This window comes from Dendropsophus ebraccatus, chromosome 15, assembly GCF_027789765.1.
Source record: "Dendropsophus ebraccatus isolate aDenEbr1 chromosome 15, aDenEbr1.pat, whole genome shotgun sequence".
NCBI classification, from domain to species: Eukaryota; Metazoa; Chordata; class Amphibia; order Anura; family Hylidae; genus Dendropsophus; species Dendropsophus ebraccatus.
The window spans coordinates 6,559,215-6,665,753 of NC_091468.1; the positions used below are offsets into that span (position 1 = coordinate 6,559,215).

At 46.4% G+C, this 106,539-nt stretch overlaps 2 protein-coding genes across 2 annotated transcripts; one reads left to right on the plus strand and one right to left on the minus strand.

Moving 5' to 3' along the window:
- Nucleotides 1-6,006: 6,006 nt before the first annotated feature.
- Nucleotides 6,007-18,300, minus strand: CCT4 (chaperonin containing TCP1 subunit 4). The gene is made up of 14 exons (XM_069954721.1): nucleotides 17,980-18,300; nucleotides 15,457-15,509; nucleotides 15,286-15,375; nucleotides 14,431-14,539; nucleotides 13,721-13,863; nucleotides 11,673-11,794; nucleotides 11,353-11,485; nucleotides 10,886-11,025; nucleotides 9,392-9,488; nucleotides 9,196-9,306; nucleotides 8,988-9,118; nucleotides 7,873-8,107; nucleotides 7,675-7,788; nucleotides 6,007-6,120 (listed from the first exon to the last, which is right to left on the minus strand). The coding sequence occupies exons 1-14, from the start codon at nucleotides 18,116-18,118 to the stop codon at nucleotides 6,106-6,108; spliced, it is 1,632 nt and encodes a 543-aa protein (XP_069810822.1). The 5' UTR covers nucleotides 18,119-18,300; the 3' UTR covers nucleotides 6,007-6,105.
- Nucleotides 18,301-21,075: 2,775 nt separating this feature from the next.
- COMMD1 (copper metabolism domain containing 1) lies at nucleotides 21,076-81,612 on the plus strand. Its single transcript, XM_069954722.1, has 3 exons — nucleotides 21,076-21,294; nucleotides 42,127-42,408; nucleotides 81,439-81,612. Exons 1-3 carry the CDS (start codon nucleotides 21,121-21,123, stop codon nucleotides 81,544-81,546), a joined length of 564 nt encoding a protein of 187 aa, XP_069810823.1. The 5' UTR covers nucleotides 21,076-21,120; the 3' UTR covers nucleotides 81,547-81,612.
- The last annotated feature ends 24,927 nt before the right edge of the window (nucleotides 81,613-106,539 follow it).

Consider the following 106,539-nt stretch of genomic DNA (forward strand, 5'->3'; position numbering starts at 1 on the left):
TACCTGAGCAGAATACCCATTTAACGGTTTTAACACTCGACCTCATGTTTCCTGTCTATTACACCATAGTCATGATTTAAAGGGGTAGTGCGGCTCTAAAAACTTATTCACAGAATAACACACATTACAGTTATACAACTTTGTAATGTATGTTATGTCTGTGAATCGCCCCCTTCCCCGTGTCCCACCACCTCCACCCGTGTACCCGGAAGTGTGTGGTGCATTATACATTACCTGATCCGTGTCGAGGGCCGTCCGCCATCTTGTGCCAAACGTCATCTTCGGACGGACGGACGAATCGCTGCCGCTGTCCCCCCTCCGCCGCGTCATCAGCCGCGATTGGCTGAGCATAACTGTGCTCAGCCAATCGCGGCTAAACACAGTTATGAGGCGGCGGAGGGGGGACGGCGGCAACGATTCGGCCGTCCGTCCGAAGATGACGTTTGGCACAAGATGGCGGACGGGCTCGACACGGATCAGGTAATGTATAATGCACCACACACTTCCGGGTACATGGGCCGGGGTGGTGGGACACGGGGAAGGGGGCGATTCACAGACATAACATACATTACAAAGTTGTATAACTTTGTGATGTGTGTTATTCTGTGAATAATTTTTTAGTGCCGCACTACCCCTTTAAATCACACTCAAAAAACTGAAAATGTCAGCCATGGAGTAATATTTATTTATTAGAATCTGAGCCACTATCCAATAAGGGACCATGTTTTATTTTTATACAAAACCTTGAAAAATACAGAATATTTATATATAATTTATTTTCAAAACACAGTAAACTCCAGCGCAGTGTCCTACTACGTCATCATACATTTAGGTTAACGATTACTAAAATATATTTTCCCTTTTTCTATTTCACTTGTTTTATTCTCTTATTCTTCTTTCACAAGATCCGGGTCCTGATGTCCCAGTCACTCTGTGCAACTCAGTCTGGACAAAGATGCTGTTATCAACAATCTTGGTCAGGCCCATAGACTTGAATGGAATGGCTGCACGTATGTCTGACCTGTTCTTCATTAAGATGGGGCGGCATTGGTACAACCATATCAAGGGCAGAAGTGGATCCAGCTGGAGGGGAATATAATGGAAGGGGTTGTACTTCCCTTGCACAGGATCCACTTCTGCAAGGTGTGTGGTATCTTCACCGATTTACCTGTATATACAGTAATTTGCAATAAATTAGAATATCAACAAAAAGGTTGTTTTTTATTTCAGTAATTCAATAAAAAAAAATTAAAAAAAAATTATAAAACTGAAAAAATAAAAGTTAACACAGAAATGTCGACCAAACGAAGGGTCTGTACAGTAAATGCCCCCAATACTTAGTCGGGGACCTTCTGCATGGATGACGGCATCAATGTGGCATGGAGGTGATCAGCTGATGGTACTGCAGAGGGGTTAGTGAAGCCCAGGTTGCTGTGATAGCGGCCTTCAGCTCGTCTGCATTGTTGGCTCTGGTGTTTTTCATTTTCCTCCTGACAATATCCCATAAACTCTCTATGGGGTTAAAGTCTGGCGAGTTGGCTGGTCAATCAGGCCCAGTGATGCTGTGGTTTGTAAACCAGCACCAGCACTCTGAGAACAGCCAGCTTCTTTAGCAATGAACTTTTGTGGTTTATCCTCCTTGTGGAGTGTGTGAATGACGGCCTTCTAGACATCTGTCAAGTCAGCAGTTTACTCTGTATGTAATGACTCTATAGAATATATGAGGTCACTTTTTGAATCGAATTACTGGAAAAAAAAAAAAAACTATGTTGATATTCTAATTTATTGCAAACCACTGTGTGTGTGTGTGTGTATATATATATATATATATATAATATATATAGTGTGTGTGAAAAGTCAGAGGGTAGGTTCACAAGTGCAGATTCTTCCACATATAGTAACAATATCTACACATCCACAGACTCCACCACGTCCCTCAGCCATGCATTGTACCTGTAGAAAGTGCCATGGATTCTGTCCACTTTGCTGCAATACACATTACATCCAATATATTCTTTATCATCCTAAGACGTCAATGGCTCCTGAAGGGAACGTTCTCCGACGAAACATTGGCAGCAGAGCGTTGTGTCTGGGTGTGAGATGACTGTACATCAGCCTTGAGCCCATACCTGTACACTGTACTAGAAGATGGTTGAGGCCACTCCCAATCATCAACAGTGACTGGAGCCAATCTAGGAGCCATTTACACAGAGCGCGGACGGAGCTGGAAAGAAACAGCGCTAGGACATTGTCTCACTGCGTACAACAAAGAAGGAACAATGGTGCCGGGGTGATGGGAGGCCAGGGACATCGGCGGCCGCTTTCAGTACTCACCAGAGCTCAATGCCTTCTGTGTGGGGACTGGTGCATAGTGTGTGCCAGGGGCCCATAATGTGGTTAAGGTGGCCCTGCCTGCCCCTAATTGGTAACACCCAATTGGTTATTTAATCGTACATTTCTAGTAAGAACAACAGAGGAGCGGCAGATCACACAGCTGTAAGAATAGAGGATCCACGATTGTTACTTCATTGGGAATACAGAGATTTACTGAGAGATACAGGTTCTCGCTGTTATACACATAGAACGCTAATAGAGCAGGGATGGGGAACCTTTGGCCCTCCAGCTGCTGCAAAACTACAATTCCCATCAAGCTTAACTTTGGTTGTCCAGGCATGATGGGAATTGTAGTTTTGCAACCGCTAGAGGGCCAAAGGGTCCCCATCCCTGCGCTAAAGAGCCCTCTCCCCATACTTAGTGTGCCATCTTCTTACACCCCCTACGAGGGTGGCACACCAAGCTGCTAACAGCAATATAACGGTGAATGGTTCCCACTGCATTGGTGATAACTAGAGATGAGCACAACTCCAGCATGCTTGGGTCCACCTAAACCCTCAGTACGTGGCATTTCATTACTAGTGGCTGAAAAAGTTGGATGCAGCTCTAAGGAGTCTGGGAAAACATGGGTACAGCCATAGGCCTTATCGAGGTGTTGTAGGCAGTGTTAGGGCTGCATCCAACTTCCTCAGCCGCAGGTGATCAGATGCTACAGTTATGCTATCTAGTGATAACACGCCTTGGGCCACTTTTTGTGGAACTTGTTTCTTCTGTCAGTGTTCACACCTTCTCTGGGCTGCTGTTTTGTGCATCCGGCTCTCCAATCTCATCCAAAAACATCTAACCAAGAACCTGCTGGACCCAGCGCTTATTATTAAAGGACACTTGCAGATAAATGGGCTGTCGGAAAATCAGGTTTCCTTCCCTCAGTCTGAAGACGACTCAAACGCTTATAAGGAATCTCCTTATCCATATAGATCTTCTATATACCCGTTACACAGAGACCTCCCCCCCATCCACCTTCCAGGATCCCAGCGGCTTTGTGTGGTGACATTTACCTCTTACAATCACTGTCTGTGGATCACACCTTATATTCGTTAGTCAGTAAATGAATGAACCGATCGTCCAGGAGGGATTTATATACGGCCGACAAAGTCATCAGAAATACACGAAGGTCACAGTAATCCGGCCTCTGCAATAGCCGGGGTCTCACATGTCTATAATCCATTATAGTAAACTAATTGTTAAGGTCTCCATGACTTCTCTATGATCGCTGATCTATGACTTCTCCATGGGCAATGCCCAACCCACCCACTTGTCATATCAGCCCTTACTGCCAGCGCTATTTCACATGACGGTAGCGAGCAGGTAACAGTGCAGGTGGGGGGTGGTCGGGAAGGGCTCCCCAAACGACCTTTAGTGCCCAGAGATAGCGACGGCCGGCAGACCATCGTTCACAAATTTCTCAACATGTTAAAAGGCAAGGATCAGCTGACATAGGCATGAAAGAATGCAGGACATACAGCAGCTGATAAGTACTAGAAGAGTGGACATTATTTATTAGAAGTAAATTACAAATATCTGGCACCAGTTGATTTGAAAGAAAAAAATTTTTGGTGACCTACTAGGTGAGCTTTTCTGGGCTGATGTTTCTGGGCGAAGGGGGGCCCCGCTCCATCTTGTCATTGGACGCTACTAAGGCCTTTGACAGGGTGGAGTGGGGCTTCCTATGGAAGACCTTAGAGACATTTGGGTTGGGGGATAAATTTATATCATGGGTGAAGCTATTCTATACTATGCCGGTTGCTAACATCAGGATTAATGATTCATTGACAGATTGGTTTGAACTGTCTAGGGGCACAAGGCAGGGCTGCCCACTATCCCCCCTCCTTTTCGCGTTATATATAGAACCATTGGCGGCTAGATTGAGACAAGCAAGGGAAGTAATAGGATTTGGCCTAAGGGGGGGGGGGGACGAGAAATGCTTATTATATGCTGATGATGTGTTGCTGTTTGTTAGGGGCCAGGAGTCCTCCGTCCGGGATTTTATTAATGTAGTGAATAATTATGGGTGTTATTCGGGTCTCCGAGTAAACTGGGAAAAGTCAGCACTGCTCCCACAATATTGGTCCCCCCAAGCAGACAAATTACCAGTTAATTATTATAGAGGGCGAATCCTTGCAGTATCTAGGTGTTCAGGTGACATCAGATGTAAAGAAATATAGAGAGCTTAGCTTAGTCCCACTATATAACAGATTAAAAATGAAGGTTGGAACCTGGGTCAGGATGCCAATCTCTATGGCAGATAGGATTGGGATTATTAAGATGGTTGTCCTTCCCCAGGTTCTATACCTCCTCAATAACACTCCAACATGGATACCGGATAGTTGGTTCAAGCGACTAACAGTTCTTTTGAATTCACTGATCTGGGGTAGAAAGAGGGCAAGGGTGAAATATACCACCTGGACTCAGAGGTGGGGGGAGGGTGGTGTCGCCTTGCCAGACCTCCAGCTCTATTTTTTTGCAATTGGAGCTTGAGGTCTGGCGACGTGGAGAACGTCCCGTTATTAATTTTATAGTGACGTCTGTAGTAGGGAAATATGATGATATTTTTGCAGCTTTAGAAGGACGGCTTTGTAGGTCCAAAATAAAAAAAGTATCTCAAAATATGAAAAATCACTTAAGAAGATTTGTAAAGTGAAGGGTAGCTTAGGAGTCACACCTCTATGGGGGAATAAAAATTTAGCCAAATTTCCGAAATTATCAGATACACAGTTTTGGGTGAATAGAGGATTTAGGAAAGTTGCACAGATTATACAAGGGGGGAAATAATGACAATTGAAGACTGTAAAAGGGATTTTGCACTGGAAGACTCACACAAACTATGGTATCTACAGATTGGGGAAGCACATAGGACCACTAGAAATGTAGAAGTGTGGACTGTTGATAATCATGAATTTTTTTGTTATTTATTGAATCAGGGAATAAATATTGACAAGGATATATAAAAAATAGGATATAATAGGTATAATGGATGAGATTACATGGGCTAATGTACTGAACAACACGAACGCGTCATCTTGGAATGTGATCCACAAAATTATCCAGATTAAGATCTTATATCAGCTTTATTTCTCCCCACTAAGATTTTCCCTGATTGGCGGTAGAGAAGATGCAATATGCCCAAAGTGTGGATGCGATTTCTTCATATGGTTTGGTTGTGTTCAAAGTTCAAAGTTATATAGAGGGGACGTTATCTATAACTATGGGTAAAAGAGTTTACAATTTACTATTGGGGGGGGGGGGGGGGGGGGGGGGGCCTCTCGGAGGATGGGGGTAAGATCTTATTGGTGAATAAACTAACCTCTATTGGGAAGATACTTATTTCGCGCAAATGGTTTAGTGATATGGCCCCGGCTTTTAGGGAATGGAAGGCCTTGGTGGAGAAGGTAAAGTTTTATGAGGAATGTATGGCAAAAAAGGGCTCACTCAAAGCTATGCGAAGATGCACTAAAATATGGTCATTTTGGAAATAAAGAAAAAGGTTGTTGTTTTTTTTGTTTGTTTGTTTTTCCCCCTCACTCCACTGCCGTATGGGGGTGGGAAAAAATAAATAAATAAATTCTAATACTTAACAACCGTTAACATTAAAACAATACGGGACACGATATCTATAACGTCATGTAACAATTTTATTAAATTAAGTGCCGACACACATAGAAAGGTTTACTGCCAGCAGACACGCCGCCGTGTGCTTCCTCCAATGAGAGTTTATCGGGTGTTCACCTGGAGAAATACAAGATTATTCTGGTATCAGCAACAATTCATGATCAACATCAAGTCAATGCTCAGTGATCGAGTAAAGCAAAGATGGGGAACCTTCAGCCCTTCAGCCATGATGGGAATTGTAGTTTAGCAATAGCTGGAGGGCCAAAGGTTCCCCATCCCTGGGCTAAAGCAACACTGTAGTAATCTTTATAAGACAGAAGGCTGAGGCCGGAGTACCACTTTAGGCTAGAAATAGCGATTACTAGCCACATGGCCAAAAACCACAGTCGCACACGACCCACACACAGCCTCAGCTTGGCACTGGGTTTCTTGAGACTGCCAGGCGGTGGCTGCAGCTACTTGTGTTCTAACACGTCCCCATACACAAAAGTTGACACCACAACCTGTGTAACTGTCAGATCACCATGGACTCCTAGGTTCATAGGGAGTAATTTATAGTGCCATGTTTTTTACTGCACTGTACAATAAGGGCCGATATTTAGGAGCAAACAAGGGCCGACCTGTCAGGTTAGGGCTCAGTTGGTCCTTGTTCCCCGTGTGCTGTCTGCTGGAGCGGAGGAGGGGAGGGAGGGAGCTTCAGGAGGGGCTGCCTGCGTGGCCCATAGGAGAGAGTGGTGGTCTGCTGCTGCTGCTTCCATTACACAGAGTGACGGCCAGCAGATCATCACTATTGTTTTTATTCAACATGCTGAAAGACAACGATCAGCAGTCATTGTGCATATCGGCTGATCGTTGTCTTTCAGCATGAGCTATTACACAAAATAATTATGGGCTCATAATCGTTCAGTGTAATAGAGTCCTAAGCCGTGCTCAGATGTCCCCAGGCCTCCCTGGAGCAGGTGCTTGGGCGTATGACCTGACCCGAGGGGCTGACAGTGCGCTGTAGGTGGTAGTACATCAGCAGGTTAACCGTGGATATTCTGTCAGTGGAGCGGGTGCTGTACAACCCAATTTTCTAAATGTAACCAAGAATGAACCTGAACTGGCCGGCCTCCTGCGTGATCGCTCCTTCTACATCTGTGCATGCACCACTAACAATGACGGCAAATGCAGGTGGCACAGGACATCACCGGCGCATGCACAGACCAGGAAAATGGTGCGGTCATTTAGGAGGGCGGCCATATTAATAAAGGAGTGGTGAAACATCCCAGAGTGCGGCATGAGGGCCTCCCCGCAACTACTCTGTCTCTTGGTTACAGATGGCCACTAATTTGTCTCTCTGCCGGACAACTATCCCCCGCAGAGCGCACTGACATGCTGAGAGCCGTGACTAGTCGCAGCCAATTGCCCGTCCCAATGACAAGTTGCCACCCCTCTCCCAACCTTGCGTGGCATAATTAAACTTTTTTTCTCTTTATGAAGCTTCTGCTGAGCCGTGGCCAGTAAATACTCCGCAAGCTGCACACTAGATCTGTACTCTGCTGCTGGGAACCATATCAGCACAATTGTTCGCACCGGTTCCCTTTAACCCTTTATTTGCTGTGTCAAGTTATAATCCACTGTGATGCATCAGTATACGGACTCGTAGTTACGGACGACTATAATACTGACCACATCATCGATCTTCAGGATACTACGAACAGTTTCTGTGGCCAGAGTCAGAGAGCTGATGGAGACCAAGAGCGGCTGAACAACCAGTTCCTCCAGAATATTAGATATTCCTCCCTAGAAAACACAAACCAGTTACTAACAATTCTGAAAAGAAAAGCCAATGTTTGAGGCAGGAAAAGCCGATTCCGAGTGACTGACCTTTCGCACATTAATCCCGGCAGTCTTCTCGCCCTGTGCGTGTCTATTTCTCAGCTCTGTTACGGTGGATATTGGGTTCAGTCCGGCATTCTCTGCCAGTGTGGATGGGATGATTTCCAAGGCATCTGCAAAAGCTCGGATACAGTAGGACTCCATGCCGCTGAGCGTTCGTGCGTATTCGTTCAGCCGCAGGGACAGCTCAATCTCAGGAGCGCCTCCTCCAGCAATCAGAGCCCTATATAGCCAGAACACAAAGGTCTTAATGCTCTAAGCTACCAAAACAGAGCACCACAGGGGGAATCAGAAGTTAGAAGAAAAAAAACAAAAAAAACAAAACACTAACCTGCTGATAGCTCCCTAGTGGGCACGGTGTGCTGAGGATGATAGTATGTCTGTTACCTTCATCCTCAGCCCCCTTCATAGGCAAAAAAAAAAAAAAAAAAAAGCCTCTTTCTGTACTCAAAAAGCTGTCTCCCAGCCTCCCCCCCTCCACACTTATCTGTGTATTATAAGGCAAAGTCATAGAAACAAAGTGAAGATGGGTTTGCCAAGTCCAACATAACCTATGGAGAGGGGAGGGGGGGGGGGGATGAGTGAGCAGGGAGAGAGAAGCAGCTCCTGCAGTTTGGAGACTGTCTAGGCACATAAAACGCTGGATTCACAGGTCAGAAAGGTCAGTACTTATCAGGGATCTTGGTGAGAGAAGATTGCAGGACGAAGTGCTCAGCAGGGCTGTCTTTTCTCCTCTCTGTGCTCACTCATCTCCCACAGCCCCTCCCCCCTCCATAGACCATAATGAACACAAAAATCCTGCTTCTTCTCAAAGAAGGGGGGGGGGGGGGGAGGTAGGAAAACAGCTTTTTGAGTACAGAAAAAAACACTTTTGCTTAATGAAACCTATTATAGAGTTTCTTAAAAAATATCACTTGAACTATTCATATTTATTGATTTCTGACAGCTACACTTTAAAAATACACACTGCAATTCAGTGTGAACTACAGCACGTATTCTTACTTAAAACAGACTGCATGTATACGGATGTGTAATATGCACTTAATACATACTAAAACCTAAAGAATTATATACACCACCACAAATTCTACACAACCCCGTACCTTTTCTTCACTAAGCAGCGAATTACACAGAGTGCATCATGGATGGAGCGCTCGGCCTCCTCAATCACAAGCTTATTAGACCCCCGGACGACAATAGTAACCGTTTTGCCGGGATTGGCGCACCCACTTATCTACAAGAGCAACAAAACCATTAATAACCCTGCCGCACTTTAAAAGTCAGAAATGAAGATAAAGCTGTAACACTCACCTTCACAAGCTTCCCGGAGCCATTCAGACTAACTTCTTCAGCGAGCTCAGCTGTGGCCAACATGTCTGCTGTAAACTGGTCAATGTGCGCCACCGGCTTGGTTCCAATGGTCTGTAAATAGGGTTAGTCCTAATGGTTATTTTTACACCCAAAATAAAACATCCAGATGCCGAGAGTCACTACAGAGGACACTGACCTTACAGATGAACTCAATGTCTTCTCGCTCTATGTCCTTAACCACCATGATTTTCATTTTATTCAGGAAGTGTAGAGCAAGGTCACTAAGAGCATCCCTGAATATAGGAGAGAAGGGATATGGATTAGGTTATATGCCTGTAGTCCAGAATACACATGGATGGAAGGCTCCCAAATCGCACATTAAATACTTAAAATGAATCTGTGACCCCTAGAAGGTTTACTGAGCCGACAACACTGTTTTCACACCATTCACAGCCCCAGAACACACAGATTCAGGCAACAAAAGGTATGTGGTAAATACTGTCAATGATATCTATCAAGCAGTGCCACCAGCTTTGTAAGCGTTCAGTGGGGGGTTACAGATTTGCATTAGAGGGGTACTCCGGAAGAAAAATATATTGTTTTTGAAACAAAGAAAATTATACAAATTTGTAATTTACTTCTATTTAAAATCTCAAGTCTTCCAGTACTTATCAGCTGCTGTATGTCCTGCAGGAAGACAGTGCTCTCTGCTGCCACCTCTGTCCATGTCAGGAACTGTCCACAGCAGGAGAGGTTTTCTATGGGGATTTGCTGCTGCTCTGGACAGTTCCTGACATGGACAGAGGTGGCAGCAGAGAGCACTGTGTCAGACTGGAGAGAACACACCACTTCCTGCAGGACATACAGCAGCTGATAAGTACTGGAAGACAGGAGAGTTTTAAATAAAAGTAAAACACAAATCAGTATGACCTTGAAATCTGATTGATTAAAATAAATGTTTTCTTCAGAGTATTCCTTTAAAAGGGTTATCCAGGATTAAGAAAAAAAAAACACTCCTACTTACTTGCTAACACAGCGCCACTCCTATCCTCAGGTTGTGTGTGGTATTTCAATTCAGCTCCATTTACTTCAATGTAACGAAGCTTCAAAAATAAACATCCAACCAGAGTGGTGCGTTTCTGAAAAAGTATCAGTGGTTTTTCTAAGCCTGGATAACCCCTTTAAGAGAATGTTGTCGGTGCAGAACCTAGCATGATCTCCTGCTTTAAAGGGGTTATCCAGCGTTAGAAAAACATGGCCACTTTCTTCCAGACACAGCACCGCTCTTGTGTCCAGGTCAGGTGCTGTTTGCAATTAAGCTCCATTGCCTTCAATGGAAGTAGTGAGTTGCAAAACCAGCACCCAACCTGGAGACCAGAGTGGTGCTGTCTCTGGAAGAAAGTGGCTATGTTTTTCTAATATTAGATAACCCCTTTAATCAAAGAAATAATGCCTAAACCATATACTCTTAAAGCCCACCATGCCATTTCAGCACAGCATCCCCCTTTAGTCTCAGGATTGGCAGAGGACCCAGGTATCAGACCCCCGAGAGCCATAAAATGACAATTCCTCCTAGTGGTGTGCCATCAGTTTATGGGATTAGAGTTCCCCTTTATCTCCATAGTGGTGTGGTCACCCCATTTGTTTCTCAGTTTGGTTCTAACACAATAGAGTTGTAATGTTACGTTACCTTAAAATAGACTTCTGGATAAGCAGCACATTGCAGCCGGCCTTCTTGATTTGTTTCACAAGGTTGAGAATGTAGCTTCTTTCTTCTCTTAAAACTCTGTCCATCTGTGCATAATCTGACACCACAATCTGGTTATCCATCTGGAAGAAGATACACATCACATCTTGTTTAGTACATAGATATCAGCCTCATGAGATAATACACCTCGGCATAAGACTTGTGGAAGGAGAAGACTGCCGAAAGTAAGACACCCTGGGACTATGCTTGCTATGCTGATACTAGGCCATAGGTGTCACACTCAGGCCTCCAGCTGTTACAAGACTACAATTCCCATCATGCCTCAACAACCAGCTTGGCTTTCCAGGCATGATGGGAGTTTGACACCCATAGGTGTAGGGGATTCATGTGTACACACACACAGCCATTGGCCTAGAAGACACGAATCCATACAATCTCTTGATACTCACATCTGTTTTTGGAGCAGATAAGCAGAACTGAATGAGACCGATCTTTGCTTTTTCCACCCTGGTCACTCCAGTGTTTGCCACTTTCTGTGTCAGGACGAGACCTTCAATCATTTCACAGTCATCAATGGTTCCACTGGAGAGAAGAGAAGACTGTATGTTACTCCATGACACCCACATCTATTCAGCTGCCAGCACTTTCCACACGGACACATCACTTAGTCCCTTACAAGCTGACAGAGAACCTCAACTTCCACTCAAAGTCACTTCACTGAGCGTAAAAAAGCAATATCATCACACTGTTACAACAGAGAAATTCTCACCCGAGTTTCTTGACTATTTTGATGTCACGAAGATCGACACTGTTTGCAGTCAAAGGATCAATCACTTTCATTACGGCGTCTACACTCATTGGTGCGAGCAAGCTGGAATACTGGGAGACCACCTGGAAGAAACAACACGACATGTAGCTGAGGGTCTCTTCATGTATGAAAAGTAGAGGTGAGCGCAACTTGTCCATGTCCGACCCTGGAAGTCTCTGCACCTGAATACTGGCGGCTGAGGTATCCGGATGTAGCCTATGGCTGTATCCACAATGCTCCCTAGGACAGTATCCAACCTCTCCAGCCACCGGTAATCAAATGCCAAGACTTGCAGGGTCAGACGGACCGCCACACGCTGGAGTTGCGCTCGTCTCCCAGACAATACTTAACAGCTGTGATCACTTCTGGGTCGGATCTGACCGGGTCTGGTGATTCATCAACTTATTACCAACTAACACTGCTCCTAGTTCTGTTACATGACTGAAATCCTACCATGTGATACAGGCTCCTCCCTCCCACTGCCCATGATAGTGTCTACACTACTCCTTCATGCCCAGTTTTGTAGGCTTGTAAATGTTTTTATTTTAAACATTTTTTTAAAGAATTTTTGGTAACATTTTCTCTAAATTTCCATATTTCTCTCTACATTATAAAATAATCCTGATATCTTGCAGTTTTCATTCTCTCCACTTGGAGTAAAACTTAGCTAAGACTTCCTGTTGTGTCGGTGATGATAAGAGGAGGCTGCTGTAAAGTGATCTGTACAGCATTGCAGCATCATGTGACACCAGTAGATAAAGGAGACAATAACAGCTCCCTGTGAAATGACCTCTACACAGGTCACAGAGCATGCTCAGTAATGTCACATTCATCTCAAAAGGGACAGTGTTTATTGTCGTCTATGTCCATGAGTCTTGCTGTAAAGCAGGTCACTAAATGCTGTTAAAAACAGTCCAGACAATATGGCCGCCCCCATAACAATGTACAAAAAGTGAAATAAAAAAAAATTGTAGGAACCATATCTGAGGTCACCTTAACGTGGTGAGATGGTACATCCTATTTAATCAAATGATTTGCAAAGAACCTCATTTTATAAAAAAAAAATAAAAAAATCTTAAGGGCAGTTTTTATTGCTGTTCCACTTATGTTTTTGTCTGTATATTAGCCACAGCAGCGTGCAACCTGCACTGTGTGAACAGTGGTATCTGTGTGCTGCCCAATGTTTGTGGCTTCACTACTTTCAATCACAGCTGGCTGAGAAGTTTTCATAACACACTGGATTAACATGTCAATTGTTTTTAAGGGATTGTCCAGGACTGGAACAACATGTCTGCCTTCCAGAAACAGCGCCCCTCTAGCTTCCAGGGTGTGTGTGGTTTTGTAATTTAGCTCCATTCACTTCAATGGAACCAAACTTCAAAACCCCCACCCCACCTGAAGACAAGAGAGGTGCTTTTTCTTGAAGCAGCCATATTTTTCTGATCCTGGACAACCCTTTTAGGTTTATAGATTACTCTTCATTTTATTTGAGGCCATGTCTCAGCAGCAGCAGCCGCCCTAAAGCAACAAAAAGGATGAAGAAAAGGGTTGTGTATACGCAGCAGTTTTGATATACATGGCAGGGTGGTGGGCAGTGTATATGCAGCAGGTTGAGGCAGCATATATGTAGCAGGGTTAGTATACACAGCAGGGTTGTGAACTATACACGGCAAGGTTGTGGGCAGTGTATAGGCAGCATGGTTGATATACATGGTAGGGTTGGGGGCAGTGTATATGTGGCAGGGCCATGGACAGTGTATAAGCAGCAGGGTCGGTATACATGGCAAGGTTATGGGCAGTGTATAGGCAGCAGGGTCAATATACACAGCAGGGTTGTGTGCAGTGTATAGGCTGCAGGGTCAGTATACACAGCACGTTTGTGGGCAGTGTATAGGCAGCAGGGTCAGTATACACAGCACGTTTGTGGGCAGTGTATACACGGCAGGGTTGTGGCCCTGATGTGGAGTTACATGGTTAGGCAGGTGTAACATTATATACATGATATATACCTTAGAGTTCAGGGACGTTGTTGCGCTGTTCAGCAATGTCTCTCGGTCACTTAACTCCACAGGTTGAGCCATACTGCTCAGGACTTCCACCCCTTTATCTACAGCCAGCTGGAATGACTCAGAAATAGTGGTGGGATGTATACCTGCATGGGACAACGGTAGGAATATATGATCACCAGGTTACACAGCTCATACCCAAAGATATATTTACCTACCCATGTAGACGGGGACAGACTGTAGAGATGAGCAAACTTACGGAATGCTCACCAGTGACTGGGGAAGATGGATGCCGCCCTAGGACTGCCTGCAAAACATAGATACAGCCTAAGACTCTAGGACCGCATCCATCTTCTGCTGTAACTTAGAAGTGTGTTTATGTTGAGAGGACACTCCCTGCATTGGTGAGCTGGCTATCCTATTATATCACTGACATTCGGAAACTGCCTTACATCAAGAGTCAAAAACGTTATAGCCACTTAATACTTGGGATTTTCACAGCACATAAAGCTGAACTCATTGCCTTGGTGGTTGCCAGGGGTCACTGAATGGAGAGTTTGGGGGATATAGAAGACCCCCTCCGAGGATAATCTCTGTTCATATTATCAGATGTCAGAAAGATGGGTCCCATATAGAAGCCCCCCTGTGAGCAGTGCTGGCTATGTGGGACATGTAGTACTATGAGGGCTGGGTAATAATGCTGATAACTGTACCTTTCTGCAGGAGCTTAGCGCAGGCATCTAGGAGGGCACCGGCAATGACCACCACAGAGGTTGTGCCATCTCCAGCTTCAATATCCTGAGCCTTGGATAATTCAACCAACTGGAAAAGAAGACATGAAAAATGTAATGAACACAAATTGTTCTAGTTCACAGTCTGAGTCATTACAGCCGTCCCGGACCCAGAAGACCAGATCAATTTGCCGGTCATCTGAGTGTAAGGGCCGACTAGATGGACCAAGTGGGTATTTTCTGCTGACAATCTTCTATATTTCTATGTAACACATTATAGGAGCCTTCTCCTCTGAGACCACCCCTGGATCAGAGAGCAGAGCTTAGGGCTGTATGACACGGCCCAATCACTCATGTAAATAAGTGCTGATCTGCTAGCAGAGCGCCCACTTACTGAGACTATTACATGGCTCATTAGCGGCAGTCCCTTCTCAGGCAGTTTATCATCTTATGTTTAACAGTCATCAGTCTGCGGCCGATAATTTGTAGGCAGGAATAGGCAACAATCACAGCCGATGATGGTTTTATCAGCTGATCATTGTCTTTATTGCACGGAGCGATAGCCTGCTGAATCGGACTGATGTGGCAGATTGTCACTCTGTGTATTAGGGCATTTATTTAGGTGCCATTATATTAAAGTAATACCACTCTAAGGGTATGTGCACACTGCTTAAAAACAGATGGAAACTCCGTCGCTTAATCCGCCACTCGCGGACAGTGTCGGGTATCAGCTGCAGATTACACGTCGGAGTTTCCGTTTGTTTTAAGCAATGTGCACATAAAGCGATGTATAAGACACTCATTTCTCTCCGGAGTACCCCTGTAATCCTGGCTCACCATCTTGGCTGCTGGGTGCAGGACTTGCATCTGCTTCAGGATGGTGGCTCCATCATTTGTAATGGTCACATCTCCTTTACCATCTTGAATCTGTAAGAAGGGAAAACATCAGGGTAACTGTGTCACACGTACCAGGCTGGACTACACCGGACACACGACCTGTCAGCTTACCATCTTGTCCATTCCCTTTGGTCCAAGGCTCGTTCTGACGGCATCGGCAACAGCTGCAAGAAAAGGAGTCAGATATGAGTGCTGCTCATCCCATAGGGCACAAATCCACAGGGGGCCTGATACAGCGGGCGTATGTGTCTATACAGGGGGCTTATATATATGGCTATACAGATCCCACCCCAGTACCAGAGCATCCCCAGAGCACAGGCATGATTGTGTCCTAGCATCTGTCCTGGAACCTTCCAGACACCATCTATTACCCTGTCACTTACCCCAATTGTATTAGGACATGTAGCTTCCTGTAATTTATAATCTCTCGGCCATGAAGTATATGTACACTGTTCCGCTAACACTCAGCAGCCATCAGAAAAGCGTGCCATGTGTCACATCTAGTGTTGGGCGAAACTGTCAACATGTCTAATATGAATCTGAACTCTGCATCTGATTCTGATTCCCTCCAGCAGAAGTTAGATGCCGCCCAAGGGAGTCCAGGAAAACATGGATACAGCCATAGACCATAGGACGTATCCACCAGGGCTCCCTAATGCTGCATCCAAATTCTTTAAGTGACTGTACCACCAGGCCCAGGCTGAAGCACTGGAGGCGGCCGACCCCCCCTTAGTGGGAGGAAACCCCCTCCCCTCTATGATAGGGTTCCATTGATTCTAATGGAGTCACGTCATGGAGGGGCTGGAGACTCTTCCCACTAAGGGGGGGGCCGGCCGCCTCCAGTGCTTCTGCCTGGGCCTGGTGGTACAGTCACTTTAAGCCACTGGTAACCAAATGCAGAGTGTACTCTGGTTACACCCATCTATATACCAGCACAGGCTGATCACACAGCTAATAATGCGTATATATAATGTATACTAATGCTATATACCAGCACAGGCTGATCAGAGAGCTAATAATGTGTGTATATATATATATATATATATATATATATATATATATATATATATATATATATATAATGTATACTAATGCTATATACCAACACAGGCTGATCACACAGCTAATAACCTGTATATATAATGCATACTAATGCTATATACCAGCACAGGCTGATCACACAGCTAATAATGCGTATATATAATGTATACTAATGCTATATACCAGCACAGGCTGATCACACAGCTAATAATGCGTATACATAAATGATACTAATGCTAAATAACAGGCCAGCCATGCTGACTACAGCTCCGCTACACAGGGAGGAGCCCAGAGGATACATGTGTGACACCAGACAACTAAATTAGGGAACAGCACATCAGCCAGGTGGGGTGGGGGGTCCCCCTCAGTATATCAGCCAGGTGGGGTGGGGGGTCCCCCTCAGTATATCAGCCAGGTGGGGTGGGGGGTCCCCCTCAGTATATCAGCCAGGTGGGGTGGGGGGTCCCCCTCAGTATATCAGCCAGGTGGGGTGGGGGGTCCCCCTCAGTATATCAGCCAGGTGGGGTGGGGGGTCCCCCTCAGTATATCAGCCAGGTGGGGTGGGGTGTCCCCCTCAGTATATCAGCCAGGTGGGGTGGGGTGTCCCCCTCAGTATATCAGCCAGGTGGGGTGGGGTGTCCCCCTCAGTATATCAGCCAGGTGGGGTGGGGTGTCCCCCTCAGTATATCAGCCAGGTGGGGTGGGGTGTCCCCCTCAGTATATCAGCCAGGTGGGGTAGGGGGTCCCCCTCAGTATATCAGGTGGGGTGGGGGGTCCCCCTCAGTATACCAGGTGAGGGGTGGGGGTCCCCCTCAGTATACCAGGTGAGGGGTGGGGGTCCCCCTCAGTATATCAGCCAGGTGGGGTGGGGTGTCCCCATCAGTATATCAGCCCGGTGGGGTGGGGGGTCCCCATCAGTATACCAGGTGGGGTGGGGGTCCCCCTCAGCATACCAGGTGGGGTGGGGGTCCCCCTCAGTATACCAGGTGGGGTGGGGGTCCCCCTCAGTATATCAGCCAGGTGGGGTGGGGGGTCCCCCTCAGTATATCAGCCAGGTGGGGTGGGGGGTCCCCCTCAGTATATCAGCCAGGTGGGGTGGGGGGTCCCCCTCAGTATATCAGCCAGGTGGGGTGGGGGGTCCCCCTCAGTATATCAGCCAGGTGGGGTGGGGGGTCCCCCTCAGTATATCAGCCAGGTGGGGTGGGGGGTCCCCCTCAGTATATCAGCCAGGTGGGGTGGGGGGTCCCCCTCAGTATATCAGCCAGGTGGGGTGGGGGGTCCCCCTCAGTATATCAGCCAGGTGGGGTGGGGGGTCCCCCTCAGTATATCAGCCAGGTGGGGTGGGGGTCCCCCTCAGTATATCAGCCTGCCCCCTCCCCAGGACCCACCACACCTAATGTCATAGAGACCACAGAGAAGCATGCAGCAGCCACAGCGTCCCTATGTACCTGACACTACATTTCCCAGCGTCCCCTGCCTGCTGTGTGACTGACAGGAGGTGGCCGGGAATTCTGGGAGTTGTAGTCCTAACATAGCTGTGGAGTCACGCCGTTATATAGCGGCCTGTCCCGGGCACCGGGGCGCCCTCCTCACCTTTCCCCGCTGAGATGTTGCTGAAGCGGATCTGAGACGGCTTGTCCCGGTCCTGGTAAGCTCCTTTCTTCTTGCCGGCGCCTCCATTGCCGCCTCCTGATGCCGCGGCCATGACTTTGGGAGCGGAATTATCCGGCATAACGGCAGATGCGGGGAGCTGGTCCCGGGCGGGTGTGCTGCACGGAGAGGGACGGGCCGGAGCGGGTCACTGGGTGGAGGATGACTACGGATTCCGCGCTCACCCCGGTGTCTGAAGCTTCCAGAACAAAACGCCGGTTGCAGGCGGGGCCAGGGGCGTAAGGGAGGCGTGACAGCGTGATGACGTCAGAGGGCGCCCTGTAACGCGCGTAAAACGAAACCTGCCACCATCCAGCAGCTGGTGCAAAACTACAACTCCCAGCATGCCCGGCCAGCTGACAGTATTAGTGATAGGCGGTTGGGACCTGTAGTTCTACAGGTGCTGGGATATGTTTCCTCTATTCAACCCTATGACAAACAGCACACATATATACATACATACACATAGCACACATACATACATACATACATACACATAGCACACATACATACATACACATAGCACACATACATACATACATACATACATACACATAGCACACATACATACATACACATAGCACACATACATACATACATACACATAGCACACATACATACATACATACACATAGCACACATACATACATACATACATACATACACATAGCACACATACATACATACACACACATAGCACACATACATACATACATACACATAGCACACATACATACATACACATACATACATACACATAGCACACATACATACATTCATACACACATACACATAGCACACATACATACATACACATAGCACACATACATACATACACATAGCATACATACACATAGTACACATACATACACACATAGCACACATGCATACATACATACATACATACACATAGCACACACACATACATACATACACATAGCACACATACATACATACACACAGCACACATACATACACATAGCACACATACATACATACATACATACATACACATAGCACACATACATACATACATACATGCATACACATACATACACACATAGCAGACATACATACATACACATAGCACACATATATACACATACATAGCACACATACATACACATACATACATACACATAGCACACATACATACACATCCATACATACATACACATACATACACACATAGCAGACATACATACATACACATAGCACACATATATACACATACATAGCACACATACATACACATACATACATACACACAGCACACATACATACACATAGCACACATACATACATACACACAGCACACATACATACACACACACAGGAGTCTGACTCTGAAGCCACACCAACACTGTTCCATGATTTACAGGAGTCTGACTCTAACCACGCCCACACTGTCCTATAAGTGACAGGAGTCTGACTAGCCACGCCCACAATGTCCTATGAGTGACAGGAGTCTGACTAGCCACGCCCACACTGTCCTATGAGTGACAGGAGTCTGACTAGCCACGCCCACACTGTCCTATGAGTGACAGGAGTCTGACTAGCCACGCCCACACTGCTCTATGAGTGACAGGAGTCTGACTAGCCACGCCCACACTGCCCTATGAGTGACAGGAGTCTGACTAGCCACGCCCACACTGTTCCATCATTGACAGGAGTCTGACTCTAGCCACGCCCACACTGTCCTATGAGTGACAGGTGTCAATCTTTGTAGCCACACCTACACTTTAGTGTTCCTGAGCAGGTGTGCCTCTACATCATGGCACATCCTGTATATATCTCTGTGCTCTGGACTGAAAGTAGCTTTCTACTTCTTTGCCGCTTGTTGTCTCACTTTCTCTGTTCTTTGCTCAGCTGAAGGTATCACAAGGGTTAAAGCTAATGTACCATCAGTACATTCCCTTTAAGTGCTACATATGAATAGAACGTCCTTTCTTGAACCACGGCCCTGTTCCCGCGCATGTCGCCGGTCTATTACCGGGTGCCGGCCCAGGCTGAAGCACTGAAGGCAGACCGGCCCTCCCCCGCGGCTCGATTAGACTCATTTAAAAAGACTGTCAGTAGGCTTAGGGTGTCCTATCTCAGGGTAGCATAAACTAGTTATGTGCATGAGCTCAGTAGTCCTGGATATTCATGAGAAGCAGAAAACTCCGCCCACCAGCTGCTGATTGGCAGTTATCTACCCATGCTGTGTATAGGCCTCCACCTGTCAATCAGCAGGTGAAGGGCGGGGGGAGGGGTGTGGCAGTAATCCTATTCTCCTGCATATTAGGAGAATGGCTGAGCAGAATTATGTTAGTAATACACCGATCTGTTCAGCATTTCTGTCACTAGTTTGTTCTGTCCTCATTTAAGGCGGAATAAACCAAGTGACAGATCCCTTTAAAGCGAATCTGTACCAGCCGCCGTCCACCCTAAACCGCTGGTACCACTGTCTAGACTTCATCACCCCATGTCCGTCCCGGGGTCCGCCTGTCTCCTGGGGACGGTATTCTGGCTAAAAACAAGTTTTATTCCAGCGGTGGGTGTCAATGAGGCGGGGCCTAACACATCCGTGCCTCAGGCCTGCAGCGCCTCTCTCTAGACGTGGGTTTTTTAGGCAGAATACCCTCCCCAAAGGTCTGGTGTAAGATACAAGGTGACTATACGACTTTCGACGGAAAAATAGAAACGTTACGGCTATTACTATGGGAGACAACATTCAAGCACATGACTTTGGGCAATAAAGTCCAGGCGGCTGGTCACTAAGGGGTTAGTGTCGGACGGGAGGGGCAGTTGCCAGTGACAACCAGAGACTTATGCTTATACATTCCTGCCTAGAAGTTTGCAAACATAAAACTTGTAAACGTGACTGGTTGCTATGGGCAACCGACTCCGACTAATGACGTTCTCTGTTATCATAGCAACCGAGAACCGGCCGACGACGTGGGTCACTGACGTCACGCCTAGCGCAGGGCAGCATCATTTGCCAATCAAAATGTGGCCGTCCCGCTACGCTTCTGCCATCCCGAGGCTTCGGTGGTGGTCACGTGACTTAGCTCTAGCCGATCACGTGCTCGCGCTCCTGTCATGGCTGATGCGGAGAGTAGTAAAGCGCTTAGCGGATTGCTGAACGGCATCGCACAGAGCAGATACTATGGAAACCCGGAGATAACGGAGGAGCTGCTGAAGACGGAGCTGTACCCGGAGCTGCCGCCCAACGAGTTCCGAGCCCTGCACGACAAGATGCAAGGCATCATCAAGGTACCGCCATAGTGTCACTGTATACAGGAGGGGGGGGAGAGGCACTGTATACAGGAGGGGAGGGGAGGGGAAGGTCACTGTATACAGGAGGGGGGGGGGTCACTGTATACAGGAGGGGAGGGGGGAGAGGCACTGTATACAGGTAGGAGGGGGGAGGCACTGTATACAGGAGGGGGGGGGGTCACTGTATACGGGAGGGGAGGGGGAAGGTCACTGTATACAGGAGGGGAGGGGGGAGAGGCACTGTATACAGGAGGGGAGGGGGGGGGTCACTGTATACAGGAGGGGGGGGGGGGAGAGGCACTGTATACAGGTAGGAGGGGGGAGGCACTGTATACAGGAGGGGAGGGGGGAGAGGCACTGTATACAGGTAGGAGGGGGGAGGCACTGTATACAGGAGGGGGGGGGGGGGGGGTCACTGTATACGGGAGGGGAGGGGAAGGTCACTGTATACAGGAGGGGGGTAATTGTATACAGGAGGGGAGGGGAGGTCACTGTATACAGGAGGGGAGGGGAGGTCACTGTATACAGGAGGGGAGGGGGGAGGTCACTGTATACAGGAGGGGAGGGGAGGTCACTGTATACAGGAGGGGAGGGGGGAGGTCACTGTATACAGGAGGGGGGGTCACTGTATACAGGAGGGGAGGGGGGAGAGGCACTGTATACAGGAGGGGGGGTCATTGTATACAGGAGGGGAGGGGGGAGAGGCACTGTATACAGGAGGGGAGGGGGGAGGTCACTGTATACAGGAGGGGGGGTCACTGTATACAGGAGGGGAGGGGGAGAGGCACTGTATACAGGAGGGGAGGGGGGAGGTCACTGTATACAGGTAGGAGGGGGGGGTCACTGTATACAGGAGGGGAGGGGGAGGTCACTGTATACAGGAGGGGAGGGGGGGAGAGGCACTGTATACAGGAGGGGAGGGGGGAGGTCACTGTATACAGGAGGGGAGGGGGGAGGTCACTGTATACAGGAGGGGAGGGGGGGGTCACTGTATACAGGAGGGGAGGGGGGGTCTCTGTATACAGGAGGGGAGGGGGGGTCACTGTATACAGGTGTGGGGGGAGCACTGTATACAGGAGGGGGGGTCACTGTATACAGGAGGGGAGGGGGGAGGTAACTGTATACAGGAGGGGAGGGGAAGGTCACTGTATACAGGTAGGAGGGGGGAGGTCACTGTATACAGGTGGGGGGGAGCACTGTATACAGGAGGGGAGGGGAGGTCACTGTATACAGGAGGGGAGGGGGGGGAGAGGCACTGTATACAGGAGGGGGGGTCACTGTATACAGGAGGGGGGTCACTGTATACAGGAGGGGGGGGGGGAGAGGCACTGTATACAGGAGGGGAGGGGGGGAGAGGCACTGTATACAGGAGGGGGGGAGAGGCACTGTATACAGGAGGGGAGGGGGGAGAGGCACTGTATACAGGAGGGGAGGGGGGGGTCACTGTATACAGGAGGGGAGGGGGGGGGAGGTCACTGTATACAGGAGGGGAGAGGGGGGGAGGTCACTGTATACAGGAGGGGAGAGGGGGGGAGGTCACTGTATACAGGAGGGGAGAGGGGGGGAGGTCACTGTATACAGGAGGGGAGAGGGGGGGAGGTCACTGTATACAGGAGGGAAGGGGTGGAGAGTCACTGTATACAGGAGGGGAGGGGGGGAGGTCACTGTATGCAGGGGAGAGAAGTTCACTGTATACAGGAGGGGAGGGGCAGAGGCACTGTATACAGGAGGGGGGTCACTGTATACAGGTGGGGGGGAGGGGGGCACTGTATAGAGGAGGGGGGTGAGGTCACTGTATACAGGGGGGGGAGGGGGTCACTGTATACGGGAGGGGGGCGTCACTGTATACGGGAGGGGGGCGTCACTGTATACGGGAGGGGGGCGTCACTGTATACGGGAGGGGGGCGTCACTGTATACAGGAGGGGAGGGCGGTCACTGTATACAGGAGGGGAGGGCGGTCACTGTATACAGGAGGGGAGGGCGGTCACTGTATACAGGAGGGGGGTGACTATACAGGAGGGGAGGGCGGGGTCACTGTATACAGGAGAGAGGTTACTGTATACAGGAGGGGAGGGGGATTGTGGTTACTACTGAGAATTTAGAGATTAGATAAAAACACCATTTTGTTAGTAGTCAGGTGTCTGTAGTAGTAGTCGTCAGTACTGCTGAGACAACACCACATTTAAAATAAAATGACTACCCAACCTGCTGTCTAGAGTAAGTCATGCAGTAACCCACTGAAGTCAGTACAATGTGGGATAACAATATGTTAGTACATTATCTCTCAGGATGATGAGTTTTGTTCGGTTTTCTAATGCCGCGTTTCCCCTTTAAAAGAAACTCCTGGCAAATGTAAAAAATTAAAGAGGGCAGAGAGTGGTGGGAACATAATAATCACAGGATACTCACCTATCCCCAGGGCCGGATTAAAGGAAGGGCACCAGGGGCACGTGCCGAGGGGCCTCCACCACTAGGGGGCCTCCACCAGCCCAAATCTGGAAGTGGTGTCTGGGAGCCAGTCCCACGCGCAAAAAGCATGTGGAAACCCTACCTCGACACAGCACTGGCCACACTGTATGCTGTCCAGGGAGGGAGGGAGGCAGGGCTCCAGACTAAAAAATTTACCTAGGAGCCATTGGCTCCTAACCTGAAAAATTTAGGCGCCAAATAGAATATTTGGTCGCCAACATTTTAAACCATGTAAAATTAATGTTATGTTAAATGGGACTTACTGTGTGCAGAGGCCACGGCAGCCTCCTCCTCCTCCTTTAGATCCTTTCTTTTCTTAGTTTGTATATGGTTGTCAAGTTGCAAGTTTCCATGTTGAACGTTTTCAGTCTGACTCAGTACTTCAGCTTCACTTGGCTAGCCTTCTAATGAGGCTTACTCTTCTGAACTTGAACTTAAAGGGAACCTGTCGACCCCCGTGCCGGGGTGACAGGCTCCCAACCCCCCGTTAGAACCCCCTATACTCACCTCATCGCGCCGGGTCCCGCTTCTGAAGATGGTCGGGTCACGGAGATCTCAGCCGCTGCAGCCCGGCGTGCGCTGAGAGATGAGTCCAACACTCATAGAGAATGACGGGAGAGTCCAGCGCTCTGTCATTCTCTATGAGCGTTGGACTCATCTCTCAGTGTGCGCGCCAGGCTGCAGTGGCTGAGATCTCCGTGACCCGGCCATCTTCAGAAGCGGGACCCGGCGCGATGAGGTGAGTATAGGGGGCTCTAACGGGGGGTTGGGAGCCTGTCACCCCATCACCGGGGGTGACAGGTTCCCTTTAAAAGCTTGCAACAGTCTATACATACTGAGCTAGACTTATGACTGCAGCCATAGTGACCCCCCACAAGATGTATATAGATAGATATATCTCTCACCTAGTGACTAATGAAAGTGACCCCCTACAATACAGACACCTGAGGGGCCCTGATAATAATAATTGTGCATATATCTATCTCCCAGTGTCTGCAGCCAGTTTGCCCTACACTTATAGATGGCCCCCTCCCCTTATAGATGCCCCCTCTCTACCCCCATTATAGATGCCCCCTCCTCCCCCCCATTATAGATGCCCCCTCTCCCCCCCTTATAGATACCCCCTCCCCTTATAGATGCCCCCTCTCCCCCCCCATTATAGATGCCCCCTCTTCTCCCCCCCCTAATAGATGACCCCCCCCCCTTATAGATGACCCCCCTCCCCTTATAGATGGCCCCCTCTCCCCCCCATTATAGATGCCCCCTCTTCTCCCCCCCTTATAGATGACCCCCTCCCCTTATAGATGGCCCCCTCTCCCCCCCCATTATAGATGCCCCCTCTTCTCCCCCCTTATAGATACCCCCCCCTTATAGATGCCCCCTCTCCCACCCCATTATAGATGCCCCCTCTTCTCCCCCCCTTATAGATACCCCCTCCCCTTATAGATGCCCCCTCTCCCCCCCCCATTATAGATGCCCCCTCTTCTCCCCCCCTTATAGATACCCCCTCCCCTTATAGATGGCCCCCTCTCCCCCCCTTGAAGATGGCCCCTCTTCTCCCCCCATTATAGATGCCCCCCCTCTCTTCCCCCCATTATAAAGCCCCCCCCCCCCCTCCTCCTCTATGCTAAGCAATATTTAAAAAAAAACAAACACACAAACTCACCTGACAACCCGCTCCCCCGGCGGCGGCGCGCTGTCTCTTTAAGATGCGCGGCTGATGCGCGGCTGCCGGGGGTGTCCCATCCTATCCCCGGCAGCGCGCCGCGTCAGTGTACGCCGGGGCTGTGACTTCTGACACAGGAAGCGTCTCTGACGTGCGCTTCCTGTGCCGGAAGTCAGGGCCCCAGGCAGCTCACTGATGCGCCGCGCTGCCGGGGATAGGACGGGACACCCCCGGCAGCCGCGCATCAGCCGCGCATCTTAAAGAGACAGCGCGCCGCCGCCGGGGCCAGTCGCAAATGGCGCCCAGATTAATAAATCTGGGCGCCATTTGCAAAATGTCAGTCGCATTGGCGACCATTTTGGTCGCCATCTGGAGCCCTGGGAGGTATAGGGTTAATCCTGTGTAAGCATCTCCCTCCTGGCAGGCTCAGACTCCCCCCTGGTGGGTCTTTGGATGGATTCTTCCTGTCAAGCTTCCAGGTACCTGTCTCCTGCCGAGGTCCTCGCTCCTCCCCCTCACTGAGGAGAGAACAGTGTGGGACCTCAGCAAGGAAACCTGATCTCTCCAGCAGGGATGTAACATCATGAAGCATGTTGGAGGATCTGTCACAGTGTCTTTCAGGCTGAAGGAACAGAGAAGAGCCAGAGGAGAGAAGACATGTCATCTGCCCAGATCAGGTGAGTCTGAGGCTTTGTTTTGTATTGGCACATCAGAGCAGGGATATATACTATAGCGGCATATACTATAGGGGCATATATCAGAGCAGGGGGCATATACTATAGGGGCATATATCAGAGCAGGGGGCATATACTATAGGGGCATATATCAGAGCAGGGGGCATATACTATAGGGGCATATATCAGAGCAGGGGGCATATACTACGGGGGCATATATCAGAGCAGGGGTATATACTATAGGGGCATATATTAGAGCAGGGGTATATACTATGGGGGCATATGTCAGAGCAGGGATATATATATATATATATATCGCCTGTGTGCAGCATATGACATGTAGCCTGTGTGCAGTGTATGGTATACAGCCTGTGTGCAGTGTATGGTATACAGCCTGTGTGCAGTGTATGGTATACAGCCTGTGTGCAGTGTATGGTATACAGCCTGTGTGCAGTGTATGATATACAGCCTGTGTGCAATGTATGGTATACAGCCTGTGTGCTGCGTATGACATATAGCCTGTTTGCAGTGTATGATATGTAGCCTGTGTGCAGCATATGGTGTATATATAGCCTGTGTGCAGCATATGGTGTATATATAGCCTGTGTGCAGCATATGATATGTATAGCCTGTGTGCAGTGTATGGTATATAGCCTGTGTGCAGTGTATGGTATATAGCCTGTGTGCAGTGTGTGTGCATTGTATGGTATATAGCCTGTATGCAGAGTATGATATATAGCCTGTGTGCAGCATATGACATGTAGCCTGTGTGCAGCATATGACATGTAGCCTGTGTGCAGCATATGACATGTAGCCTGTGTGCAGCTACTGTATATATGCCATGATCCTTAGGGTATATTCACATGTACCATATCCGCTATAGATTCTACACAGCCTTTAAGTACTTTCTGGGTGCTTTTTACTGCTTCAGGTAGTTTATATGGTTGGGAACTGAAGATGGGACTTAGACTTGCAAGTCCAGGTCTGCCTGTGATTCATAACTGCACATGCTGCTGTGGTGGCTAACACAGTGGGCAGGAGAGCACAGAAAGTGCTGTGTTCTCACATTGAATAAAGTGGGAACACACCGCGATGCTCACCCCTTCCCCATCCTGTCTCTAGGGCCTGGCATCTTCCTCTGGACTGCAGCCTCTAGGAACCATCATATGCAGAACAGAGGAGAATGCTGAGCCATACAGGCAAGAGTAAGAAGGGGTAGGTGCTAAGTCCCCTACAGTAATCAGCCACCTGTATAGATTGCTATATGGTTTATTTGTGAGGGAAGAAAATGGGGGGGGGGGGGGGGCAACAAAATTGATGCCTAGGGCCTCCACCAACCTTAATCCGGCCCTGCCTATCCCTGTGCCCCTGCAGCCCAGCATCATCGCTCATGATCCTCACCGGTCTCCTGGATCTCTCAGTCCTGTGCCTGCTCAGCCGGGACATCTCTGCAGTCACTGAACAGGTAGTTTATGATGATACACGAAGGTAGGAGAAACAGGAGCGCGACGGATGGCAGGGGCACAGGAGCGGGTAAGTATCCCTTAAATATTATGTTGCCACCCCACCCTCGCCCTCCATGATATTTTTACATTTGCCCGGAGTTCACTTTTAATTTCTGTTTGAAGTGTAAATTTACAATTGATGAACTTTTACTTGTATACTATAGAATTGTTTTTCAGCCGTTCTATAATCATAGCTTTATACATAGGAAAATTTCAGCAAATAAGGAGGTAAGTGCAAAGAAAGACCCCAGGTCTGCCATGTTTGTGCTCCTATGAGGGAGGCCTGAGTGTGATCCCTGTCAGTGTTACACACATAGACTGTAGTGCAGAGTATTATACCTATATTCAAGTCAAGTACATAGAATACAGATGTAATAATGCTGAAAGACTCCCTCCAGCATGAATAGTAAATCACGGCTTCCCTCTCATCTCCGATCACCCAGCTGTCCCTAATGTGTGTACACAGTGCTGCCTCCTGAATGTAATCATTCTTCTCCCATCAGCAGCAGTACAGTACTTAGTGTAACCCCTTCCTTTCTGTGCTGCTGCTGTTGTTTGTTTCCTTTCTGCACACAGAACCTTGTAAATTCAGTGCATCAGTAACACCTTCTCTCTTATAGGCCACCTATAGTAATGTGTATATGGTAATGTACTGTACAAATCTTCCCCAGCACAGTGCAGCCTGTTCAGTCTAGCACTCTTTTATCAGCAGTGTATTATGGTATAGCAGTGAGGAGAAGGTGCTGTGCTGTGATCGGTCAGACAACTAAGGGATATGGCGCCCCTGTGTGTGCTACTGCAGAACAGCTCAGATCCCATGAGGAATAGCTGTGCCCATAGTTGGAGGGGCTCTCTGGGGCCCAGTCACATCAGTGACAGCACTAACATCACATTACCAGTGTCGGCGCCCCCAAACATCACATTACCAGTGTAAGCGCCCCCTAACATCACATTACCAGTGTAAGCGCCCCCTAACATCACATTACCAGTGTCGGCGCCCCCAAACATCACATTACCAGTGTCGGTGCCCCCAAACATCACATTACCAGTGTCGGCGCCCCCAAACATCACATTACCAGTGTCGGTGCCCCCAAACATCACATTACCAGTGTTAGCACCCCCTAACATCATATTACCAGTGTTAGCGCCCCCTAACATCACATTACCAGTGTTAGCGCCCCCTAACATCACATTACCAGTGTAAGCGCCCCCTAACATTACATTACCAGTGTTAGCGCCCCCTAACATCACATTACCAGTGTAAGCGCCCCCTAGGTTTCCATAGTCTCTTCATCTGGTATTGTGTAGAGGTTTCTTCGTCAGACATTGAGCAACGACCTTACTCTGTATGCCGGACGGCCATGGATTTCTGTACGTAATGTAAAGCCAGGAGCCGGGTAGCAATATTACAATATACAGCTTAGTTTTATCATGGCGACCGGGTTAGAAATTCACAGTGCTGCAAGAATATAGCAGATTGTCCCCAATTCAGTTCATCAATAACAAGGAAGGGACGTGTGCCAGATGCTGGCAATACAGCCTGTCCCGACATCGCTCCCCGAAGCCCAGGATCAGCCGCCCGTCTGACAGCCCTATAGGTACCACATAGTCATCAGATTATGGATCTGCCGGGAGCGCATGACTGTCATCTGTGTACAGAGCTAGAGAGTAGTGCTGGAACTACTGAAGAAGGTGAGGAGGGGGGTCCTACTGTGAAGGTGGGGAGGGGGGTCCTACTGTGAAGGTGGGGAGGGGGGTCCTGCTGGGACTACTGAAGAAGGTGAGGAGGGGGGTCCTGCTGGGACTACTGAAGAAGGTGAGGAGGGGGGTCCTACTGTGAAGTTGGGCAGGGGGGTCCTGCTGGGACTACTGAAGAAGGTGGGGAGGGGGGGTCCTACTGTGAAGGTGGGGAGGGGGGGGTCCTGCTGGGACTACTAAAGAAGGTGGGGAGGGGGGTCCTGCTGGGACTACTAAAGAAGGTGGGGAGGGGGTCCTGCTGTGAAGGTGGGGAGAGAGTTCCTGCTCAGGGGGCAGTGCTAATGTTGGCCATTGGGGGGACTGTGATATCCGCTTACACTGTGATTACTATAGGAGAGGTACAGCCTCCTCTGTGCTGCACTATTGTTCCGGTTCATGCAAACCTGATCTTTTGGAAATTTTACTTATCTCTATTTCTTAAAGGGAATCTGTACACCCCCCCCCCCACACCCCCCCAACAGCCGGGTCTGCTGGAATAAAAGTTGCACAGAAGTTACACTGAATATGGCCCTAACAGACAGGCAGATCCTGGGACCTAACATCACAATGGTACCAGCGGTTTGGGGGGGGGGGGGGGGTTCCGGTCTGGCTGGTACAGATTCACTTTAACTTTGAAAACCAGGAAGGACAGGTTGTCAGGTTATACAGATTCCCAGCAGGCCTAGAGCTGGGAGCATAGTTTGGGGGCATATTGTGCTATAGCCGGACCCCTCCAGTCTTCATTGCACGATCACTGATAGCCATGGTCTGTTAGTTGCCCTGGGAGCCATTTCCCTCCGACTGCATGTTGCCTCAGCTATAGTGAGTCTGCATCAGGGGGGTCACTCTCAGGCCCTCCAGCTTTAGCTCTGGCTGTCCGGGCATGATGGGAGTTGTAGTTTTGCAGCAGCCGGAGGGCGGTGACACCCCTGCTCTACATCCTGAATGTGCTACCATGGCCTGGCGTGTCTCCAGGCTTGTCTCCCATTGATCATTGACTGCGCCTGGGCCGGCACAGGCTGCTCATACTCCACACTGAATAAATCCAGATGGATTTACCATTTTGTTTCTGTAAATATATTTTGCCAATCATTAGATTTGATAAAGTTTACTTTATTTGCAGGACGAGTTTTATTTTTATGGCTGCCTTTATTCTACTATGTAATTTATTACAGTACAACCCTGCACAGCTGCTACCAGTACAGCAGGACGGCTCCCACGGGTATACAATGGAGAGGCTGTAGTCCTGTAGATGATGTAGGATGAATTTTAAAACCTCGATACCCCATTAAAAGGGGTTGTTCACAAAAAAAATCTGTCAAATCAACTGGTCCCAGCAAGTGCCAGAGATTTGTAATTTACTTCTATTAAAAAAAATCTCCATTCTTCAAGTACTTATCAGCTGCTGTATGTCCTGCAGGAAGTGGTGTATTCTCTCCAGTCTGACACAGTGCTCTCTGCTGTATGACATACAGCAGCTGATAAGTACTGGAAGAAGTAAATTACAAATCTCTGGCGTAAGTTGATTTGAAAGAAAAACTTTTTTGTTGAACACCTCCTATAATTCTGTAGTGTAGCAACATAAAGTGTTAGTGTGTGTATAACCGTACAGGACCACTTACCTGGTCAGCATAGACGCGTATAGCAACAGTGGCCACTATTTGCCGTTGCCGGTGCTGACATTCTTCTCGGTGTCACTAGATGGCAGCATTGAGTCACAGAAGCTTCGGGTGAGGCCTGTGACCTGTTGTGCTGGGTTTTTTGGAGTTGTAGTTCTGTTGTTGTTGTTGTTGTTGTTGTTGTTGTTTTTCTCACACATTTCACTATGCAAAGAGCATTTTATATACAGATTACTGCTATGGAGCCTGTGTCCATTGTGTCATTGGGGTTGTGTGATATTATTGTAGTTTGGCTCCCATTGACATCATCTATAGCTGATCTTCCGTAACAGAGCACAGCCATGACGTCATGTACAGAGCGCCCCCTTCTGGCTCCATTCATTGTACATGTGGGCGCAGTAGCTCTGAGGGTGAGCTAATTGGGGTGTGCAGGGTGTCGCCCCCCCCCCCCCCCCCCACCCCATGATCAGATATTGAGGCCACCAAAGAAGAATATCTGAAAACCCCCTTTAGGGTGCCTTCACACCTACCGTATCGCAGCAGAAAATCTGCTGCGGATCCGCAGCAGATTTAACTAAATGAATGAACACAGCATCAAATACGCACTGTCAAATCCGCTGCGGATCCGCAGCGGATTTGACAGTGCGTATTTGATGCTGTGTTCATTCATTTAATCAAATCTGCTGCGGGTACGCAGCGGATTTTCTGCTGCGATACGGTAGGTGTGAGGGGACCCTTAAGCTGTGGTGGTTGCTCTTCCGAAAGGAATGTAGAGCCTAAGTGACCTCCAGGCATTAAAGGGGCACTCAGTGAAAAAAAAAATCAACTTACATCAACTGGTGTCACAAAGTTATACAAATGTGTAATTTTCAGTCTTTTCCAGTCTTCCAGTACTTATCGGCTGCTGTATGTCCTGCAGGAAGTGTCTGCTTCCACCTATGTCCATGTCAGGAACTGTCCAGAGCAGGAGAGGTTTTCTACGGGGATTTGCTGCTGCTCTGGACAGTTCCTGACATGGGCAGAGGTGGCAGCAGAGAGCACTGTGTCAGACTGGAGAAAATACATCACTTTCTGCAGGACATACAGCAGCTGATAAGTACTGAAAGACTGGTGATTTTTAAATAGAATCTATATATCTTTCTGACACCAGTTGATTTGAAAGAAATTTTCATTTGCTGGCGTCCCGTTTTAACCCCTGCAAGGAGGTATGGTTTTGCTACACAAGGTGCTGAGCAGGACTGTATACAGGCGCGGTGGGGGATGTGGTGTTGAGCAGAGGTCAGTATACTGTGCTATATACAGGCGCGGTGGGGGATGTGCAGGTGAGGTGAGTATACTGTACTATATACAGGCGCGGTGGGGGATGTGCAGGTGAGTATACTGTACTATATACAGGCGCAGTGGGGGATGTGCAGGTGAGTATACTGTACTGTATACAGACGCAGTGGGGGATGTGCAGGTGAGTATACTGTACTGTATACAGGCGCAGTGGGGGATGTGCAGGTGAGTATACTGTACTGTATACAGGCGCAGTGGGGGATGTGCAGGTGAGTATACTGTACTGTATACAGGCGCAGTGGGGGATGTGCAGGTGAGGTGAGTATACTGTACTATATACAGGCGCAGTGGGGGATGTGCAGGTGAGTATACTGTACTATATACAGGCGCAGTGGGGGATGTGCAGGTGAGTATACTGTACTATCTACAGGCACGGTGGGAGATGTGCAGGTGAGTATATTGTACTATATACAGGCGCAGTGGGGGATGTGCAGGTGAGGTGAGTATACTGTACTATATACAGGCGCAGTGGGGGATGTGCAGGTGAGGTGAGTATACTGTACTATATACAGGCACAGTGGGAGATGTGCAGGTGAGGTGAGTATACTGTACTATATACAGGTGCAGTGGGGGATGTGCAGGTGAGGTGAGTATACTGTACTATATACAGGCGCAGTGGGGGATGTGCAGGTGAGGTGAGTATACTGTACTATATACAGGCACAGTGGGGGATGTGCAGGTGAGTATACTGTACTATATACAAGCGCAGTAGGGGATGTGCAGGTGAGTATACTGTACTATATACAGGCGCAGTGGGGGATGTGCAGGTGAGGTGAGTATACTGTACTATATACAGGCGCAGTGGGGGATGTGCAGGTGAGGTGAGTACACTGTACTATATACAGGCGCAGTGGGGGATGTGCAGGTGAGGTGAGTATACTGTACTATATACAGGCGCAGTGGGGGATGTGCAGGTGAGGTCAGTATACTGTACTATATACAGGCGCAGTGGGGGATGTGCAGGTGAGGTGAGTATACTGGACTATATACAGGCGCAGTGGGGGATGTGCATGTGAGGTGAGTATACTGTACTATATACAGGCGCAGTGGGGGGTTGTGCATGTGAGGTGAGTATACTGTACTATATACAGGCGCAGTGGGGGATGTGCAGGTGAGGTGAGTATACTGTACTATGTACAGGCGCAGTGGGGGATGTGCAGGTGAGGTGAGTATACTGTGCTATATACAGGCGCAGTGGGGGATGTGCAGGTGAGTATACTGTACTATATACAGGCGCAGTGAGGGATGTGCAGGTGAGTATACTGTACTATATACAGGCGCAGTGGGGGATGTGCAGGTGAGGTGAGTATACTGTACTGTATACAGGCGCAGTGGGGGATGTGCAGGTGAGTATACTGTACTATATACAGGCGCAGTGGGGGATGTGCAGGTGAGTATACTGTACTATATACAGGCGCAGTGGGGGATGTGCAGGTGAGGTGAGTATACTGTACTATATACAGGCACAGTGGGGGATGTGCAGGTGAGGTGAGTATACTGTACTATATACAGGCACAGTGGGGGATGTGCAGGTGAGTATACTGTACTATATACAGGCGCAGTGGGGGATGTGCAGGTGAGGTGAGTATACTGGACTATATACAGGCGCAGTGGGGGATGTGCAGGTGAGTATACTGTACTATATACAGGCGCAGTGGGGGATGTGCAGGTGAGGTGAGTATACTGTACTATATACAGGCGCAGTGGGGGATGTGCGGATTCTGGTCGCTCTCGTGACTTGCACATTGGTCATAAACCATAAATAGTGCAGCAGTTTCAGTTCTACTAAATGGAGCCCGACCTTTTCCTAGAACAGCCCTGGCGTCCGTACTGGGGAGGCTTAAAGCAATTGTCCATTTGCTGTCACCAGATATATTTACCCCTGACTTCCTCTTAGTTTCTGTGTGTCATGTGACATGTGCAGCTTTATGGGGTCCTATGACCGGGCTCTATACACTACGGCCGTGCTCTCTCCTCTGGGGGGGGGCTCCGCTGTCAGGGACGTTACTGTATTCTGCGGAGTGATTCCTTCTCTCCTTATAAGGATAGAATATTCTGGGATCTGCCGGCGTCCTCAGCGTCCCAGTCAGTCTCTGTTCTCTCGGTTTCTTAGCCCTGGATTCACACACAACCTGTATCTTAAGTACTAGAAGATTCCATCACAAGTTAATGTGCTGAATGGAAAAAAAATCACAATCTCACTACAAGAAATGCAGGATTAGAAAAAGATGGCGGCTGTCTACACTTGTGTTCAGGTTGTGTATGGGATTGATTGCACCTCATGCGGGACTCCTCATGTCCTCTGTGATGGCCGTGCAGGGGATTGGACACTTGCTGCCAGGTCCCCCTATACTTTACCATCATTGGGGGGTCTAGAAGAACTGATAGTCCAGAGTGTAGGTTTAGGAGTGTTGTATAATAACATTGGTAGAGCACTAAGAATACATTTTATTTTTGTTCTGCTATAGATTGTTATGGCCCAGTTTACTGCCCAGCATGTGAAACATGATCCCGCCAGAGACAGGGAGAACTGAGGGGAAGCCAGGGAAGAGGGCGAAATGCAGAAAGTGGCTTATTACCTAATGTGACCGGTGATAATAGAAAAAAAAACAACAACACAGGTTCCACCTTTCTGTACTCAGTCATAAGAAAGCAAGTCTGGTTATTGGGTGAAGAAGGAGCTTTCTAAAACCCTGAAGTTCATCCCTTAGAGCGCGTTCACACATACAGGATATGCAGCAGATTTGAAGTTACAGATTCAAAGCAAATCAAATATGGGCCATCAAATCTGCTGCAGATCCTGTAGGTGTGAAAGCAGCCATAGGCCTTTTTGAATCCTTTTGTCTTTGGCCACCATGGGCATAGATCAGGATTATTGTTGCACAGGATAACAATAGGCTTCAGTGGACTAGAGGTCCTTCACATCCCCTTACATCTGTTGTATCAGCAGGTAGAGGAATCTAACCTGCTGCTACGTCCCTATTGCCCAGTGCTTCTAATGGTCTCACCAGATCGAGGAGCTAACTACTATCTGCACCAGAATGGCGCTGAGGATGAAGATAAGAGACAGACCCTTCTCCTCGCCGCCTCCTGTGCAATAGGCACATATAAGCAGGTTAGATTCCTCTAACCTGCTCATAGTTCCCCTTAAGTTTCAAGATCTAGAGAGATTAAAGGACGATTATTCTTCAATCGGAAATAGAATTCTCGTCCCAGCCGGGAATATTCCTCTCTTCCCATGCATGTGTCGGTATATCATCAGCAGGCGTGTATGTTTTCCTTGGAAATGTCCTATTATTACTATTGGAATGTTGTTATAGTTCTCCGCTCTCATGTGTTGCTTGGGAGAACAAACGTTTTGATAATGGTAATTTTCCTTTATTTTTTTTTATTTTTTTTTATAATATTTCCCAAGTCATGCCACTAATCCGAGAACACTAGAGGCTTTGTTTGTCTTGTCTTTCTGTCTCTTTTGCATTCTCATTCTCTCTTCCACATATTCACTCTCTGCCTTTTCCCCCTTTAAGCGCTGTGTTCTCATGTGCCTCTTGTCTGTAATACTGAGGGGACATCCTGTAGATCCCACATTGGCGTCCGTCTACGAGGGTTTCGGTAGCTGTGGTGAGGCTCTGGTCGGGGATGTGGGTTCTGAGAGATAGACGACACTGCTGGGAATCCTGAACTGAAAGGCGTCCTGCTGAGAAGTGTTATGACACATGTATAATGAGCACAGCCACAGACCCTGCACACTACGGGTCATGACACAAAACTGGGGCTAAGAAAAGATCTAAAAAATTATTTTAAACGAATTTACAAGATGTTTTTGCATTTGCATAAAAACATAGATACAGAATAAGGCCTTAAAGGGGGATTCCCGTCTCAGCTAATATAGTATATACTTGTAGGGTGTCAGGATAAAGGGGGATTCCCATCATATATAATATAGTACATACCTGTAGGGATCAGGATAGAGGGGGATTCCAATCATATATAATATAGTATATACCTGTAGGGATCAGGATGAAGGGGGGATTCCCATAATATATAATATAGTATATACCTGTAGGGATCAGGATAAAGGGGGATTCGCACCATATATAATATAGTATATACCTGTAGGGATCAGGATAGAGGGGTAATTACATCATATATAATATAGTATACACCTGTAGGGATCAGGATAAAGGGGGATTCCCACCATATCTAATATAGTATATACCTGTAGGGATCAGGATAGAGGGGTAATTACATCATATATAATATAGTATATACCTGTAGGGATCAGGATACAGGGGGTAACCCAATCATATATAATATAGTATATACCTGTAGGGATCAGGATGAAGGGGGATTCCCATCATATATAATATAGTATATACCTGTAGGGATCAGGATAAAGGGGGATTCCCACCATATATAATATAGTATATACCTGTAGGGATCAGGATAAAGGGGGATTCCCACCATATATAATATAGTATATACCTGTAGGGATCAGGATAAAGGGGCATTCCCACCATATATAATATAGTATATACCGGTAGACCTGTAGGGTGTCAGGATAAAGGGGGATTTTCTTCATATATAATATAGTATATACGCTGCTCTTTCCCTCCCATTGTTGACAGGTCGTTGTCTTGGTTACTGACCACCACTCTGCTCTAAAAGCAGTGGTTAGAATTATACTGAATAACTGTTATATTTTTATTTTACACTATTATTACACAGTATACTGTATATACATCTATATCTCTATACATCTACAGTTTGATAAATGTGGGAGGGATGGAGCGGCCTATCAGATGGAGGAGACAAGTTTGGGAAATGATTGTATGTGCAAAAATATTTACTATGATGAATGGCACAATTATAACAATGTCAGTGCTGATTGGACAGTGTCATGGTATGGAATGTCACGCCCAGTTGTCAATTTAATAAGGGCCCTGTTACATCAGCAGATATTCTGACAGATGTTTTGGAGCCAAAGCCAGGAATGGAGTACAAACAGAGATCAGGTAATAAAAGACTCTGATTTTTCCCCCTTTCAAATCCATTCCTGGCTTTGGCTTATAATCTGTCAGATAATCAGTTGGTGTAATAGGGCCCGAATACATTTCCAGGAGGGACAACAGAGGGCCGACCCAGTGTATAACTGTAGGTAATGAGGCCCCAGGCTTGTTATGTTAGGGCCGGGATGGGGAACCTTCGGCTGAAGCTTTGGCTGTCCAGGCATGATGGGAGTTGTAGTTTTGCAGCAGCTGGAGGGCTGATGGTTACCCATTGCTGTTTATGGGAATACAAGTGTTTCCTACAATAGATACGTAAGGAATATAAAGTGTAAGACACAAGGCTTCTAACAAAAGGACTTTCATCCTGGCCGTTGCTTTCAGTGCGGCCGTAATTGGATTTCATTGATGGAAGAAAATATTTGGCAGAGAGACAGAAAGCATTTCTCTGCAGATAATCCTGTCCGCCTTGGCATCGAGCGGCCTGGTACATTTCCACCTCTGTGCACAACACAAAGCTCCCAGTCCGGGGCTCTCAGACCAGTAACGGCCGCCGCTCATCTATCATTATACACCTTCCCGGCAGCGGGCCCGGCTTGTCCGCAGGTTTCCGTCCTTGTTCCCTGGTGTCTGCCTCTGTGAAGAGGAGGATTGAGCCTCTTGTGTCTCTTAAACAGACACTTGACCTGAAAGCAATGTGCGGAGCGGGCGCAAGAGGATTGGCAGCATCCGGCCTATTCATGCAGCTCAGCGGGGCCGGCACTCACTTCATCTCCTCAATAGGCTTATCTGTATACTCTGTGTATCTGTGTACTTTGATCCCGCTGCCTGTCACCCTGACGTGTGTGTGTGTGTATATGTGTGTGGTGTGTGTATGTATATTATATATATATATAATATATATATATATATATATATATATATATATATATACATATATACATACACACACACACACACACTCACCGGCCACTTTATTAGGTACACCTGTCCAACTACCACTTAATTTCTAATCAGCCAATCACATGGCGGCAACTCAGTGCATTTAGGCATGTAGACATGGTCAAGACAATCTGCAGTTCAAACCGAGCATCAGTATGGGGAAGAAAGGTGATGTGAGTGCCTTTGAACGTGGCATGGTTGTTGGTGCCAGAAGGGCTGGTCTGAGTATTTCAGAAACTGCTTATCTACTGGGATTTTCACGCACAACCATCTCTAGGGTTTACAGAGAATGGTCCGAAAAAGAAAAAACATCCAGTGAGCGGCAGTTCTGTGGGCGGAAATGCCTTGTTGATGCCAGAGGTCAGAGGAGAATGGGCAGACTGGTTCCAGCTGATAGAAAGGCAACAGTGACTCAAATAGCCAACCGTTACAACCAAGGTAGGCAGAAGAGCATCTCTGAACGCACAGTACGGCCAACTTTGAGGCAGATGGGCTACAGCAGCAGAAGACCACACCGGGTGCCACTCTGCTCAGCTAAGAAAAGGAAACTGAGGCTACAATTTGCACAAGCTCATCGAAATTGGACAGTAGAAGATTGGAAAAACGTTGCCTGGTCTGATGAGTCTCGATTTCTGCTGCGACATTCGGATGGTAGGGTCAGAATTTGGCGTGAACAACATGAAAGCATGGATCCATCCTGCCCTGTATCAACGGTTCAGGCTGGTGGTGGTGGTGTCATGGTGTGGGGAATATTTTCTTGGCACTCTTTGGGCCCCTTGGTACCAATTGAGCATCATTGCAACGCCACAGCCTACCTGAGTATTGTTGCTGACCATGTCCATCCCTTTATGACCACAATGGACCCAACATCTGATGGCTACTTTCAGCAGGATAATGTGCCATGTCATAAAGCTAGAATCATCTCAGACTGGTTTCTTGAACATGACAATGAGGTCACTGTACTCCAATGGCCTCCACAGTCACCAGATCTCAATCCAATAGAGCATCTTTGGGATGTGGTGGAATGGGAGATTGGCATCATGGATGTGCAGCCGACAAATCTGCGGCAACTGTGTGATGCCATCATGTCAATATGGACCAAAATCTCTGAGGAAGCTTCCAGCACCTTGTTGTATCTGTGCCACCAAGAATTGAGGCAGTTTTGAAGGCAAAAGGGGGTCCAACCCGCTACTAGCATGGTGTACCTAATAAAGTGGCCGGTGAGTGTATATACTGCCAGATTGACATTTCATCATCATGTAAATTACCCCGGGGTATTAAGGGAATTTAAAAAGTAGAGGTGAACAAGTTTATAGGATAGAATGTATATTCCAGTATGACCCCACCCAACCCCCCCCCACTATGGGATTTCTGCTATTTATTATAGTGCTTGAAAATCCCTATATTGTAATCCGTATTCTTCTTCTTCTTCTTCCGTTTCTTCCAGCTATTTTTCTGCGCGTAATACAGCCCGAACCGCTTTGTGCACAGACTCCTTTCATACTGCGTTTCGAAGCCCTCGGCGGTGTGTGGTGTGCTATCTATTTTTCGTTTCGATCGGATTTGTCGTTTTTAAGAAATTTACGTTTAAAGACCCCGAATTTCCCATAGAAAATAATGACCCATTGCAAATAATGGCCACACTGTAACTGCTAACAGCCAATCACAGCACATATGCAAATAGATGAAATATAGCAGCCAATAGGAACTCTAAGGTCTTGTCAGGCAATGTATCACAACATTCACAGTCACATGTCCACTATTGGCTAATAGAAGATGGAAGGTCCTTAACGATTTTGTCTCCTTGACATGAGTAAGATTGTCATGGTAACCGAGCAATGATCTTTACCATTATAACTACCCAGGTTGCTCTTAAAGGGACAGGAGCCATGTCGCTTATAAAGGGACCCAGGTCACTCTTAAAGGGACCCAAGTCTCTCTTAAAGGGACCCAAGTCACTCTTAAAGGGACGGGAGCCATGTCGCTCTTAAAGGGACCCGGGTCCCAAGGGACCTGGGTCCCTTTTGAGAGCGACCTGGGTCCCTTTTGAGAGCGACCTGGGTCCCTTTTGAGAGCGACCTGGGTTCCGTTAAGAGCGAAGGGATCCAGGTCACTCTTAAAGGGACCCATGATTAAAGTTTCTCTTAAAGGAAAGTGATTGGTAAAGGGGCGCTCTTTTCAAGCACTATGTATTTCCCTGGAAATGCAAATCTAGTTCTCTATGTAATATTCTGTATTCTGCCTGGACGGGTAATACTGTATCTGTACATTTGGTGCACATAGCTGCCCCGCACATCTTATGTTGGGGGGCCACTTTAAGTACAGAACGTATTAGAAATGCAAACATTGTGGCCTCATAAATTAGTGATTCTAAATTAGTGATTATACGGCCCCAAGCACTGTTTCCAGCCATAGTTACTAACATGACCTAAAAACATACTTAATAAGTCTCACCTATGTAGTCATGGGGGCGGTCATTGGCTGCTAAGTAGTCACAGCTGGCAGGAAACATCTTTGTTAATCACGCCTCCGTGGGAGTGTTAGCGTATAGGAGCCTGCAGCGTCACAGAGGGGTCGTCCCGGAGTGCCGACACATGGTTACCTGAGCGTTTTCCTGCCAGCCGTGAGGACCACCACCATGACTACATAGGTAAGACTTATAAAGTACGTCTTTGGGCCATGTAAGTAATGCCCTTAGTGAACACTTATATGGTTCGAAACAACGCTAACATTTATAGCTGCAGTGATTGTAGTGATTGGTTCCCTTTACGGCGATGCAAGATTTTATTTTTCCCTTTTTCAATAAATTATCAAAATGTTTAAGTGATATCAAGAGACTGTAAAAGGGAATGATCAGCATCATAAGGTATTAATATATCTTTATAGTCCTCAAAGGTCAATCAAAGTTCCAAAGTGCCGACCTCCCACAGCTGCCACTAGAAGAAGCTTATTGATTAATAAAACAGACAAAACAAAACACAAAATAGTGTTCAAGGGTGGCCAGTAATAATATATAAATTATTTCTTTAAATCCCAGCTCTCTCCGACCTAAGAGTCCATACGGTGGTCCTAAACCATGATTGGCAGCCATCTTTGTATTTTTATGCAAATAGAGCAGTCAGTCACTGTTTTAGAACCTCCCACTTGACTTCAAAGCTTAAACCAGGTCGTCTTTAAATCATTAAAGGGGCACTCCGCCGAAAATCTTTTTCTTTCAAATCAACTGGTTTTAGAAAGGTATATAGATTTGTACTTTAATTCTATTAAAAAATCTCCAGTATTCCAGTACTTATCAGCTGCTGAATGTCCTGCAGGAAGTGGTGTATTCTCTCCAGTCTGACACACTGCTCTCTGCTGCCACCTCTGTCAATGTCAGTAACTACAGAGCAGGAGAGGTTTTTTTATGGGGATTTGCTGCTGCTCTGGACAGTTCCTGACATGGACAGAGGTGGCAGCAGAGAGCACTGTGTCAGACTGGAGAGAATACACCACTTCCTGCAGGACATACAGCAGTTAATAAGTACTTAATCACTGGAGATTTTTAAGTGGAAGTAAATTATTTAATAGAAAACTATTTTCACCAGGGTGCCATTTTAAGAGCCCAGTGGGCGGTCCTAAACCTTGATTGGCAGCCATCTCTTGTATGTTCATGCAAAGAAAGCTGTCAGTCACTGTTTAGACCCTCCCACTGGACTTTAAAGCTTAAACCAGGTCAGGTGTAAAAATGTATACTTCAGATTGTACAGAACCTTTTCCATTTGTGCCAGTTTGCTCAGGGACACCTGCAGATGTAATATATGGGTCTCTCTACACAGAGTGACAACTTACTGGTGGTTGTATACATACGTTATCATGGTTTTTTTCTTTTTCAGTCAATCGTATCTGCAGATATGGACACCAACCAGATTGACGCCTTCCTGACGGCCCAGACTAAAAAACAAGGAGGGATCAGCGCAGAACAATCGCCGGTCATCACTAAATTTTGGAAGAATCACAAGAAGAAAATTCGGGAAAGCGTCATTAATCAGAGCAGATGGGAGAACGGTCTGAAGAGCCTGAAGTGGAGGATAGACGTCAAATCCCAGTCCAGGCACACGGACCAAGTAAACAGCTCTGCCGCCATTGTAGAGATGGAGATCGGAACAAAAGACAAGGTAAGGGACACGTGTCCTCAGCGGCGTCCTGACACCATAGACAGGTGCACCGAGGCATCGGGACAGTCTGATCTGTCTTCTGCAAACAGACTTGTATCCTATTACTGTGCGCTGTATTGTCCCGGCCGCTATCTGCTAAGCAGCCGCTTTCATTTGTTATCATTCAGGTGTTTGCTTTATACTGTTTATACTTTTATATTACAATGCCCTCTTTTATATGGCGGTAATCTCCTAGGTCTCTGTCTCCACTATCATTGTGCCACGTGAATGACACACGGGCATCTTTATGGGTAGGCTGTTGGGTGTCCGCTGTCGTATATAAATATGTGTGTGTGTGTGTATATGTGTGTGTGTATATATATATATATATATATATATAATATATTGCTTTATATGGTTATTACAGCTTTACTATGACACCTCAGTTCTGGAGTATTCTTACCTACAACTTTCCCTTAGTTATTTCCAGTGTGTTACTAAATAGACAGCTGGGCATTTCCATTCCTGTCGATTTAAAGGGATACACGGGTGGGAGGGCATTTTTCATTATGGTCAGGAAGAGGGTGAATGAAAGCAATGACCTCCACTTACCTCCTCTGTCCCAGCGTTGGGTCCTGCATCATGCTGCTCCAGTCTCCGGTCCCCGGCCGCTTACTGTTCTATGATGCAGGTTGAGATGTGATGTTTCAAGCCCGGTCAGGGTCAGAGGCAGGACCCTGCTGCAGCTGCTGAATGGCTGAGCGAGCTTGAGATGTTACGTCTTAAGCTGCGTCATAGACCAGGAAGAGGCCGGGTCCCGGAGTACCCCTTTTAAAGGTCTCCAGTACAGTCTGACTTTGTAAGGATTGGACATTGGGAATTCTAACACCCACTGGTCAGTTAATCCGTATATTTCCAGGAGGTGTAATAGAGACACAATGCAGATTTGTTACTTTGTTAGAGTGCGTTCACACGTACAGGATCTGCAGCAGATCTGATGCTGTGTTCAGTTATTTAGTTACATCGATATCTGCTGCGGATCCTGTACATGTGAAGCTTCCCTTACGAGGACTTACTGAAACGACTTTATTTGCTTTCGATATTACCCTGTGCCCTTTATGTTTTATAAATACCCAGTTTAGTCAGTATTGGCCTAATTGATTTAGATAAATACTGGTGTATTAAAAACATAACAAAAAAAACTTTTATCAGTGGATTGTCACCTCAAAAAACTTTAGGCATCTCCTAAAGACCTCGACCAATCCCCAACGAGCCAGCCGAATGTGCCACATAACTAAGGAGCAGGCACGGAGAACGGGCAGGGAAGCATTCCGCCTTACGCTTCTCTCCCGGCTCGTTCTATCAATCAGTGACCTTGAGTAATTATAAAAAAAAAAAAATCTTTTTTGTAATGAAAGTCAATGGAAAAACAGATCCAAACAGGTTGCACACAAATTACATCTGTTTTTGCATCCGGATTGCATTGTCCCCCCAAAAGTTATAGAAATCACCAATATACACTTATTACAGGAAATGCTTATAAAGTGCTTTTTTCCCTGCACTTACTACTGCATCAAGGCTTCACTTCCTGGATAACGTGGTGATGTCACTTCCTGGATAACGTGGTGATGTCACTTCCTGGATAACGTGGTGATGTCACTTCCTGGATAACGTGGTGATGTCACTTCCTAGATAACGTGGTGATGTCACTTCCTGGATAACGTGGTGATGTCACTTCCTGACATCACGTTATCCAGGAAGTGACATCACCACGTTATCCAGGAAGTGACATCACCACGTTATCCAGGAAGTGACATCACCACGTTATCCAGGAAGTGAAGCCTTGATGCAATAGTAAGTGCAGGGAAAAAAGCTTTTTATAAGCATTTCCCGTAATAAGTGTATATTGGGGATTTCTATAACTTTTGGAGGGCCACACAATAGTGCAAAAATGCAGTGTGAATCGAGCCATATGTTTCCTACTCTAGTAACTGATAGTGTATTAACTAACAGAACGATCCATCAATGATCATGCCTCTCCAGTCCTCAGAATAAAGCAGTCTGTTTAACCAAGATCCTGGTTTACTACCGATTCTTTCTTGGGTTTCTATAGGTCAGACCCCCAATGATATGCCATATAGCAATTGGAATATAGCTGTATGGATAAATGCAGTCAATCAGAATTTTTTTCTACAGTTTGTTCCTGTGTTTGCAGGAAAATTATCTTAGCGGTTCATCAGAGAAAGTAAAGTTATGTTTCCCGATGCTCTTATAGGAAAATAGCCATTAAAGGGGATGTTCACCAATTTTTTTTTTCTTTCAAATTAATTTGTGCCAGAGATTTACAATTTACAGATCTCCAATCTTCCAGTACTTATCAGCTGCTGTATGTCTTGCAGGAAGTGGAGTATTCTCTCCAGTCTGACACAGTGCTCTCTGCTGCCACCTCTGTCCATGTCAGGAACTGTCCAGAGCAGCAGCAAATCCCTATAGAAAACCTTTCCTGCTTTGCAGGCTGGAGAGAATACACCACCTCCTGCAGGTCATACAGTAGCTGATAAGTACTGAAAGACTTTTAATAGAAGTAAATTACAGATCTGTGTCCCTTTCTGCCACCAGTTGATTTGAAAGATTTTTTTGATGAACTTCCCCTTTGATGTTAAGAGAGAGAAACCCTGCAGCGTCGTAGCCTTGGCGCACAGCCCTGTTCACACTGAGTTATGGGGGTGAATGTTTTCTTACCTCTGCCGCCTGACGAATGCGAAATCTAGAGGAAACAAGTAACTACAAGAAAACACAATCTATCACATGAATGTTGGCACCGGGGGCGGCACGTAACTATTATCAAAGACTATAAAGAATTTAGACTGGAGAAATAAAATCTGATGAGCAGGAAATTGTTACTGACCGTTCAGTCTTCCTGTGCTCAATGGAGGGAAATCATCCACACCTATTACATAAAAAATATTTTCTGGGAGGGAATGTAGCAGACAATGTAGTGTTTGTTTTGTTACAGCAGGTCTCTCGGCTCCCTCTTACTAAGGCTCATTGACCTCGGCGTATGTGCAGAGGCTCCTGATCGGTATTATATAGGCACTCCGCTCTCTCTGTAATATAAATCCACTCTATGCACCCACTTCCTGCTGAGACTGTGGTGATCTGGTGTAATATACAGCAGCCAATAAGAAGAGGCAGTTCTGCAGGGGTGGGAGAGGGCAGCAGCCTGGGCCAATCATCTGACAGGAGGTGTGTCTCAAGCTCCTTGTAGTCAAATTGTAGTCACCACTTTATCTTAATGGGGTAGGGCTTAAAGGAAAAGTCCGGTGAAAATTTTTATTTCTGTATTGCATTGGCCTCCAAAAGTTAGACAAATTACCAATATACACTTATTACAGGAAATGCTTATAAAGTGTTTTTTTCCCTGCACTTACTACTGCATCAAGGCTTCACTTCCTGGATAACATGGAAATGTCACTTCCTGGATGACACGGCGATGTCACTTCCTGGATAACACGGCGATGTCACTTCCTGGATAACATGGTGATGTCAACTCCCAGAGCTGTGCAGGCTGTGGCTGCTGGAGAGGATGATGGCAGAGGGACACTGGGGGACACAGGGCACTGGAGGGACACTGAGCATCCCCCGGCCATCATCCTCTCCAGCAGCCACAGCCTGCACAGCTCTGGGAGTCTGGTCGTGACATCACCATGTTATCCAGGAAGTGACATCACCATGTTATTCGGGAAGTGACATCACTATGTTATCCGGGAAGTGACATCACCATGTTATCCAGGAAGTGACATCACCATGTTATCCAGGATTATTGATGATTTGTTAAATTTTGGGGGGCAATACAATACTTTAATAAACATTTTTGCCGGACTTCTCCTTTAATAAACACCAATGAGTAACATCTGGAAAATATAACTGCCACAAATACCTTCCCTATATCTACTGAACTATATATTTATTTTAAGCTCTCTTGACTGAACAGTCAGTGTAATTTCAATTTGAAGGGGTTATCCCTTATCCACAGCAGCCTGACCCTTACCGATCCTGAGAACAGAGGCCAAATCAATGGAGTAGTAGTGGATGTGTGACCAGTGCTCCTTTCATTCTCTGTGCGGCTTCTGATCATTTCAGAGCTCACTGCTCCATTCAGCGTCCTATAAAGAATGAATGGGGAGCTGGCCACATATGTGCACTGCCGGGGGAGGTTTTACCACCATTTGTGGGATTGTTGTGTGTCTAAGCGGTAGGTCTCCATCGATCATCTCCTGTAGGTAGGGGATAGCTTTTCATGTTTGGATTACCTCTTTAAAATAGCATAATTATACTCTTTAATATGAACATGTAAAAATTAAGTATCCCCGTCGTTATTACTTTCCGAATACACAGGGGATGTGATATAAAGCAGGTTTTACATTCATTATTTATTTAGTTATTGTGGAAAACACGGGACTTCCTTGGTTTACTCTTTGGAAAAAAAAGAGACTAAGCTCAGGAAGTCCCAGTCATCTGCGCTCACAGAGAAGGCAGTCATGTGATCAATGGACACACTGAGCTGTGACTCTCTATACTGGCCGGGACTTCCTGCATTTAGTCACTTTTTTTTCAACCAGCACAACACTACAAAGCTTCAAGAGACTAGACCTTATTTCATTAGGTATAGTTGTTATATAGCGGCCTTTAGGAGACTGGACCTGGATACAGTAAGTATAGCTGTTATATAGCAGTCTTTAGGAGACTGGACCTGGATACAGTAAGTATTGCTGTTAGCTGCCTTCAGGAGACTGGACCTGGATACAGAAAGTATAGCTGTTATATAGCTGCATTCAGGAGACTGGACCTGGATACAGTAAGTATAGCTGTTATATAGCTGCATTCAGGAGACTGGACCTGGATACAGTAAGTATAGCTGTTATATAGCTGCCTTCAGGAGACTGGACCTGGATACAGAAAGTATAGCTATTATATAGCAGCCTTCAGGAGACTGGACCTGGATACAGTCAGTATAGCTGTTATATAATAGCCTTCATTAAACTGGACCTGGATACAGTAAGTATAGCTGTTATATAGCTGCATTCAGGAGACTGGACCTGGATACAGGAAGTATAGCTGTTATATAGCTGCCTTCAGGAGACTGGACCTGGATACAGTAAGTATAGGTGTTATATAGCAGCCTTCAGGAGACTGGACCTGAATACAGTAAGTATAGCTGGTATATAGCAGCCTTCAGGAGACTGGACCTGGATACAGTAAGTATAGCTATTATATAGCAGCCTTCAGGAGACTGGACCTGGATACAGTCAGTATAGCTGTTATATAACATGTCTTCAGGAGACTGGACCTGGATAGAGTAAGTATAGCTGTTATATAGCAGCCTTCAGGAGACTGAACCTGGATACAGTAAGTATAGCTGTTATATAACATGTCTTCAGGAGACTGGACCTGGATAGAGTAAGTATCTCCCTACAGAAGACATGCCATAAATTTCATTGGAAGTCCATCTCATGCTATGAGAACAGAGCAGAGAGAAAACAAGCTTAGCAAGTACTTGCCCTGGCTCTAACAATCGGGGAAGGTCAGAACTTTTTTATAGTGACAGTGCCCATTTACAGTAACTTTACGTCTGCCATGTTTGTATTATGCTATAGGGAGTCACGTTGTAGGACTGGACAGGTGAGAAAGTGTTCTTAGAGTATCTGCCATGATGATTTATACAGTCAGCTTACTACGATCAGGGGTGTAACTTAAAGGTTGGCTTTTTCTATGTTTCCTTGAGGGTTGTGTGTTTATAGAAGAGAATCTGTTTACTGGGGCAGAGATGTAATAAGGGGAACCTGACGGGGGGGTTAATACTTTTCCATAGCAGTGTATTGCTGTCACATAGATGGTTTCTATGTTCACATAGTCACTTACTTAACTAGAAACTTTGTGAAGGTTCCTGGAAATGGAAGAACATCGCACAAAGCTAGAATTCAGCTGCGGCTTGTCGCCACATTAGTTTGGGTTATAAATATGTCATCTGGAGTCTATGATCGGGAAGAGCGTTGTTTCCCAACCTTTTCCACCTCTGAGTCTGAGTCCCGACCACATAACAGTCTACAAAATACAGAAAACGTCATTCAGTTACTCACAGGTGACGTTTTTTGTCCCCATTTCTTCTCCATCTGGCCCGGACCGCCATGACAATCTCTTCCAGCTACAACCATCTCAGGCTCCGCACATTTCCAGCAACTTCTTTCACTTTTTCCCTCCTATTGGGTCCCATACAGTACATAGAAGCATGGGTACAGGAAGACCTAATCCTAGAAAAGATGTGCAAAGTATACAATACAAAGTGCACAAAGTATACTTGTAAACATGTAAGAGGTGTAAAGGTCCAGATGTGGCCCCTGCCTTGATGCACATTTCGGCGGACAGCCTTTATCGAGGGGCACTAGTCAAGCATGGGGTCAGGGTATTTATATAATCCCATCTCAGTATAGTGAGAACCCCTGTACCTGACCAGCCGCGACTTCCCGATGTCACATGACCAGTCAGGTGTGAACATGCGGTCATGTGACAGACTCCTTTCCCGAGGGCCATAATGTAACACAAACATAGTGATGTAATGTAGAGGATGTAACATTATTTACATTGCGGCCACTTTCTGCCGTGCTGCGGACGTTTCCCACTACACGGCCCTGAGAACCGTAAACTTTTTATTTTTTTAACTTTTATTACTTTTAGGCTCGTCTTGGTATTCATACAGTCTGCGTACAACAGTCCTTCCTATATGTACAAATGCTTTTCTTTCTCTATGTTTATATTTGGAGACGAGGATTAAGTAATGGAAACAATAGACGTCAGGAATCGTCTGTCCCGGCCTTTGCTTGGATAACCTTTCTGAGCAGGCTGCTTCTGTTTATATCACTTATGTAACCTGTGTGTTTTGTGTATTCTTGTTTCTGCCATTTTTATAACTATACACTTTCTTTCTTCATGTCTGTATAAAGGCTCCCAACACATTAGAGAAAGCCACCTGTCTGGGGGCTTCCTGACTGCCCTGTGACTGATAAATTTCAGAAAATAAGGATCAGGCATGATGAATGTCGACTGCCTGATCCTGTCTGTTTTTGGGGGTTGTCCAGCAGCAGCTCAGCCCCCCTTCTCCAGTCAGAACACTTGAAAACTCAGTCAAGCCAAGCATGTATGTATGTGTGGTGGTGAATCGGGAGGGATACCTGTTGACCCACCAGGTACGGAGCCGTACAGTTGGTAGTGACTGTTCCTTCTACTCGCTGAGATGAGCTGCAATACCAGGTACAGCCACTAGTAAATGTACAGAGCTGGGCCCAGTAGAGAGTGAAGAGGCTGCAGCTTAGGCACAGTGGCCCCTTCAATCAGCTGATTGGGGGGGGTGGGCGTTGGGCTGATTAGGCATTGATGGCCTATCTTGAGTATAAACCATCAATAAAAACCCTTTAAAGGCGGTTGCACTGCATTGAAAATCCTCTGGTTTCTGGAGAACTTGGTCTCCGCCATGGTTCTTTTTCTGGTGAAGTTCTATGCCAACAGGAAATGAGTGAATGTCCCCAGAAATAGTGAAGAAGAGGATTGCAGCGGAGATCAGGCTCCTGAAAAAACCAGCAGAGGTGCAGGAACCAACCAGGTAAGTATACCATTTTGATTACAGTCACATATTAAAGAACGACCCCGCCTGGAGACAGACCCTTTTTATCCCACAGTCTCCCACTTCTCGCTACAAATGAGTTAAATAGATTCCTAGAGGATTGAATTTTTGTTCCACCGCTTAAGATAGACGCAAATAGTAAAATAAATTGTTTACAGTTTCCATTTATGGCCCTGAAGTCTCTTTGGGGGAAATAAATCTCATGGTTCCCTAGAGAGTAAAGAAGCCGAGTGTTTCCTTGGGAACATAAGTCAGAATGTGACCCCTGGGTAGGACTCTCCCTGGAGAAGTCACGCTACACGGTTTCCTGTAGAAGATCACTATGTATCATTTATAAGAGGCTGGAAAATGTTCTGTTTTGAATAGAATGCAAATTACGTTATTCTACAAAACGCCATGAAACGTTTCCTGAGTGCGGGACACTCCCTTCTATGCTGTCAGTACACATCATAAGCGAGAAGATTGCAGCCCTACAGCATTCTATACAATTCCACTTCACTATATAGCTATGCCGGTGGTCACAAGATGGCAAAACTGGTCTTCATCTATAGCACTCGCCTTGTCTGGGTCCTAAATGTGCTTCCGGGTGCTCGGATGCCCCCAGGAACTACAGTAGGGCAAACTGTAAGAAGTAGAGAGCTGCAAGAAAATGTTTGTATAAAGTGTCTACCAATACTGACAGGTACAAATGGCAAGAATAGTAACACAGAGACAGGAACCTGATGATGATGGTGAATTATTGATCAAGTGAATGATGGACAGAAATTGAAGCAGAAGCCAATGAACAGAACAAGCACAACAACAGAACACTATCAGCTAACCCTGATCTTCCCCTGGATCTTTCCCTGAACTGTAATCCTCACTGTCCCTACAGATATCCCTTTGATAACTCTGAAAATAAAACAGAGCAAAAGCAGGTACTAGGACCCAGAGACAAAAGCAAGGCTGAGCAGAAAACTAAATCACAGAAACAAAGCAACAATATAAACTAAGTATAAGCATAATCTCAAAATACAATACAGGGACAACCCAATGAGGAATGGGCTTCAAATACTAAAACTAGATGGTATAGAAAATACTGGAAACAAGAACATTGAGGAAATCCACTATAAACTCTCCGAGAACAGTGAAGACCAGCTGATCCAGTGCAATGGATCAGCTGTGAGTTGCAGGATCAATCACTCCATTCTTAAGGATGAACTCCCATGAAACGTAAATGAGAGACAGACGAGGGGTGCAGGAAAATAAGTTAACTTGGCCGTCCCCCTAGAGCAGCTCTCAGGTCTCTCCGACAGCTGGCTGATGTAGTTTTCGGCAGGTATCTGGGTATGTTTTTCGGCCCCGGCCTGTACTGCTGCAACTTAACGTACTCCATTAAGGGATTGCCTGTTCAGCCATTCAATGACTGCAGTGATGTCCCACCCTGCTCACTGATTGGCTGAGCAGGCAATGCATCAACAGGGCACAGAGGCTGTCAGGGCTGTCCCTGGGCTGTCAGGCAGCCCTGCAAAGGTACGGGGATGGGTAGGAATACTTTGTGTATTATGTTCTATTACCCCCCACCCCAAGTGGAAGTCCAGCGTAGGACTTTTTTTTTTTTTATATATATATATATATAAATACACACCGGGTCCCCACTCAAACCAGGGAGTGGCTGGGGGACCGAAAACTGAAGCGGGGGACAGCAGACCCCAGCGCGAGAGCCAGGGAGGTAGGTGTATGTTACATTTAGCCACCTCCTCCTGACTCTTTTGAAAAAAATCAGACGCCGGACTTCCCCTTTAAACATACTGCACCTTTTTTCAGTAAAATGAAGGAGGTCATTAGAAAGTACAATTGCTCCTTATGGCTCTGAAGATGGAAAAATAATAAAGCTAGAACTGTTAGAAGGTGAGGAGAAAATGCTTTTCTCAGGCATCGAAGGGTTAAGTCGGTGTTCACATGTTCCGTATGTGTCGCAATATCGTTGGTCTGTAGTTGTGCATAAATTTTGGTAAATCTCATCAGATCTTCCACAGTCTGGTGACAGGTCTGCAGTGTCAGGATGCGGCCTAAAGGTGGAGGTGTGCTCACTTCTATCAGGACCGTGTCAGCGTGAAATGCGTTGGCCACATCTCTCATGTATGGATGCAGGTCAGTGCAGCCAGTCCTGAAGGATTCTTCTGTACATCTGTATTTCTGTGCTCAGTTGCAGGGAAGCAAAGTGGTGATCTTATTTCTCTGGAGTAACCCTTTAAGACCCAGATTTCAGATGTTTGTTTCTAGCTGTGAAGTCTTGTATAGAAACAGAATCCCATCACTTTGGTTACGTTTTGCAAAATCATTTGCAAAATTTTTCAATGCAAATAACACAAAGTTTCCGACTGCAAATTGTTTCTGTGCACCTTCAAGTCCTTGGTTCACTGATTCTGATCATTCCCTATCAGGTGATAGATAGATAATAGATAAATAGATGATGTGTGTGTATGTATAGTAACCCTTGCCTTTGTAGACCTATATTTTCAGTTTCTCTGCAGCAAATTCCAGAGGCCACTTTCCTTTTTTTCCCTCATGTTATAAGGGTCAGATAGGACGTTATTCATTACATCACCAGACATTGTAATTTAACAGGGGAAACAGAGTCCTATATGCCGAGTCCCTGTTTGGGGGGGAGTCCTATATGCAGAGTCCCTGTTTGGGGGGGAGTCCTATATGCCGAGTCCCTGTTTGGGGGGAGTCCTATATGCCGAGTCCCTGTTTGGGGGGGAGTCCTATATGCCGAGTCCCTGTTTGGGGGGGAGTCCTATATGCCGAGTCCCTGTTTGGGGGGGGAGTCCTATATGCCGAGTCCCTGTTTGGGGGGGAGTCCTATATGCCGAGTCCCTGTTTGGGGGGAGTCCTATATGCCGAGTCCCTGTTTGGGGGGGAGTCCTATATGCCGAGTCCCTGTTTGGGGGGGAGTCCTATATGCCGAGTCCCTGTTTGGGGGGAGTCCTATATGCCGAGTCCCTGTTTGGGGGGAGTCCTATATGCCGACTGACTGTTTGGGGGGAGTCCTTGTTGCATCTGGTATATCGGTTATAATGATGTCTGTGTTGGTCTGTCCCCTTATTGCTCATACACTTTGGGTTTGGGTGCAGAAATTATATGATCACTACGATCGCTCCTTTAATAAAGGGAAGTGGTGATAGTAGTATAGAAGGTGCGCAGTGTGTGTTCTTACTGGGCCCTATGGATATAGTGCTACAAAGGGACCCATAATGTGATGTATAGATATTACAATAATTGACCTTTTCTAACTAAACTTATAGTAGAAACAAATCGTACTTGAGAGGTCAGACCCTTGAATGAAATGGCCGTAACGTTGGGCGCATTGGATTAGAATGGGCCGTACATTTTAAATAAAAAAAAATTAAATTAAAAGATTGTATTCTACCTTTTAAGGGAACCTGTCACACTGAAAATACCGTCCAATCCATGGGCAGTATCTTCTAGTAAACCGATATATAGTTTAGTGGGAGACCTTCCTGGATAACTTTTCATTTATATATGCTCGTTCTGAGCGAAGTAGTCAAGTGGGTGGTCCAATGAAGTGATTGACAGTAAAGTGTGCATACAGAAAGCTGTTATGTAATCTGTATAACCGCCAGAGTGAGCACAGTAAAGAGGACTAAAAGTTTTTATTTATTTTTTTTCTACAGGGCTGAGCTTCCAGCACCCATATACTGTAGGCTCAGTGATCTGAGTGGGGGAGGGAGCAGGCATGCATGCTGTATAACATGGAGATGACTGATTTCCTTCAAATCATAAAATTGTGACTGCCACAAATGGAAAATAAGCTCCCCTAGTGGTGGGGGCAGGTGGCACGAGTCCCTGTCTATCCCTGTCTGTTATGATTCTCTGGGCCTGGGAGCAGTATATAAACTGCTGTAACTGAGTGAGTCCTGAGACTGTAACCCCTGATACGTATCCCAAGGACGTCTATCGGGAGAATTCACTTTGAAATTTTACATTTTTGTGCAGAAGACATTGATGTGGAGACTATGACTAGTGATTTTCTGTAGTCACTCGGCCCCGTGTAACACAATCCGGGCCGCTTCTTGTGAATAAAGCTTTAATTTACCGACAAGAAGGTTCATTCTGTGAGCGCCGTCTTTAGTTATTTATATCCTGCTTCATAGAGGCCTTTGTGAACCTGTCAAACTCATTCATTTCAGATCTCTTAGTAATCCTTTTACAGAGTGCCGGCTTCTCGGCAGCCCATTGAAAGGACCGGCACATGACCGCCGCCGATAAAGAGACTCATCAGGCTGCCAGGGAGAGACCGCTGAAGAGCAGATGATTGAAAAATGGCAATGTAAACCTTTGGTCATATGGCTGTCACTTGATATGTGACACGCGGCTAGAAATAAGAGGCAGCGAGTGCAGACGGCTGGTGCTGAAGCCTTTTTAAAGGGAAACCGTCTCCTTAAGGGTACGTTCACACTTACCGGATCCGCAGCTGATTTTCTGCTGCGGATCCGCAGCAGATTTCATTTAAATAACTGAACACAGCATCAAATCTGCACCATCAAATCTGCTGCAGATCTTGTAGGTGTGAACGCACCCTAAATGTGCTGCCCGACCTATCGCCATTACCTTACAGAGCAGGGGAGCAAAGTGATACGATACAATCCGACTTGTTGCCTTATTCGCACAGTCAGTGAGTTTTCAGGTCCACGTACAGGTCGGCCATTTATACTCCATGATCCAAGAAATCTGGTCCGTGATTGCATAAACTGTAAAACTGATTAAAAAAATGTAAGTAGTTTCCTTAGATTTCATCCGTGTTTTTAACGAATGTCACAGACATGACATCTGCAAAAAACTCGCATCCCATAAGTTTCTATGGGTAATCTGTACCGCAATCACAATCCGGTGTGAATAGTCTAACAGAAATCAATGGCCAATGAGGTGATCCGTGAGTGCAGATTCGCAATTAGCAAAGAAAGCGATAGACGTGATGGGACCTAGGGTGAAATCTGTGGAAAAAACATTTTTTTTCTGTGTTTTTTGCAGCAGTTTTACAGCTTAGAGTGAATGGAGATCTTTAAAGTGAATGTATCATCAGGTACATTCACTTTAAGTGTTTCATATGAATAGAAGAGGGGTCTGTGGAGCCTCAGTTTCAAGTCTTAAAAGGGAGGAAAACCTATTTCCAAGGGGGTGACTCCCAGTGGTGAGATCACTAAACCACCATGATACGTAGCCCTTTAAGTCCCACTCGGTTGCGAGTATTGTGTTTTGTTGGTCTATTTTTCATTGCCCCTGTTAGCCAGAATCCTGCTCCACACTGACGAAGGGCAACTACCCCGAAACAGCTGCCTGTGGATGGATGCCTGCCTTGGTAACCCTCCCTATTTATGTTCCAATACTTGCAACCGAGTGGGACTTACGTATCAGGGTCATCTGGTGATCTCCCCACTGGGAGTCACACCCTTGGCAATAGGTTTTCCTCCCCTGGAGGGATATCTGGCTATTCCTGTATTTTGAGACTCGTAACAGAGGCTCCACAGACCCCTCTTTTGCATATTTAAATTTATAGGGGGCAATGTATCAATGGAGACTCTTCAGTGAGTACTCCATTTGATTTTTTTTGTCGCTGGTCTCCCTGAGCTCAGCGATTTGCTGTGTTTTGTTTTTCATATGAATAGAACAGCACCGGCGCAGGGAAGACAGTGCCGCGGTCCCTTCTTTGAATCATGGACTGGTTCCCATGCATTGCCCTGGTCTATTACCAAGCACCGACCTGGGCTTAAGCACTGGAGGTGGGCCGACCCGCATGTTACAGAGGGGAGGGGGTTTCCTCCCACTGGTGGCAGGCCAGCCCGACCCACCTTATGTTGATGGATCCTGAAGAGATTTTGCTTAGATTTACCATAGATATTTTTTATTTTATTTACCCAGTATAATTAATTGGAAATTTAATTGACCCCGAGAGAGGGAAGTGCACGGCGTTACCATTCTCTGTGCGCTGCGTTACCGTCCTCTGCGCATCTTTACCGTTTTCTATGCACTGCATTATCATCCTCTGTGCGCAGCGTAACTGTCCTCTGTGCGCAGTGTTACCGTCCTCTCTGCGCGTCTTTACTGTCCTCTGTGTGCAACGTTACGTCCTCTGTGGGCAGTGTTACCGTCCTCTGTGGGCAGTGTTACCGTCCTCTCTGCGCGTCTTTACTGTCCTCTGTGTGCAACGTTACGTCCTCTGTGCACAGTGTTACCGTCCTCTGTGCGCGTCTTTACTGTCCTCTGTGCACGTCATTACCGTCCTGTGGGTGCTGTGTTATCCTCCTCCATGCACGGTTTTACCATCCTCTTTGCTTGTGGTTCATTGACTGTTCACGATAGCGCTGTGTATTGGTTGCTGGGGATGAGTGGATAAGCCTGTGGAGCCGCTGATCTCTCGGTGTCTGTAGAGCCGCTGATCCCTCGGTGTCTGTGGAGCCGCTGATCCCTCGGTGTCTGTGGAGCCGCTGATCCCTCGGTGTCTGTAGAGCCGCTGATCCCTCGGGGTCTGTAGAGCCGCTGATCCCTCGGTGTCTGTGGAGCCGCTGATCCCTCGGTGTCTGTGGAGCCGCTGATCCCTCGGTGTCTGTGGAGCCGCTGATCCCTCGGTGTGGACGGGGACATGATGAAGCACATGTTTTGCATGTAGAGGTCTGTGAGTCTTGGCAGCGTAACAAGCTTCATTTCACATCCCGAGTTGTTTTTCTGGAAAACGTTTTCCACTCTGCACAGGCGCGGCCGCACTCTCTCCGCTCTCCCAGTATATTCCAGTTGAGGCGTAAAGTAGAAAAATAATTCCACGATGACTCAGATAGTAGCCGGCTCCCGGGAGAGGGGTGCACTATGGGATTCTCTCTCCATGCGCCATAGGAACCCTACCGAACATGAAAGTCTAGGTGACCTTATTAACAAAGGAAAGCTGAAAGGTAATACCCAGGTGGTTTCCAGGTAACGGTCGGCCATGTACTGTGTGGGAGGCAGAACTAGGCCAAAACCCAGTATGCTGTATAGCGCTCTTTAGCTTCCTAACAGACTTTATTAGGTATCAATTGCAGACACTTTACTTTATAATGTAGTGAAAGAGAGATTATCCTAATGTGCGTCTCGTAATAAGGCTAAATAGTGTGATGAACGCTTAGCTTTTCAGCAGACTGTAAATTGAGGTGGTTTTGTCAGGCAGTTGGCTGCCACCTTCTGGACAGTGTGAGAACGGCAATAAAATGAGAGTATAAGGTTCTGTGTAGCGTTCTGTACCTCTGACTATGGGGCGCGCCCCGTGTTATTCTCACATGAGGTTCGTCCTGCTCTTGTAGTTCTGAGGTCAGAGAAATGAAGAGAATGTGTCGCCTGGATTATTTTTTATTTTTTTTTTAGTTAGAGATAGTAGAGTCATGTTCTTTTATTTCTCATCTGTTCTTATTTTTGGACGGTATGTTGTGGGTTTTTTTTTTCTCTCTATTGTTTGTATGAGGCAGCTTTACTCCAACCTGTGCAGAGGGAGGAGAGCGCCCTATTGTCTTATACTGGTGTCACCTGTCGCCTCCTCTTTATCATCATCACATACACAACAGAAAGCCTCCTTACTGCCTGTTTACATCAATAGCACCTCCTTACTGCCCACTTACATCAATGGTGCCCCATTACTGCCTGCTTACATTAATATCGCCCCCTTACTTCCCGCTTACATCAATAGCACTCCTTACTGCCCGCTTACATCAATATAGCCCCCTTACTGCCTGCTTACATCAATATAGCCCCCTTACTGCCCGCTTACATCAATAGCGCCTCCTTACTGCCCGCTTACATCAATAGCACCTCCTTACTGCCCGCTTACATCAATATAGCCCCCTTACTGCCCGCTTACATCAATAGCGCCTCCTTACTGCCCGCTTACATCAATAGCGCCCCCTTACTGCCCGCTTACATCAATAGCGCCCCATTACTGCCCGCTTACATCAATAGCGCCCCCTTACTGCCCGCTTACATCAACAATGCCCCCTTACTGCCCGCTTACATCAATAATGCCCGCTTACATCAATAGCGCCCCCTTACTGCCCGCTTACATCAATAATGCCCCCTTACTGCCCGCTTACATCAATAATTCCCCCTTACTGCCCGCTTACATCAATAGCACCCTCTTACTGCCCTCTTACATCAATATCGCCCCCATACTGCCCGCTTACATCAACAATGCCCCCTTACTGCCCGCTTACATCAATATCGCTCCCTTACTGCCCGCTTACATCAATAGCGCCCCTTACTGCCCGCTTACATCAATAACGCCCTCTTACTACCCCTCTTACATCAATAACGCCCTCTTACGGCTCGCTTACATCAATAACGCCCTCTTACTGCCCGCTTACATCAATTGCGCCCTCTTACTGCCCGCTTATATCAACAGTGCCCCCTTACTATCCGCTTACATCAATAGCGCCCACAGTAATAGAACCCCTTAGTGTAGCATAATTCTTAGAGTAATAGTGTCTGACAGCAGTTGTACCCCTGGACAGTTCCTGACATGGACAGAGGTGGCAGCAGAGAGCACTGTGTCAGACTGGAAAGGCAACACCACTTCCTGCATGACATACAGCAGCTGATAAGTACTGGAAGACTGGAGATTTTTAAATAAAAGTAAATTAAAAATCTATATAACTTTCCGGCACCAGTTGATTTAAAAGAAAAAAACTATTTACTGGAGCTCCCCTTTAACACATGGCGTGAATCAGACTATAATACGATAGTCATCCAGGAAGCATAATACTGTCAGATTAGGATGTTCATGTTGAACAAAAGGTTTTTTTACTTAGAAGAATCCATTTTTTCAGTTTCTCATGGAAGAGCACTTCTGTCATGAAACATTAAGTAATACATTAGCGGACTTGTGGTCATTGCAGGCGGCTGCCGCTCCAGAGCCATTAATGAGTCTTTCACAGTCCTGTAATTTCATCGAGATTCATGAATATTTAATAAGTGGATAAATCTGAAATACGGTATAAACAATTTACAGGATTGTTAAAAGCCGAGCAGAGCGAGTGCCGACCTGTAAAGCTTCTGTCACAGCTAACACAGCGCCATACGATGTACACAGGGCTCACAGCCAGCTACGCCATGCCTATCCGAACCTGCTGAATGTGGCCATACACCGAGCACAATCTCCCCGGGGTCTCCGCTCACATCCCTCCGGGGTCCCCGCTCACATCCCCCCGGGGTCCCCGCTCACATGTAGGTCACTGGTATATGCAGCCATACTGGAAGAAAGCAGCAGCCAGTGAGCCTGAGGAGGACTTGTCTATGCTCTGTCCTCGTATACGTTTAATGCCAATGAAATAACAGATCTGGATCAGCGGTTCTTACAGCATTGTAACTCAATAACCAACAGTTACCAATTAGGGGCGTGTCCCTACGCAGTTTGACCCTGACCAATCAGAGCTCAGAGTGCTAGACTATGCAGGGACACGCCCCCAATTGGTAACACCCAGTTGTCTAATGGAACAGGACATTACAGAGCTATAAGAATAAGGGATCCGGAATTGTTACTTCACGGGGAATACAAGGATGTAGGCCCGCTTTTCACATCCGGTGACTGTATCCAGATTTTTATTTTTTTTTAATTAGAAAATCTGGATAAATTTTCACACCCATAGGGTTCTATTCAGCTCAGATACCCTTCAGGATTTTTCCGGAAGGTTGTCCGTGACTGTAAATATAGCACATTTCCTATATTTGCCTGGAATTCCAGCACAGGTGCCCCATAGAGCCCTAATTGTGGTCCGCTCGGGATGCATGGCAGCCCAGGTCAGTGCCAGCACCCAGGCAAGTGCTACTGGGTGCTGACGCTGGCTCTTTAACTTTTACGTGCTCCTAATCAGGAGCGCATACAGTTTAATGTAGCTCTGTGATTGACTGGGCTGGGAGCCATTGGCTCCCAACCCTGTCAATCACTCTTGTGGCTGGAGGCAGCATTATACCTGTGGCGCACGAGTGACAAGTCGCCACTAACACAAGGTCTACCACAGGAGAGACATGCTGTTTCTGTGCTGATATGTATAATAAGGACGCACTGACTGAGTAACGTCCGCATACGCCCGGCACTGTGAGACCACTGCATTCATTAGACACTGCTGTATTGACCCATCTGCCATTGGTTGACAGGCTTCTCAGGTAGAACCCCTAGTACACTCTCTAAAAGCAAGAGCTTACGTTTCTGGAGTGGTACCATAGGAGAAGGCAGAAGATAAGATGGTATAGGCAGAGTTTGGCCATCACAGGTAAAAGGTTAAAGGTCAGGACAGGCAGCAACTAGAAGAGGAGTCATTGAAGCACACAGGAAGATTCACCTTTGCTTCCCAGGGGTCTAAGATCCTTTTATTTCTGAGCGGGAACATAGGCTGGGTTCTCTTATTCATTGATGATATCGCCAGCGCTCACTTCAGTATATAATGTAATGTTATCGAACTACTACAAATCTACAGACTGGTTTTATTTACCCTTAAGGACTTGGTATCTGCAAGTCATCTAGATCTGAAATACACAATACACTGCTATAGATGGCATGTGTGTGGGGGATGGGTTGCTGATGCACTGGGTTCGCAAAGTTCTATCTGAGCAGAAACCACAACAATGAAGGGGTTGTACTAAGCACTGAGCTGCTGCTAGAAAGCTAAGGGAGTGGATTACATTACAGCACTGTGGTCGTTCAGCTGTAGGTACGCTGCCATTTACACACAGTTGTCCTGAGCTCTGTGAATGGTCAGGGCTGAGAGCAAAGCCTTGATTTACCTTTTTAGGAACAGTGTGGATAATCTTCATCAGGCAGATAGACTCCGCACACAGCACATGCTTTCTCCCCTGCACACAGCACATGCTTTCTCCCCTGCACACAGCATGTGCTTTCTCTCCCCCCCACAGCACATGCTTTCTCTCCCCCCCACAGCACATGCTTTCTCCCCTGCACACAGCAGACAGCACATGCTTTCTCTCCTGCACACAGCACATGCTTTCTCCCCTGCACACAGCACATGCTCTCTCCCCTGCACACAGCACATGCTTTCTCTCCTGCACACAGCACATGCTTTCTCCCCTGCACACAGCACATGCTTTCTCTCCTGCACACAGCACATGCTTTCTCCCCTGCACACAGCACATGCTTTCTCCCCAGCACACAGCACATGCTTTCTCTCCTGCACACAGCACATGCTTTCTCCCCTGCACACAGCACATGCTTTCTCCCCAGCACACAGCACATGCTTTCTCCCCAGCACACAGCACATGCTTTCTCCCCTGCACACAGCACATGCTTTCTCCCCTGCACACAGCACATGCTTTCTCCCCTGCACACAGCACATGCTTTCTCCCCTGGGCCTGCACACAGCACATGCTTTCTCCCCAGCACACAGCACATGCTTTCTCTCCCAGCACACAGCACATGCTTTCTCCCCCCCACAGCACATGCTTTTTCCCCTGCACACAGCACATGCTTTTTCCCCTGCACACAGCACATGCTTTTTCCCCTGCACACAGCACATGCTTTCTCCCCTGCACACAGCACATGCTTTCTCCCCTGCACACAGCACATGCTTTCTCTCCCGCACACAGCACATGCTTTCTCCCCTGGGCCTGCACACAGCACATGCTTTCTCCCCTGGGCCTGCACACAGCACATGCTTTCTCCCCTGCACACAGCACATGCTTTCTCCCCTGGGCCTGCACACAGCACATGCTTTCTCCCCTGGGCCTGCACACAGCACATGCTTTCTCCCCTGCACACAGCACATGCTTTCTCCCCTGCACACAGCACATGCTTTCTCCCCTGCACACAGCACATGCTTTCTCCCCTGCACACAGCACATGCTTTCTCTCCTGCACACAGCACATGCTTTCTCCCCTGCACACAGCACATGCTTTATCCCCTGCACACAGCACATGCTTTCTCTCCCGCACACAGCACATGCTTTCTCTCCTGCACACAGCACATGCTTTCTCTCCTGCACACAGCACATGCTTTCTCCCCTGCACACAGCACATGCTTTCTCTCCCGCACACAGCACATGCTTTTTTCCCTGCACACAGCACATGCTTTCTCTCCCGCACACAGCACATGCTTTCTCCCCTGCACACAGCACATGCTTTTTCCCTGCACACAGCACATGCTTTCTCTCCTGCACACAGCACATGCTTTCTCCCCTGCACACAGCACATGCTCTCTCCCCTGCACACAGCACATGCTTTCTCCCCTGCACACAGCACATGCTTTCTCTCCTGCACACAGCACATGCTTTCTCCCCTGCACACAGCACATGCTTTCTCTCCTGCACACAGCACATGCTTTCTCCCCAGCACACAGCACATGCTTTCTCCCCTGCACACAGCACATGCTAAGGACTTTCTGAATATATTGTATAGAAGTTGTGGATTATTTTTTGACAGATTTTTTTATTACAGTTTCTAGAATGACTCTTTAGCCAGAAACATGCTGTAGTCTTCACCTCTGAATGGCCCTGAGCCTCACTTGTTAGATTAAAATAATAGTTAATATTCATTGACTTTGTGATTCTGACTGAGATGGTCTCGTTCTCAGGGTAATGGAGATCAGCGTAGTATTACTTTGTGAGCACGTTTAACCTGAAGCATGAAATGTTCTGTGAGTCTCCAAAGCACAAGTAAGTTCTCTAAAGCACATCGGGCTCTGCTTTTCTTTTTTTTTTTTAAGCCCATTTGCGTCCTGTGCGTGCAGATTCCCCACCCCCCTCCCCCCAGCCAAGAATAAGTGTTCCTTAGGAATAAGTTCTAGCTTTTTTTTTTTCTACCACAGTCTTTTCACATCCTGATACAGATTCCTTGAAGGATGCCTGAAAATTACATGGAATCCACTTCCCACTGCTTCTAAACGGTTATCGGCACGATACTTCACTCATGATGACGATGGTGGTTAAAGAAGCATAAAGGCCCTATTCCACGGAACGATTATCGTTCGTTTTCGGACGATATCGACCGCTACGGGCGATAATCGTTCCGTGGAATAGAGTGCAACGATCAGCCGACATCGTTCATGTCGGCTGATCGTTGCAGTCGCTTGTTTTTCAACATGTTGAAAAACAAGCGACTGATATAGCAGCGATCTGCTGCCGTCGCTCCGTTGAATAGGAGCGTCGGCAGCAGATGCTGCTATATCCTATGGGCTGCCCGGACGATCAGCTATCCCCCGGGCAGCCCCCCCCGCAGCTCCCCGCCGCCCCTCCCGCACTCACCCGCTCGCTGCAGCCGCGTTGAATAGCGGCGGCAGCGAGCGGCGAACGAGGAGCAAACGAGCGCTAATAGCGCTCGTTTGCTCCTCTAAAACGACCCGTGGAATAGGGCCATTAGACTTGCTCAATTTCTGTGTACAATCCTTTTGTTCTCAAGGAAGATAAGCTGCCACCAATAGTTTCTGGAAGCGGTTTATGGTGCGTTCACACAGAGGGATTTATCTGGCAGATCTTTGAAGCCAAAGCCAGGAAAAGGCTACAAACAGAGAACAGGTGATGAAGGAAAGACTGGGATCTATTCCATTTCAAATTCTATTCCTGGCTTTGGCTTCAAAAATCTGTCACGTAAGTGTCTTTGTGTAAACACACCATTAGTCCTCTCTCCGAAATCGCTGTCTGCAAAACGTGTATGCCCCCCCCCCCCCCCACTGTGTTAAGGCGTTAATTTTAAATGGAGTCAGGGAGGCAGTCATGTGCGGCTGCTCCATATGACTGTAAGGAGCGCAGAATTTTTATACATCCATGCAAAAAAAAAAGAGAAAGTTATATAGATTTTGTAATTTACTTTGGTTGAAAAATTTCCAGTCTTCCAGTACTTATCAGCTGATGTATGCCCTGCAGGAAGTGTTGCACTTTTTCCCGTCTGATAGATTTTTAAATAGAAGTATTTTACTAATCTATATAACTTTCTGAAACCAGTTAGTTTGAAAGAAATAAAATTAGCTGGAGTACCCCTTAAACTTTATCAGGTACCCTCCACCAGCGTCCCATCAATCACCACTCCCATTGGTTCCCCTGCTCTCCTACTTCAGCTGTGACTTGTGACCTCCATTACCAGTCTTTGCTCTGTGACCCACTCCAAGTCAAACACTGCCATGCCCCTGCACTTTAGATGGGGTCTATAGGAGCTGGCCTCATGTTCTTCAGGCTATTTAAGAGAGGTCCTACAGAAGCACAGAAACTGCAGGCAGGGTTGTGGGGGCAGGAAAATAACTGAACTCCCCCGTCCTTGTGCCTCTGATGCACCGCTCCCAGGTCCCGTTCACATCAGCCGATCAGTGACTGGGATGGACACCACTGCAGTCACTGACTGGCTGAGCAGGTGATGGAGAAGCCGGGTACCTGATGCACACAGTTTCCTGCTGAAGATGACCGGTGGCTGATGTGTACGGGACCTGGGAGCAGCGCCATGGAGGCACAAGAACAGATGAGTTCAGTTGTGTATTGTTTTCCTAGACTCCACTCCCAGGCATCACCCAGTCATACCAGGTCAGTAGCATAGCAGGTCCACACCCAATACCTGTGACAGTGAAGCATGACAACTGCTCCAATTTGAACAAAAACTAAAAAATAGAGATGGAACTTGAGATAATAAGTTTTCTGATGGTTTCACGGCCCCTTCACTTACATCGGTGACCTGGCGTCACCCATGAGTCAGTTGTGCATCGATTTGCTGTTGACACCCTGGAGGCCCAGTTTTATTGTGAGTCGTGAAGAAGCTGCAACCAATAAATCAACTGTGAAAAGTTTCCATAGATGTCCTTGAGTTTATTACTCTCCGGGAGAGAGATGACTAATAAGGGAAAGGTGAGGTAGGCTTTGCTTCTTTTTTGCTTCAGCCACAATTTATATGACTTTTGAGTCCAATGTAAATCTTCCATTAAAAACTTTTAACTACCAACTCTATCAGCCTGCGTGACCAAAATATATGTTGTGCTAGGTCACCGCAAGTGTCCAGGGGGTGGGATTGTCATCTTAGGTGCCCAGAGTCTGGCCCCTCCTCTCGGCTACGATTGAAGGCTCTAGTGCAGGGGTGGGGAACCTTCGCCCTCCACTTGTGGCCTTCGGCTGTCCAGGCTTGATAGGAATTGTAGTTTTGCCACAGCTGGAGGGCCGCAGGTTCCCCATCCCAGCCCTAGTGTCCAATCAGGAAATCGTATAAACTTATACTCCATATAAACGAGTTCCCCCATGACAGATCTTTCTTACATTTTGTTCCGTTCTGCTGAGTAAAAGCGAGTAAACTTCTAGAGGGTCTTCATGCACAGATGGTTCTTCTGTTACTTCTCCTACCTCCATGACATCAGGTCTGGTACAGTATATACTTTCAGGATCACTTTGGTGCAGTAATTAGTAAATGTAGGTAATTGCCGCGTGCGGTCACTACTTAGTGGCGGATTACTAACTCAGCCTTTTGTGTTAATGTTCTGTTTTTCATTTGCAGATAGACTTTCTGGCTTTTGGCCTTTAGCTCGGAGTGCAGTTTTCAAATGGGGGGGGGGGGGGAATGGTATATTTAAAACTGGAGTGTTAGATTGTTAAGCATTTCGACCATGCATCTTCGGGTATTTCTCCTGCTGTGCAGACTCCCTGAGCTTCCATTTTATAGATCACACAACACCCAGTCACTGCTGCACAGTCCCCTCTATTCCCTCCCTGCACTTACTGTCAGATCAGTGCACAGAGGAGACAGGAAAGAAGCTGAACCATCAGTGTGCAACTTCCTGTTACAGCCAAGACTGGAGGGTTAGGTAAGTACGCCGCACCTCCGCTGTGCAGAATGAAAGAAGTTTCCAATAACTCCTCTAATGTACAGAAAAAAACATGTAACCAGCTCCTCAGTGAATCCCTGTCTGAGATTTGTGCTTTACTACTTCCATCTGGCACTGCACAATCCAGACCTGATCAAACAGCATTAAATAGAAGGACAGATTGATGGTGCTTCATTTAACTAACTCCCTTGTATGTTTCTTTGCCAACTCTTTAACCCTTAGAGAGCGGCAGCATGATCAGCTAAATCCATCCATTGCCTTTCACCTTATTGGCTATAAATTGTTGTCGTCCAGCTTACTAAAAGGTGATCAATCAGAGAGCGATGCCTGTAGGAAGTCTGACAGACAGCTACACTGGTCAGCGTTACGGCTTACGGCGGAGCCATACTGTAAACTTACCATAGAAGCCGTATGTATATACACTGATCACCCGTCATCACACTACATTTTTGCAAAAAAAAGGATGCATTTGTGTGCACAAACGTACACAAAAGTAAGGTCAGCTACGTTTTGTGTATGTAAAAAAAAAAAAACGGATGTTTTTTTAATCTTTTTTTTATAATGGAACTCAATGGGAAAACGTATCAAAACGGATGCATCCGTTTTTCACAAAAACGGATGAAAAAAAGGATTACAAAAACGTAGTGTGAACACAGCCTAAACAAGACCTCAGATGGTGCCTGCAGGGTCTGACACCAACACATTGGCAGAAGGGGTCTTTGGGGCCTTAAAGGGAATGTGTCATCAGAAAATGACTGACTTTTTAAAAATGTTTTTATTTTTTTAAAGAATTTTTGGTGACATTTTTCCTAATTTTCCATTTTTCTATCTATATTATAAAATAATCCTGATATCTTGCAGTTTTCATTCTCACCACTGGGGCTTAAACTAAGCTGAGACTTCTGGTTGTGTCTGTGGTGATAAGAGGAGGCTGCTGTAAAGTGATCTGTACAGCATTGCAGCATCATGTGACCCCAGTAGATAGAGAAGACAATAGCAGCTCCCTGTGGAATAACCTCTTCACAGGTCACAGAGCGCGCTCAGTAATGTTTTACATTCATCTTAATGTTGTCTATGTCCATGAGTCTTACTGTAAAGCATGTCAGTAAATGCTGTTAAGAACAGCCCAGGCAAGGACTGCCCCCATAACAATGTACAAAAAGTGAGATAAAAAATAATTTAGAAAATCTATTTAAGTCAGTAAATAGAAACATATTAGAATAAAATAACAAGTTTTAGTATCTGACTCTAATCAGTAACAGAAAATTTAGGTGTTGCATTCCTTTCAACAATAAGAAGTAAGCCATGTGGCATGACGCAGAAAGAGGTGAGGAGCAAGTACCCCGGGTAATGGTTAGTAAGCCATTTTAAGTTTTGAAGTGCAGCCTTTTTTTAAGCACTTTACATGGATGGTTGTTATGAGATCTGGGGAATTTAGGGGCCAAGTCAGCACTCCAAGCTTTTTGTTGTGTTCCCCAAACTATTTCTGGACAGTGTTAGTAGTATGGCTGGGGCATTATTCTATTTTATTAGGGAATTCCATTTGTGGTGTCCCACAACGGGTGTTTCTTATAGTTACACCCTTCGCAAAAGTCTGTACTCTAAGTAAATGATGGAAATGATGAAGCAGTACCTAAGTTTTGCCACAAGATGTCACTTGTATGTACAGTACCTATGTTTTGCACAGCTGTAGGTAACCAAAGGGTTGTTGTTTTTTGTGATTTGTACAACAATGAGGACCTTTTCTTTCTCTCTACTGAGCTCCTTTCTTCAATGCTTCTCTTCTCCACCACTCACAGGGATTGTTATATCACCTGTAGGAAGTCGTCACATGGGGAGAGGAAGCATACACCCACACCTAGTCAGACTTGGCCACGTTTCTGAGCAGAGAGGAAGCAAGACAAATTTGTCCCTATCATGGTCCATCTGGGCCCTGGCTTTGCCAGGTCCCTACTCAAGAGCTACACTCTGTAGTCTTAGTCTAGTTGTTGAACAGAGCAGATGTATATGGGAGACTTAGACACCCTTTTCTTGAAAGCAGCACTTCCACACACTATGCAGTGGCGGGGAAAAAAAATCAAGCCATGCCGAAAACCAGTCTAGAAGTGCAGGAGAGTATCCTGATAACAAGAGGAACTGAGCCAGATAGAGCAAAGTTGCTAGAAGCCTACGTACTCTCAGCGCCAGGGAACCTTGACTACACTGCTCAACTCAGGTGACGAGGTCTGGGGCTTTTGTCGCCCTCTAGGATGGGTTGCCCGACACTGGTGTGCAAAAGGTGGTGTAACAAAAGGTCGAAACACGGGCATAAGTAGGCGTCTATTCTCAAGTCTACAGCATTCTACTTCTTCTAACGTTCCGGCAGAGCACACTTCTACCCTGGGTTGGGACTCTTATGACATCCTCCTCTCTCCTACTCTGAACCTGCAGTACAAACCTCTCTTTGAACTCTTTGCACAAACTCTTCTCAACTACTCACAGCTCCTACACGAAAGGTCCCTAGTGCAGTTCCTGTCTTGTCAGGTTTACAGTCTACTATCAATTATTGTACAAAGTATTTCTATAGTAACGAAGGTCTATTTATGCTAACGGGACTCAGTGGTTATTACTCAAGCACCGACACAGTAGACATCACATCCTTGAGTCATCTCCTCTTTCTGTGGGTGGCGGTACCGATAGTCTGGGTAGGTCACAACTCCACTCTGGACCACCTTGATAACCGCCCAAGTACCCTCTCACAACCTGGCTGGTAACCAACCACAGGGGAAAGGGTATAGCCAGTCTCCCTAAACTAAAAGCAGGTGTGCCACCATACCTGTGTGCCCAACCGGCACTGGCATCACGACCATCTGGCTGAGCTATATTCCGACCGACCACTATAGAAGTGGCGTCACACGTTACCATCTGGCAAGTGACCGGTCGAGCACACATTAAATAGGGGGTTATGGTTTGTACGATGGCTCCGCAGGTGGTACATGTCACCGTAACATTGACAGGACACAAGGTGCCATAGTGCAACATTGCCCAGGACTGAAAGGAGTCCAGCAAGTGGATGAGTAAAAGTCTTCATGTTTAAATGGTCGACATTAAAAATCTATATGTAGAGAGAAAACGGACTGGCTGGGCAGTTCCCTCAGGTGGAGTGATGATACGTAATGAGATTGCTGCTGAGACTCAGGACGCCGGGTTACTGCTCATTGAGGACACATTCGAGGTTTTACCTAATATTGGGAAAGGTTGGTTATAGGTAAGGGACAGTGACTGAGTAGAATGTGGGCTCCACTGCACAACCACTGACACTGGGGAAACTGGGTCACTGTCAGCCAGTCAGTGACTGGAGCGACGTCCCACCCTACTCACTGACTGGAGCGGCGTCCCACCCTACTCACTGACTGGAGCGGCGTCCCACCCTACTCACTGACTGGAGCGGCGTCCCACCCTACTCACTGACTGGAGCGACGTCCCACCCTACTCACTGACTGGAGCGGCGTCCCACCCTACTCACTGACTGGAGCGACGTCCCACCCTACTCACTGACTGGAGCGGCGTCCCATCCTACTCACTGACTGGAGCGGCGTCGCACCCTACTCACTGACTGGAGCGACGTCCCACCCTACTCACTGACTGGAACGGCGTCCCCGCCTACTCACTGACTGGAGCTGCGTCCCACCCTACTCACTGACTGGAGCGGCGTCCCACCCTACTCACTGACTGGAACGGCGTCCCACCCTACTCACTGACTGGAGCGGCGTCCCACCCTACTCACTGACTGGAGCGGCGTCCCACCCTACTCACTGACTGGAGCGGCGTCCCACCCTACTCACTGACTGGAGCGGCGTCCCACCCTGCTCACTGACTGGAGCGGCGTCCCACCCTACTCACTGACTGGAGCGGTGTCCCACCCTACTCACTGCGGCTAGGTTCACACTGCGTTTTTGTAATCCGTTTTTTGCAAAAAACGGTTGAAAAAAAGACGGATGCATTTGAGTGCATCCGTTTTGATCCATTTTTCCATTAACTTCCATTGTAAAAAAAAAAAAAAACGGATCAGTTTTTTACAATGGAAGTCAACGGAAAAACTGATCAAAATGGATGCACTCAAATGCATCCGTTTTTTTCATCCGTTTTTTGAAAAAAACGGATAGCAAAAACGCAGTGTGAACCTAGCCTGACTGGAGCGGCGTCCCATCCTACTTACTGACTGGAGCGGCGTCCCATCCTACTTACTGACTGTTGAGCAGCCAGTCCATCAGCCGGGTCGTGACGGCTTTGGTGGAGATCTCGGAGCCCTGTAGGGGTCCCTGATCGGCGATCTGGAGCTAGAGTGTCACGAGGAGACGTGGGGTAGTACCTTTTGCTATTTTTCCCCCGTGCCCTGCCGTTTAAAATAAAATCCGGACTTCTCCTTTAATTCACCAGAACAAAAATAGGTCACTTTGCCGTATAAAAAATTGATGAATAATCTGCGTATACTGCAGGATAGTGCGACAAATGTTATAGCTAGCGGATTAGAAAGCGCTGCCCTTCAGGCGTGGCTGCATCTGACAATCTATCCGCAGATTATGTCTCATCAATGAGCGGTTGTAATTGGTTGCGTTTAGCTCATGAAGCCGCGTGGACGTTCCATCAGCTGATTGCATGTGTGGAGATGATCTCAGCAAAGCCCTTCTCTCCTACATTAGTGAATCGATACCCATATGTCCGCTCAATCAGCGCCACAACCACAGATGCTGCCGGGCCGAGCTCGTCACATGACGCGCAGCTGGACCTTCCTTGGTATTTTTACATGATATTTTTTGATTATATTGTGTTGTATTGTATATATTCTATATTGTGCAAAAACTCAATAAAAAAATCAATTCTGGCATCAAAAAGATCTAGAACAAATCCTAGGCCGACTGTCTATGTATTATAGTGTATATTATACCTCATTTATCTGCACATAAATGTAGGAGCAGGCAGATATAGAGCAGGGATTATCTACTGTTAATTCCAAGGACGGTACGCCAATCTATCCCGGATTTATAGACGCCATTCTCGGTTTCCATGGCGCCAACATTACAAGCTTTAGGCTTTTATTAAAGGGCTAGTTCACAAAAAAAATCTTTAAAGTAAATTGGTGCCAGAGATTTGTAATTTACTTCTATAAAAATAATCTATAATCTCCAGGCATCCAGTACTTATCAGCTGCTGTATGTCCTGCAGGAAGTGATGTATTCTTTCCAGTGTGACACAGTGCTCTCTGCTGCCACCACTGTCCATGTCAGGAACTGTCCAGAGTAGCAGCAAATCCCCATAGAAAACCTCTCCTGCTCTCCAGACTGGAAAGAATAAACCACTTCTTGCAGGGCATACAGCCGCTGATAGGTACTGGAAGACTGGAGATTTTTTTAATAGAAGTAACTTACGAATCTCTGGCACCAGTTGATTTGAACGAAAACATTTTTGGTGAATTACCCCTTTAAAGGGAATGTGAGGTAGCCCCTGTAAATAAGCCAGTAACCTAGATTCTATCCATCCCGTAGGCTTATTGATGAGTACTCAATAGATTTTACATCGCACCCCCCATCCCATCCCTTTCTGTAATAATTAGACAATAAATCTGAGGATTTCAAAAGTTAAACTTTAAAAATTATCTTATTTGTTATTTTTGAGAAACAATCTACAATGAGTCTGCAGCATGTTACTTGCCGTGCGGCGCTGCGTCCTGTCATGGCTCATAGCCGGTGCAGCACATTGCACCTGTCGCTGCTGGCACAGCCCCAAGCTTTCGCAGGTTGTTTTATTCTCTCTGAAACCGCTAGACTTCCACCGAGGCAACTGGCACTAAAGCCGGGGTTATTCTAGACCTAAAAGTCTCCGGAATTACATTGCAGGCTGTACTAGTAAAGAGACGGTGACATCATTTTGCATGCTGGGGATTGCGGTATAGTATTATGTATATTGTTATATAGATGGATAGTGACTGTATCATGCACCATGTGTAGCGCTGTGGCTTCTCTTGTGGCCCCTTCCTGCATGTGACATAGACGCCGCTGCGCTCAGCACACTCTGCAGCCTCTTCTACCTTTCATACAATCTGTTGTAGTTATTTCTCATTATTGGATGTCTGACAAATCTTCAGGAGACGTTAAAGAAGAGCGCGACTCCGGCACGCTCCAGTCAGATCATTTAGCCCTTGATTACTGGTGATTGACAAAGTTGGATGCAGCCCTGGGGAATCCTGGAAAACATGGATACAGCCATAGGCCATAGGCTTGTACCCTGTTTCCCTGAAAGTAAGACCTAGTGTAGATTTTGCTGTATTGATAAATATAAGGCCTCCCCTGAAAGTAAGAGCTAGTAAAATGTTTGTTTGGAAACATGGCCGCCGAAAAGAACAGCAGGGGATGCAGCTGAGATTCTTTTTAGCCCACAACCAATGTCCCCTACCTTCACTGTCCGCTGCAGAGCAGCTGCATGCAGGACATGAAGACACCTGCCGACAACCATGTTATTCCCTTCTGTATCTGTACCTGTCGCCTACCGCCATCCCAGTTGTCCCCTACTCCCAGATGTAGAGCTGCACACAGTCTGCCATTATCCTGTCACCTGTCGCCAAACCGTCCACACCGTCCCTGCTGTGCTGTACGAGTGTGCTGTGCTCCCAGTGGTGGCCGGAAGCTGCCATACCGTACCCTGTCCCTGCTGTGCTGTACAAGTGTGCTGTGGTGAGCTCCCAGTGGTGGCCGGAAGCTGCCATACCGTACATCGTCCCTGCTGTGCTGTACGAATGTGCTGTGGTGAGCTCATCGTGGTGACCGGAAGCCGCCATACAGTACACCGTCCCTGCTGTGCTGTACGAGTGTGCCGTGGTGAGTTTCCTCCGAAAGCCGGAAGCCTCCATACCGTACGCTCTAATATCCTCTGAAAATAAGACCTAGCGCATCTTTGGGAGTACAAATTAATATAAGACGCTCCTATTTTGTGGGGAAACGGGGTATTCACCAGGACTTACCTAGGGCTGCATCCAACTTCTTCAGCCACCGCTAATGAAGTGCCACACGATTGGACTTGATTATGCTCCTCTTTAGTTATCACAACTACTACCTTCAGATAGAAGAACTAATGAGAAACTAATCTGAACGGTGACCGCTCTGGACTGAACCTGTGTGACCTGGCTCTGTGGATACCCGCCTATATCCTGTAGGACCTATGGCCGTACTCTAACAACATTGACAGGTCACTAGGCTGCAGATAATTACCATTCTCCTTTTATGACTTGCAAAAATGAGAATTCAGATACCCCCAGGACTTGTGGTAAAGCAGAATATCGACACCAATCAGCAATAGAGCGGGAAATTTGAACAAATACGTATCAAATGTCAGAAATAAACAAAAATAAATGACAGCTCACCATTAGATGTCAATGAAAATAGTAAAGTGCAACCAAGAAATACACAAAAATATTACTTGTATGATCGCTCCGCCTATCCAGCCATACACTTTATACTGGCTGTTCCACTCATACTGGTCACACCTGATCGGGGAAACCGGGTAAAAACTTTTTTTTTTTTTCCATAGAATGATTTTTTTTTTCTTATCTCTATATATTAGTGAGCTTGGTTTTTATTATACTGTGGGGGTTTGTTCCTTGGAGGGCTTGTTCCTAGTTTATCATGGCTCCCCCTCCTGATTTGTATCTCTTACTTTACACACAGTCCTACGTTTTTATGCGTTTTTTGCGTTTTGCGGTGCTGTATAGGACCTTGTTCTTTGCTTGTTCCTATAACCTTTTGGTTACAGTGGGCATTGCATGAAAACATTTATTCTGTGATTGACACGAGTGACCTGCGGCTAACCATGTTTATGATGCTTCACGGTCGCCATGTACTGGAAACTTACAAACAAGACTCCACTGTTGCCTCCACAAAGAGTTTTTCTTTTGGAAGATGCGATGGAATTACATAGAACACTCGGTCTTTGCTGACTCTGAATCGGCCTAATTGTGCGTCGGCCTCCTTGTGTTCTGTGCTACTTAGTGTGTTATAAACTCCTCTTGGAACTTCGTGTCGCTAACGTTTTATATGTTGTTTGACCTTTTTTTATACAACATTAATAAACATTCTTTGAGTTGCTGTAAACGTTTGTGACAATTCGAGCAGAAGCAGAAAATTCAGCCTTTGCACGTAATAGTCGCGTCTACTCATTCCCCAAAATTCCGGCGCTGATTTCCAGTGATCTGTGGGGGAGTAGTTACTATGATCCACGTAGGAAACTGTGCTCCATATGACAGGACACAGACTTGGGTTTGGTCCCTCTTTTCAGGCAGTGTGGAATAGGGGAAGACTACACAAAAATCTGCAGGAAGTGGTGTATTCTCTCCAGTCTGACACAGTGCTCTCTGCTGCCACCTCTGTCCATGTCAGGAACTGTCCAGAGCAGCAGCAAATCCCCATAGAAAACCTCTCCTGCTCTGGACAGTTCCTGACATGGACAGAGGTGGCAGCAGAGAGCACTGTGTCAGACTGGAGAGAATGCACCACTTCCTGCAGGACATACAGCAGCTGATAAGTACTGGAATACTGAAGATTTTGAAATAGAAGTAAATTACAAGCCTATATAACTTTCTCACATCCAGTTGATTTAAAAGCAAAACATTTTCATCTAAAATCTGTTCTTTTGTATCACATGTTCTGTATGACCCATGAATAGAGTGAACTCCACTGTGTATGTTTGTAGAGTCGATCATGTGATTCTCTGACAGAGTATTTTTTTTTTTTACCTTGTGTGTCTGCTGTGCAGTTAAATATTAAAGGGGTATTCCACTCATACATAACTTTTGATATGTTGCTGCCCATGGTGACACTAACAATTCCTTCCAAACTTGTTATTATCTATTCAGTCTCCTTCCCCCAGTTATCAGTTGCTGCTTTCTGCTGAAGACAGAAAAATCTGTGTGTGAGCTTTTCTCTCTGTCTCCCCCTCCTTCCCCCTCCCTTCTGAGATGTCCCTGGCTGTATCTGCAACATTGTAGCTTCTTTGTAATGTTGGGAGGGTTATTCTGAGATCAAGGTGCCGATAAACTCACTGTGATTTACCCTCCCAGCATTACAAAGAAGCTACAATGTTGCAGATACAGCCTGCCAGGATCTTGTTTACATCATCCGTCTCTGAAGGGAGGGAAGTATGGGAGCAATTGTTAGTCTCACCGTGGGCAACAACATCTCAAAAGTTATGTTTGAGTTGAATACCCCTTTAAAGGCCTCAATAAACCAATGAGCCGTGCTTAGTGCAGCCCAGCCATGTGATTGATAGAGCCCTGTGAATGGTCAGTAAAGAACGCCGATCTCTGTGATATCCAGAGCGACTATAATTCCTCCGATCCCATGCAGCTAGAGCTTCACCTGTTTGCTGGCTGGTGACGATCTTCTGTATCTGTGCTCCTCATTACCTTGTGTCCATATAAACCACATCGGGGCATTTAGTAGGTAAGAGCTATAGATAGAGGAACCCCGGAGGATCCCGCTGTGTGGTGGAGACCTGTAGTCCTGTCCGTGGTTACTGTGCGGGAACACACTGACCTCTCCTCTGATTCTATAGAAATAATGTTTTTGTAGCAGGGGTCGCACAACTGGGAGTTTTTCTGAAGTTTGGAAGTCCTGGGGATTTTGGAACCGTTGTCTCCGGAGTTGTTTTTGTTGCTGTCTCTCCTTATAACAGGGATGGGGAACCCTCGCCCCTCCAGCTGTTCGGGCATAATGGGAATTGTAGTTTTGCAGCAGCTGGAGAGCCGAAGGTTCCCGATCCCTGCTCTACAACCAGTAGGTTTTGGAATGTTCCATCTATAGGCCGTCACTTTAAAGGGAATCCGTCAGCTCCTACCTAAGGTGCTGACAGTGTGCTGTAGCTGGCAGTCCCCCAGTAAGCATGGTGCCTTTTTGGTAATTTTCCGTGCAGCGGATTATGTACAATCTTATGTCTCCTACTGTCACAGAGCAGTTGTTCGTGCCACACTTGTCATGCATCCTCCTCCCTCTTCATAAATAATCAATGCTGCCCGGCCTCCTGCTCGCTCAGCTGTTAGATTGCAGATCAGTCCTCTGTAGGCTGTTTATCTCTGAAAGAATCTCTCCTCCCTAATGTGTTGGAGCTGTGGTCTAGGGGTAACTCACCTGTCTAGAGACCTGACAGCAGTTCATTCACTGGTTCGAATCCCCTGATGAAAATTAGATAGATGTCTTTTTTCTCATTATTGTATAATTTTAAGGCTTTGTTCTCACAGTATTTTTGCTCAGTATTTTGCAACCAAAACCAGGAGTGGATTGAGAACACAGAAAGGCTATGTTCTCACACTGTTGAAATTGAGCAGATGGCCATCATTTAATGGCAAATATCGGACGTTTAAAAAAAAAACCTAATTATTTGCTATTAAATGACAGCCATCCACTCAATTTCAACAGTGTGTGAACATAGCCGTTCAGTGTTTTCAATCCACTTCTGGTTTTGGTTTCAAAATACTGAGCAAAAATACTGAGCAAACATACTGTGTGTGTGAACATAGCCTTAAAAATTATACAATACAGACCCTCCCGGTTTGTATACCCCATAAGTTTTTTGCAGAGGTCGTTAAACTCTTCTCCAAGTTTATTTGGAAGAGCTCTAGGCCTAGAATTGCTAGAACCACCTTGACCAGGCCCAAGCACGCTGGTGGACTGGCACTGCCCGACCCCTTTCTTTATTATTTGGCGTCAGTGGCAACCAGAGTGTTAGACTGGTTCCATGGTGCCGGAACGAAGCTGTGGGTGGCGGTGGAGGCGGTGATGGCGGATTTGTCTCTTTCTTCCATATTATGGGTCGGTCCAGCACGATGGCCCCGATCGCGGGTTGTGCTGCTGCCCTTTGTCTCCTCCGTCACGGTCTCCATCTTCCAGTCGCGGTTTCATAAAGCCCCATTGCTCAGGGCGGGAGGTCCACTCACTCCGATCTCTCATAATCCGGATTTTTTGCCGGGTAACTCCTCTCTCCTCTTTCTGGGCATACGGCTAGACCAACCCCTTTATATTAGACGTTTCCTTACTGAGTCTGCTCTTAGAAGCTACGAGGATATAGTACCGGTCGAGGGGCGGTCAGGAGCCTCGGTACTACAATACAATCAGTTGTCGCATTACTATAATGCCAATACGGTTAAAATGGGTTTTCACAGATCGTTGACCCCATTTGAAGACCTGTGTGTAGCCCCCTCGCCCCCACCTCACGCCATTTCTCTGACTTATTCTATTTTGCTTTCCGCTGCTGATCCCCCGGCGCTGTGTTCCAGGGTGGCTGGGAGCGGGACCTGGCACGCTCTTTCACTCCTCCTGAGTGGAGTAAGATCTTCAATTTCTGCCATAAGTCTTCGGTCTCCGTCAGATATCAGGAAACTAATTATAAGATATTATCTAGATGGTACAGAGTACCGGCGCTGCTTCATACGCTGTATCCAAATGTTCCTGACGTCTGCTGGAGATGCGAACAGGAACGGGGCACCATGATACATGTTTGGTGGTCGTGTCCTCGCTTGCAGCCGTTCTGGAAACAGGTTGCTGATCTGATTGGCCTGATCACCTCTTCTCAGCTCTCTTTTGATCCCGCTGTGATGCTGCTGTTGCTGCTGCCAGGCACATTCAGATTGCAGAAGCGATCGCTGACCAGATTCCTGCTCACGGCTGCCCACATAGTTATTCCTAGGCACTGGAAAAGCACGGTTGCTCCTACGATATCTGAATGGCTGACGGAGGTGATGGTGGTGTGCCGAATGGAGGAGTTGAGAGCTGAAGTGCAGGGTGATCCTGGTAAAACTGCCAGAATGTGGTTCCCTTGGTCGAGTTTCTTGGACTCACCAGAATATAGTAGTCTCGCCTCCCGGCCTGGCCATTAGTCTGAGATCCTCATACGTGCGGTTGGCTTGTGACACCTCTTTTCGGGTTTGTGAAAGGGCTGTATTGGCATTGGCTCCTCTTCTCTTCCCCTTGTCTTTCCTCTTTTGGTTATGCTCTCATACTTTTCTGCATATCCCTACTGTTCTTTTGTTTTTTCTCCTGGTACTTAATTGAAGTTGCCGTAACAGGCTTATTACGTTGGGAGTTGTTCATTGGGATTCCCTAACAATCTGTGGAACATTAAGTGCCCTTATGGGATCTTTCGCTGCTGTTTGGTCTCTCCCTTACTGGCTATGTCGCGCGGGCACTAACCATTTCTATTGTTGTATCTTGCAGAAATATTCTTGGAATATAGCCTGTACGCTCAATTGTTTGATTTTCCTGTTGTATTATTGGAAATGTGATGCTATCAGCACTTCACCAGTACTTTTGTATACTCCTTTTCTCAATAAAACTATTGAATAAGAAAAAAAAAAAAATTATACAATAATGAGGAAAAAAAGACATCGATTTAATTTCCACCAGGGGATTCGAACCAGAGAATGAACTGCTGGCAGGTCTCTAGACAAGTGAGTTACCCCTAGACCACAGCTCCAACACATTACAGAGGAAAGATTCTTTCAGACATAACCTGCCTACAGAGGACTGATCTGCAATCTAACAGCTGAGCGAGCAGGAGGCCGGGCAGCATTGATTATTCATGAAGAGGGAGGAGGATGCATGACAAGTGTGGCACGAACAACTGCTCTGTGACAGTAGGAGACATAAGATTGTACATAATCCGCTGCACGGAAAATTACCAAAAAGGCACCATGCTCACTGGGGGGCTGCCAGCTACAGCACACTGTCACCACCTTAGGTAGGGCCCGGGAGCTGACGGATTCCCTTTAAATGGATATTCCACAGAGAAGGAATAGGTGCCTTATTCTTTGGGGGCTTCACCTATATGGGAACAGGGATCCCGCATTTCATAATTTAACACAACTTTCTTTGGCTTCTTTCACCTTTAAAACTGATCAAGAACAAACCTGATTCTGTGTAATAGATGGGAGACAATAGATTTCTGTAAGTGTCTGAGGAGGGACGTATCCCGGGCAGAACGTTGGCTGGTGTAGTAGTCTCGGGTACAATGGCTTCTCTATTCCCCTCGGGTTTACGGTGGTTTCCACGAAGGTAACGTCATTATATGAATCGCTTAGTGTTCAGTTGATTGTGAATTGGCTATATGGAGTGTTGTATGTGGAGCGTGTTCAGACTTGACATGGTTAAAGGGGCTTTCTGAGACCTTTAGGGTGGGTTGATATGGCTCATAAACACAAACTGTGGCAGCTCCAAGACCACTGGGAGGCACCATGAATACTCTGCTCCCATAGACTTTAATAGGGGACAGGGAGCCATGCGGAAAATAAGGGATATGTTGTCCTTCCCGACCTATCAGTTTAGAAGGGGTTAAGGCTACTTAAAGGGACAGTGTCATCAGAAAATGTTAAACATATTTTGTAAGAATTTTTGACACTTTTTTTTTTTTCTAATTTTCACTTTTTCTATATTTATTATTAAATAATCCTGAGATCTTGCAGTTCTGATTCTCACCACCGGGGCTAAAACTAAGCTGAGACTTCCTATTGTGTCTGTGGTGATAAGAGGAGGCTGCTGTAAAGTGATCTGTACACCATTGCAGCGTCATGTGACACCAGTAGATAGAGGAGATAATAGCACCACTTCACATGTCACAGAGCGTGCTCAGTAATGTCTCACATTCATCTCAAGGGGACATGGGGAGTATGTCTATTGTCGTCTATGTTCATGAGTATTGCTGAAAAGCGTGTCACTAAATGCTGTTAAGAACAGCTCAGACAATATGGACTATTACTGCCTCCTCAATCAAATATAACAATAATAATACCCATAAAACAATTCACCTCTGTAACACTGGAAGCTTTTATCGCTTAAACCTGTAGAGCATAAGGCGACTTTGATGGCGTTTTTAATGTTATTTTATTAACCAATTCCCCCAATGCTTGTCAGCCATTTATGACTAAATCAGTGGGAAGGATTGGCCTTGATAAGCCTAGGAAGCAAAGGTCGAGGAAAAGCCTAGTCATCCGCATCAGACTGCAGGGCAGGGTGCACACAGAGCAGGTGAGAAGCAATCGATGCTCTGATGGTCACAGCTTCCCATCCAGTCAGTGTCCTTCCCTTTCTGAGTATTCACTGCTGGGTTACCTAATATAAAATTTAACATTAAAATTGGGCACTACAGACCTTTTTACCAACTAAATTTGCTATATAACAGCTATACTTACTGTATCCAGGTCCTGTCTCCTGAAGGCAGCTATATAACAGCTATACTTACTGTATCCAGGTCCAGTCTCCTGAAGGCAGCTATATAACAGCTATACTTACTGTATCCAGGTCCAGTCTCCTGAAGGCTGCTATATAACAGCTATACATACTGTATCCAGGCCCAGTCTCCTGAAGGCTGCTATATAACAGCTATACTTAACTGTATCCAGGTCCAGTCTCCTAAAAGTAGCTATATAACAGCTATACTTACTGTATCCAGGTCCAGTCTCCTGAAGGCAGCTATACACCAGCTATACTTACTGTATCCAGGTCCAGTCTCCTGAAGGTTGCTATATAACAGTTATACTTACTGTATCCAGGTCCAGTCTCCTGAAGGCAGCTATATAACAGCTATACTTACTGTATCCAGGTGCAGTCTCCTGAAGGCAGCTATATAACAGCTATACTTACTGTATCCAGGTGCAGTCTCCTGAAGGCAGCTATATAACAGCTATACTTACTGTATCCAGGTCCAGTCTCCTGAAGGCAGCTATATAACAGCTATACTTACTGTATCCAGGTCCAGTCTCCTGAAGGCTGCTATATAACAGCTATACATACTGTATCCAGGCCCAGTCTCCTGAAGGCTGCTATATAACAACTATACTTACTGTATCCAGGTCCAGTCTCCTGAAGGCGGCTATATAACATCTATACTTACTGTATCCAGGTCCAGTCTCCTGAAGCTTTTTAGTCTTGAAATAAAAGACTAAACACATGAACCCCCAGTGTGTTCATCGATCACATGACTTCATTTCTTCTCTGTGATCCCAGATGACCAGGACTTCCTGTGTTTAGTCTCATTGGAAAAGAAAGAGTCAGAACACAGGAAGTACTGTGTTTTCTATAATGACTAAAAAAAAATGAATGTAAATTGCAAACTTGCTTTATATCACATCTAGTGATGATTCAGACTTTGAAAGTTATAATGACAGGGACACTTTAAAGTAAGTTTCTTACCCTCATCCTTGGTGCCATTTCGGTGCTATTAGCATGTTAATAATAATCTAATTAGGAGTTTTGGTGCATTGGTAGTGAGACGACCACCCTATAGTGCCACGATTAGTGGATCAGTCCACTGTAGTCCCACCCCCAGGGCACCAAACCCCTAATTAGCACATGGATTAGATTCCTAATATCATGAAACCATTGCAGAGGGTGAAGGTGAGAGACCTACCCTCATCCTCAGCGCCCCGTGTGTTATAGATTCTTCTAAACTGCCTACGTAAAAAAAATGCATACTACATGTGTTTCTATTTATTTCCATATTGTATTTTAGTTACTTTTTTTTCTCTCTTCTGCACCAGGATTCAGAATTTCTCTGCTTAGAACTCAATGAAATGAAGATGAATGAAATCCTCAAGAAATTGTCGGAGGTGGAGGAGAGCTTGGCCGCCTTAACTCAGATCCAATAATTTAGTTTTTGGGTGTTTTTTTGTCCAGTTTTTTTTTTTTTTTTTTTAAATAAATTTTCACATGTATGATGTTGTTTTGTTTGTATTTTTATTATCCTGCGTTGCAGTAACATAGATAGATATAGAGATATAGATAGATAGAGAGGTAGATAGGAGATATAGATAGATAGATAGATAGATAGATAGATAGATAGATAGATAGATAGATAGATAGATAGATAGATAGGAGATAGATAGATAGATAGATACAGATAGAGATATGTAGATATAGATATATATGCAGCTATTTTCCTGCTCACCTTGAGCTTTCATGTCCTTGTTTCTTCATGTGTCTAATCTGCTTTATAAATCACCTTTTCCCCAATCAGCCCTGTTTTCCTTCACGGATTCCTCTAGTTCTCAAGATTCTCTCCTTGTTTACAAATTCTGAAGATGGCCGTCACATTAAACTTCAATGGATTCCGATTTTTTTTCGGCAGTAAACCTGCACACTCAGCTGATCTGTGCGTGCTCATGGGGAAAGAGAAGTTGTGGTAAAACGCTTTGAAGAAAACTGGTCAGCACTTGATGCTCTCTGAGCCAAGTGTCTTCAGGGCGGTCCCTAAAGCCCCCCGCCCCCCCAGCTTTGATTGATAAGTCTCTCCCTATAGCCAAAAAAGGAAGAGCTCTATTGAGACTGGGGGATGAAGAGACCACCCAGAGATGACTTTTGCTTTACTCTGATGATAATCGCATTTTTAATGAAGCTCACCATTTCCTTGGGGTTTTCCCGTAAGACTATAGTTTTGTCCGGTCAGAATACGTCATTTATCTCGTGCAGAGTATTTAGCTGTAGTTGTACAGATCGCTGGACTGATCCCGTGTCTCCCGTCCGGTCACATTACAAGCAGCGATAACATCTTATTTACCATCAGAGTATTACATTAACCGTTCTATCCTCCAGCTTCCCGCTAAGAAAACCTTGTCAGTGGATTAGACGTCATGTGACCGCGGCGGAGACCATAAGACGGGAACGCCGGTGATGAATGAGGGCTGTAAAATGATGATAAATCAATGGAGTTCGATATAAATCCTATCAGCAGGTCAGGAGTGCACAATTCTCATCTAACTTTAAGGTCCAATAAATAAATGTTTGACATCTCATCAGATCCAAAGTTAATGTGTCACCGTCTTATAAATGTCACTTCAGAAATCAATAAGTATCAATAGTACAAGCGATTGTAAGAATCTCTGTTATGGGTTTTATCAAGCAAAAGAGTTTCCTTCTGTACTCAGCTGTTTTACTACCTCCCCCCTCACTGCAGAAGAAGCAGGATTTCTGTGCCCATTATGCTCTATGGAGAGGGGAGGGGACAAGGGGTATAAATGAGCACAGAGAGGAGGAAAAGCAGCCCTGCACAGCACAACATCCTGCAATCTCATATCACCAAGCTCCCAGATGAGCACTGACCTTTCTGACCTGTCAATCCAGTGTTTTATGTGTCCAGTCTCCAACCTGTACAGCTGGTTCTCTGCTTTTCCTGCTCACTCATCCCCTTCGACCCCTTCCCCCTCCATAGGTTATAATGGACAAAGCAGAACCCGTCTTCACTTTGCTCCTCTGTAATAAAGACGGCTTTGCCAGATAAGAAGTGAGAGGGGGGGAGGTGGGAAACAGCTTTTTGAGTATAGAAAGAGGCTTTTTTACCTAATAAAACATATTACTGAGTTTCCTAAAATTGCTTGTATTATTGAATTCTGCCAAAAAAAATGAAATAACAGATGATGCTTTATACATAGCATGGGGGTCACTTTACTTCAGGACTCCTTACAATCCCGCTCCTGTGCATGTCACTCACTGGCTGTCAAACTAATCCGACTTATTCTCCAATTATAGTCTATACCGGCCAGGGATTGGATGACGCTGCCACGTGTAACCGGGCTGCAGCTCAGGAGGACAGCCGATCCCAGCACTGATACCAGATGACATGTCTGACAATATACAGACACTTCATTTTATGACCCTTTAATGTGGGCAAATCAGTGACTGAATCAGCTTTCTAAAAATGGATTTTTCCCAATGATTGGTCCATTGTCTATTCTAATGATAACATGTATTATGTAGACATCAGGGAGGCTGCAGCACTAGTGACACAGACAGCTCCCCTAGTGTAATGTCTATTCTAATAGTAACATGTAATATATAGACATCAGGGGAGGCTGCAGAGCTAGAAACACAGACAGCTCCCCCAGTGTTATGTCTATTCTAATGGTAACATGTAATATATAGAAATCAGGGGAGGCTGCAGCACTACTGACACAGACAGCTTCCCCCAGTGTAATGTCTATTCTAATAGTAACATGTAATATATAGACATCAGGGGAGGCTGCAGAGCTAGAAACACAGACAGCTCCCCCAGTGTAATATCTATTCTAATGGTAATATATAGAAATCAGGGGAGGCTGCAGCACTAGTGACACAGACAGCTTCCCCCAGTGTAATGTCTATTCTAACATGGTAACATGTATTGTATAAACATCAGGGGAGGCTGCAGTACTAGTGACACAGACAGATACCCCCCCCCCCCCCCCAGTGTAATGTCTAGTGTAATGGTAATGTAATATATAGACATCAGGGGAGGCTGCAGCACTAGTGACACATACAGCTCCCCCCAGTGTGGTAATGTAAGTGCTGAGACCAGGGCTTGAGTAGCCCTTGCAGTTTCCGTCACAGCCATTGGTGGCAGCAGAGGGCCTATGTTACCTCCTCCTGTTGCCACTCAATCTAAAAGTATAGAACAGAGACAAATAACCAACACTGGACTATTATATGATAGGTATCCTATATTTTAGGTTATTCACCCTCATCCTTCCTGTTCTATATTGCAGACAGGTCTTTAGACCCCTCACTTACCAGGCCCCCCATGGTGAGACTGACACCTCTTCACCCCTTATAGTTATACACCTGGTGGCAACCAAGTTTACCAAGATTAATGTATCATTATATTATTTTATATCATTATATTATGATTAGATTTGGTAGAATTTTCTCATTGTTTTGTTTCTTATGTAAACCTACTTGTTAAAGCTGTCACTAGTTGTCACCCAGGAACCTGCCTGAAAAGCTTCCAAGAGACTGTACGAAGCAGAGGACAGCGCTCCCGGAGTGTAGGATAGCCTCCTTCCATTGTGTAAGGCAGCGTCCCCGTACCACAGGTTCCCATCACATAGGCCTCTCAGCGTGGCTTCTGCAGATACTATTGTGTACCTATAACCTATAACCATCAATACCTAGGAAGACAAATATAGGTAGCTCATTGTCTTCTCACTTGGAGACTATGCATGAATGAAGCTGGCAATGCATTAACCCCAGCAGGTCTTGCCTATTCTCTAATGGAGGTGTAGGGAACCTTGGCTCTACAGCTAAAGCATTGGCTGTCCAGGCATGATGGGAGTTGTAGTTTTCCAACAGCTGGAGGGCAGCAGGTTCCCCATCCCTGCTTTAATGTATATGGCAGTTTCCCGACATAAATTATTGGATGGGGATATGTTAAAATCTACATCATATTCTATTTAGGGCATAAATGTTTCCTTCCCTATTGACCCTATTGGATTATAATAACCATTTATAATAACAGCAGATTGTAGCTCTAAGGTATCTCTGTATATACAGTGAACGGCCACTTTATTAGAGACCTCTGTTTAGCAGCTGGTTTGGCCTCCTTTGACGTTCAGAGAAATTCATGGTATAGATTCTGCCAAGTGCTGAAGTCGTTCTTCAGGAATATTGGTCCATAGGGACAGGACGGCTTCTAGTAGTAGGTCAGATGAAGGTCCTGACGTGCTCTGAGATGTCCAGTCGACCTTGAGATGCTTTATAGGATTATAATCTAGGATCGGGGAGACCGATGAGGCGAGGAAAACTCTCATGTTCCAGAAACAAATCCATGACCAGACAACCTTGTGACATGGTGCATTGTCCTGCCGAAAGTGTCCTTCTACCAGACGCCTCCATGAAGGGATGAACCTGGTCGGGAACAATGTTTAGATACATTCCACTGTCCAAACAGCCATCCGAAGGTATCAGAGGACTCAGGGCATGCCAAGAAAACATCCCCCACATCTCATAAACTGATCATTCAGTAGGTAGATAGAGATCTAGATTCTCTTAAAGGGGTAGTTAACTAAAAGAATTTCTTTGAAATCAAGAGGTGCCAGAGATTTGTAATTTACTTTTATTAAAAAATTTCCAATCTTCCAGTACTTATCAGCTGCTGTATGTCCTGCAGGAAGTGTTGTATTCTCTCCAGTCTGACACAGTGCTCTCTGCTGCCACCTCTGTCCATGTTAGGAACTGTCCAGAACAGGAGAGGTTTTCTATGGAGATTTGCTGCTGCTCTGGACAGTTCCTGACATGGACAGAGGTGGCAGAAGAGAGAACTGTGTCAGACTGGAGAGAATACACCACTTCCTGCAGGACATACAGTAGCTGATAAGTACTGGAAAACTTGAGGTTTTTTTTATATAAGTAAATTACAAATCTCTAGCATTTGCTGGGACCAATTGATTTAAAAGGAAAATAAATTATGAACAATCCATTTAAAGCCTTTATATCCTGTAGATATCTGTACTGAAGGTTATTGTTACAAGGATCCATAAACCTTATGAGTCAGACACATGTCACCTGCCCCCATGATTGCAGGAATAATTCTGTCTGGTCAGTGGGTTCAGCTAGATGCATCTCAGAGGACACATGTATAGGTGATGTGACAGCTCGGATCTCCCCTGGCCCTGATTATTTGCTGACTGTGCTGTGACACTATGATGGATGCCGGGTTATTATGTCATACTCTGCTGGGACACCTATCTATGATTTCATTATAATTTACTATTTATAACATCTAACTCATGATTCACAAGAAATATGTCTCCTGTATTATACACTCTGCCCCTCTGGTGCTTATAACCTAAAGACAAGACTGCAATGGGAAGGTTACGGACACCTTTGTAATGATGTTTTTGTTTTTTACAGTCAATTTGTTCCCTGAATGAAAAGAACCAACATTCTATTAAGTCCTTATTATAAATTCAGTACAATTTAGCTGCTATTCATCAGAAGATAATAGAAATCTATCAGATAGACCAGGGGTACTCAACAACTTTTAGTGAAGCTCCACTTACCGGGGTCTATTGTCAGGTGAAGGTCCGAGCTGAACATCAATAGGAAACGTGTTTTGTTACTTTTCACAAACATTGTTGAACTATTTACATACAGAATTGATGCTTATTAGCGGGAAAACTGTCGTTTTTTCTCTTTCACCAGCGCTTTAAAATTAGGTACAATGGGGGTGACTTCCCCCAGTAGCATATAGCCCCCCTGTGCGCTCTCCCCCTGTAGTATATAGCCCCCCTGTGCGCTCTCCCCCAGTGTATAGCCCCCTGTGTGCTCTCCCCTGTAGTATATAGCCCCCCGTGTGCTCTCCCCCTGTAGTATATAGCCCCCCTGTGCGCTCTCCCCCTGTAGTATATAGCCCCCTGTGCGCTCTCCCCCTGTAGTATATAACCCCCCTGTGCGCTCTCCCTCTGTAGTTTCTAACCCTCCTGTGCGCTCTCCCCCTGTAGTATATAGTTCCCCTGTGCGCTCTCCCCCTGTAGTATATAAGCCCCCTGTGCGCTCTTTCCCTGTAGTATATAGCCCCCCGTGCGCTCTTCCCCTGTAGTATATAGCCCCCGTGCGCTCTCCCCCTGTAGTATATAACCCCCTGTGCGCTCTCCCCCTGTAATATATAGCTTTCTTTGCGCTCTCCCCCTGTAGTATATAACCCACCCTGTGCACTCTTCCCCTGTAGTATATAACCCCCCTGTGCGCTCTTCCCCTGTAGTATATAGCCCCCCGTGCGCTCTTCCCCTGTAGTATATAGCCCCCCGTGCGCTCTCCCCCTGTAGTGTATAACCCCATGTGTACTCTCCCCCTGTAGTATATAGCTCTCTGTGTGCTCTCCCCCTGTAGTATATTATCCCCCTGTGTGCTCTCCCCCTGTAGTATATTACCCCCCTGTGCGCTCTCCCCCTGTAGTATATTACCCCCTGTGGGCTCTCCCCCTGTAGTATATGCCCCCCCCCCCCCGTGCGCTCTCTCCCTGTAGTATATTACCCCCCTGTGCGCTCTCCCCCTGTAGTATATTACCCCCCTGTGTGCTCTCCCCCTGTAGTATATAGCTCTCTGTGTGCTCTCCCCCTGTAGTATATTACCCCCCTGTGTACTCTCCCCCTGTAGTATATAGCTCTCTGTGTGCTCTCCCCCTGTAGTATATTACCCCCCTGTGGGCTCTCCCCCTGTAGTATATGCCCCCCCCCGTGCGCTCTCTCCCTGTAGTATATTACCCACCTGTGCGCTCTCCCCCTGTAGTATATTACCCCCCTGTGTGCTCTCCCCCTGTAGTATATAGCTCTCTGTGTGCTCTCCCCCTGTAGTATATTACCCCCCTGTGTACTCTCCCCCTGTAGTATATAGCTCTCTGTGTGCTCTCCCCCTGTAGTATATTACCCCCCTGTGGGCTCTCCCCGTGTAGTATATTACCCCCCTGTGCGCTCTCCCCCTGTAGTATATTACCCCCCTGTGTGCTCTCCCCCTGTAGTATATAGCTCTCTGTGTGCTCTCCCCCTGTAGTATATTACCCCCCTGTGTACTCTCCCCCTGTAGTATATAGCTCTCTGTGTGCTCTCCCCCTGTAGTATATTACCCCCCTATGTGCTCTCCCCCTGTAGTATATTACCCCCCTGTGTGCTCTCCCCCTGTAGTATATTACCCCCTGTGTGCTCTCCCCCTGTAGTATATTACCCCCCCCCCCCCCCCCCGTGTGCTCTTCCCTCCTATATAGCCCCCCTGTGCGCTCTCCCCCTCCCATACAGCATGTGACATTAAAAAAAAAAAACACTTATACTCACCCTGGTCCGGCGTCTCCTCTTCTCTTCCCTCTTGTGGCCGCTCTCCCCTGTCCTGGCGCTGGCGCAGTAATGTCACTCGAGCGCTGACACCAGAAGGGGAGTGAGGCCTCTTGTGACCGCTGCAGCCACAAGAGAGACTGACAGGGAGGGAACTGATGGCTCCCTCTCTGTCATTGCTGCTGCTGCCGCCATTGCACGGTAAATATGAGCGTCCGTTACAAGCGCTCATAATTACTGTCCAAGGAGCAGAGCTACAGCAGGGGTCTGGACAGCTGGCCTCCGCGGTCTGCCAGTTGAGGACCCCTGAGATAGACCTTCTGCTCTGTCCAGGCTAGAGATAGCAGCAAGGATAAAGACCAGCTTAGGTTGTGGACAGGGGGAAGGGAATCCTTGGAGGACAGCTCAAGTAGGTTGTAGAGAAGGTACAGGAGAGAAGTCTGCAGGGGAGAATCATAGAAGGTACATTCACAAAGCCTTTAGACCATTTTACTTCACATTTTGTTACGTTGTAGCCTTGTGCTAAAATAAAACAAAAAAGATAAACCTGAAGAGATAAGTCTTCAGACCCTTGCCTATGAAATATAGCAATATTTAAAAAAAAAAAATCTAAAAGGTTCTGAAGACTTTTCAAATGCGTTGTAGGCCGTGTACTAATGTAGAGATCAAATAGAGCTCATGCAGCATGCTGTGGAGGCTGTAGATGAGAAACTAAGCAAATTCTATATAGAGACTTGACCTCTATTTAGAGATTTTTATATAGAGACTTGTAAATTAATTTACAGTTTACATTACAGTCACACTGGAGAGAATACACCACTACCTGCAGGACATAAAGCAGCTGGTAAGTACTGGAAGTAAATAGAAGTAAATTACAAATCTATATAACTTTCTGACACCAGTTGATTTGAACGAAAAAGATTTTGGCCAGAGTACCCCTTTAAGATAGAAAGATCTCGAAAGAGGAGACCAAAGGAAGCTGCTCGTCTGTCTCTAGTGAGTATATTGTTGTCTAATGTTTTCTCCATAGAGATGTCACCAGCAGAGTACAGACCTGTTCTACCTGCTGTGTATATATAACAAAGCCTGCCTTATTTATAATACATGGTCTGTGGGGGGCGCTTTGTTAGGCTCCGCTTGTTAATATTAAATGATGATAATGATTCCCTTGTAGAGCTCAGGCGTCAGGTGTAAAGCGGCGTCCATTAGAGACTGATTAACGCAGACGACTCTGCCTGAGTGCACACAGGACCGAGAACATAGTGCGCCAGGTACCCGGGAGATCCAGCAACCAATGGCGGCGACAGATGCAAGATGGTTGCTAGGAAAGGGGCAGATTGCAGCAAAACAAGTGTCAGCAAGACCGGAACGGCAAATACCAAGTCAGGCAAACAGCAAATCAATCAGTCCGAGCACTCGGGGACATCAGGACTGCAGCTTCCTTCTGTCTTTACTAGAATGTTCTCTAAACTGGTCGGATGGGGTATCTGTGTACTAATGTAGCAGAGCTGGATCCTGTGTAAATGTTAAGTCTGTGCATAGTAACATGACACTGACACATCCACAATACACGGGCAGCGCTTCAGCCAAGTTATTCAGAAACAACGTCACTCTTGTCCTCAGTTTGGGGGCAAGTTTTCCAATTCGATTGAAGTAAATGGAGCTGAGTGGTAATACCACACACAACCTGAAGACAGGGGTGGCACTGTTTCTGGAAGAAAGCAGCTGTATTTTTCTAATCCTGGATTACCCCTTTAAGGCGGCCATACACTTTCAATGTGAATGGTCATTGGTTATCTCTCCGTATACATAAGCATTCGGCACGGCTGAAGGTTTATGTCTTCTCTGTTGGGAAAGGTCGGGTCAGTCGCTGCCAGACAACTCAGCAGAATTAAAGGGATGAAATCCAACAGGCCTGACCCATCTCTTCATTGAATCATCCATCGGGAAAGGAGGGGCTGCCATACAGTCAGACAGTCCTGACAAAATCATCAATAACTAAAATCTGTGGGCACCTTGAGGGGAGTTTATAGAGTTAATTTCCTCCCATGGGGTCAGTGTATAAAGAGAAACCAGATACCGAGACAGCTTCTAATGTGTTCTGAAATTTTAATTCTGTTTTCGGTACATAAATAAAGGGGCAGTTATCCTGACTCATTGACTTCCATGGTAGAGAATTGTGGGCATGCTCTGTGAACTGTGCAGAGGTCATTGTGCATGGAGAGGAGCAGCCGTCACCTATTGTGAATGGCAGATCCTGTGTTATCAGTATATACGTGGTACATGGTCATTGAGTATGTGACGACAAGGAGAAGAATGATGAAGTGCTCATATAGAAAACTATTAGTGATGTAAAAAAAAAAAAACATAAAAAGTTCCTAAAAAATGTTTAACTTGATTGGAGCAATCAGTCTTTTTCTGACGGCTCTTCCCCTTTAATGTTTTGGCAGATCAATATATAGAATCTATTTTTATGAGAACTAAAAAAAAAAAAAAAAAAACACTGGATGGGATTCAATGAGATATAATATTTTCTGCTCGGGCATCTGATACTTGTATCCATTCCCAGTCGCTGCAGAACAATGATGAGTCACTGGTGCGCTCAGCGCTTATTGCTGTATACAGGATCCCGGACCATTATTAGTTATTTATTACAGGAATAAAGAGTGATACCAGAATGTATAGATTTACTGGGAAATTCTAAGCAGAGGCAAGAACTATACACACATGGTACTCTGTATTTAAAGGGGTATTCCCATGTAAATAAGTTATGAATTAGTCGGGGTCCAACTGCTGGGACCGCAAGGGAGGACAAAAGGGAGGGAGGACGCAAGGGAGGAGAAAATCCTCCCTGCAGTGAATCGTACACATCATGCATGTTTAGCCAGTGCTCCATTTATTCTCTATGAAGCCTCTGAACATTGCCATGCATGCAGCACAATATGAATATATGGCACAGGTGTGAGAGTTAGACAGGGCTCAGCACTGGAAGCCAAGCCCTGTCACGCAGTGAAGCCAGGAGAGAAACTCATTGGACCACAACCCATGTGTATCTGCTGTGTATACATGTATGTAGGCCTGCCACTGATGTTATGTATGTTCAGAGTCATCAAGTGTTATACTGTATTTTGGCCACTAGATGTCTCTGTTTTCTCCTATATCAAGCACAGGCTGAAGGATGCTGCAGGGGTTAAGTGTATATGTGACAGTCTGTAAATGCTGAAAAAGGAAGATTGCCAGCCGCCTCCCTGCCTCTGGGCCTATCACAGCCCTGAAGAAAAGCCTGCTCCACCAATAGCAAACAAGTCAGGGCCCTGGCTTATAGGATTGGTGGAGAGGGCCATGGGTTAATTTTCCAGATTAGTTTGCTTCCAGAGCTGACCGGTTAAGAGCAGAGTATCCTGAGGGTGTTCTTTTCAGGGCGTGATGTAACTATAGACAAGCTATTCTTATTTCTACAAGTTGCTGAAGACCAAGCTATGGCGTGCTGAAGCCAGAATGGGGTAACCAGGGCTACCACAGACGAGGGGATGACACTGGTCTACATAGAGGGGGATTATCTCACTCAAGTTTCCTAAAGTCCTCCATATTATAAGCGGCTGGAGAAGTGCTAGTAGCCGACGTGCCCCGCTCTTTCCTGCTCGGTTCCTTCGGCATTAATGAGGAGCTGTGCCCACTCGTGCAAACCTGGGACCCGTCTGACTTAGTCAATGAGTAGAAGGTGTTCTCCATGTCTTAAGTTTATTGCAATTGTAGCCAAGGTTGTAAAAGAAACCCCCAACAGAGTGCTGTGCGTTCAGGGACAGGTCCCCCCTCACCAAAAGTACAAGTCTTCACTTTCCAGTGTTCCCCAGCTGCTAGCGGTGCAATACAGAGCGGGGTCACATTGTGAGCCCACTCTGTACCCCATTAAGGACTCCATATTGTACTAGGTAGAAGATAGGTCCTTAAGGGGTTAATTTATGCTGAGTCTGTGTATTTCTATATTTCACCATCACACTACAGAGGGGACACTAGGAACAGCCAGCCATGAGACAAGTGCCGCAGCATTACCGCAACATCAGCTCTTCTATTTACCATCCTGCACCCCTGGGTCACCACAGAGGAGGAGGAGGTGCTCCAGCCCGGGGCACTTGAGGAGCTTAGGAAGTTACTCTCGGCACCTAAGGAAAAATGCATTTTGCTAGGAGGAAAGTCCCTTCATAAATCACCCACATGTATCTTCTCGCCCTTCCAGTTATTCATCACTGTCAGCAGCCTACAATGAGTTCTGCACCTGATTCTCTCCCCTCCCAATATCTACCCCAGCATTTTTATGATACCTTCCTATTAGGGATGGTCCCAACCGAGTTCGGTTTGGGTTCGTATGAACCCTCGGTAATGATTCCCGCTGTCTGCCCGCTCCGTGGAGAGGGTGGATACAGCGGGAGGACCGCCTGGAAAACTAGGATACAGCCATAGCCATAGGCTGTATCCCAGTTTTCCAGGCGGTCCTCCCGCTGTATCCACCCTCTCTACGGAGCGGGCAGACAGCGGGAATCTGATGCCGAGCGTTCGGGTTTATACGAACCCGAACCTCGGCAGGTTCGGATCATCCCTACTTCCTATACATCCGAGGGACTGTGCGGATTGTCACCTCTGTTTGTATGAGACGGGAGGTGGAAGCTTTGGGTGCCGGTTAGGGTTAGAGCCCCCCCTTAGCAGTAATGGGTGATGCATTGTGGGTATCCCACCTCTGACCCCAATATTTCCTATTTGCCCTTTGCTTTTCCTATGGGTGGATCTTATTCTCTCTGTATAATCCCATGGTAACGTTACGGTTGTTATTGCTGCTGCAGTGTTTGTCCTTCTGTATACACTATATACCGGTCGCCACCTTCCAGTTATAACATAATAGTCAGTTCTTCGAATGCGTGAAGCCTGGTGTAATGTTGCGGATTAAGAGTCATTTTATCTCTCTAATTCCACATCAGGGCCGTATACAATGACCTAACGATGGGATAACAATGTGTATTGTGCGCAGAGACAACAGGAAGCACAACCTGACACTGTGCGGCAGTAATGGTCAGTGTCAGCCTCCACCATTGATGCCGACTATCGCTATTTACCCTGGAGGGGATGTAAATAACACAACTGCGTGCACTCACAGAGCCTTGTATACCTGACTATTGTATAGGGAGCTTTTGTTGTTAGCAATGTGGACGTTCTGTTTACGCTCAGGTGTTGTAGGCAGCGACGCCGCCATTGTATGTCTCTGCCCCGAGGATCTACAGTGGAATCTACTGACATTCTCATCACTTATTGGTATAGTGCTGACATACTGTACATATATACAGCATCATATAAACTGTCCTGCCTAAGGGCCCTACTACACGGGGCGATTATCTGCCCAACCAGGCCAATTCGGGGAGTTTGTTCAGTGGGATATTTTTTTCTTAAAGGGGTTAAAAAAAAAATAATTCTTTCAAATCAACTGGTCCCAGCAAGTGCCAGAGATTTGTAATTTACTTCTGTTAAAAAATCTCTAGTCTTCCAGTACTTATCAGCTGCCGTATGTCCTGCAGGAAGTGGTGTATTCTCTTCAGTTTGACACAGCGCTCTCTGCTGCCACCTCTGTCCATGTCAGGAACTGTCCAGAGCAGCAGCAAATCCCCATAGAAAACCTCTCCTGCTCTGGACAGTTCCTGACATGGACAGAGGTGGCAGCATAGAGCACTGTGTCATACAGGAGAGAATACATCACTTCCTGCAGGACAAACAGCAGCTGGTAAGTACTGGAAGACTGAAGATTTTTAAATCGAAGTAAATTATAAATCTATATAACTTTCTGACACCAGTTGATTTAAAAGAAAAAAGAATTTCTGTCAGAGTATCCCTTTAAGATAGAAAGTTCTAGAGAGAAGTCCAAAGGAAGCTGCTTGTCTGTCTCTAGTGAGTCTATTGTTGTCTGATATTTTCTCCATAGAGATGTCACCAGCACAGTACAGACCTGTTCTACCTGATGATAAGTACTGGGAGACTGGAGATTTTTAAATAGAAATAAATAACAAATCTTTATACTTTTCTGACACCAGTAATTTGAAAGAAAAAAGAGTCCCCCTTTAAGGTGACCAATCATCTTCAAAAGCTGTGGCCCAAACGTTCATTCATCAATCAGCGCTGATCCCTTCATTCACTTCATGTGTTCTCAGTGGAGACAGGAGGGGTAAGCCGCTGCCAGACTCCTCTGACATCCAACATCCTCATCTGTCAGGGGAGACTCAGGAGGCCCCGATACACATTAGTCAGCCGCCATAGTCAGCAGCTTCTTCTGACACACTGTTCACACCTATACACACATGCATGCAGATTTCAGCTGTTGACTCCGTGTGTTCATTGTAACAGCCAAGACAGGTTACACTCAGTTCTCTCCATTGCTACAAGGCAAATGTAGGATAAAGGGGACTGAGCAGAAGGTGAACGCCGGCAATCCAGGGACCTTAAAGGGGTTGTCCAGCAAAAATCTTTTTCTTTCAAATCAACTGGTGTCAGAAAGTTATATAGATTTGTAATTTATTTCTATCAAAAAATCTTAAGTCTTCCCATACTTATCAGCTGCTGTATGTCCTGCAGGAAGTGGTGTATTCTCTCAAGGCTGACACAGTGCTCTCTGCTGACACCTCTGTCCATATCAGGAAATGTCCAGAGCAGATGAGGTTTTCTATGGGGATTCATATAAAACTGAGACAGAGTTGCTGTCTCAGCCAGAGATGTCAGCAGAGAGCATTGTGTCAGACTGTTAATAAACGTTTTCTGCATGACATACAGCAGCTGATAAGTATGGGAAGACTTAAGATTTTTTAATAGAAGTAAACTACAAATCTATATAACTTCCTGACACCAGTTGATTTGAAAGGAAAAGATTTTCGCTGGACAACCCCTTTAACATGACATTTCTTTAAAGGGAATGTGTCATGTAGATTTTCTTTTACTAATTGGGGTCAGATACTAAAACTTGTTCTTTTAGTCTAATTTGTTTGTATTTTCTGACGATTTTTTTTTTTTCACTCTTTGTACATTGTTATGGTGGCGGCCATTTTACCTGAGCTGTTCTTAACAGCATTTAGTGACATGCTTTACAGCAAGACTCATGGACATAGAAGACAATAGAAAGACTCTATCCCCTTGAGATGAATGTGAGACATTACTGAGCGCGCTCTGTGACCTGTAAAGAGGTCATTCCCCAGGGAGCTGCTATTGTCTCCTCTATCTACTGGTGTCACATGATGCTACAGATCACTTAACAGCAGCCTCCTCTTATCACCACAGACACAACAGGAAGTCTCAGCTTAGTTTTAGCCCCAGTGGTGAGAATGAGAACTGCAAGATATCAGGATTATTATATAATATAGAGAGAAAAATGGAAAATTAGGAAAAATGTCACCAAAAATTCTTACAAAATATGTTTCACATAAAAACCTTATTTATACAATAAAAGTCATTTCCTGTTGACACTGTCCCTTTAAGACTGACTTGATTTGCCATGGAAATGCTCTGAAAACTCCGGCTCCGGCTTTAGCCTCCAGAGACAGAAGGACCCGCCCATGTGTATCTGCTCCGGCTGCTATAATCTTAGTGACTTTGCTCATTGGTTTTCATGTCGCTTGTTCCTGCACCGGACAAAGGAGGACAAGTAATGATGGTGCACAATTCCGTCTGTATCATTTATTATTGGATTCATGTGACATTGTAGCCGGTTATTTTATATGCTGATCTAGGCTATGTTCACACTACATAAAAGTTTGGCCGTTGTTAACAACGGCCGTACTTTATGCAGTGTGGAACATTGCCTACATTTCTATGGGATCCCGGCCGGAGCGTTTACACATGCGGCCGTAGGAAACCCTGTCAGTTCACACAATGAAGCGAGCGGCTCTGGACGCTCGCCTCATTGTGTGCTGTGTGAGCTCTGCGGCCGGAAAGATCATCCAGCCAGTACTTAGGTGCCGGCCGGGATGATTCGGGCAGAGACTGCCTCCCTTCCTACAGCTCCAACCACTAATAACACCAATAGGAATGAGTGAGGTTTGGTTCCTGAGTGCCCCTTTAAGTGTCCTCAGCCCACCAGGATTTGCATCGGCCTAATTGCATCTGCTTGGCTTCTAATCAGATTTTCATAATGACATTTTGATAATGAAATCCTGAGAAGAGGAGCTCGGCCGGAATGTTTCTGGAAGCGGCCGGTGAGCTGCTCACATATCACAGACCAACTTATTTACATGGAGAGATTCACGTAGAAATGCAGCCGGCGGACGTTCTGCCATTCTGAGGTTTTCAGTCCATCAGAATGTGAATTTTAGTAAAAAGCCGAGCGTGACCAATGTGGCTGAGCGTGTCGTCTGTCAGGTTCTTCTGGCCATTCCGGTCCGGGCACATCTACTCCGTACTCCGGATAGTCCTTGTCCCCGAGAGACAGTATCTGTGGGACTTTCTCAGTTGTAAATATATTAGACGGGGGGAGGGGGGGCGTATACCAGTGGTCAGAAGACTAATAATGGTGCGAGGAGAGGAGAGTCACAAGCCTTCCCTTTTGTTTTCTGAAAATGAATAATTAAGCAAAAAGACACCTGTAATAGGTTTTATTAGGCAAAAGAGCTTCCTTCTGTACTGACAAGGCTGTATCCCCTATCAACCATTATCAAGGAAAAGCAGCAGAGAGGAGCTGAGTGAAGACAGGTGTGCACTGCCAGTTATAGTCTATGGAGGGGGGAGGGGCTGAGTGGGCAGGAAGAGATGGGAAGCAGCCTGTGCAAGGTGCAGACTTTATGGCCACAGAAAATGCTGCATTCCCATTAGACTGCTCCGTGCTGGTCGGGGGACTCCTGAAGGTTTGCTACAGTGATGTACGAGTGCAGGATGCTGTTTTTAGTGACTTTATAGTGTACAGAAGGCAGCACAGAGGCTAGTCCGTATCCTTACTGCAGCTCAGCATAGGAAAAGCAGACACAGGGATGGAGACTACAGGGTAAGTGGTATTTATTCAAAATAGAATGACCAGATATAGTCCTGCTCCTAATATACATACACAGGACAGTGCTGCTCCTAATATACATACACAGGACAGTGCTGCTCCTAATATACATACACAGCATAGTGCCACTCCTAATATACATACACAGGACAGTGCTGCTCCTAATATACATACACAGGACAGTGCTGCTCCTAATACACATACACAGGACAGTGCTGCTTCTAATATACATACACAGGACAGTGCTGCTCCTAATATACATACACAGGACAGTGCTGCTCCTAATACACATACACAGGACAGTGCTGCTTCTAATATACATACACAGGACAGTGCTGCTTCTAATATACATACACAGGACAGTGCTGCTTCTAATATACATACACAGGACAGTGCTGCTCCTTATTTAATACACAGGACAGTGCTGCTCCTAATATACATACACAGGACAGTGCTGCTTCTAATATACATACACAGGACAGAGCATTCTGCAAAGTCACCTGAAATGACAGCTTCACTTTAAGTAGGCTCTGTGTCGTTTCAATAAGCTTTGGGTAGATCAGTAGTACAAGAGAATATAAAAACTGAGTAATATATCTTATCAGACTAAAATGGTTCCTTCTCCTGTTATCGACCATTTCCTTCTCCACCCTTCCTGCTAGATTATCATCCACTCTGAAAAATCAGCTTAGACCCTCCTGTAGCTAGCTCGGGGATCGTTAAGCACCCTTAGGCTGGGTTCACACTACGTATATTTGAGGCAGTATGTTTGAGGCTGTATAGCAACCAAAACAAGGAGTGGATTGAAAACACAGAAAGGCTATGTTCACATAATGTTGTAATTGAGTGGATGGCCGTCATTTAATGGCAAATATTTGCTGTTATTTTAAAACAACGGCTGTTATATTGAAATAATGGAAGTTATTTACCGTTATATGGCGGCCATCCACTCAATTTCAACATTGTGTGAACAGATCCTTTCTGGGTTTTCAATCCACTCCTGGTTTTGGTTGCTATGAGGACCTGACATGAGGACCAAATACAGCCTGAAATATACATAGTGTGAACCCAGCCCCAAGGTGGGGCCAATCTCCTCAAACACCCTCAAGGTGGGGCCAATCTCCTCAAACACCCTCAAGGTGGGGCCAATCTCCTCAAACACCCTCAAGGTGGAATCAATCTCCTCAAACAACCTCAAGGTGGAATCAATCTCCTCAAAAACCCTCAGGTTGGGGCCAATCTCCTCAAACAACCTCAAAGTGGGACCAATCTCCTCAAAAACCCTCAAGGTGGGGCCAATCTCCTCAAACACCCTCAAGGTGGGGCCAATCTCCTCAAACACCCTCAAGGTGGGGCCAATCTCCTCAAACACCCTCAAGGTGGGGCCAATCTCCTCAAACACCCTCAAGGTGGGGCCAATCTCCTCAAACACCCTCAAGGTGGAATCAATCTCCTCAAACAACCTCAAGGTGGAATCAATCTCCTCAAAAACCCTCAGGTTGGGGCCAATCTCCTCAAACAACCTCAAAGTGGGACCAATCTCCTCAAAAACCCTCAAGGTGGGGACAATCTCCTCAAACACTCTCAAGATATGGACAATCTTCTTTAACACCCTCAAGGTGGAACCAATCTCCTCAAACACCCTCAAGGTGGAACCAATCTCCTCAAACAACCTCAAGGTGGGACCAATCTCCTCAAACAACCTCAAGGTGAGGCCAGTCTCCTTAAACACCCTCAATGTTGGGCCAATCTCCTCAAGCATTTTGCATTTCCCCCTCTATGTTTCCATTTTTGACCCTCATTTTGCCCAGTATTTTTATCAAAAACAGAATATACTGACCAAAGGGGGGGGCTCACCGTAGGAGCATAGCCAATAGTTTCCCACCTCCTCCTCCACGTATGACTGACAGCCCCGTTGATCATGACATATGTGATATTATCTGACAATCAGTAGGCTTGCAGCTGCGCTCACATTGGTATCAGCAGATTATAGTTGTGACCTGTATTCTGCGAATGCCAGGAGCAGATGGTGTGTCAGCATTATATGGCGCCATTCTCTGGCCGGAGAGAAGCAATAGATCTGATTTCCCATAATAAACAAATCTCTTATATAAGGAGGAGCAGTATGTGGCTGCATTTCGGTGCCGGTAGAGCCGACTTCTCAAGTTCTATAATTAAAGTCAATGTCCTGTTTATTTATACATCACCATAGTGAATATGAAGCGGCCCGAGAGCTCGGCGGCTAAAATTAGTTCAGTCAAAGCGCGACTGCCGGGATATTGCAGACAGGATGACTTTTACCACTTCAGTCGACTGAGGCTGCAATGTTTCCCTGGGCGAAGTTATCTGTCTGCATTTCACATACGTCGCACATTGTCCGGGAGGTTAAGTGCAGAAGCAACAATGGCAGCCGATTGTATAACCAAGGACGTATTGTACATGACTATTCACATGGAACCATCAGAACCCATCTGGTTTATAACATAGACGAAACACGGAGACGCTCACTGGTGAAGGTATCATAGATGGCGCAAGATAGATGGGACCATGTACAGGGATATCCTCTCTATAGGGCCACTAGATAGATGGGACCATGTACACGGATATCCTCTCTATAGGGCCACTAGATAGATGGGACCATGTACAGGGATATCCTCTCTATAGGGCCACTAGATAGATGGGACCATGTACAGGGATATCCTCTCTATAGGGCCACTAGATAGATGGGACCATGTACAGGGATATCCTCTCTATAGGGCCACTAGATAGAAGGGATCATGTACAGGGATATCCTCTCTATAGGGCCACTAGATAGATGGGACCATGTACAGGGATATCCTCTCTATAGGGCCACTAGATAGATGGGACCATGTACAGGGATATCCTCTCCATAGGGCCACTAGATAGATGGGACCATGTACAGGGATATCCTCTCCATAGGGCCACTAGATAGATGGGACCATGTACAGGGATATCCTCTCCATAGGGCCACTAGATAGATGGGACCATGTACAGGGATATCCTCTCTATAGGGCCACTAGATAGATGGGACCATGTACAGGGATATCCTCTCTATAGGGCCACTAGATAGATGGGACCATGTACAGGGATATCCTCTCTATAGGGCCACTAGATAGATGGGACCATGTACAGGGATATCCTCTCTATAGGGCCACTAGATAGATGGGACCATGTACAGGGATATCCTCTCTATAGGGCCACTAGATAGATGGGACCATGTACAGGGATATCCTCTCTATAGGGCCACTAGATAGATGGGACCATGTACAGGGATATCCTCTCTATAGGGCCACTAGATAGATGGGACCATGTACAGGGATATCCTCTCTATAGGGCCCTACAATAGGAGGAAACAAGAATATGGGGAATAAAAGACCATTAAACGAGTGGAGGGAACCAGCAGAGGATTATGGGCCGGCAGTGTGATGTCGCCAGATGTGATACAACCATCACTAATGTGTTTGGCGGAGAGCGGCGCATCTGTGGGATCGACTGTCCGGAGCGATCGGCTCATTCTTATAGTTATCCCTTTGTATCTAAATAATAAAAAGGCACCGGAAGGATTTACAGCGCAGCAAGTGGAGAGCACCTCAGGCATGAGTGAGCACCGAAAAGAGAGAGACAAAGGGAGAGAGAGAGAGAGAGAGAGAGAGAGGGAGAGAAGGAGAGAGAGGGAGACAAGGAGAGAGGGAGAGAGAGAGGGAGACAAGGAGAGCGAGAGAGAGCCGAGGAGAGAGAGAGACAAGGAAAGAGAGAGACGAGGAGAAACAGAGAGCCGAGAAGAGAGAGACAGAGAGAGAGAGAGACGAGGAGAGACAGAGACAGAGAGACGAGGAGAGAGAGAGAGAGACAAGGACAGAGAGAGCTGAGGAGAGAAAGAGAGACGAGGAGAAACAGAGAGCCGAGAAGAGAGACAAAGAGAGAGAGAGACGAGGAGAAACAGAGAGACGAGAAGAAAGAGAGAGAGACGAGGAGAGACAGAGAGAGAGAGAGAGAGCCGAGGAGAAACAGAGAGCCGAGAAGAGAGAGAGAGAGACGAGGAGAGAAAGAGAGCAGAGAAAAGAGAGACAAGGAAAGAAAGCCAAGTAGAGAGAGAGACAAGGACAGAGAGAGCCGAGGAGAGAGAGAGAGCCAAGGAGAGACAGAGAGCCGAGGAGAGAGAGAGCCAAGGAGAGACAGAGAGCCGAGGAGAGAGAGAGACGAGGAAAGAGAGCCTAGGAGAGACAAAGAGACGAGAGAGAGCCAAGGATAGAGAGAGGAGGAGAGAAAGAGCCAAGGAGAGGGATAGCTGAGGAGAGTGAGAGAGACAACTAGAGAGTCAGACGAGGAAAGAGAGAAGCCAAGGAGAGAGGCCTAAGGACGGGCCGTGATGGACAGAGATGAGAATCAGCAGGTGTAAAAGACCAGGAAAGAAGCTGCGGCCTGATGGATGGAAAGTCACCGACTTAAGGCTGAATAAAACAATTCTCGTCTCAGGAGAGATGGACGCACTTATCTGGGGTCACATGAGGCAAAAGAGCGCGTAGGTTTCAGACTTAAAGGGGCAGTAACATTAATAGTTTTAACATTTAACTGCATATTCTAGACGTACCTGGTCACATCGATCGCACAGATGCAAATCAATCTGTTGGAAAGTTCAGGAGATGTGTGAGATAAAGTCAGACGTTGTTCAGGCCGTCAATCATCACTGTCAATCATCACTGTCAATCATCACTGTCAATCATGACCATCTTGCTAGGAGGGGGCGTGGCTTTGTGACTAAACACTCGCCGTGACTGGAAAATACACTGAATTCTCCCTCTGTTCTGACCGCAGCATCTGTAGGGTTAACTGCTGTGATCCGAGCTCGGCTCGGGTCTCGGGAGTTGCGGCAGACGCTTCTGCACCTGTTTTATCCGAGGATGTAACTGTACGTTCCTGGGCGGGAACGCTTTGCAAAAATCCACGTACAGTTACGTCTGTGGTCGGGAACGGGTTAATCTAGATTCACATTTAAAATTTATATTCAAAACATAATTTAAAAGCTTGATATTGATTGTGTGGAGCGCGCCGGCAGGTCCGTGTGCAGACACATCAGCTCCACTTCAGGTGGTTATTTATTTAGTGCACGGTCACTGTTTCCAGGATGTCCGTGACGTCAGCGCTAATTCTTTCCACCTATCATTCACTTTTACTATTTGTAATCTGGTTATTTTGGAGAGAAGCGTCCCCATCAATCCGACCCCAGTGACATGCCGAGCCAAAGCCGCAGCCGCATCTCCTCAGTAACATCGTGTGTAGGGACAATAAACCGAGGCAGATACTGGAACAGATTTTTTTAATCAGATTTTTCTAATCTGTTTCTATTTTCTGACTGTAATATTTTTATTTCCTGTTTTGTACATAGTTATGGGGGCGGCCATCTTGCCTGAGCTGTTTTTAACAGCATTTAGTGACATGCTTTACCGCAAGACTCATGAACATATAGGAAAACTTTAATGCGCATGCTCTGTGACCTTTGAAGAGGTCATTCCACGGGGAGGTACTCCAGTGAAAATCTTTTTCTTTCAAATTAACTTGTTTCAGAAAGTTATATAGATTTGTAATTTACTTCTACTTTAAATTCTCCAGTCTTCCGGTACTTATCAGCTGCTGTATGTCCTGTAGGAAGTCGTGTATTCTCTCCAGTCTGACACAGTGCTCTCTGCTGCCACCTCTGTCCGTGTCAGGAACTGTCCAGAGCAGGAGAGGTTTTCTATGGAGATTTGCTGCTGCTCTGGACAGTTCCTGACACGGACAGAGGTGGCAGCAGAGAGCACTGTGTCAGACTGGAGAGAATACACCACTTCCTGCAGGACATACAGCAGCTGATAAGTACTGGAAGACTGGACATTTTTAAATAGAAGTAAATTGCAAATCTATATAACTGTCTAAAACAAGTTTGTTAAAAGAAAGATTGTCATCCCGCTGCGAGTATGTAAAATTCAGCCCCCATAACCCCCTGCGGCCCGGTGCATACATTACCAGTCTGTGATCCAGCTTGTTCCGGGGTTCCCGGTGTGTCCCAGTGCTTAGCCAATCAGTGCGAGTGTATACACTGCGGCCGTTGTTGTATAGAAGAAAATGTTATTTCACATACCAATAGTGGCCGGTGTTGCAATCTGCCACGACGGTCGTTACTTATTGAAAATATACAGTGTGTGAACTAGGCCTAAAAATGGAGGGAAGAAACTGAACACAAAACCAAGGGGACACACTCTGCGGTTATTGGGGATAACATCAGGAACAACATGGGAAAATATTACTTTACTGAAAAAGTAGTAGATGCTTGGAACAAACTTCCAGCAGATGTGGTTGGTAATTGTACAGTAGCTGAGTGTAAACCTGCCTGGTATATACATCTATATACATCTATCCTCAGTATATAAAGGGCTGTCAGTGTCCATGACAGAAGGGTGTGGATGCAGAACACTTTACCTATGACCTTTCAATGACGCTGTACAGACGCTGCGCGCGGACCTGGTTTATGGCATCTATCGGCAGCCGCGCTTATCGTTATACTGTGATAAGTTGTGGGGGAGGCAGCGGTGACATCATGGAAACACACGACCTCTGACCTTATCGGTGACTACTTCCTTCTCCCTTTAAAGTCTGGGATTTTCTCACACACAGAGCACACCTGGGTTTTTAGTGGCGTTTTTTTTTTTCACCAGTTCTGTGGCCAGATTTTTTCTTCTATTAGTTATACATATGTGGCTGTTGGTGTTTGGCTGTTTTGTATGCGCTGTCTGCTAGTGAGGATGCATTCACGGTCCGTGTTATACGGGTGATACACGGACTGCAAGCTGACTATATATCATACACTGAACTCTTCAAATCGATGGGACTCATTATATGCTGTGAGTAGGGATGAGCGAACCGGCTGAGGTTCGGGTTCGTATGAACCTGAACTCTCGGCTTCTGATTCCCGCTGTCTGTCCGCTCCGTGGAGAGGGTGGATACAGCCGGAGGACCGCCTGGAAAACTGGGATAAAGGCTATGGCTATGGTTGTATCCCAGTTTTCTAGGCGGTCCTCAGGCTGCATCCACCCTCTCCACAGAGCTGGCAGACAGCGGGAATCAGAAGCCGAGAGTTCAGGTTCATACGAACCCGAACCTCAGCCGGTTCACTCATCCCTAACAGTGAGCTATGAAACAATAACAGCTCCACACTACTGAACTGATACAGTCAGTACAGTAGCATAGTGTACAAGCTGTGTCAGTACAGTAGCGTAGTGTTTGAGCCGTCAGTAGAGTAGCATAGTGTTTGAGCTGTGTCAGTAAAGTATTGTACTGTTTGATCTGTCAGAATAGTAGCGTAGTGTTTGAGCTGTGTCAGTAAAGTATTGTACTGTTTGATCTGTCAGAATAGTAGCGTAGTGTTTGAGCTGTGTCAGTACAGTAGTGTAGTGTTTGAGTCATCAGTGCAGTAGCCTAGTGTTTGAGCTGTGTCAGTACAGCATTGTAGTGTTTGAGTCATCAGTACAGTATTGTAGTGTTTGAGTCATCAGTACAGTATTGTAGTGTTTGAGCTGTCTGTACAGTAGCGTGGTGTTTGGGCCTTCAGTACAGTAGTGTAGTGTTTGAGCTGTCTGTACAGTACTGTATATGAGGGTATATAGGGGAGGGTATATGGGGAAGGGTATATGAAGGTATATAGGGTAGAATATATAAGGGTATATAGGGGTAATATGAGGGTGTATGAGGGAGGGTATATAGGGGAGAGTATATGAGAGTATATGTGGAGGGTATATAATCATTTATCATCTTTTGAATATATTTGTGTTTGTTTTGGTTCCTCACAGGGCCGGCGTCAGCACACGGCTTACTCGGGTAAGTGGCTCATTGCTGGGCCCCGGCACTTGCCCGAGCAATGAGCCACTCACCGCATCCCCCGGACTCACTGTCGGCACCGCTGACATCCGGGAGGGTGGGGGGTGCGCGCTGCTGGCGCGAGTGCTGGGCGGATGCGACGGGACGCCACTCTCCCTCTCCATGACGTCCAGGGCTGGGCCTTCCTCCGCAGCGCTGCATGGACGTGATCTCCTCAGCAGGCACAGAGCAATGACGTCATCGCGCCTGCTAGAGGATCTGTCCCCGCGGCGTACAGAAGGGAGAAGCCAGGGAGAAGAGGACCCGTCCCCTTGATTAGGTGAGTATGATTTCTTTGTTTTGTTTTGTGTTGAGGCAGAGGAGGGGGCATCTACTATGGGGGCAGAGGAGGGGGCATCTACTATAGGGGCAGAGGAGGGGGCATCTGCTATGGGGGCAGAGGAGGGGGCATCTGCTATGGGGGCAGAGGAGAGGGCATCTACTATGGGGGCAGAGGAGGGGGCATCTACTATGGGGGCAGAGGAGGGGGCATCTACTATGGGGGCAGAGGAGGGGACATCTACTATGGGGGCAGAGGAGGGGGCATCTACTATGGGGGCAGAGGAGGAAGCATCTACTATGGGGGCAGAGCAGGGGGCATTACTATGGGGCCAGTCAGAGCAGGGGGCATTACTATGGGGACAGTCAGAGCAGGGGGCATTACTATGGGGACAGTCAGAGCAGGGGGCATTACTATGGGGACAGTCAGGGCAGGGGGCATTACTATGGGGCAGAGCAAGGGGGCATTACTATGGGGACAGTCAGAGCAGGGGGCATTACTATGGGGACAGTCAGAGCAGGGGGCATTACTATGGGGACAGTCAGGGCAGGGGGCATTACTATGGGGCAGAGCAAGGGGGCATTACTATGGGGACAGTCAGAGCAGGGGGCATTACTATGGGGACAGTCAGAGCAGGGGGCATTACTATGGGGACAGTCAGAGCAGGGGGCATTACTATGGGGACAGTCAGGGCAGGGGGCATTACTATGGGGCAGAGCAGGGGGCATTTTTAATATATGGGGGGCACAGCACAGGATCCTACATACGGGACCCACAAACGTCCTTACTTTACTGCACATGACACCAAGCAGCAGAATGACTACTGTATGGGAGCCTATGGGTGGGAAAAGGGAAGGAAGTTGCTGGA

Bases quoted from the DNA above. Each gene is read 5' to 3' on its own strand.
- CCT4 (XM_069954721.1), bottom strand. From the start codon at position 18,118: ATGCCGGATAATTCCGCTCCCAAAGTCATGGCCGCGGCATCAGGAGGC. The intron at 15,376-15,456 runs GTAAGCTGACAG...CCCTTCTTACAG, and splicing joins CAAAGGGAATGGACAAGATG to ATTCAAGATGGTAAAGGAGA. The intron at 11,486-11,672 runs GTGAGAATTTCT...TCTTCTCTCCAG, and splicing joins AAAATAGTCAAGAAACTCGG to TGGAACCATTGATGACTGTG.
- COMMD1 (XM_069954722.1), top strand. From the start codon at position 21,121: ATGGCTGATGCGGAGAGTAGTAAAGCGCTTAGCGGATTGCTGAACGGC. The intron at 21,295-42,126 runs GTACCGCCATAG...TTTCTTTTTCAG, and splicing joins AGATGCAAGGCATCATCAAG to TCAATCGTATCTGCAGATAT. The intron at 42,409-81,438 runs GTAAGGGACACG...CTTCTGCACCAG, and splicing joins AGATCGGAACAAAAGACAAG to GATTCAGAATTTCTCTGCTT.